The 139967-nt window shown below is 48.4% G+C and overlaps 6 protein-coding genes, 1 long non-coding RNA gene and 2 pseudogenes across 16 annotated transcripts in view; 3 read left to right on the top strand and 6 right to left on the bottom strand.

The window, feature by feature from the left end:
* Positions 1-5364: 5364 nt before the first annotated feature.
* SLC6A16 (solute carrier family 6 member 16) lies at positions 5365-12724 on the bottom strand. 6 transcript variants are annotated; one of them, XM_072607355.1, is made up of 12 exons: positions 12521-12724; positions 11617-11871; positions 11163-11311; positions 10938-11064; positions 10673-10848; positions 10473-10583; positions 10007-10245; positions 9374-9560; positions 8971-9172; positions 7284-7443; positions 6733-6895; positions 5365-6419 (listed from the first exon to the last, which is right to left on the bottom strand). In XM_072607355.1, the coding sequence occupies exons 2-12, from the start codon at positions 11789-11791 to the stop codon at positions 6009-6011; spliced, it is 2100 nt and encodes a 699-aa protein (XP_072463456.1). In that variant the 5' UTR covers positions 11792-11871; positions 12521-12724; the 3' UTR covers positions 5365-6008. The 6 variants fall into 6 exon arrangements, with proteins under 6 accessions (XP_072463456.1, XP_072463458.1, XP_072463457.1 ...); XM_072607357.1 differs by having other exon boundaries at positions 9374-9437; XM_072607356.1 differs by lacking the exon at positions 10473-10583.
* A 9925-nt stretch (positions 12725-22649) lies between these two features.
* On the bottom strand, positions 22650-43261 carry LOC140503409 (transient receptor potential cation channel subfamily M member 4-like). The gene is given in 28 exon segments (XM_072607354.1): positions 22650-23134; positions 23380-23473; positions 23577-23649; positions 23850-23982; positions 24085-24275; positions 26166-26343; positions 26458-26632; positions 26773-26966; positions 26969-26985; positions 27864-28241; positions 28243-28293; positions 28373-28450; positions 28701-28813; positions 31206-31351; positions 31792-31921; positions 32023-32142; positions 32314-32694; positions 34316-34352; positions 34354-34426; positions 34962-35061; positions 35401-35604; positions 35802-35863; positions 36031-36214; positions 36327-36490; positions 36857-37037; positions 37298-37472; positions 37660-37727; positions 43093-43261. Coding segments are annotated over 28 exon segments (3840 nt in total). The 5' UTR covers positions 43228-43261; the 3' UTR covers positions 22650-23129.
* A 7197-nt stretch (positions 43262-50458) lies between these two features.
* Positions 50459-77384, top strand: LOC140507331 (transient receptor potential cation channel subfamily M member 4-like; annotated as a pseudogene).
* Positions 77385-77457: 73 nt separating this feature from the next.
* Positions 77458-78028, top strand: LOC140503408 (uncharacterized). The gene is made up of 3 exons (XR_011966787.1): positions 77458-77580; positions 77752-77871; positions 77973-78028. It is a non-coding gene; the product is annotated as an uncharacterized lncRNA (long non-coding RNA).
* A 9250-nt stretch (positions 78029-87278) lies between these two features.
* LOC140507330 (D-aminoacyl-tRNA deacylase 1 pseudogene) lies at positions 87279-89569 on the bottom strand (annotated as a pseudogene).
* Positions 89570-98332: 8763 nt separating this feature from the next.
* On the bottom strand, positions 98333-117793 carry LOC140503405 (transient receptor potential cation channel subfamily M member 4-like). Of its 4 annotated transcripts, none has more exons than XM_072607351.1 (25): positions 117668-117793; positions 114403-114470; positions 114041-114215; positions 113600-113780; positions 113070-113233; positions 112773-112956; positions 112544-112605; positions 112143-112346; positions 111704-111803; positions 111056-111168; positions 109641-110021; positions 109349-109468; positions 109118-109247; positions 108535-108680; positions 104368-104480; positions 104040-104117; positions 103514-103960; positions 102424-102556; positions 102109-102283; positions 101817-101994; positions 99740-99930; positions 99506-99638; positions 99233-99305; positions 99040-99133; positions 98333-98817 (listed from the first exon to the last, which is right to left on the bottom strand). In XM_072607351.1, exons 5-25 carry the CDS (start codon positions 113124-113126, stop codon positions 98813-98815), a joined length of 3117 nt encoding a protein of 1038 aa, XP_072463452.1. In that variant the 5' UTR covers positions 113127-113233; positions 113600-113780; positions 114041-114215; positions 114403-114470; positions 117668-117793; the 3' UTR covers positions 98333-98812. The 4 variants fall into 4 exon arrangements, 3 of the variants coding, with proteins under 3 accessions (XP_072463452.1, XP_072463451.1, XP_072463450.1); XM_072607350.1 differs by having other exon boundaries at positions 117655-117744; XM_072607349.1 differs by lacking the exon at positions 117668-117793 and adding an exon at positions 114836-114941.
* On the top strand, positions 116014-118549 carry HRC (histidine rich calcium binding protein). Its single transcript, XM_072607353.1, has 6 exons — positions 116014-117352; positions 117433-117500; positions 117790-117858; positions 117948-118002; positions 118312-118348; positions 118437-118549. Exons 1-6 carry the CDS (start codon positions 116245-116247, stop codon positions 118471-118473), a joined length of 1374 nt encoding a protein of 457 aa, XP_072463454.1. The 5' UTR covers positions 116014-116244; the 3' UTR covers positions 118474-118549.
* A 141-nt stretch (positions 118550-118690) lies between these two features.
* PPFIA3 (PTPRF interacting protein alpha 3) lies at positions 118691-137041 on the bottom strand. The gene is made up of 29 exons (XM_072607352.1): positions 136918-137041; positions 134506-134789; positions 133302-133403; positions 132969-133133; positions 132612-132686; positions 132407-132484; positions 131829-132044; positions 131022-131168; positions 130632-130766; positions 130443-130526; positions 130114-130245; positions 128727-128789; positions 128391-128470; positions 127844-127991; positions 127406-127632; positions 127026-127272; positions 125832-125974; positions 124880-125010; positions 124640-124736; positions 124397-124478; positions 123682-123882; positions 122766-122828; positions 122599-122625; positions 121684-121859; positions 121255-121352; positions 120799-120974; positions 120631-120699; positions 120335-120506; positions 118691-119724 (listed from the first exon to the last, which is right to left on the bottom strand). The coding sequence occupies exons 2-29, from the start codon at positions 134755-134757 to the stop codon at positions 119663-119665; spliced, it is 3648 nt and encodes a 1215-aa protein (XP_072463453.1). The 5' UTR covers positions 134758-134789; positions 136918-137041; the 3' UTR covers positions 118691-119662.
* A 950-nt stretch (positions 137042-137991) lies between these two features.
* The window catches only part of LIN7B (lin-7 homolog B, crumbs cell polarity complex component), a 4684-nt gene continuing 2708 nt past the window's right edge, over positions 137992-139967 (bottom strand). For both annotated transcript variants that reach the window (XM_072607346.1, XM_072607347.1), the window contains exons 5-6: positions 139643-139806; positions 137992-138150 (exon numbers count right to left, since the gene is read on the bottom strand). In XM_072607346.1, the coding sequence (XP_072463447.1) occupies positions 138129-138150; positions 139643-139806 (186 nt within the window). In that variant the 3' untranslated portion in view covers positions 137992-138128. The remainder of the gene's footprint in view (positions 138151-139642; positions 139807-139967) is intronic.

Here is a 139967-nt window from a genome sequence, read left to right as displayed (position 1 = left end):
GGTGAGAGTTTTGTGAAAGGTGGAGGAGTGGCCCTTACCTCAGAGGTGCTACATCTACTCCTATGTATGAACTCATGTAAGCAAATAGTCCAATTTTTCCAAGATAATGGCAAAAGAGATCAGACAATGCATATACAGGCAAATATAAACATATGCATATGTATATGTGCATGTACATATGTGTTTATATATGCATGCGTGTGTATATACATACCAGCTAATACAGAAGGAAGAATGAATGCTCTAGCTGGGTGTAAGACGATCTCAGTCCAAATAAGAGAGAGAGAGGGAGTCTCAGATGTCACCAAAGAGAAATGCCCCCAAAGTGTCTGGTATGGTGGTGACGGATATAGGGTGCCAGCAACTTTACACGGCTTCTTCCCAAGTTCTTTTCTTCCTTTCTCTAGGGGCATGATGAGAGTCTGGAACTGCATGTCTCCTTGTTCAAAGCCTAGGGTCTCCCTTCTCTCTATCTCCCACTAACTCTGACCCTCATGAAAGCAGATTCAGAGCATTGAGGGATCAATCTCAGCTATTGATGATAATCTCAAGTGAATTAAGATTCGATTCAATTCAATGAACATTTACTAAGCTCCTACTATGTTCCAGGCACTGTATTAAGCACTGGGGATACAAAGAGAGGTCAAAGATAGTCCTTGTCCTCCAGGAGCTTGTTGGGGGATGATTCCTAGGCTGTGTGCCTGAGGGATGGGAGATCGGTATGGCCCTCTACAGTCACAGAGAAGGTGGGGGGAGGGGTTCGGGGGAAAGACAATGAGTTTAGCTTTGGACATAGTAAGTTTATGATTTCTATAGGACATACTGGTCTAGATGTCCAAAAGGCAGTTGGAGAAGGAAAGTGAGAGGTCAGCACCAAGAAAGGCAAGACAGGTGGATTTGAGCTTTCCTGTCTGAGTGGCTTCCATTGACCTTGTATGGACCTAGCTATTTTCTTATTTATGTCCCCCATTAGAAGGGCAGAGACAGTTTTTGCCTTTGTTTACCTAGTGCTTAGCACATAGTAGATGCTCAATAAATTCTTATTCCCTTTCCTGAGACAAAACAATCAATGCAAAATATGTGGAAAGACAAAAAAGATGACAGTCTTCACAACTGTGCTGATTGGAAAGGTGAATTTCAAATGGTTTCTTTAAAAAAAGAAAAAAATTTTCTCCAAAAAAATTTTCTCTTACTACTCTCAGAAAGGCAGAGAACATTCAAATTCAAACTATGAGCCCAGCAAAATTATTTTTAAAGTGAACGCAAAACTCAAATCCAGAAAAGAAAACAAGCTACCTAAACAATGGGGCCCTCAGAATGGAAAACTTTGAGCTATACAGCCACACAAGCTCCAATTGGGACTGAATACTTAGGGCAATCGGGCCACTTAAAGGTGAAAGCCTTCTCTCTTGTTAGATGGGGAGCTAAGAAGGGTAGAAACTATCTTCTTTTTCTATCCCTAGCACTTAGCACTGTACCTGGCACAAAGTAAAAGTTTAATAAAGTGGTTATTAATTTACTGCCTGGTCAGCTAAGTGGTGTAGTGGATAGAATTCTGGGCCTGAATTCAGAAAGATTCATCTTCCTGAGTTCAAATCCAGTCTTAGACATGTACTCTCTGTGTGACCCTGGGCAAGTCACTTAGCCCTGTTTGCCTCAATTTCCTCATCTGTAAAATGAACTGGAGAGGGAAATGGCAAATCCCTCCAATATCTCTGCAACAAAAAACCAAATGGGGTCAACTGAACAGCAGTTTACTGACTGACTGAAGGCTTGAAACCGGAAATATCAAGATTGAAATCTCTGCTGAAGGGCCAACCTTAAGAACATTACATTGGGTTATTACATTTAAGACAAAATAGACATTACTATAGAATAATGGCTAGAACAAAAATTTCAGTGCTTTTTAAATGTCAAAAAACAAATTCATGAAAGAGAAACGACTAGGAATTTAATACAATATTCCTACAGATTGGCCCTCCTGCATGTATAAAATGTTTAAATTAGGGCAGAGAACTAAACTTCTGGCTAAATGTTGGCAACTTGCTAGACTGGGGGCTCAGAGCTATTTTGATACTACACCTAACTTTTCACTTAATATAAACTCCCTTAAGGAGCAGAGGAAACTATGGGGACCTCAGAGTCCATCACATTGCTTTAGTTAAAATGAGCTAATTATTGTAACTTTGGGACTGATTATATATCCAGATAGTAAAGGGAAAAGTTAGGAAAGGGGGATGGGGACAATCATTGATCTCCACTGGATATCCTCTTTGGCTGAAACACCAGCACCCACTGATGATAAAAATGCACTCACGTGCCTCTCTTTTCATATCCAAGGGGTAGGGAACCTGCAGCCTCGAGGCCACATGTGGTCTTCTCGGTCCTCGGGTGCTGCCTTTTGACTGAGTTCAAATTTTACAAACAAAATCTTTTATTAAGGGGAATTTGTTCTATGAAGTTTGGATTCAGTCAAAGGGCCACACTTGAAGACCTAGAGGGCCTTGAGACCACAGGTTCCTCTCCCCTGCCATATTCCTTCCCCCAACATTGACTAGTGCTATCTTATATTATCAAATTTGTCAATTTATTGGGTATGCAACTATACTTTCAGGTTGTTTTGATGTGTATTTATCTCATTTTTAGTGATTTAGATCATTCTTTCATATACGTGTATACATATATATGTGTATATATAAATTCTTCTTTTGGAAACTTAATATCCTTTGATCATATATCTATATGGGAATGCTTTTTGGTCATCACTGTTCTATTTTGAATATAAAACCCTTACCAAACATATTTGATATGAAGATTTTTTTCCTCCAAATGACTGCCTTTTTATTCTGGATGCATTAATTTTCTGTCAAAGCCCTTCACTTTCATGTAGGGATATGGCTAATATGGAACAGAATACATGGACAGACCTATCTAAAATGGGATATAGGCAGCCCAGAATGAATGTGAGACAGTTCCTTCTCTTTACCCTGCAGACTTCGACTGTAGGAGCTGCCATGGATAGCCTTGGGCCAGCAGCTCCAGTATTTGTGAGTTTTAATGGCCTATTAACTTTTCTTTTCAGTAAATGTCATCTGATCTATAATGTGTGGGCAATACTTTCCGGTCAGGCCAAATTAGGAAGGAGATAAAAGTCTCAAATGGGTTGAGGGTAAATTGAACCAAATGAGTTATGCTTTCTATCTCCATGCTCTGGACTTATACTTCAGCAGAAGAAAAAAGGCTGGGGCCTTTTGCCATGGCCAAAGAAAGGGACTTGGAAGCTGGTGAAGTTTGAGCTTGGAGGTCTACCCCTGATCTCTTCTTTTTTTATTAATCAGGTTTTTTGGAGGGGGGAAGGCAAAGGCAGTTGGGGTTGGGTGACACATAGCTGGGTGTCTAGGGCTGGATTTGAACTGGGGTTCCCAGGGCTGGTACTCTAATCATCACACCACCTAGCTGCCCCCTCTTGGTGGACTCTTAAGTCTTCCTACCTTTTAGTCTTCGCGGCGATGTGAAGCAGGTGCTCCTGGCAGGAACAGTCCTGCAACAGCACCTCCTCCAAATAAATCTGTGGTGAACGACTAAAACTTCAGTATGAGTCACCTGTGCAAGAAGGCAGCCAAACATGCTGGTGGGCTCTTTGGCTGCATTACAAATAACAGGATTGAAATGCAGAGCGAGGCAAACTATTTTTTTTTGTCTTTTTCTTATGGCTTCTCCAATTCGTTCTAATTCTTTGATACATGACTAATGTGAAAATGTGTTTAACAGGAACGTATGTGTAGAGCCCATACCAGAATGCATGTCTTCTTGGGGAGGGAGGGGAGAGGGAGGGGGAGAAAATTTAAAACTTATGGAAATGAATGTTGAAAACTAAAAATAAATTAATAAAAAAAGAATGACAATTCTAGACTTAGAAAGGATTCCAATGACCATCCAATTCCTCATTATCTATTCTAGAGTGCCCTCTCCAATGCATCCAGCAAATGGTCACACAGACTTTGTATAAAAACTACCAATGAGTATTTATTAAGCACTTTCTGTGTACCATGTACCAAGTGCTTCGTACCTATGAATCTTATGAGATAAACCACTACAAACCACTTAGCACAGTGGCTACTACATAGTAGCTACTTTTTAAAAAAATACTGGTTCTCTCCCCCTGAGTTAACTCATGTAGAGAGTCCTTTTCATAGCTTCCAGGACTTGGAGGTGACAGACAGAACTCTGTGCCAGAGACATGATTATAGACTGGCTAATGTCAGCTGCCCATAATTCTCTGAAGTGAAGGACTTTTGGAGAGTTGTAGGAAAATGCCTGATCGTATGCATTTTGTGACTTCATTCTGGGTGTGTTCTCCATGACCATCCAAGTACTGGTGGGGAGGAAAATGCCCTTCCTTCCATAAATCATTTGGAAAACTATAAATCCTTGTGTGTGTTCTGGCTCGTGTCCCATGTATTTGGTCTAGATGAGTAAGACACATGCTGCAGGTGATTTTATCTGTTTTAAATCATGCTTCTGCATGGACCATAAGTCTGGCGTACTCGTTTCTAATGTGGGTGATATGTTGCAGGTCCCTGCAGGTCTACTGTGTAGTTGCAACGATTATCTCAGATTACACTATACACTGTATCAGTGAATGTATATTTTTTACAACTGCATCCATGTACCTGGGGTGATTTGCAAGGACTGCAGATTCTTTGCTGGGGAGAAATTTAAGGGAGAAGTATGTCCCTGTCCAAAGGACAGCCAAGGTCTTTGGTGGGCTTTTTCCCTAGGACTTGCATGACAATGCCTACTCAGCTTATCGGTCTTACGAATTCAGGCTAGTAAGTAACAGGTGGGGTACTGTATCTAGGTAGAGGATGGATGTGATCAAGTCATGGTCCTGATTTGGACATACGATGTGGATATGTGTGGAACATACAAGAAGCTGAATACAAGGATCATTTTGTGATTTCTGGGGTTTCTCCAGCTCTGCGGTCTTTCATGAGACCCTATAAGGGGAGGGGACTATACTCATCACCATTCCATGAAGGAGTGTGTGACATCCCTGGTCATTAGGCAGATTAACTCTTATGTATGAGTTGAGGCCACATTTGGTCCTTGTGGAAGGTGGTGATATTCTAGATCCCTCAGATTATTTGCCATTATGGGTCATGGGGCAGATCCAGTCCTTGGAAGAATGGGTGATTACTAGATTATTAGACAACATTAGTTCTTCAGGAAAGGAGTAACTGCTCGATTGACTGACTTGGGGGAATGAGTGGTGTTATTATAAGTTATACAGTTACATCCCTTGAGAGAAAAAATGACATTAATTCCTATTTCTGAATACTTTGATTTAGGATGATCAAGTCATGCCTTGTTCTCAGTAACATTTAATAAGGAAAAGCCTTACCCTGAGTAAATGGATTTCATGAGTGCAAGATAGAGGAAGTGAACAGATTGGCATTCATCTGGCAAAGATCTGGGAATTTTAGTGGACCACAAATTCCTCATGCATCGACTGTGTAATATATCAACCAAGGGAGGTAATGTTATCTGAGGTTGTGTATGATACCCAGCACAAGAGAGATGATGGTCCCACCATGCCTCTGGCAGACCTCCTCTGGGGTATTTTGTTCAATTCTGGACACCTTTAAAAAACATTAATAAGCTGGGGAGTGAGCTGTCCAGAGAGAGATAACCAAATCTACTGAAAACTGGGCAGAATCAGCTTGAAAAATCTTGGGCAGGAGGCAGAGGCCAGGGCACCATCTTCTAGTGCTATCAGGGCATGTAGAGGAGATGTCTTTTTCTGTTTGTCCCATGAGGGAAGCCTTCAGAAGCCAAGGCAACATGTCTCAGAGGCCAGGAAGGGCTTCACTCAAGGGAAAATTTCCTTCCAAGGAGGATGGGCTACCACAAGAAGTAGATGGGTGTGGCCATTCACTGGAGGGCTTTTGGCAGAGGACTCCTAGTTAGGAAAATGTTCTTCTGTAGGTAGGGGCTGCTGTAGACCATCATAAGGACTCTCTAGCCACAGGAGGAAGGGGAGGGACACTTGGGACATTTTGAGCAGAGCCTCCAGTGTAAGAGTCCCCTCTCTTGACATGCCCAACAGCTGTTCCCATGGATTTTGAGAGGGATAAGAGGCTGGGCTGTTTGTGGGACCCACTGGCCTCCTCAGTCTGGGCCTCAGAAAACCTTGAGGTCTTCCTGGAGGAGGGTGCTTGCTGATCCTGGGAGGTCAGGGACAAGCCATAGGAGGAAGTCAATGAAAGCTGGAGAGAGGAATCCTTAGGCAATGGCAATATGATGGGCTTCTTTGAACCCTTTAACAAGCCCACCAAGATAGGCAAGATAGACAGTAAGATGAGGCTACTCCCCAGGAACACAGCCCATGTTGGATAGGGAAGCACTGATGTTGTGAACTGTGAAAGCAAAGGGGGAGAAGATCACTCAGGATGCCAGTGGGTCAAGATTGGACCCTGAAGACATTGTATCTGAATGGGGGCTCAGAAAGGATTTTTTCTGGGAAGATGGAGGGGGAGGAATATCTGGTGAGGGATGCGGAGAGAGCATGCCTGGACCCTTGGGAGGTGGTGATGGTTAGAGGGTTACCTGATTCCCTGAGGTGAGGGATGGGGAAAAAGCATGGCTGGGTCCCTGGAAGGGGTGAAGAATGAGGGAGCTCCTGCCTGGATGCTTGAGGATCAGGGGGGTGGATAGCCCTTGGCAACTCACAGATCTTTTATCCCAGGCTCTGTAGGAGGGGGATTTCAGCAACATCTCCGACAGGTTGTATATGAGAAGGATCAATAGAATCACTGGGGTGACGTAGCGCAGCAGGCACTCATGCATGAGTGAGAAGTTTAACCCCAGCAAGTCCCACATTTCATTCATGAATCTGGAGGTGGCCATGCACAAAGCACTGAGATGGGCTCCCCAGACCCTGGGCTCCCCAGGCTTTCTTGTCTCCCCAGATCCCTTCCTCCCACACTTTCTCTAGCCTTCATAACATCTCGGGGCCCCCACTTCCCACAGGGTGGATTTAGCTCTCCTTGGCTTTGTTCTGGGTTCCCCACTGTCCTTGACTCTTCCCAGATTTCTCTGCGTTCCATGGGCCTCCATTGGTTTTCCTGGATCTCCCTTGTCCCCTTGGTTTGCCAGGATCTTCCTTGATCTTCGTGGGACTCCCTCGGTCTCTTGGGCTTTCTCTGGGTCTGCCTACATCTTTAGGGGTTCCCTGGTTCTCCATGAGTAAAGTTCCCTGAGTCATTGTGGTTCACAGTCACCTCTTAGCCCCGTAGATCCAGGCCACACTGATGTTCTCAAAGAGGACCACGATTAACAGAGGTAGACTAAGGGCAAATTCATCGAACAAGGTCAGGAAGTAGAGGCCAGAGCGCTGAGTGAAGAGGAGGCCGCACAGGAAGCTCAGGCAGCCAATGATCACTGATGGGCAGGTCAGAGATCAGAGGTCAAAGATGCACAGGTATCATCTCCAGTTAGGAAAAGATCAATGGGATGGGATTTGGGAGTGGGGCTCTCATGGTTCCTCACCAATTTGGAAATGCTTTCCTGACTCTCTTCTAGGCTCTTCTGCCCCAGCTGAGGCTGTTCTCCTAAACTTCTCCCAAGCATCCCACTGAACCTCATTCCCCACCCAGAACTGCAACTAATAACCTTACTGACAAAACAGAGACCTGTCTCTGAACTGTCTCTTCTCTCTATCACAGATCAAAGCTGTTGGACATCATCCCCACCCTCTCCTCCAATTCAGCCTCTGATGATTTAGTGACCCTCCTCGTCCCCAAGGATTCTAGCTCTCAAATCCATCTTCCCCAAAGTTCCAAACAAGCCCCTTTTCTCAGTGCTCCTCTGTCTTGACCCCATGGCCCCTTCTCCTGGAAACTCTCTCCACCCCCAATTTGGAGGCCACTGCTCTCTTCTGACTCCATCTTTGGGAGAGTGACTTGTCTCTGATTTTTTGAATAATATTTGCAGCATGGTGATTCATCTGTGAAGTGTTTTGGCAGGGGACAGAAATCAGTTTGGGCCAAAGGATTTTCCCCCTTTGGCGATTCATTTATGACTTGCTCAATTTCTTTCTCCAAGACTTGGTTAAGATATCTATTTTTTGCTTTGGGGAGGTTAAGCATTTTATATCTAAAGATATGCTCTATGGGGAACGGGCAACTAGGGGGCTTGAAATAGGAAAGACTCATCTTCATGAGTTCAAATCCAGCCTCATGTGCTTATTAGCTGTGTCACCCTGGACAAGTCACCTAACCGTATTAGCCTCAGTTTCCTCATCTGGAGAAGGAATTGTCAAACCACTCCAGAATCTTTGCCAAGAAAACTGCCAAACGTAGTCACAAAGAGTCAGAGATGACTGAACAACAAAAGCAGCCCCTTTTAGACTTCATCAAAGCTGAAGGACATCCAGACCAGGAGAGAGACAAGACAATATAAAACTCCATCCCTTTCAGATAGGACTGAGTCTTTCTGCCATTTATAAGGTATCTGAAGTTTAAGGAACTCATATACATAGAAAAGCTAGCATTTTATGCAGCTGTTATGCAAATATTATCTCACTGGATTCTCTCAACAATCCTGAGAGGAACAATATTATTTATCCCTATTTTATAGATGTGGACCCTGAGGCTGAAAGCAGCTAAGAGACTTGCCCAGGGTCACACAGCTAGAAAGTGTCTGAGGCAGGATTTGAATCTGACCTTTCTAACTCCAGGCCCAAAGCCCTATCTACAGAGCCTTCCCATGCCTGGTGTGCTCCCACTGCAGCCTTTCCTAAACTCTCTTTCCCACATAAGCTCCTTGAGGGCAGGGACTGCTCACGTGTCATCCTTGTTTCCTCAGTGCCTAGCATAGAGACCACCTGAAACAGGGTAGGGGCTTCATCGATGCTTGGTGGATTGAACAGAACCATGGCTGAAGGTCAGGGGTTAGGATGGCACCTACCCGAGAAGGCCAAAGAGTAATTTTGAAGGCTGGGAAAGTTGTATAGCAGCGGAATCAGGATACCCTGCATCAGTCCCACGGAAGTACTCAGCCCCAGGTTGATGAACATCAGGAAGAAGATGACAGACCAGAAAGGAGAACCTGAGAACTTGGTTATTGCCTCAGCGAAGGCTATGAAGACCAGGTCAGGGCCCTTTATGTACTGTGGGCAGGGGGAGGTGGTGGGATGCCCAGGAGGTCTCACCGAGGACTCCCCCCATCCTGTCCCCCAGATCTGGGTCCGAATCAATTCAGTGGGGGAGAAGTCCCAACCTCTCCAGCCACCATCCCTCCAGGGCACTCCCCCCAACCCCCAGGCACCTCCCTTCCAGGACACCCTACCCCCACCCCCAGCCACACTGACCCGCAAGAGCTGGTTCTCCAAGTTACAATCAGACACATATTCCAGAACCTTCTTTTTCAGATCCCTGTTAAGATGATGTAACCACATGGTGTACGCTTTCACAGGCTTCTTCAGCAGCTCTGTGGGGGGACTTGCCTCTATGGGCAGTTTCCCCATTTTGATCAGCTGCAGCAGCTTCCAAGAGCTCCTGGTTCAGAGGGTGGGATGTGGTCACTGTTTGGCTCCTCCTTCTTCAAGGAGGGGAGAGGGAAGCCTGTGGTGGGCATCTAAGCAGCCTTGGCTCTGACTAGAAGGAATGGGGATGGGAGCAGGGGAGGAGAGGGATGAGGCAGAGAACTGGGGGCCAGAAACAAGACGGGGCTACCTGGAGCTGCTCCGGCCTCCGTGGCTCCCCTCCCCTTGAGATGGGGCTGGATTCTCCCCAGGACAGATGACCCAGTGTCCTACTAAGATTATACCTCATCATACTGTGCTCTGCTCCACCCTCTGCCAGAAGGCGCTTATGTCCTGGACCCAGAGCAATTCTGCTTGCCAGGCCCCCCCACACAACAGAGAAAGTCCAAGCCAGAAGAGGCCACCTTGCCCTCCTTTATCCCCAGGAGCATTAGCCTGGGGAGCTACCCTACCACTTACTGGTTGCTACATTCCCGAGTAGACATGGTGGCCCGGAAACCCAGCACACTGAACACCACTTGAGTGGCCAAGAGGCTAGAGACCAGGTTGATGAACGCTACGATGAAGGCGTCCTGGGCACAATTCTTGCTCTTGCTGATGGAGGACAAGACAATAATGCTGCCAAAGCCTAGCCCCATGTTGTAGAACACCTGTGTTCCTGCACGCTTCCACAGTATGGGAGAGGTGATGGCTGATGCCTGCAGAGAAAGGGAGGAGCAGGGAGCACCCCTCAACAAGGCCTGGAGTGATGGGGAGGCTTGGCCCCAGGACCCACCGGGAGGAAGCTAGAGCAGGCAGAGGGGCCCAGAGAGGAAGACTCTCACACATACACCCCTGATCTGATCCCCAGAGGGGAGTATGGGCATCATTAGCCCTCCTTTTATACAGAGGGAAAACTGAGGCTCTGAGAGCTGGGGCTCCTCACCTTGATAGTCATCAAGTGACGCAGCCCGTAGATAGAGCCTTCCAGCATGAAGCTTCGGATGAGGAAGCAGAACAGGATGGCATAGGGGATTACCATGGAGTAGTACAGTATCTGGAGGCAGGGTCAGAGGTCAGGCCATACCAGGAGTCATTGGGGTTAGATGACAGAGTTTGTCAGATCCTTGGTCACCAGACCCTTACCTTCCCTTGGACCTTCAAGCTCTGTGTTGAGATGAGTATGATTAAAAGCCAAACCACTAAGAGGCAGATGAAGAGGCTTGGGACAATGCCCCCACTCTCCTCAATGTTGCCTGTGACTTCCAGGGTCTTCCAGTACCAGAAATAAATGGACGAGGTGACTTGGGCACAGTCAGGATCTGGGGAATCAGGATAGGAATGAGACAGTTCAGGGAGGAAGTGAGAGGCAGGACAGGGTCCCCAAGTCTCGGCCCCACTGGCTGCTCACCAGGGATGCTAGTATTCATCACTAATGGGCACTGATTCCAGGGCAGTGTGTACTGGAAGGAGTTGCTGAGGTAGAACATGCTCCAAGCAGTGAAAATGTTATAATAGACACTCACCAAGAAGCAGACCTACAAAGGCAGGGGTGGGGCAGAGGCTCAGCCAGGCTGGGCTTCTGGTCCACAACCCCTGAGAGACCTGGCAGCACTGAGGGGCCCCCAAGGCTCACCATGCTGCAGGCCAGACCCATGCCCCACAGCCGGGGGTGGATCTTCGTCCAGACACCAAAGCACACCAAATGCCCCAGAGCCATCTCCATGAACACCAAAGGGATGCCCATCATGAAAAGCAGCAGTACGTAGACTACAAAGAAGGTACCTGGGGGGTGTGGAGAGACTGAGGAGAAGCAGGCATACAGCTCTTCCCCTAGCTTCATTTCTCCCCCAGTCTTGCTCTTCAGAGACTCGGCATCTCATCTATCAGCATTCCATGGGGGACCCAGAAGCCCTAGGGTCCCAGACAGTCTTGGAATCCCAGATGGTTCACCCCTTCTCTTCAGGGACTTGGGTGTTCCTGCCCCAGCTCTGCCTCCTCAGTGGTCCAGGCACTTCTTCCTGAGCCTCACCTCCCCCCCCCCCACACACACACACTTTAAGACCTAGGCATTCAGATCCTCAGCTCACCGCCTCCATTCTGCTGGCACAAAGAAGGAAATCTCCAGATGGTGCCTGATCCCACACAGAAGCCCACTTGCACCATGATATACTCAGTCCTGTTGCTCCAGGTCGATCTGTTGGCCTCGCTGACCACCACCTCTAAGCTACGGGTTGCCTTTGGAGTACCATTCTCAGCCTCCATCCTGTGACCAAGGGCTGAGGGGGACACAGCTAGAGGCCCTAAGCACAGTTCTTCCCTTAGAGGAGCAGGGGCCAGATGCCCTGAAAACAGGGGAGCAGGGGAGGAGTTGTGGAGGACTCACAATGGGGGCCCCATCTCCCCACCAGCCCTAGGTAAACATGGTGCAGAGCCCATTGAGTCTAGCCCCTCTGTGTCATAGAGGGTAAGCAGCAGAACCAACCCATTGGCTTCCAAATCAGGTCCCCAAAGGCTCTCAAAGGATGCTTAGAACTGAGACCACTCCCATCTACCTAGCCTCTGTCAGAATCTAGAACTTAGACCCAGAAACCATGAGTTGCCCCCAGAATCTGGGGGGAACTACCTCAACCACAAACACTTAGAAACTGGACCTGCAGACTTTCTCTAGAGCTCAGAAACACTGACTTAGAATCCAACCACCCCACATAGCTCAGAATACAGCCCTAAAATTCAAGAACCCTGAAGCCTCATCCTGAAAGCTAAGGCCTAGCTCTAGAATCTAGGATCCAATAACCTCCACCCCCAGGATAGTATAGACCTAGAACCTAAGAGCAGCTACTCCCTCCCATATACACCCCAGTCCTAGAACTAAGGACCTCCCCTCTGAGGAATCCCAGAGCCTTGACCTAGAACCCAAGAACTGCCCCCTAATTCCCAAGACCACCTCCCAAATCTAGACCTGAGGCCCTTCCCTGGTAGGATTGTTCTGACCTGCACTTCAGCCCTGTGGCACCTGGTGGAGTGACGGTAGATGTGGTTCTGGGTCTCAGAGGTAGGGACAGCTGACACCCTCCGCTCAATACCCAAGACACGGGCTCCCCGACGCCAGGGAGGCCGAAGGCCGGGAAGCCTGAGTCCCTGTACTGGTCATCCAGCACGAGGTAATGGTGTCGGTAGGAGGTGTCTGGCACTGCCAGGTTCCTCGCGAAAGTCCTGTAGAAGGTGGCCAGGGTGGGGGTGGGGAGGTTGGGAATGAGAGGGCGTGGCTTCTAGGACCCCGCTCAATGGAAGCAAAAAGTCTTCGAAAAGCCAGCTGGAAGCCACGGGGAGCAATTTCCCGCATGCAAACCTTCCTGCTCCCATCCCCACCTCCTCATCCGCTCCGCAAACGGGGATCTCTAAGCACTTAAAACCTTTTATTCCTTCTCAACTCCACAGCCCCATCATCTCGTGGTACGCAGGGCTTGGGAAGGGTCTCTCAGAGATAAACCCCTTTTTAACTCCTGTAGTTCCGCTGCAGAGGCCGACCGATGCTATGTTCGGTCCAAGCGTCGAGTCCGGGGAGACTTCATTGACCTCTGTTCGCGAATTTGACACCGGTGGACAACTGGACAAATTTAGTGGAGGGGATGAGTGCTATTTTTCTGAGCCTTGGGACAGACATCCTAAGTGTCTGGTTGACAGGCGCGTTCGATCCCTTTAGGGAACCGACCCGAATGACGAGGTTTGCAAAGCTCTTTGACAGATTCCCTTGGTATTATCATTTCTCCTATAATACAGAAGAAGCTGAGATCATTCTGGTGAGGTCATCGAGCTAGAAAATATTGGACAAGATTCCAACCCTGATCTGCCCCTGACTCCGAGTCCAATACCTGACGTTGGACGAACCTCCAGTTGGTTGTTGGACGAGAGGGACGACAGAGGAGGAAAGGAAAGGGAGAAGGAAGGGAAAGGAAGCTATACTTTGGATTGGTTGGTCAATTGATTCAATCAAGGTATCTGGACCTTTTGAGGTCATATGAATTATATATCCATTTTTACACACATAATTTAATTACCCATACAACCACACACATATATGAAATTATGTTGACTCTTACATATATATATTTACACAGTCTACCCTGACATATACAATCATTTCTATCCTTCCACATATATAATCTTGTCAAACCTTATAATCATTCCTCTACCCTTAAATATGTAATTCTACATTTACTTTGACATATATATAATATACATATATAATTATAGGTCTACCTTTACCTATATAATTCTTTATCTACCTTCATCTGCATCTTTATCTGCATTTATGGTTTCATTCTGTTTTATCCTCTGAAAGAGTTTTTAGTGATAACTTTTGTTTTTCCATTGCCTAGATTTCCCAAACCCCAACTCCCCACCCCCACCCCCAGCCCTCTCCCTGTCACTCCCTCCCGTGCTACAATAGCGTCTCTGAGCTGGCTTCCTAGAAAATAGCAATTCTGTTGGCATCTGGGGTTTCTTAAGGTTAGGAGCTAGGTCAGTAATAAGTACCCAGATGACTCTTGGGGATCTGTAAAATCTATTAGATTATGTTCATTCTTGAGAGCTGTCCCTAATCGAGGTAGCTGGTGTCACAGAGGACAGAACACTAGGTGTGGAGGCAGGTAGACCTGGGTGTAAGTGTGACCCTCAGACACAGTCTAGCTGTGTGACCCTGGACAAGGCATTTATCCTCTGTTTTCTCCACAGTAAAATGGGGCTCAACTACTGTTGTGAGGATGAAATGAGATAATATTTGTAAAGAGTTTTGCACATTGCCTGACACTTATGAGTCTGGAATAAATGATTTGTTTCTTTCTGCTTTGTGTTTCTGCACAGGTGATTTTGATGCAGTGTCATCCCCAACTTGCCCTCATACTGGCTGGCTGGGTCTCCAGGTGACCCTGAGCAAGTTATCTTGGATCACTGTATTTCTAAGAAGAGCTAAATTATTCACAGTATATCATCACAAAATATTGCTGTTACTGCTGTTACAGAATCTCCCGGTTCTGCTCACTTCACTCTGCATCAGTTCATGTAAGTTTTTCTGAGATCATGCTGCTTGTCATTTCTTATGGCACTATGATATTGCATTACAATCCTCTATCACAGTGTGTTCAGCCATTCCCCAATTGATGGACAGCTTCTTAATTTCCAATTCTTGGCCACCACAAAAAAGGTATTTTTATACAAATAAATCCTTTTCCCTTTGCATAATCTTATTTTAAAATAATCTACTTTATATAAAAATGCTTGTTTTATTTCATGTTTCTTCAATTCACAATAAAAATATAAAATAAAATTTAACTGTACCTACATCTCTATTAGGGTTTTCACTTAGGTTTATGTCAAACTGATCTTTTGATGTTAAATGTGCCAGCTCTTTGGTTAGGTTGGAAGAGAAGGTCTTAGTGCAAATAATAATGTGTCCTTTTACTAAAACGTTGGACTCAGTAGACTGAAGAATAATCTCACTGAAAAAGATTAATAGAATGATTTCCCTTTCCCTCTTTCCTACCTATCCTAACTTTGTGTGGATTGGCGTTTGATAGAAATAGTTCCAGGGTATCTCCACCCCAGTAAGAATCAAATTATTTCTTCACTATAGGGAGGAAATACATCCCTTTAGTCTATGAGCCACTGACCACATCTGGGACTTGGTCAGTATCAGCTACCCCAAGCTGCCAGTGAACTTGACTAATAATTGGACCTGCCTTGGTAGCAAAACCTCTTGATCCAACAGATAAGGTTCTTGTCCTTCCTTCCTCATTATTATAAGAGACGGAGAGAGACATGGTCTGAGACGAAATGTCTCTGAGGTCAACATGGAATACAACTTTTCTCATCTAATCAAACTGTGCCCCAAATGATCTCTTCCTAACACCAATCCCATCTCAGTTCGCCCTGCTAATCAGCACTGCATCTCTGGGCATCTGATTGCCCAGGTCAGCTGTCCAGCCTCTCAAGACCCAAGAACCCACATCAGCCTGGGAAGAGGTAGTGCTCTCCAGTCCAGTAATTTCTGGGATTGCATCTCCAGAAAGGCTTGTCTTCTCAGAATGGGCTGCTTCTGTGCGTGGTTCTGGATGGTTCTCCCTGCCTTTCCTTAGTCTTTCCTCCTTATTAGACTGCAAGTTCCTTGAGGTTAGGGATTGTCTTTTTGGATCAGTACTTAGCGAATAGTAGGGGTTTAATAAATGTTAATTGGTGGACTGATTGAAGGTGAAGAGTCACCTGGGTCTTGTTTCTTCCCTCCAAAGGATCCATACATGCAACCTGGAGAAAGAATTTGATTCCCTGCTATTGATAGGGTCACTCTTCTGTAAAATGATTCATAAAATTCCTTCTCAGAAAGTGTTTGGGGGATCAGAGATGATGTTTGGAGGCACCTCCCTATTCTAATAGCATGGGAACTTGCTATAAGACCAAGGTGAATGTGTGTCTACTTGCAGTACAGGCATTTCCCTGGCCCACTGTATGGTCATCCTGACTCACCAGATGAACAGAAAGAAAGTCCTCATTTTGCCTCCCTGTCAAAGCCTCAAAGGGGACACAGATTGGGCTCCCTCCCACAAAGAGAATATTGACTGGAGGAAAAGTCTTGGGATCAACCTAGATCCTAGCATGGTATGCATGCAGAAGGTTCATGACCTCATACTACAGGTGCCCCGATATGTGATGAGGGACCCACAACTGTACTGAGATTGGCACTGTCTACCCTGGGGCCCTGATGCTTTAGTTAAAAGGCACAAACTTGTGGCTGCTAGACATTGGAAAGACCAACAGCTGCTGCCATGGAGGAGCAGGGATCTGTTTTTCAGTTCTAACAGAGAAGTTCACAGATCAAAACTATGGTGGATTCTCAAGGATGCCAAAGGTTAGTGAGGGTTCTTGAGCTCTATAGGAGAGTGAGCCCCTTAACACTGGCAGATTAGGAGCAGTTCTGTTCCCAAAACATCCTTTCCTTAAACCTTATCCCACCTCCTTCTCCTACAGTTTGGGCTCAGAGAGCAAGGGGAAGTCATGGGACTGGAAACAGGAACATCAGGGGCCACAGATGCCACCCCAGACATTTGTTAGATGAACTGCCATCCACCCACACCTCCACTATCTTGTATTTGTGAAGTTGATCTCTTGAAACTCCCAAGGATAAGGTTTGACATTTACTTCTATTTGATTCCATCTTATTCAATGTGCCTCAGTGTGTTAGTCTTTTTGTGGATCCTGGCCTGGTCGCCAGTGTGTTGACTTTCCAACTCAACTGCGTGTCATCTGAAAATTGGATAACCATATTGTCTATCCTTAATCCACGTCATTGATAAGAGCGCTCAATGACAGTGGGTCAACCAGGGATCCTTGGGACACCCCACTGGACACCTCCCTCCAAGACGATGCCAAACCACTGCTGATAATTTTTTGGGTTTGGTCATTCCATGAATACTAAATTCACCCAACTGTACTCTTTTCCAGCACACAACTGTCCATGGGAATCACATGAAAGGCTGGCAGATACTTTGCTTAAATCTTGGGATTTCATCTACAGCATTTCCTGATCTGCCTTGCCCAGTTATCCTATCTAAAAGAGAAAAGAAAAAGGGAATTGCTCCCAGCTTCTTATAAATTGGTCTTTATTTACAGCCTTTGAAGATTTTAGACATTGCTGGGGGCAGAATCCCTGTCCCTAACCCAGGTCCTCGTTCTCTGAGGTGATCCAGAATTGCCTGAATGCCTGTTTATCATCCTTAGATTTGATCCTTGGACTTGGATCTCACTGCCAAGTCTTTTTACATTGGACCACTAGGGATGGAGGGAGGCATTTGGTGATGGTTTTTTTGGTGATGGGGTTATTGTCAATGTGACCATCTTCTTGAGGACTGAACTGGGCCCTGTGTGGAGGGTCCAAAGCAGTGGAAGACCACTCTCTCTGAGAGGCCCCCTAGGAATGGGAAGGATCCTTTTAGACAGGAAGTCTGAAGATGGAGATTGCTCCTGAAAGGTTGGACTTGGGAGACAGAGAGATGTTCCTGAGTATCCCCCATGTCATACAATCAATAGGAGACCTTCACAGTGTCCTTGTATCACTTCTGCTGACCCCCATGGGAGCCTTGCCTTGTGTGAATTCTTTGTAAAATGGTCCTTTAGGCAAGGGTATGATCGGCATTCAAACAACATGACCAGCTCGTTGGAGTTTCACTCTCTGCAACAGAGTTTGAATGCTTGGCAATTCAGCTTGAGAAGTGACCTTGGTGTCTGATATCTTGTATCTTGCTAGGTGGCACGTAAAATCTTTTTAAGACAATTCAGATGGAGGTTTCACAGGCATACAATAATGAGGTCAGTATAATGGCTCTGTAAGCCTTCAGTTTGATAGTTAGTTTAAGATTTCTTCTCTCCCACACTCCTTCAGAGCTTCCCAAACACTGAGATAGTTTTGGCAATATGTATATCAATCTTATTATCAGTATGTATATCCCTGGAAAGTCCACTACCAAGGTAAGTGAACTTATCCATAGCATTCAAAGTTCTCCATCTGCTGTAACTGATGGTTCCATGTATAGATGGTGTGGTGGTGGCTGATGGAGCACCTCTGTTTTCTTGATGTCCAAATTTAGCTCAAGCAGTAGAGAATTGATCCATACTTTGTTCCATCTCAGCCTCAGAGGCTGCATTGAGTGCATAGTCATCTGTGAACAAAAAGTCATGCACCAACCCTCCCTCCACTTTAGTCTTGGCTTGGAGTCTTCTCAAATTAAATGATTTGCCATCAGTGTGGTAGCTGACCTTAATGACAACAAGCAAAGAAGCTACAAAAAAGAACAATAGGAAATAACTAGAAGAGAGAAGAAACGAGAATTAGGAGGCACATCTGTGGGGTCAGTGGCCAGTAATTTAATAAGAGGAGATCTCCTAAGGAATGGCCAGATGTCAGTGAGTCTGCCCAGGGTGCTGAGCTCCAGGCTGCAGGCAGGCATGGGACAGAGCCTTGAAACACAGGATAGAGAAGCTCGTCATTCCTAAGTGGTGGCCATAGAGCTGACCAAATGGTTTAGGGACTAGAGAGCCCTATACTGGACAGTTCAAAGTTCTTGTTAGGGATAGGGCAAGAAAAATGGAGAAATTGCACTGATTTTTCCCCAGTGCCTAGAGTTGTTTGGGGGGCATGTCTGCACCATCAGGGGCTGAACCAAAGTTACTTAACAACCAGCTTGGGGCTGTTTCAAAAATGACAGAAGTTGGGTTCATTGCCAATCTGTCAGTCAGTCAACAGACATTTATTAAGCACCTGCTGTGTGCTGGGTACTGGGAATGGGGGGCAGGGGACAGTGATGCCATGTTGTGCTGGGTGTGGAAGCACACTGTCCCATTTCTGAGGATGCGGTAGCTGTTCCTGCCTAACTGGATTCCTTGCACCAATCAGAGCCCCCACTAATCAAATTGTGCCATAAATCATCTCTATCTAATAAAATGACCCACCAATCCCACCTCAGTTTGCCCTGCTAATCAGCAGCTGCATCTTTGTGCATCTGATTGCCCAGGTCAGCTGTCCAGCCTCCAAGCTCCAAGCAGTGAAGCCACATCAGGCTGGGAAGAGGTAGGGCTCTCCATCCAGTAATTACTGGGATTGCATCTCCAGAAAGGCTTGCCTGCTCAGAAGGGACTGCTTCTGTGCATGGTTCTGGCTGATTCTCTCTGGCCTTTCCTTATTCCTTCCTCCTTATTAGACTGCAAGTTCCTTGAGGTTAGGGATTGTCTTGTGCCTCTTTTTGGATCAGTGCTGAGCACAAAGTAGGTGCTTAATAAACATTTATTGGCTGATTGGCTAACTGATGGTGAGGAATGTAAGCACAACCAAGAGGGGATTTTGTTGTTATTCCATTTTGGAGTCCAGTTTCCCAAGCTCATGCTAAATTGTAAACATCTGAAGGATCAATCACCTTTGAACCCCAGTAATTTACAGCTGTAACACATCAGGTGCTGAGTCAAGTAGGCTTTGGTGCCTTCTGGCTCTGAGCCTATTAGTCTAAAGTGTATACATCTTCTGAAGTGAGATATTGCCTTGGGGCTCACTGATGGGAAGAGTGTTTTACCTGAGGACTTTTTGATTTCCTAGACCAGACTCTGGGTAGTCATTGTTAAGGGTGCCCTTCTCCCCCACTCTACTTTGTGAAGCCAGATGTTGGTGCTCTCTCAGTCTGATGATTTATATAAATATTTCTATTACTCTGTTTAGAGAATTGGAACACTGTCTATTGGATATGCTGGTCTTTCTTGGGTCACTTCATTACCTTTACTTTCTATTATTTTGCTGTGTCCACAGGTCAGACTAGAATGGCTCCTCCCCATTTAAGGCTGGGGGAAGACGAGATGCCCCTGAGTTGGAGTGCTTCAGGCCAGAGACAGATGCTGGGGGCAGGAGCCCCTGGTGTCTGCTGTACCTAGACCCAGGCAGGAGCAGGGAGAGTTTGCTATGGAGCAGTCCCTTCCCCTGTGAAGTGAGACATGGAACAGGAACAGAGAATTGCCTGCCTGTGGACCCAGACAGGAGCTGGGAATGGTCAACCCCTGTACCTACAGAGGAGTGAAAACTTAGCAGCAGGGCAGGAGCAATTAGTAGTGAGCTTGCCTTTCTGCCATGTTCCCTTGGGATAAATTGAGACCCAAGGGGTGGAGTTGTCTATGGTGGGATGGAGAAGTGCTGTTGCTCCCAGGAACTCATTATGTTGGCTTTGTCCCCCAGTCATTCCTCAGGACTTGGAAGTGGGGGCTGGAGCAGGGTTAGGACTTGAACTTTAACTCATTAGAGCATGGGTGCACCTGAGAAGGTCAGGCGGGAACCTGCAACAGCAGTGTGGGGAGGACACAACTGCAAGAGCACTTTATTTGGACACTGTTTAGAATGAGGGGACTGTAGCCTACTGTGACCTATGGGTGGAGTGTTTTGTGTTCTCTGCTACCTGAGGAATATGTTGTGTTAAGCAAGACCCCCTGATATGTAAAATCAAATATTCTGCAACAGTACCAGAGTGAGGAGGAGTAGGCTGCTCACCCCCTGAAGATTTTGGCCCCCAATGAAGGTATAATGTGGGGGTTATTCTATGCTAAGCTATATACTTTTGTATATAACTTTGCTTTAAGCCATGTGGTCACCTTGATAATAAAGTGTTGTTATATTGTTATGAATATGATGTTTTAGTTTCTTGGCTCAAGGTTTAGTTTTGAAAAAAAAGAATGTTCATTTTACTATGCAATTCGACCACATATGTGTGGATGTGTATATGCATATGCACACATATGTATATATGTGCATATAAGGGTATGCACATATATGTATATGTATGTATGTACATAGATTGACAGCAGCAGCCCTCAAGTGTACTGTGTTGATTGGCATTACAAGGAATCACCTGGGTCTTGTTTGCTCCCTCCAAATAATCCATACATATAACTTGGAGAAAGAATTCAGATTCCTGTCTATGGATAAGATCATTTTTCTCTAAGCTGATTCATAATAAGTCCTTCTCAGACCACTCTTGGGGGACCAGGGATGATGCTCTTGGAGGCACCTTCCTTTTCTAATAGCTTGGGAACTTGCTATAAGACCATGGTGAACGGGTGTCTACTTGTAGTCCTGGGATGTTCCTGGCCCACTGTGTGATCACCCTGACTCACCAGATGAAGGGAAAGCAAGTCCTCATTTTGCCTCCCTGCCAAAGCCTCAAAGGGAACAAAGATTGGGCTCCCTTCCCTCCCTACCACAAAGACATGGGGCAGCTAAGTGGTGCTGCAGATAGAGCACCAGTGCAGGAGTCAGGAGGACCTGAGTTCAAATCTCACCTCAGACACTCGACACTGGACTTGGGCAAGTCACTTAACCCTAGTTGCCTCATCCTGGGTTATCTCTGGTCACTCTGATGAACATCTGGTCACTGGATTCAGATGGCTCTGAAGGAGAAGTGAGGCTGGTGACCAGCAGTGCCCTCCTTCACTCAAGACAAAGTCAAGTGCAAGTCATGTCATCATTTCTCTGATGGCATGGCCTTCTTTGGCAACAAAGGACAAACACACCACCACAAAGAGAATATTGATTGGAGGAAAAGCCTTGGGATCAACCTAGATCCTAGGATGCTATGCACCTCATATTACAGGTGTCCCAGATATGTGATGAGAGATACACAACTGTGCTGAGCTTGGCATCGTCTGCCCTGGGGCCCTGATGCTTTAGTTAAAAGGCACAAACTTGTGGCTGCTAGACACTGGAAAGACCAACAGCTGCTGCCATGGAGGAGCAGGGATCTGTTTTTCAGTTCTAACAGAGAAGTTCACAGATCAAAACTATGGTGGATTCTCAAGGATGCCAAAGGTTAGTGAGGGTTCTTGAGCTCTATAGGAGAGTGAGCCCCTTAACACTGGCAGATTAGGAGCAGTTCTGTTCCCAAAACATCCTTTCCTTAAACCTTATCCCACCTCCTTCTCCTACAGTTTGGGCTCAGAGAGCAAGGGGAAGTCATGGGACTGGAAACAGGAACATCAGGGACTACAGATGTCACCCCAGACATTTGTTAGATGAACTGCCATCCACCCACACCTCCACTATCTTGTATTTCTGAAGTTGATCTCTTGAAACTCCCAAGGATAAGGTTTGACATTTATTTCTATTTGATTCCATCTTATTCAATGTGCCTCAGTGTGTTAGCCTTTTTGTGGATCCTGGCCTGATCATCGATGTGTTAACTGTCCAACTCAACTGCGTGTCATCTGAAAATTGGATAAACATGTTGACTATCCTTTATCCAAGTCATTGATAAGAATGTTCAATGACAGTGGGTCAACCAGAGATCTTTGGGACACCCCACTGGACACCTCCCTCCAAGATGATGCCAACCCATTGCTGAGAGTTCCTTGGGTTTGGTCATCCAGTGAATACTGAATTCACCCAACTGTACTCTTTTCCAACACACAACTGTCCATGGGAATCACATGAAAGGCTGGCAGACACTTTGCTTAAATCTTGGGATTTCATCTGTGGCATTTCCTGATCTACCTTGCCCAGTTATCCTATCCAAAAAAGAAAAGAAAAGGGAAATTGCTCCAAAAATCTCAAAAAGTAGTCTTTATTTACAGCCTTTGAAGATTTTAGACATGGGGTGGGGAAGAATCCCTGTCCCTGAACCAGGCTCTGGTTCCCTGAGGTGAAGCCCACAGTCCAGAGTTGCCTCAATACCTCTTTATCATCCTTAGACTTGATCCTTGGACTTGGGTTGCACTTCCTGGGGCAGCAGTCTGTTTACATTGGACCACTAGGGATGGGGGAGGCACCTGATGATGGCTTTTTTGGTGATGAGGTTATTGTCAATGTGGCCATCTTCCTGGAGACTGGACTGGGCCCTGTAAGGAGGGTCCAAGGCAGTAAAACATCACACCATGAGATGCCCGTGGGAGTAGGAAGGGTCCTTTTTGACAGGAGATCTGAAGATGAAGATTGTTCCTGAAGGGTTGGACTTGGGGAACAAAGGGATGTCCCTGAGTCCTGAGTTCCAAGGGGGAATTCAGCCCTTTGGTGTCCAACAGCAAGGGCTCATTCTGTGGGAAAGATAAAGGAGTTAGTGATCTGGTGGCAAGGGAGAAGGGAGAAGATTGGGTTAGAAAGATGGAGACCCAGAGTGACTCATTAATGGATTGTAATACAAAGGCAAGGAGACAAAAAATATAAACCAAAAATAATGGAGAGGTGAACATGGAAGGATTAGAGGAAGACATGACCAGGGCAGGGAGAATGCCAGAGCCAGGGATAGGGAGGGGGCAAGAAGAAGGCAGGGGTTGCTGACCTTTCAGGGCTTGAGTGGGGATGGCTGGTGAGATCAGCTCAGAGGGACTCAGTACCTCAAGCACTTTGCTGAGGAGTTGGCTACAGTGACGGACCTGGTAGGAGTATGAAAGCAGAGGAGGAGAGGGTTGCACCCAATCCCTCATCCCAGCCCTCCCACCCACCCACCCACCCACCCACCCACCCACCTTCTCTTACCTCATTCTCCAACCCTACCAGACGCTGCTCATAAACTCGAATTTGACCCAGATGTTTCAGGGCTGTGTCTACTCTGTGTTTGGGAGAAAAGCAGGAGTTACCTTCAGAAAAGTCCCTTCCTCTGCCCTATTTCTGCCCCACCAGGAACACCTCCCAAACCCAGAGAGCCTTCACTGTCAGAGACCTCTCACCCAAAGGGACATCCCTTCACTCCAGAGCTGCCCCCTGGCTCCTCCCACCAGTTGCCCTCCAGGGGTCTCCCTCCCTGCTCACTTCTGGGACGTTCTCCTGAGCCTCTCAGAATCACTCTCCCTCTTGTCCCGTGCTTGGACAAGGAGCAACTTCTCCTTCTGCACAGACTCCCATGTCAGCAACATCCCCTCTGCCTTGTCAGACAGGTACACCTCTGTGGGGTGACAGGAGAGGGTTCAGCCCAGGACCCTCAGGATACCTGGGAGATCATCTCCTGGGGATCCCTGGCTATCAGCCCAACACCAGGAAAGCTTACTGAAGTCATCTGATGAGGGGGATATCAGCCTATGGTGGACGCGCTTGGGATGCCTCAGCAGGAGGAGAATGTGGGAGAAGATGATGAGTGGTGGGGCCAGTGCAGGGCGGTTGTGGAACTCTTGGATCAGCCCATAGCGCTGAAACTTCCAGTATAGGTCACTGTTTTCCTGCACCTTTTCAAAGGTGTAACTGTGGGACCAGAAGAGCAGAGGGTCTGAGGGCAACTCACCAAGAGCCAAGAATCATTTAATCAAAAGACATGGACCACTGGTCAGAAGGGGAGTATAAAATGATTATCAGGTCAAAAAGTCATCAGGGTCAAGGATCAGTTGGTCAGGCAGAAGAGGTCATTATGTCAGTGCCAGTGCAGTAGTTACAAGAAGAGATCAAACACAGGCCATTGAATCATGGGTTACAGAGATCAGAGGTTATTGGTCATTAGGTCACAAGTCTCTGGAGTGAGAGGTCACCCTGGATAAGTTTTAATAGAGTAAAGTCACAGGGTCAGAGGAGAAGAAATCTTTGGAGCAACGAGTCAGTGGTCAATTGGATATGGACAATGTAACTCAACCACATATATTAAGCACCTAGAAGGTTCCAGGCATCGTGCTAGACACTGAGCACACAGTAAATAAAGCAGTGTGTGCCTTCAAGGAACTTCTGAATAAGATGTACACAGGTAAGTGAAACAAGGCAAGGGAAGGGATATCAGGGAGGGCTTCCCCAGGAGAGAGCCCCAGGGCTGAGGCCCAGAGGAGAGAGAGCATTCCAGGCATAGGAGGGGCATCTGGCTAAGGAAGATGTGGGAAGTGGAATGTGATGGGAAATAGGACCAGGAAATGGGAAATGGAAAGGCCTTAGGAGACCTTTGAGAGAAAGTGGGGAGCTGGACTGTGAAACCCCACCAAAGCCAGTCTCTTGTGTAGGCAATGGGGAAACACGGAATATTTTTGGGCAGGGAAGGTCTGATCTGACACCACCAGATTGCGTCTGGGGAAGGCACACATCTTTTGTAGCTGTTGGGCAGCTGCATAGGAGGAGAAGAAACCAGGAAGAAGAAAAATTAGGAAGCTAACACTTAGGAAGGCCAGGTAAGAGAAAGGTGTAGGTCTGGAAGTGGGCAGCAGGACATACCAAGTGGGAGTGTCTATAAGTGTGTAATGCAAACACACAACACATCAGAAATACTGAAAACTTAGAAAGGCTTGGCAGAAGGGGAGGAGCTGAGAATAACTCTGAGGCTGAGAATGGGGGAGACAGGACAGATTGGTGGCCCCTTCAACAGGAAAAGGCAAAAGCTCCAGAGGGTCTTTGGTAAGGCTGAGCCTGGAGGGCTGGCACCACATTCAGCTGGAGACAGCCCTTTGAGGGAGGGACTACAGGTAATTGTTCCCATTTTACTGATGGGGAAAATCAAGGCACTAAATGGTTAAAGAGACATGCCCTTCCATGGCAGCCTTTTGAGGTAGTTGAAAGTGGAGAGAGAGAGATGACAGAGAGCCTGAGGGGACTGCTGGATCAGGGAGAGGAGAGGTGTGGAGCAGTTACTTGATGGGACCAGGTAGTCCTTGGATGGAGGAAGGACAAGAGCATTTCTTTAATTAGACCCTTAATGAAGACCCAGTTGAGGTTAAACAAAAGGAATTTGGAGCCTGGTGTTGTCTGTTCAATACTAGGCCCACAGGAGCAGAGAAGGTGGATGGTGAGTGCAATGGGCCTTATCCCTGTGGGCCAGGACAGGCCAAGGGTCCAAGGAGAATGAGCACAGTGTGTCTCAACGAGTTAGCTATGTGTAGACAAAAGGGAGGTTATGGAGGGGAAGAGAAGAGAGAGATGGTGTGACTGGAAGTCACAGTAAAGACAAAGAAAAGATGAAGAGGCTGGAGAAGAGTGGGATGGAAAGAGGGAGGAATTTCAAAATGAGAGGCTCTTGGCTGATGGTGAAATGGTGTGACCCTCTCTGGGCTGCAGACATTTACCATCATCTCCAGGAGGGTGGAGGACAAAGGGTCCAGGGAAGAAGAGGTGGGGTCTGTGGGCAAGGTCAGGGGCTCAGGGGCCATGGGTGGGGCTGGGCACCTGAACATGGCGATGAGAAGGTTGAGCAGAAGCACGTTGGCCACCAGCAGGAAGATGACCAGAAGCACCAGCACCAGCCAGTTGGCATAAATGGAGACACAGGAGCCTGAGAGGGACCCTGAAGGCTGTGCCCATGTGCCCAGCTCCGTGGAACAGTTCTGCTGCTGCATCAGTGTCACTATGGGCCACGGGGAAGACGGGACAGAGACAGGAACAAAGTCAGTCACCAAGACAGCCAGACATGAAACGTAGAGGCACCTCTAGAGAGAGGAGCCTGCAAGGCTCTGCTCACCATCTATGTCTTCCTGGGGCACCTGGCCAAAGATCTGCAGGTAGGGCCGGTAAAAGACCCTTCTTAGGATGGCCATCGGGTCACGGTCCTGGGGTCGTAGCAGCCCCTCAGTGGCCACTCCATAGGCCACAAGCCACACACCCAGAAAGAAGAGGAAGAAGAAGACATCCTTCATCTGCAGGACAGGGAAGGGGGTCTGAGGAGGCAGCAGGTGCCCCTTTCTCCTTACCCCTCCCATCCTTCCCCCTTTCCCCTCTTGCTCCCTCCCCTCACCCCCTTCTCCCACTTCCTGCCCTTACCCAGCCCCCACCTCACCATCTTGTGCACAATCACAATCTTGGGCCCCAGCTGTTTATTGACTGTGAAGATGTGTAGCAGACGCAGGGTGAAGACCATGAAGTCCAGGCAGAGCACTGCCCGACCCAGTTCATACACCTCTGTCGTTAGCCTGTGCGTGAAGGGAGGGAAAAACAGCCACGGGAGAAACCCATCTGCTGGGTCCTGGGGTGAAAGTCCCTCAGAAAGTCCCTGAGAATGGGGAGGTGAGACAAGCATGTCCTTCTTTGAGAAGGAGGTGCTGGGAGCCTAGGCTGGGGGAGAAGCTAGGGGGGAATGGGGAGTGGGGCAGCAGTTTTAACCAGAAGTCAGGGACAGCAGCCTCAGAAGGAGTCGCAACCAAACTGAGATGACAAGAAACATGCCTAACAAAGTCCTAGGGGTGACAGATGGAACCTCATCCTCTTAGGGGTCCAGAACCTAATCCAGTTCCCAGCTCCTCTCCTTACTACCTGAGTGACCTTTCCCCTCTCCCTCCAAGGCCCTTTCCTTCACAGTAAAATGGGTCCATGATCCTCAAATGACTGGCCTATTTATCAGGAGCTGGGAGAGCAGGGTGCTGCTTTATGAGCCAGCTTCCTCAGGCGTCATCTCCTAAATCAGATCCTAAGATCCCTGGGATTCCCACAGGTTCCAACATCTCTCAGCATATAAGGCCATGTCTGGGTTGAAGAGAAAGGGGTCCAAGGGTAGAGGACTCACACAGCCAATAGCACCCCCTCAGAGGCCATGGGACATTTTTGTGTCCCTCTGAGAGATCAGCAGGACATTTCAGGGAAGGCCTTTGAGCTAAGGAGCAAGAGCATGCAGGAAAACCAGAGATGCCAAGGTAGCAGCAGCTGGAAACAGGTTTACCAAGGCCCAGAGGGGAAGCAAGAGGTTAAACATGGTCCTTACAGCAGAAGAAAGGAAGGTTGCATTCAGTTAAGCAGGCTGAGAAGTGTGTGCCTAGAAAGACTCTGGGGAAAGGAATTGGGCCAATCTGGAGTTCCTAGGGGAGATGAGACGTCAAAGAGAGTAGAGGGTGTAGCCCCTCCCCACCTAAAATCACAGGGCTGGGGGTCACTTACCTGCAGCTGATGCCCACAATGAAGAGGCCAAGGGACAGGAGGTCACACTGGTTCCAGGTGTTAGCCAGGTAAAGGTGAAGCCTCCGGCTCAGAGGCAGCCTCCCAAGGCTTGGGGATGTGCCAACCCCAAGGTTTCCCCAACCTCCCGACAGACCCTGTCGAAGCTCCTCACACAACAAGGTGAAGACCCAGAGGTAGAGAATATACTCGATGGCAGTGGGCGATTCAGCCTGCATGTCCACCAGTAGAACCCGTGCAAAGAGCAGGAGGAACAGGAGGTAACTGACCACATTGCCCAGGAAGATTGTCACTGGAGCCCCCCAGAACTGGCTCCAGCGACGGAGGCATCGCGCCCACTCTGGCTGGTCTGGGCACCCTGGATGGAGTCCTGGTGCCTGGCTTCTCTGGCATCTCAGGAATATCTGTTGGCCTGCAAGGTATGGATGAGGAAGGTGGTGGTTACAGCTAAACCTGGCCAAGCTAGGCCCCTCCCCTGACCTGGTCCTTACCCAGAGGGGCCTTCACCGTTGCTGCTATCCACATTTGGCCCCCACTGCTCCCTCTTCAGTAGCTTCTCATATGTGGGTCTACAGGCAGTGGAAAGGGGAAAACACAGAGGAGTTGAGGCCATTGGATCAAAGAGAAAATTGAGTCTCAGAGAAGTCTTAAGGCTTGCCTAAAGTCTCTGTAGGTATCTGGTTGTGATCGTGAAACCAATGAATGGTTTGGCTGGGGTCAGGAGGGTGTCCTGATTGTGCTCAGTCCCAGCATGTGTGGGGCCTCTTAGGGATAGGGATAGGGCCCAGAACTAGGTTGGGGAGGGTTGGGAAGGCTCACCTAAACGTGATCAGGTTGGTGTAGATGAATGGAGGGCAGAAGAAGGTGAGGACCAGGGCCCAAACAGGGGTGCTGCTGTCCATCTCTCCCCACCACTTGTCAGTCAGCAGGGACTGGGGGCATGAAATGAGGGTTAGGGCCCGGAGGATTCCCAAGGCTTCCAGACACAAGATAACCCTGGAAGTAATTGTCAGTCTTCCTCCCAAGGGCTCAGTAAACACACAGGAGAAGTGGGAATTCCTGGGGTAGTTGGAAGGACTGGAACAGGGTGAGGAAAACAAGCCCTCACAACTTCAAGGTAGTACTTGTAAAGCTCCCTTCCTCAGTCTCCATCCCACCTCCCAGAGTACTTTAAAAGAGAAAGTAAAGGCTAGTTACTGTGATCCCCCTCCTCTCCCTATCCCTTGGTCTCCAAGGCCCTAGAATGCCTTGGAATCCCCTTGGAGTTGCCATTCCCTCCCACCCTCACACCTTCCCTCACTTGCCATCTCTCCTGCCTCCAGTATAACACCCACTCAGTTGTGAAAGGGATCTTCCTCAATTCCAGGTCTAGCCAGGTCAGCCTCTCCTCAAGAATGTCCAGCCCATCCCCATTGCCTCCAGGATCCACTATACAATTCTCTGCTTGGCTTGTAAAGTCCTTCATAGCCTGTCCCCTCCCTCCTTTCCAGTCTTCCTCTGCCTTACAAACTGCCTCCACACACTCCATCAGCCAGAGACACTGGCCTTTGGACTGTTTCACAATCAAGACACTCCATGTCCTGCACTCAAAACTCAGACATGTACTAGCTATGTTATTGTAGGCACATCATTTAATCTCTGTAGAAGAGAGTGGGGGGACAGCCCTGGTGTCAGAACATGAGTTCAAATTCAGCTTCACAAGGACAAATCAGTTCAGCCTGCCTGCCTCTGTTTCCTCATGTGTAAAAGGAGCTGGAGAAGGGAATGGTGAACCACTCCAGTGTCTTTGCCAAGGAAACCCCCAACGGGGTCACGAAGAGTCGATCTCAACTGAAACCAGTGACCAGCAACAAGACATTCCCTTCCAAATCTACAAATGTATGATTTCACTCCCATGGTTCCTGGTTCTTCCCTCCAGGGCCAGCAAGCCCTTCAGATATTTGAAAAATATCCATCCTGACTATCTCCCAAGCCTTCATTTCTCCAGCCTAAACACACCCACTTCCTTCTTCACATCCTCACTTGGCATCATATGGAGGCTATTTGTCCTCATGGTTGACTTTCTTTGGATGGTCTCCTATGGATGATCAGTGACTAAACTTCTAAACAGTACTGCCCACAACTGGTACCACTCCTCTCTTCCAATGTGATCTGACCAAGGCTGAATGCTGTGGGGTTTACTCCCTCTCTGGTCCTAGGTACTTGGTAAAAACTCCCTCTATGATAAGTGAACTGAATGGGCTACATGGTCCTTTCTGGCTATAAAACAAAAAGAGGGGGGCATCCTCTTCTCTGGTACCCTCTTCTTCAACTTAAGCGAGAAAACCCATCTGGTGTCCTCAAGGTGGGAAAGCCATGATAAAAGCAAACCTGTAGCCACAGAGTGAAAAGCTTGAGCTTCTTAGAATCAGAAGGATTGTGGCTAGGATTCCCAGGCTCCTGATCTATGCAAAAAGAAATTCATGTGCAAAGGAAACTTAGTCCTGTGTGAGGAAAGGGGAGAATTCTACTCCATGTTCTGAATTACCAGGGTGAAATGACTTGCCTGGCATCACACAGCTGGTAAGTGTCTGAGGTGGGATTTGAACTCATGAAGATGAGTCTTCCTGATTCCATACCCAGTGCTGTAGCCACTGCAGCACCACCTAGCAGCCCCCATCCTTCATGACTGCTCTCAAATTTCCTGACCCCAAATTTCAGTCTCTATCCCATACCACTTGAAACCCAAATGTGAACATGAAGTCACCTGAGGGAGATACCTGTTTCCTCCTGGTTGAAATGCCATTTCTTTATGACAATCTACAGTCTGACTTCAGCTTGCATTTCTAATCATATTTCATCTTCCAACATTCACAATTTACATGGCAGTCAAACCTCCAAAGTGGGAGCTCTCTGCTGAAGCCACCATGTCTTTGCTATGCTAGAGTGTTCTCCCTTCTCATCTCTGACTCTGGAATCACTGCCTCCCTTCAAAACTCAGCCCCAGAATCACCTTCTGGACAGGCCCTTCTTGAGGTTCTCCACTGAAAGTCCCATCTTTCCTTAAGTCCTTTTTCCTGTCTGCATTCTATGCCCCCATTGTGGAGGCACTGTTTCTTTTCCTCTTTGTACTCTCGGTCCCTGGCATCAAGTAGGTCTTAATAAATAAATATTTGGTGAAGTTAATTGTGTTTTGGGGAGCAGGACTATGCACACTGAAGGGGTGGGACCTTCTGTGTAGAGAGATGGGTCACCCTCAGTGTCTATGAGGTGGGACTTCCTATGTTTGTGTGTAGAGGGTGCGTTTTTCTCCATGGAGTTGAACTGAGATCCAAAGGCATTTACCTGCACCCCATCCTGTGTAAAAAAGGCCCTGGCATCACCTCGTGTTGCCAGTTGGAGGCAGGTAGCACCACCCCAGAGTGGGGACCGGTGTAGGAGCAGTTGGGTGGCTTGGGACTCACTGTTTCTGTGGCATTCTGCGAACAAATCTAGAGAAAGAGAAACTGAGGCTAGGACCAAGAGTAGTATGCTTCTCCCCACCTCCAGAAAAACATTCACCTTAGAGATGCCCCTACAAATGTGTCCCCCATACATACCCCAGGAATCATTAGGGATGTGAGATTTAGAGTCAGAAAGGATCTTAGAAGTCTTTGATGCTGAACCAGTCACTTTACAGTTAGGTAAACTGAGGGGCAGAGGGGGTGAAGGTCTTGTGCCTAGCCCTACATATGACACAGCAGTGATACTCTAGAACACTAACCCAGATAAGGGAGAATCTTAGACCCTACCACAAAGGCTCCCAATGTTCTCACCAGTCCTCCTAACCACAATCCTGGCTCTGTCACTCAGAGTGTTAACTGTTTTTCCCCAGTCCAGTCCCAGGAACCCAGCCCCACCCCACCCCTAGCCCTCAGAGATCCATACATACTCATGGCAAGTCCCTCAAATTTGGATGCCAGCTCCTTTCTCCTGGCAGCCTCCTCAGCCTCAGGCTCTAGATGGGCCAAGACTCGAAGCAGGAGGCAGGAACCCAGGGCACAGGCCACTGAGTTACCACCCTAGAAGGGGGGAGTTACAGGTCAGGGGAAATGTTGATCAAACAGATCTCCCTCCACCCTCTTCCCCACCCAAAACCCAGAGTCCAAGAGCCAGGACTCACCATCTCCCAGAAGTAGAGAACCATCTGAGCCCTATTCAAAAGCAGTGCCCAGAGCAGCAGGTCAGTCCAGGGGGCTTGCCCGAATGTGGTGTCCCATGTAGGATCCATCAGGAGGCTCATCTGAATGGACAAAGGTGAGTTCAGAGGATGGTGAGAGCTGAGCCCTGAGGCCTCCATGGGCCATCATTCAATAACCTTCCCAAGGTCCCATGGGGATGATGGTGGAGCTGACACCAGGGTCCCCATTCCCTTGCTAGCACTGTGCTGCCCCAGCCCATCTGGTGTCCTTACACTTTCTCGACGACCCCCAGCAGAATCTGGCTCCTCTTTGTCCATTGCTTTGTCCTCACAGTATTGAGGGGCACAGGTCGACCCAAGCAGGTCTCGGAGGAGCCGCCCCACATCCCGCAGGTGCACTTCACGGACAGGGGAGGCTGGGAGGACACCAGGGGCAGAGCTCTCCCCGTGGCTCCCATTAGCCCCAGGACCAGGGGCTACACGGTCCAGCAGGTGTCTGGCCAGGGAGCCTGAGGGGGCAGTTGTATAGAGGTGGGCAAGCCGGGATGGGGACAGGAAGTGACTGAGACTGAGACCTTGGGAGACAAGGAGACGCACAAACTCTGGCTTGTCATTCACGAGAGCATCCTGGAGGGATACCTCAAGGTGGGAAGACTGCAAAGTCAGGGACAGTCAGTTAGATGGACATGGAACAGACAGACCTGAGAGAACAGATATACAAGCAGATGGCTGGCAGAAAGACAGACAACAGACAGGGAGGAAAGACATGAGAGCATGGGCAGGGAATGGAAGAACCAGACAGATGTGAGGAAGGATGGAGAGACAGAATGGGAGGCACAAAGAGAGAAATGAATTGATAAGGAACAGACATAGAGATGAATGAAGGGACACAGCTGGGGGATGAGAGGATTGGGGACATGGGGATAGGTGGGTGGATTGGACAGATTACAAGATAGAAGAAAGTGGGACTGATAGATAGATGGATGGATGGATGGACAGAAAAGACAAGGTATAGATAGAGAGACCAGAAGATGACAAGGATAGATGGTCCAAGCAAACCAAGAATGAGATAAAGCAAGCAGGAGATGGACAGACATAGATAGGAGACAGATACATCAGAGATAAGGAAATGGATAGATAGAGTCAACACAGAGGGATGGAGAGATATATGTGTGTTGTGTATACACACATGTACATGTGTATCTATAAGGCACCACTGTTGGGGGTGTAAGCTCAGTTCCATGTGGACAGTCTCGGGCGGGTAAAGGTGAGAACTTCTAAACCTTAGAGTTCTCATGAGGCCCCCCAGGGAACAGCAGGGAATTGAGGTGTGAGACCGGGATATCTCGTGCATTTCCGCCTCTTCCAGTGGGAAATGCTTGGAGAGAGCATCCCCGCCCTCGAGATTGGCCCAGATCTGGGCACACCTATTGTTATCTAACAGGCACGGTATTCAGGTGCAAACTATGGACAGAAGGCCCCTCTTCCCTCTTTCCTCTCTTCGCTCTTCCCTCTCCCCTCTCTCCCCACTTCCACTTCTGCTTTCATTCTCTTACTGTAAGATCTTTGCCTCCTTGGGAGATTTCCCTCTCTCCTAAGGAAGAGTTCCCCCTGCACATGTAACCAAGACCCTGAATAAAGCCTAACCCTCGTTCGACTCTGGAAAGTCTCTTCTCTCATACGTTTATCTGGTTTGGCCAGCCAAAGACCTGCGATAGGTAAGGTAAGACTCAGGTAGCCCTCAGGCCTCTAGGCCTGGCACACCACACATGTACATACATACACATGCATGTTCGTGTACACAGAGGTGATGATACATATGTATTTGCATACATCCATGAGGCTTAGAGCAGGATTAGTGAGAAAGATGAAGAGAGGGAAAGGCTCAGATCTGGGTGGACACAGCAGGAGTAAGGGGAGAGAGAGAGAGAGGCAAAGGTGATGAACCACATCAACACCCCAAGGGAATGAGAAACCCAGTATAGCTGATGATGAGGGAGGAGGAAGGGTAACATTTATGTAGCATTTCCTGTGTGTCAGGTACCATGCCAGTCATTTAAAAATATTATCTCATTTGATCCCCATTTTACAGATGAGGAGACTGAGGCAAACTGAGGTTAAGTGACTTGCCCAGGATCACACACTGCTAGGTTGATCTCCAGAGTTGGACTCCTACATCTTCCTGACAGCAGATCAAGGGTTCTTTCCACTTGATCCTCCTGTCCCACAATTCCATCTCCCTTCATTTTTTCCTGCCTTCCCCTGACCCCCTTACCCACCAGTGGATGTCCCCTTGGAACATCTCGCTCTGCAATGTCCACACGGTACCATGCTATGGCCAGACGTAATTCATCCATGTACGCAGATGCATCTGAGGTACTGCAGGCTGGCCAGGGGTCAGGAGGGGAGGGAAGGGAAGGCATCAGTCCTGCTGTTGCATACCCAGCCTCTACTGCGCAGGGAGGAAGGTATCATTACCCTAGAATGGGTCTAAAGAGGTAGACTCCAGAAAACATGGTGGCAGGCATGGAACCTCCTCATGCCTCCAGTGGAGAAGGTCACTCAGATTCCAGAAATGGACTAAAGAGCTGTGGCACACCACCAGTGTTTGTAAGAATTAATTCTAACAGTTCTGAGTTCAGGAAGAGAAAACAAGGGACCAAAGTAGAAGGTAAATGACATTTTGGGGTGAGATGCTATGAAAGGAAGCTCAGAACTGAGGAAAGGCAGGGCAGGGAGAAAGAGAGTAAGGATCTGAAGCAGGAATGGGACTGTCCCATGACCCCTCTGTAAAAAGAGGCTCAGGGAAAGGGAAGGAGGCAGGTCTGAGAAGCCGACCGGACAATAGCAACCTGCCGTCCCTCCAAGAAGAAATGGGAAAGCTGGAGGAGAAGGAAGAAGAGGACGGGGAGGTGCCTCACCCTTCACCAGAGCCCTGAGCATCACTGTCTCGAACTCCTCAGGACCATCATCAGAAGAGTATACAGTTAGCATCTCCCGCTGACTCATGATCCTCTCTACCTGTGCAGGATGCAAGGGAAGGTGGGGTGAGCAAGACCTTTATCCCCCCTTTCTCCTTCCCCTGGGAACCCCAACATATAAATAGATGAGTTTTCTGAAGGTGGAGATGGTTTCATTTTTGACTATGAACTTTTTGAGAAACAGTCTGGGTTTTCTTCCTAATATTTACTGGATCTATTAGGTTCCAGATGAAGACAGGAAATTCAGAGGGCTGGAAATTGAATTGACTGGGGCTTTTAGGACAGAGACAGTTGCTTAAGGTCTTTGAATGTATGTAGAGTTGAGATCAGTAACACAGGCTCCCAGCCCCTCATAAGTACATCCTCCAGTCCCTCATACCTGAGCCCCAAGGGCCTCAAGGTCACCCTTGGGAAAGAAGCGCCGGATCCGTTCACTGACAGCTGCACTTGGGGTCCCAAAGGAGGTAGAGGACTCCCTCACAGCCAGGGCTTCCTCCAATGTTTCAGCAAGACAGTCAGCAGCGCCCCCAGAACCTGCCACTAGCAGGCAGGGCAGCTGTGCTTTGGTGGCATCTTCCACACGCTGAAGAAAGTGGATTTGGGGACTACAGGTTCTTAGATGTTCAGGCCAACGCCCACCCTCCTTGGAGAGTCAAACACTCTGTCCCCAGCTTCGCCTTCTCAGTCCTCTTAGCTCAGCTTCTGCCCCTTAGCAATGCAGGTGCCCCTAGCCCAGTCTTCACCTCCCTCAGGGCCCCAGCTACCCCACCTCCCTATTACCTGTAACATCTTTTCATTTCCATCAACCAGGAGGAGGAGGACAGGGATGTCAATTCCGGTCCCTGAGGAGAGACAAGGGCAGGTGGAGCTCTGACATCCTGGGTCCCCAGACAGCATCCCAGCCAACCTCTGAAGAAGGATGGCATGTGGCCACACCCCCACCTGAGAGCCCCTGAGCACCTGCTGCCTTTCCAGCTCCTCTGGCCAGAGAAGGGAGGACAGAGCTCACCTCCAAGCCCAGTCTTTTGCCGGGAGATGAAGGACTCTAACTTGGCCCGAAAACGGATCTCGCCCCCGAAGTGTCCGTAAGTCCCATCATCCACCAGGAAGAAAGCAGAGTAGTTATAGTCCAGGGAGTATTGGGTTCCATCCTCAAAGTCTCTTCGCCAATGGTACTCAGCAGGGAACAGGCCCTGGGGCAGGGGACATCACTCTAAGAGCCCTGGTGTCCCCTACCTATCCAGGCAGCCCAGCCCCTCCCCAGGCCTGAAGGGAAGGACCCAGGTGTTGGGGGCAGGACCTCACCTTGGGACTGATGAGGGCCTCCCTCCTCCTTACTACACCCCAGGGGGCCACGCCCATGGCCACGACCTTGGTGGAACCTGTGCCTGCTGTGTTGTGGTCCTGCACGGCCACCCCTACGTGCCGACCGATGCCAGTGTGGAGCCCCTCAGTCACGATCCAGGCCCCTGGGTGGGAGGAAGTCCCCACAGCCCTGGGAGTCAGGATCAGCCCCACTGCCCACTCCCCTCTGCCTCTCCTCCTTCCCTCCCCCATCACACACACCCCATAGATGGACTGAGTCATGCAAAGACAGGGACGGGACTGAGACTAAAAGGGACCTGGGGAGCCCTCTCCTCCAACTCCCACACTGCACAGAAAGGGAAACAGAGGAACAGGGAACTGAAGGAATTTGCCAAAGTGACCCAAAGTCAGAGGCAGATTTTGAACTCGGCTCCTCTGACTCTGGTATCCCTGTGCCAGGGAATAGATGGGGGTGGGGTGGGCCCTAGTGTACACCAGGCAGGACAGTAGCAGAGGAGGAGAGGACTCACCAGTGCTGTGGGCAGCTCTCACCAACCCTCCACGCAGCAGGTCCCTGAGCCAGGGCTGCAGCCTGGAGCCTCCAGAGCCCCCCAGCACAGATACCACGAGGTTGGGGGGTGGGAAGCCCCATGTGCGGGTGACCAGGGCATAGGCTGCCGCTGGGTCTGTGCGGTCAGACAACCGAATGAACTGCCCAGGGACACAGAGACACAGCATTGACAGAGCTCACCACCTGCCCCAAGTTACCTCTCCTCTCTGTTACCCCCACCCCAAAGGCTACCTAGACCTTAGGGACTGCTTTGTCCAGTGGGGCGCTCCCCTCTCCCCCCGGGACCTGGGGCCTGATCAAAGTGGAGGAGAAGGATGTTTCATGGGCAGTAGGGGATTCCAGGGGATCCCTGGGAAGACCGTGAAGAAGCCTGGTGGGGCTGAGGTCAGGGGAGCTGCACCTTGCTGAAACCTCGACCAGCCCCTTGGAAGTCCAGGTCTCCATAGGCATCAGTGGGTCTTTCTGTGGTGTATTGATCCCCATCCCATACTGTGACCACAGCAGCTCCGAAGGCATCTTCCGTGGCCACAGCAGGGTGAAAGTCCTTGCGGGGACCACACTGGCAATGGTTGCCCCTGCATGGGTCAGAAAAAGGGACTCAGGGCTCCAGAGCTTCGAGAGTCAACGACACAGAGACCTGAGAATCCAGAGGCAGTCACAAAGGTCATAGCAGGTACTGACCACCTTCTAATACCAGGTTCCAGCCGTTCTCTGATGGGGGAACAACAGGTGGGGGTTCAGGACTCCTGAGTGCAGCCTTACCCAGGGTCATTGAGATCCGTCACAAAGGTTGTACAAGTTTTCTTCTTGAAGATTCGTGGGATCCAGCTCTGAGGAAGGGGGCAGAGACACGGGCTGAGAAGAAGATCCGTCAGACCTGCTGTCCTCCAGACGGTCCTGGAAGCTTCCTCAGGGAGCCCCTCCCCCAACCTCCAGCAATCAATAAAGGATCCAGATGTCCAAGCCCTCAGATCCATCCCCTCCCCTCTGGGGATCCGGGTGTCTAAGTGCCAACCTTTCCCTGGTTCCCCCCCAGATCCAGGCATCTGTGCCCTCACATACTCCCCTTCCTCTAGAGGACAGGGGCGTTTGGGGCATCTTGCCTCTGCAGGGACCCAAGACTAGCTGGTCACTCAGAGCCCTTTCTGCTCAACCCTCAGTTCAGGATTCCTGTAAAAGACCTGAGCAGTACCTGCTCCTTCTCAGCTCTCCCCATGTCTCCTGCTGTCTCTGCAGTAGCCTCAGTCTCACCCTTTGCAGCCCTGCCCAGCCCAGAACTGCCTCTGTCACATTCCACCCCATCCTGTCTGCTCAGGTTCCAGTCTTCCTCCTCCAGTCCTCCCTCCCAGGAGGTGGAACCTGGGGCGGGGGAAGGATGCCCATGTACACCTCGTTCCCTGGGAGGGAAGAGATGGGATGAAGGTATGGAGAGACAGGAGAGAGACTGAGGGAGGTGATCCACCCAGCCTGAAAGAGCACAGACAGAATCATTGCGGGTGGAGGGAAGGACTGAGACACAGAAATGTGGAGAGAGAAACAGATCCAGAGATGCTGAGACACTGGATTCAGAGATGAGGCTTCTGGGCCTCAGTTTCCCTCCTGGTCCAGTGATAGGGTTGGGCTCCAAGATCATTAAGGCCCTGAATGACTGGGTGAAAAGTTCAGCCAGAATCAGAGACTAGAGAAAGAGAGAAAACAGGGGAAGGGAATAGGCATTCAGAAAGTGCCCTTGTGTGCCAGGAACTGTGCCAAGTGCTTTACACATATCTTTGATACAGCCCTGGAGGGTAGGTGCTGTCACCATCCCCATTTTATAGCTGAGGAAACTGAGGCAGGTTGTGGTTAAATGACTTGCCCAGGGACACACAGCTGGTTAAGTGTCTCAGGTCTTCCTGACTGCAGGCCCAGTGTTCTCTGTCCTGCACCAGGGGCTGCCTCAGAAAATACAGAATAAGGCAGCGACAGTGAGGCTGAGTGTCCAGATAATTGCAGGCAGGGTCAAATTATATCACCTCTTACATATATGTTCATGCAGTCTACCCTGACTTATATAACCATGTCTGTCCTTCCACATACATAGTCATGTCTAACCGTATAATGATTCCTCTACCCTTAAACACCTAATTCTATATTTACCTTAACATATATATATATATATATAAAATTATATGTCTATCTTGACATATATAATTCTTTACCTTTACATTTATATCTGCACCTTCACTTTTACCCTGCTTTATTCTCTAAAATATCTTTCAGTGGTATGTTTTCTTTTTTCCATTACCTAGATTCCCCTAACCCTAACCCCCCACCCCCACCCCCAGCCCTCCCTCTGTCACTCCCTCCCATGCTACAATAGGGTCTCTGAGCTGGCTTCGTAGAGACTAACAATTCTGTTGGCATCTGGGGTTTCTTAAGGTTAGGAGCTAGGTCAGTAATAAGTACCCAGATGACTCTTGGAGATCTGTAAAAGCCATTAGATTATATTCGTTCTTGAGAGCTCTCCCTGATGGAGGTTGCTGGTGTCACAGAGGACAGAACACTGAGTGTGGAGTCAGAGAGACCTGGGTGTAAGTGTGACCCTCAGACACAGTCTAGCTGTGTGACCCTGGACAAGGCATTTACCCTCTGTTTTCTCCACAGTAAAGTGGGGCTCAACTACTGTCGTGAGGATAGAAGTTTTTCTGAGATCATGCTGCTTGTCATTTCTTATGGCACTATGATATTCCATTACAATCCTATATCACAGCTTATTCAGCCATTCCCCAATTGATGGACAGCCTCTTAATTTCCAATTCTTGGCCACCACAAAAAAGGTATTTTTTATACAAATAGATCTTTTTCCTTTTGCATAATCCTATTTTGAAAAAAATCTACTTTATATATGGAAATGCTTATTTTATTTGGTGTTTGTTTAATTCAGAATAAAATGTAAACTGTACCCCCCACCTTTATTAGGATTTTAGTGACAAAACTTTGTATACCTGTCAAGTTCTCACTTAGGTTCATATCAAACTAATCTTTTGATGTCAAATGTACCAGCTCTTCGGTTAGATTAGAAGAGAAGGTCTTAGAACTAATCCAATGTGTCCTCTTACCAGAACGTTGGACTAAGTAGATTGAAGAATAATCTCATTGAAAAAGATTAGTAGTTTTTGGCCACCACAAAGACAGCTTCAATAAATATTTTTGTACATGTGGGACCCTTTCCCATTTTTATGATCTCTTGAGGATACAGTCCTAGAAGCAATATTGTTGAGTCAAAGCTATGAACATTTTTGTAGCCCTTTGGGCATAGTTCCAAATTGCTCTCCAGAATGGAGATCAGCTCACAGCTCCACCCACAATAAATTAGTGTTCCAATTCTGCCATCGCTTCTGGGCTATATCCCAGAGATCATAAAAATGGGAAAAAAAATATTTATTTCAGGTCTTTATGTGGTGGCCAAGAACTGGAAATCAAGGGGATACCCATCAATTGGGAGATGGCTAAACAATTTATGGTATATAAATGTAATGGAATACTATTGTGCTGTAAGAAATGATGAACAGGAAGACTTCAGAGAGGTCTGGAAAGACTTATATGAACTGATGCTGAGTGAAAGGAGCAGAACCAGGTGAACTTTGTACACAGCAACAACCACAATGTGTGAGGAATTTTTCTGGTAGACTTAGCCCTTCATAACAATGCAAAGACCTAAAAAATTTCCCAATGGACTTTTGAGACAAAGCACCTTCTGCATCCAGAGAAAGAATTATGGAATTGGATCACAGAATGAAGCAGATCATTTTCTTTTGTATTATGTTTTGTTTCATTTTTTGGTTTCTCCCATTTATTTTTATTCTTCTATTCAACATGACTAAGGTGAAAATGTATTTAATAGGAATGTATGTGTATAACCTATAGAAGACTGAGCACTGTCTCGGGGAGGGAGAGGGGAGGGAGGGGACAAGTAGGGAGAGGCAGGGGAAAAAATCTAAGATATGTGGAAGTGATTGTAGAACACTGAAAACAAATCATGGAAAAGAAAAAAAGATTAATAGAATGATTACCCTTTCCCTCTTTTCTACCTATCCTAACTCTGTGTGGACTGGCTTTTGATACAAATAGTTTCAAGGTATCTCTAGCCCAGTACGAATCAAGTTATTTCTTCAGTAGAGGGAGGCTAACCTGAAATATGTCCCTTTCGTCTATGAGCCACTGACCACATCTGGGACTTGGTCAGTGTCAGCTACCCCAAGCTGCCAGTGAACTTGACGAATAATTGGACCTGCCCTGGTAGCAAGGAGGCCTGACAAAACCTCCTGATCCAACAGAAAGGTTCTTTTCCTTCCTTCCTCATTATTATAAAAGAAAGAGACGTGGTCTGAAACTAAATATCTCCAGGGTCAAGATGGAGCAGAACTTTACTCCTCTGGTTTTAGAAAAACCTGGGAAGATTTATATAAACTGAAACAAAATGAAGTGAGCAGAACCAGAATATGTACACTGTGACAACATTGTAACAATAATTAACTGTGAAAGACTTTGCTACTCTGATCCAGGCAAGACAATTCCAAAAGATACAAAATGTCATCCACCTCCAGAGAGAGAGCTGATGGACTCTGAGTGCAGATCCAAACAGACTTTTCCACATCCTTTATTTTTCTGGCTTATTTTTTACAAATGGAAATGTGTTTTGCATAATTTCACATGTATAGTTGATATCATACTGCTTGCCTTCTCAGTGGGTTGAGGAGGGGAGGAATGGAAGGAAAAAATTAAGAACTCAAAAAAATGCTAATAATCAACTTCTCCTCTGGACAGGGCATAGATCCTGTAACAGGTTGTCTCTGAGACAATAGAAGACAACTCCAGACAATATAAGCATTTTCCTTAGTCCTCTTTTGTCCCCCAATGTGGAGTATAAGCTTATGTGAAATGAATCACAAAAACTGGGATGGGGGAGATGTTTTGTCAGAGGAAAGAGGGACATCTTGGTATATGTTCAGGTGTGCCAATACCAGGGAATGCCAACTATGGGATAAATAGATCTTTTTCATGTGTGATATCCCCCCCACACAATGGTCAACAGGGAGAAGCTTAGACTGGAACAAAATCAAGCATTTGGGAAGCTGTAACAGTCCCAAGGACCAATGATCCAGAACATGGACAACCAAGGACAATCAATTTTAGTTCGTGTGAGGAAATATGGAGAAGATTACTGGAACTCTCAAGCACAATTGCTCAAGGACTCCTGAAAGAACTTGGGAGGAAACAGCTGTTACAGGTCTTAAAACAAAAACACTGACAATCTTACCCATCGGAAACAATCTCATTGCTTCCTCACTTGTCAAAATAGCAAGCATGAAACAGCTGAAGACATGATGAGATTTTTTTTATTAGTACACTCCCCTCCCAATCTCAGCCCCCTAAACAACCCACTCCTGGTTACTCAGACAGGGGTAAGGGGCCTGGGGAGGTGGGTGATTGCCCTCCCTTCTTGAAAGAGCCTGGGGAATACTGCTTCTATTGAGGCATGATGACTTGGAATGGAAGGAAGTATCTATTAAGTGCCTACTATGTGCCAAGAACCTTACAAATATGATTTCATTGGATCCTCACAACAACCCTGTTGTTATTATCCCAGTTTTAGAGTTCAAGAAACAGAAGCAGACAGCAGTCAAGTCAAGTGACTTGCCCAGGGTCATATAGCTAGAAGTGTCTGAAGCTGGATTTGAAACCAGGTCTTCCTGACTCCAGGTCCAGGGCTACACCTAACTGTCCCCCATCACTCTATCATCCCATGAATCTGTGAGGTTAGCCAAGTGGTGTTAATATTCATACAAGACAGTCCACCAAATATCTATTAGGAATGATGTAATTAAATGCAGTGAGAGATTCCCATCATGCGTCATGATTCTTTAGCATCCAAGGCAATACAGGTCAATATATACATTGTGCCTCCAGATGATGGGGAATATGTTTGTATCTTCTTGCTAAATCATTTCAGGAATTATCCCTTTGTTAAAGCTCATTGGTGTTAAATTGTTCAATGAAACTGAGGCCCTCACCACCATGGATGGTTAACATGGGGACAACAGAATATCTCTAGATGTGTGACCTGTGAATCTGATCTGCTAGTGCACAGGTGGAGTGGAGACTTAAATATCACCCAACAGATACCTTAGTTCCCCTAGCAACTGTATCTTTTACCTTCTGGGAGGCAGAGAGAGTCTGGGAGAAGAACAACTGCGAGGCCAGCAGGAGGTCCCAAGTGTTTTCATCCCGCTTAGGACCATCTCTGGATGGGGCAGACAGTCTGTTTAAACCACTTTCTCTCTGCGACATCAGAACCGGACTGGAATGCCCCAGGACCCTGATGACCTTTTCTCTGCAAGGAGGAAAAACAGTGTGATGTTAGGGAAAAAGTTCCCGAAGAAAAAGAGTTAACTATTCAGGTGTCTGCAGGAATGAGAGGAGGCTGCCAAAGGCTTGGCTTCCATCCCTTAGGCTTGTTTGTTGATAGAAGGTGAAACTCGTTCAGGGAGAAGAGGCAAGTTGCCCCTGATAAGACTGGAGTCAGCTTAAGCGGGGAAATGGACGGTTGGTTTTTTGTTTGGTTTTTCAGTCATGAAACTTCCCCAAGTTTCCTTAATGGAACTAGAATTCAGATCAAGTAATAACTTACTCTCCTCTTTTCATCCTTCCCTTATCCAATCATTAGAAAATAGTAGCTGATAATAATAGAAGCTTATTTTTATGTATTTCTTATTATGGGCCAGGCACTGTGCTAAGAACTATAATAATATTGATGATGATGGTGATAGCAGCTAATATTTACGTAGCACCTACTATGTGCCAGGTACCTGCTAAGAACTATGATAATAAAAATTGCTAACACTTATAGAGCGCCAGTTATGTGCCCAGCACTGTGCTAATTTCTTTACAATTATTAACTCGTTTGATCATCACAACTCTGGAGAGGTAGGTGCTATTATTGTCCTCATTTCACAGATGTGAAAACTGAGGCAAACAAAGAGTTGAGTGACTTGCCCAAAGTTATAGAGCTAGTAGGTGTCCACGACTGAATTTGAACTCAGGTTTTCTTGACTCCAGGCTCAGCACCCTATCCACTGTGCCACCCAGTTGCCCACAGAAGATATGGTGGGAAATAAAGAAGTAAAAATATTTTAACCCTTGAGATTTGTGATAAGAACTTAATTTATGATGCCACAGAAGGAAATATAGGAATAAAACATTTTAATGTTATGAATATGAATTTATAAAATATGAGACAAAATTGGGTTTGTATATCGACTTTCTTTTAAAATTTTGTCTTTTTATTATGAACTTAGTCATCAAGAAACAAAAAATATTAAAATGTAAAAGTATAAGAAAGAGGATTGCATAAGAACTGGGAACTCATATATAGCTTTTTAAAGTGTATATGTATGTGTGTATATATCTGTATCTATACATATGTATGTTTCTGTTACATTTCCCAATGTAGTAACAAGATTGCTTTTTTCATTTGTAGGCTCGCCTGTACTGTTTGGTGATTTTCTTCTGTGAATTAAAAACATTCATTGATATTTCACTGCTCCTTTCTCTCATTATCTAGCGCCTCACCACCCAGTACTCCAAGTTGAAACAGTCCCCAGCATATTGAATTTTTTAGGGAAGTGTCTCTGGATTCACTGCACTAGTGTTGTTAAATTAAGAATGAAGGCATTTGAAGATCTGCAAACAGTTTTGAGTCCTCTTTTTTAACTGACTGACTCTCTCTCTTCCCTGAAATCAGGAGTTCATGTGATCACCCAAGGGGCTGCTGTGGCTTGCTGAAGTCCCTCCAGGATCTTTTAATAGACAATCAATAGAATTGATTTGCTTTTTCTTCAGTCAATGCCTTCTCCTATCTTATTATGCTTCCCCAGAATGGGGAGAGATATTTTTAATGTTCTGTGTCGTCCCAGAACTCTGGAGTATGTGATTTATTATTACAAGCTATTTAAATTAAGCCTTTCTAATTTGTTTATGACTTTTTATATCTAGCCCATGGTCCCATTTGGTATGAGTCATTATTCTAAACCTAATTCCTACCAGATGGTTTTTCTTAGCAATTGTTTACTAGTGATTTTTGTGGACTAGTGAGTCATGACCCCAGTTATGACCCCAGTAGATTGATGATGAATCCCATTTCCTCACCTCTCAGCAGAGAAGTTGTGGGGTTGAGGTGGTTGCTGTAGTTGTTCAGTAGTGTCCAACTCTCCATGACCCCACTTGAGGTTTTCTAGAGTGGTTTGTCATTTCCTTCTCCAGCTCATTTTACAGAGAAGGAAACAGAGGCAAAGAGGGTGACATGACTTGCCCAGGGTCACACAGCTAGTAAGTATCTAAGGCCATATTCGAATTCAGGTCTTCCTGACTCCAGGCCCAGCACTCTATCCCCTGCGCCAGCTAGTTGTCTCAGGGTTAGAAGTACAGCAAGAGATATACATTTTCAGACATAGTCAATTTATGGATTTGTTTTGTGTGACTGTATTTGTTTGTAACCAGGGAGAGTTTTTATGGTTTTGGGGAAGGGCCACTTGAAGGATAGCGATGAGAGTTAATAGAAACTAGAGAAAAAGAAAGAGAAGACAGGAAAGGCATTCAACAGGCACGTATTAAGTACTTACTGTATGCCAAACAGTAATGAATCATTAAAAAAGATGAAATTTAAGAGAACAGTAGGAAATTCAGGAGAGGAGACAGACATTCAGGCAAGAGCAGGAACTACCATGTTAAATTTCAGTTGTCTGTTTGAAAAACTGAGCTGCCGGTTGTATAGATTCCTGCCATCTTCCTTTCTTAATGTTCATGCTCTCGCTGCTTCTCAAGTTGCTAATAAAAAGGAAAATTGTAAAGAAGACTAAATGAAACAAATACTTCGCCAATTTCTTACTTGCCGAGTGATGATTTATAACACTTACCCTTGAGCTAAGTGATTTAATTTTGATGGCTTAGGAGGGTAAATAGTAATTGTTTTCTGTTCTGGCCAGAAACTCCGTGGGTCTTTCCCTCTCACATTGATACTTTTGTGATTCTAAATTGGACCATCTATTGTCTCAATTCTTGCCTAGCCCTCAGTCATTGGATGGGTGTTGCCTCAGACAAACTGAGCCTTCATTTAGAAAGGCCAAAGTCAATCACTGAATTCCAGGGGTCGCCAGTCATCCTGACTTCTGACCTACCACTGAACTCCAATGGCCCTGGAGGAGAACGTGAGGCTGATAACTTCTCCAAACTCTGCCTCACTTAAATCCAATTCACAGGAAAGTCAAGATGTCACCCTGAGATGTCATTGGGTCTCTTTGAGAATGAAAGAAGATCAACCAAGTTTCCCCAATATTCCAAAGTGCATTTCATTTCTACAGATCTGTACTCCTATTTCAAAGACATACCTATAATTGCTGCCACTGCTGCTGCTATTTTTTCTTCATTCTGGAAGAGGACCGTGACATCAGGAAGGCGATGCCATGACATGAAAATGAATTGGATTTAAGTGAGGGAGAGCTGTGCAAAGTCACCAACCTCACTTTCACCTCTGGAACCATCTGAGTCCAATGGCCAGATACAGATCAGGATAGCTAGAGATGGCCCAGGACACAGTGGGGATCCTTGGTCTTTTCAAGCTAAGGTCCTTAACAGGTCTCAGTTTGATTGAGGCTAAGCCTATTCAGTGATTAAGGTTTAATAATAACATATAACATAAAATTAACAGCAACCTGTAATACCATAAATGTAAAAATGAATGGAACGAATTCTCCTCATATTTGAAAATATGACTATCAGTGGACAAGGAGAATTTAGAATCTTAATAGAGCAACGGGCTCTTCCTGAATTTAGAAAAATTTAGAGACATATTAGAAATGCTGATGCCAGTGCTTGTTGCTTTGGAAAGATAAGGGTTGGAGGTCTAGCGCCATTTGAGATTAACATGGAATCCAGTGAAAGGGAAGTCAGGGAAAGGAATTTTGGACTTGGATTCCGGAGAGAAGTGATGGCTTCAGGCTTTCCTTCTGATACTCATTAACCTATTGCTGAATATTTGCTTTCTTGGATATCCTTTTCCTCATCCGCAGTTCACAAGGATGTGGTGAAGACTGAATCTAAGAGTATGTGTGTAAAGTGAACTGATGACTCCCAACATGCTCTATCATTGTTATAGGTTGGTTTTCTATTACGTAAAGAACTATTTCCCTAAATGCCATCGTAGCAGGATCTATCTTTAAACCTCCCACAGAAGAATACTTACAGAGAAAATGGGAAACAGTGCTTAGCCAATGCCTGACACATCTTAGGTGGTTCATCAATGGCCATTGACTTCTAGTGACTAGATCTTACTGATACTGTAGTCACTACAATGGAAACAGTTATCTGGGGACGTGGACTCTCTCCCTTCGGCAAATTAGTATCCATGTATCTACATGTCTGGACACCAAGTTAATCTGGTTTTGAGAAAAAGTAAAACATCTTGGAGCCTCTAGGTGGAGCCATAGTTCACAAAGTGCTGGGCCTGGAGTCCAGATGACTCATCTTCCTGAATTTACATCTGGTCTCACATACTTATTAGCTGAGCAGTCCTGGGCAAGTCACTTCCCCCTGTTTGCCTCAGTTTCCTCATCTGTAAAATGAGCTGGAGAAGGAAATGGCCAATCACTCCAGTATCTTTGCCAAGAAAACCCCAAATGGGGTCACAAAGACACAACTAAAAAATGATGACAAAACAGACCTTGGAATGCCAGAAAATTCTATCAGTTTTCTGATTTTGCAAAGTAGTTTCTATAACAACTAAAACACCTTAAATGAATCTTCAAAATATTTGTAAAAATTTTTGAAATAAAATATGCACTTACATGATAACTGGTATGTGACTAGAGAATTGATCTGGGGATTTTTAAGAGTTCCCCAATTTATCGTAATTAAAGGACACATGGGATTTTTATAAATGTATGCAACAGAATATGAATTGAACTATTTGAAAAATTACCATCTATGCAGAGGACGTAAAGATACATGAACCCCATTTTTCCCCCACCAGAATAATAGGATGGCAATTCTATAGTACTTTACTGAGTCTCATTGATCCTAAATTCAGGTATCCTAACAATTAAAAAAAACTTTCATAGGGATAAATTAAACAATGCCAACTTAGCAGAGAATGGATTGGAATGATTGCAAATAAAAAAAAATCCACAAGAATTGAAATATTTGACTCCAAACATTGCAATAAAAAGACTGAATAGGTTGCCTGGGCAGTGCTTGAATAGTGAATTTTGTGACTTATCTACAATGTCACTGGTTTGTGTGTGTGTGATTGTTCATTTGTATAATTGACATTTGGTTTGGAATCAAAGGGATGTGGTATGTCTTTATGACTGAGTGGCCAGAGCTCCCAACTTAGAATGATAAAGGAGAGAAGCTGGGACTTTGTGGAAAGACTTTGTGTGAGTGTGAAGGGCGGGAAAGATTGATTGGCCATGAGGGTCCTCCTGGCTCCATCTTAGCTTAATTTCTACTCTTCCTCCCTTTGCCTCACCCTCCCCTTCATCCCTGAATCACACAGAAAAGTAAAGGATCTCTGGGACATCTAGTCTAATCCACAGAGCTCTCCTCCAGAGGTTGCAATCCATCTCAAATCCTGGAGCCCTTGCAGGACAGCAGCAGTGGCTGCAGCAGTAGTAACAGTAGTAGTTATGGTAGTGGTAGTAGTGATAGTACCAGCAGTAGTAGCAGCAGCAGCAGTAGTAACAGTAGTGGCAGCAGCAGCAGTAATATTGTCAGCAGGATAGTTCATCCACCTCTATGAAGGTGGTATTTAACTCTATCAAAAGTAAAGTGCAAGCAAAGCTTAGAGAAAGGCAGGATTCTTGGGTCAGTAAGAAGGCAGATGAAATTCAGTTTTATGCTGATAGTAACATTCCAAAGCACTTTTTTGATGCCTTAAAGGTTATTTATGGGCTGAAGACCTATGGTGCATCTCAACTATTCAGAGCTGATGGAGCCACATTGCTTAGTAACAAGGACATGATTCTAGAGAGATGGGCTGACTACTTCCATAGTGTTGTCAATCATCAATCAATGCTGAGGCCACTGACTGTTCAGCTCAGGTTGAAGTCAATCCCTCCCTAGCTGTAGAGGTTCTGAGGGCCATTAGGCTCCTTTCATGTGGCAGAGCACCTGGTACTAATTCTATTCCAGTTGAGATTTACAGGGCAGGGGGTCCATTACTCATACAAAACCTGACTAAAATTTTCTGGGTTATATGGCAGAAAGGTTAAGGGTTACACCTTCAAGGGTTCAAGGACACCTGCATTGTCCATCTCTATAAAGGCAAAGCAAATAGATTGTCCTGTGACAATCACAGAGGGGCCTGTCTCTTGGTTATTACTGGAAAAATTCTTGCCAGAGTCCTCCTTAACAGGACCTCCCACAGGGGGCCAGGTCTGGAAGATGGTCATCTACCTGACAGCCAGTGTGGCTTCAGAAAGGGCCAGGAACAGTCGATATGATGTTTGCTGCCCGACACCTGCAGGAGAAATGCCAGAAGCAGAACAGAGGTCTGTACACAACATTTGTAGATCTGACCAAGGTCTTTGATATTGTCAGGCGTGAGGGCTTATGGAAAATTATGTTAAAATTTGGTTTCCCAGAGAAGTTCATCAGTATTGTTCATCAATTTCATGATGACATGTTTGCTGGGTTCTGGATAGTGAACAATACTCTCGTGCTTTCCCAGTCAGCAATGGAGTGAAACAGGGCTATGTGCTTGCTCCCATGCTTTTTAGCACGATGTTTTCAGCCATGTTGTCAAATGCTTTCAATGAGGAAGAAGAAGGTGTCAAGGTCAACTACCGTACTGATGGTAAATTCTTCAGTCTGAAAAGGCTACAAGCCAAGACCAAAGTGGAGGGAGTGTTGGTTCACAGTTTTCTGTTTGCAGATGATTGTGCGCTCAGTGCAGCCTCTGAAGCTGAGATGCAACAAATTATGGATCAATTCTCTGCTACCTATGCTAATTTTGGTCTAATAATTAACACCAAGAAAACACAGGTGCTCCACTAGCCACCACCACACCATCCCTCTGTGGAACCATTGGTTACAACAAATGGAGAAGTTTTGAATGCTGTGGTAAGTTCACTTACCTTGGTAGTATACTTTCCAGGGGTGTACACATTGACAATGAGGTTGACATACACATTGTCAGAGTTAGCTCAGTGTTTGGGAGGATCTGAAGGAAAGTGTGGGAGAGAAAAGGTATCAGACTGTCTACCAAACTAAAGGTCTACAGAGCCGCTGTGCTGACATTGTTGTATGCCTGTGAAACCTACACAGTATTCCGGCACTATTCCAAGAAACAGAATCACTTCCATTTGAATTCTTAGGAAGATTCTGAATATCATCTGACATGGTCATATAGACTATTTGTGTCCAACCTGTGGTAGAACTTTCCAAGCTTGTATTGATCTGATCAGCCACAGCTGTATGCACTGTACATTGACCCCTATGTGGTGATGTCATTGGGTCCTCTTCAAGCATGAAGGACAACACCAACCAGCTGGTCTTGCTGCACATGTACAGAGCTTCTCTGAGGTTTGCAGAGCATGGACAGTTAGCAGGTCTGAAGAGAGCCCTTAGAGTAAGGCCTAGCTGGCTTCCTCTTATTTAGCACCTAGTCCTAGCATATGGCCTTGGTGAATTTATGAGACAGTTCAGCTATGAGCTCTCCCGCCCAGCGTGCACTCGCCCTCCCCTGCCTCCAGGTGCGGCACCACCTCCTCTCTCTCTTAAGGGTTTAAACTTGCCACTTCCAAGTTTGCCATGGATGATAACATTGCTGCTCTCATTGTTGACAATGGCTCTGGCATGTGCAAAGCTGGCTTTGCCGGAGATGATGCCCCTCAGGCCATCTTCCCCTCCATTGTTGGGTGCCCCAGACATCAGGGTGTGATGGTGGGTATGGGCCAGAATTTATGAGACAGTTTCCAGTGGCTCCTGTGCTCCCATAAATTCTCCCATAAAAATTGCTATTCAGTTGATTCAGTCATGTCATAAATCCCATTTGAGGTTTTATTGGCAAAGATGCTGGAGTGGTTTGCCACATCTTCTCCAGCTCATTTTACAGATGAGGTAAACCAGGCTAAGTGACTTGTCCAGGGTCACACAGGTAGTAACTGTCTGAGGCTGGATATGAACTCCCGTCTTCCTGATTCCAGGCTCGGGATTCTATCTATGGCACTACCTATCTGCCCTAAGTAACCATTATGCTCCTTTAATTTATAGGCCAGTCTGTAAATGACATCTAAGCTTTTAAGAAAATTAATATTGGGGGTGGAGCCAAGATGGCAGAATAGAAGGATGCATATACTCTAGCACTTCTCCCACAGCCCACAAAATATATGTAAAAAATGACTCTCAACGAATTCTAGAGCAACAGAAGCCACAGAACAATGGAGTGAAAGAGGTTTCCAGTCAAAGGTAACCTGGAAGGCTGACAGGAAAGGTATATCTCATGGAATGCTGAGCAGAGCAGAGCCCAGCCCTGGCCATGTGGCACTGGGAGGATCAGGATCTGAACAGACTTCCTGGGCAGAATTCCCAGGAGGGAGGATCCCAGATCCCTCAACGCACAAGCCACAAAGAAAGCTCCAAAGGTCAGTGTGGGAGGGCTTTCCCAAATGGTCCAGAGAGGAATGGGGTTCCCCCAGCACTAGCCCCAGGCAGTGGCAGCAGCTAGGAAACTGGCAGCTATGGTGGCCAAGGAAGCAGCCTGGGTCCATTGTCCAGGCAGCTCAGCTTAAAGCCTCTGGAGGAATTGAGCAGCTGATCTGAACCTTGTCCCTAAGGAGTGGCTCTGTCCCCACTCAAAGCCCCAGGAAATTCAGCAGCTGATCTGAATCTCAGCCCTCAGTGGCAGACCTGCCCCCACCCAAAGGCCCTGGGAGAATTGAGCAGATGATTTGAATCTCAGCCTTGTACTGGGAAGACGAGAAGCACTAGGACTCTCCTCCTGACAAAGGATTCAGAAGTCAAATAACTGACTGGGAAAACATCCAAAAAGGGGGAAAAAAATAAGACCATAGAGGATTACTTTCTTGGTGAACAGGTATCTCCTTCCATCCTTATGGATGAGGAAGAACAAGGCATACTGTCAGAGGAAGTCAAGACTTCTGCCTCCAGTACCTCCATAATGAATATGAAATGGGCTCAGGCCATAGAAGAGCTTGAAAAGCACATCAACAGCCTGCTAAAGGAGAACCAAAAAAAAACACCTTTAAAAAGAGGCTAACTCAACTGGAAAAAGAGGTCCAAAAAGCCAATGAGGAGAAGGAGGCTTTAAAAAGCAGAATTAGCCAAATGGAAAACAAGGTTCAAAAGCAAAGAGAAAATTGAGTTCAGGGAAGCTAATGACTATGAGATAAACCAAGCAGTTAGAAAACAAAACCAAAAGTTTGAAAAAATAGAAGATAATGTGAAACATCTCATAGGAAAAACAACTGATCTGGAAAATAGATCCAGGAGAGACAATTTAAAAATTATGGGACTTCCTGAAAGCCATGACCAAAAAGAGCCTAGACATTATCTACCTTGAAATTATCAAGGAAAACTGCCCTGATATTCTAGAACTAGAGGGTAAAGTAAATATTGAAAGAATTCACCAATCACCTCCTGAAAGAGACCCGAAAAGAGAAACTCCTAGAAATGTTCTGGTCAAATTTCAGAGTTCCCAGATCAAGGAGAAAATACTGCAAGCAGCTAGAAAGAAACAATTTGAATATTGTGGAAATACAATCAGGATAGCACAGGATCTGGCAGCTTCTACATTAAGGGATTGAAGGGCTTGAAACAGGATATTCCAGAAGTCAAAGGAACTGGGATTCAAATCAAGAATCACCTACCCAACAAAACTGAGTATAATACTTCAAGGGAATAAATGGTCATTCAATGATATAGAGGACTTTCAAGCATTCATGATGAAAAGACCAGAACTGAATAGAAAATTTGACTTTCAAACACAAGAATCAAGAGAAGCATGAAAAGGTAAACAGGAAAGAAAAATCATAAAGGACTTTCTAAAGCTGAACTGTTTACATTGCTACATGAAAAGATAATATTTGTAACTCTTAAGACTTTTTTCAGTATTTGGGTAGATAGAGGGATTATACACACACACACACACACACACACACACACACACATAGACAGAGAGTACAGGTTGAGTTGAATCAGAAAAGATGATATCCATAATAACAAATAAAAAAATTAATAAAATAAAAATTAAGGGGTGAGGGAGTAAAATACTGGGAGGAGAAAAGAAGAAATGGAATAAGGCAGGCTGTAACTCATAAAAGAGATAAGAAAATTCCTGTTCAGTGGAGGAGAAAAGGGAGGAGGTGAGAGGGGAAAAGTGAAACTTACTCTCTTCACATATGGCTTAAGAAGGAAATAACATGGTCACTCAATTTGGTATGAAAATCTATCTTACACTACAGGAAAGTAGGGGAGGAGGGGACAAGTGGGGTAAAGGGGATGATAGAAGGGAGGGCCAATGGGAGAAGGGAGTAACTAGAAGTAAACACTTTTGGGAAGGGACAAGGTCAAATGAGAGAAAAAAAAGGGTGAGGTACAGGGTAGGACAGAGGACAATATAGCTAGTATTGCACAACATGATTATTATGGAAGTATTTTGCAAAACAATACATATATAGCTGATATTGAATTGCCTGCCTTCTCAGTGGGGATGGGGAGGGAGGGAGGAAGAGAAGTTGGAATTCAAAGTATTAGAAATGAATGTTGAGAAATATTATTGCATATAACAAGGAAATAAAAAACACAGGTAATGGGGTATAGAAATTTATCTTGCCCCACAAGAAAAGAGATAAGATGGGGACAAGGGAAGGGAGGGGTGTGATAGAAGGGAAAGTACATTGAGGGAAGGGATAATCAGAATGCAAGGCATTATGAGAGGGGGTAGGGGAGAGATGGGGAGAAAAATTGGAACTCAAAATTTTGTGGAAATGAATGTCGGAATCTAAAAATAAATAAATAAGTTCATATGAAAAAAAGAAAATTAATATTGCATTATATTATTTAAGAAAAGGCAGCTAGGTGGCACAGTAGAGAGAGTGCTAGGGCCTGGTATCAGAGGCTCAAATTCCTAAGTTCAAATCTGGTCTCAGATACTTACTAGCTGCGTGATCCTGGGAGAGTCACTTAACCCTTTTTGCTTCCATATCTGAGGCAAACAGGATGAAGTGACTTGCCCAGGTCACACAGCTAGTAACAGAGTATCAGAGTATCAGTATCAGAGGCTAAATTTGAACTCAGGTCTTACCAGCTTCAGGCACTCTCTCCACTGGACCAGCTAGCTGAGCATTTACACCTCAAAAAATGGCATCCACTACAAATTAGAACCTGATTTATTGTTTTGTTGATTTCTAGACTTAAGAAAGTTATGTTAATAATTCACATTAAATTTAAAAGTATGTCAAATGCATAATTCATACCACCCACATCAGCTAGTCATTAAACACTTACCAGCACATCCTTGATGCACTAGGTCCAGGGATTCCCAATCTGTATTTTCTGACTAGTTTTGGTATCTCTGGTTGTTCATGGCTTGGGGGGAGCCTATGAATCTGTTCTGTATTCACAGGAACAATGGGCTAAGGATTGACTGATGTTTAACTATGAGGAGTGTGTGAACCCAGGGTGACAAGAATACCTCCCACCTAGAGAAATGCTTCTCCATTTGGTCAAGATGTCCTTTATGTCTTCATCAGCAAGTACTTCACTTTTACTCAAAAGACTCTCCCGGTTATTACAGAGGGAGTGCCTGACAAGAAAGTCCCTTTAGAGTCTGCCAGAAAGGCTACAAGTTTCTTAAAAAGGGAGGGTGGAATGCAGGGTCAAAAGAGAGAGACACTTCTGTGCCTGGCAGGAAAAAAAAAGACCCAGAACCTTCAGCCCTATTCCTCAATGGCAGATTATGCTAGGAGTCACAGGAATCTACTGTTTGGAAATGAATTAATTACATGGGATAATACAGGGAGCATGGCCTCTCTTTAGGGTGCTGGTCACAGTTTGCACCCTTGAGCCACAGGTAACCTTCAATTCTTGGTTAAAGAATCTCCTAATTTTAGAAAAGTGCAGTTAGGTGATAAAGTGGATAGAGTGTGGGGCCCCAAGTCACAGAGACTCATCTTCCTGAGTTCAAATCTGGCCTCAAATATTTACAAGCTGTGTGACCCAGGGCAAGTTACTTAATTGTATATGCCTGTTTCCTCATCTGTAAAATGAGCTGGAGGAGGAAATGGCAAACCAATGCAGTATCTTTACTAAGAAAACCCCAAGTGGGGTTGCTAAGAGTTGAACACTACTGAACAAGAAAATAATGTGCCTTAGGGATACAATGAAACAATGCAAATGGTGTCTACTTTAAATTCTGTGTATTTAACATATTTCTTCTCCAATTAATACCCTTAAGGCAAATTTTCTGAAGACAATCTGGCATTGGAGGGGATATGGGAAAACTGGGTCACTAATGCACTGTTGGTGGAGTTGTGAACTCATCCAACCATTCTAGAGAGCAATTTGGAATTATGCCCGAAGGGCTATAAAACTGTCCTTTGATCCAGCGATAAGAGAGAAGAAACCTATTTATACAAAAATATTTATGGCAGCTCTTTTTATGGTGGTGAAGAACTGGAAATCAAGGGGATGCCCATCCATTAGGAAATGGCTGAACAAGGTGTGGTATATGATCGTAATGGAATGTCATTGTGCTGTAAGAAATGGCAAGCAGGATGATTTCCAAAAAACCTGGAAAGGAAACCCTTACATGAACTGATGCAAAGTGAAGTCAGCAGAACCAGGAGAAGACAGAATACAGTAACAGCATATTGTATGATGATCAACTGTCAGCAATACAATGGTCCAAGATAATTCCAAAGGACTTGTGATGAAAAGTGCTTAACACCTCCAAAGAAGAAACTAATGGAGTCTGAATGCAGATGGAAACATGCTATATTTTTACTTTCTTTGTTTTTTCTCTTTGTTCCTTTGGGTCTGGGTCTTCTTTCACAGTATGACTGCTATGGTAATATATTTTTTCATGATGAAACATGTACAATCAATTTCAAATTGCTTACTGTCTGAGGAAGAGGGAGGGAGGGAAAAATTTGTAACTCAGAATTTTTAAACATGTATGTTAAAAAATGACTTTATATGCAATTGGGGAAAAAATAAAGTATGACTTAAAAATTAAAGACAATCCGGCACCAATGACCCATCCCAGTCAAGAGTCCCAAGGAAGCAGTTACAGCTTCTTTTGTCCTGTGGCTCTCCCCAAAACTTAAGATCAGCTGCTGGATGCCTGTATTGTATGACAGACCAAATGCCTGTAGGAATTTGTGACTGGGGCAGGTCATTATCTTTCTTTCCAAGTAAGAAAAAGGATGCCACTCAGTAGGAATGGATGACTTTCTAAATCCAGAGCCCTAATCCACCGGATCCAGAAGGAATGCCAAGTGAAGCCAAGAAGAATGGCCCACGAGCATGGACATCGAACCTATCCCTCGGGAGGAGAGCTTCCCATTGTACTTCCCAGGGGTGTTTCCCAGAGTGCCCACATTGTACCAGATGGCAGACCTTCCCTGAGACCTCTCCACTAAGGGCACCCTGAGGCATGATCACTTCCTCATTGCTCTCACGGAAGTCATTAACCTGACTAGCTCCAAATATGAGTCCAAAGTTTTCCGTCTGATGGACACAAGAGGTAGTCATTCCTTTCTCCATAGCCAGGGCTTCCCTGACCTCCCTTCCTCCTGTGCAGCAGTCACTGCTGACCACATCAATCCCCACCTGGTTCTGAAGCCCCTTCCGAGCCTGTGAAAGGTGAGATATGAGACCACGAGTGAACTCAGACTTGGAATAGTCATAGACCATTTGGGAAATGTCAGTGAGTCAATAAGCACATATTGGGACTTTCCTGTGTGCTAGGCACCGTGCCAATCACTGGGCATAAAAAGGAAGGTAAACAGTCCATGCTCTGAAGGACCTCAAAGTCCAGCAGAGGGAACATGGGAAAACAACTAGGTACAAACGATATATAAACAGGATAAATTGGAAATAATCACTAGAGGGAAGAGGCTAGCATTAAGGAGAATTAGGAAAGGTTTTCTCATGCAAGGAGAGATGTTAGTTGGGAAAAGAAGGAAGCCAGGAAAGTCAGAGGCAGAGTGGAGGAGGCAGGGAGTTCCAGACTTGGGCTAGGGGGACAGCCAATGAAAATGCCCTGTGTCAGGAGATGGAAGAGTGAGGCTGCATGCTATGTCATTGATGGGAGATTATTTGGTGGGGTCAAAGGTGGAGGAATATTGTACAGGTGCAAGCCTATTGCAAGGTTTTAAATGCCAAACAGGATTTTATATTTGATGCTGGGGGTGATAGGGAGTTTATTGAGGGAGGGGGTGACATGGGCAAACCTGTCCTCTAAGAGTTGGAGGTGGAGGGTTAAGTGTTGGAGACATTTAGGGTTGTGGTTAGAGTAAAAGGCTCCATTTTCATCACTTTCACAGCTGCCAGAGTCAATTCCGACCTAAGCCCCGGAATGTCTGTGGTCGGTCTCAGCAAGCTGTCAAGGTGGGTTTCATTTCAAAGGCAGAATCAGTTAGGTTTGAGCCACATTCCACAAAACCCTGGTCTCCAGTCCCTCAGTACTCTCTAGATCCAACTGGGGATTCATTAAGTCAGGTTTATTTTTCTGCCCTTTAAAAACAAAGTATGATGTTTGCCACAGCAAACAAGGAAGGATTAGTTCAACGACCTACCCTTTTTTTCTCCTCTGCCACCTGGTAAGACATGGCAAGGTTGTTTATGGGGTGTCCAAGACATAAGGAAAGGCTATAGCATCTGTGGTTTCCCTGCCTCTCAGCTAACTCAAATCCAGGAGCTTTAACACCTTGCATTCCCCTAGAAGTGGGTTCTTTTCTGGTCCAGGATTTGATCTCGGCTTTCTTTTCCGCCCCAGAATCGCTGATGGCCAATACCAGTTGCCTTCCCCCTCCGGAGGGTACTTGGGCTAGGCTGACACACAAGTTAAACCTCAGCCCTGCTTTCACACAGTCTCTCGAGTCACCTAGAGGGTACTGGGTTTCCAGGGGATTTGGTTTACAGCAGTCCCTCTGCCCTCCCCTGCTCTGGAGGTATGCAGGGAGGATTCCCCCTCCTCACCCCCAAGGGCCATCAAGCCTCAGAGGAGAAACTCCAGCAGAGTAGCCTGAAGTTGGCTTCCTTGGCATGTCCCATGGAGAACAGCCCTGTCCTCCCTCCCCCAAGAGAGGCCTCTCCTCAAGGTGCAACCTCCAAACACTTCTTAGGCGTGCCTTTGGGAAGGGAGGATAACCAGCCTTTGCTAGCAATGGGGTCAAGGTCATTCCTCCATCATCCGCCGCGTTTCTTTCTATGCCTTTGGAGCGGCACTTAATTATGGCTGCCCAGCATGAAAATGCAAATAATAGTAGCTCACTCTTATATAGTATTTAAGATTTCCAAAGCATTTGACACATGTACAGATCCTCACAACATCCCTGGGAGGTAAGTACTATTATTATCCCCATTTTACAGATGAGAAAACTGAAGTTGAGACCAATTAAGTGTATTCACACAAGATCCCAGAAGGATTAAGCTTTGACATTGGCTCTTGCTTACTCCAAGGTCAGGGCTATTTGTTCTCCAGTACTGTTTTGTTGTTTCCTAATCCTGTTTGTCTTAGTTTCCTCAGAAGGAAATGCAAACCATTCCTGTATCTTTGCCATTTGGGATCAAACAGAGTCAAACATGAACGAAATACCTGAACGGTACCAATGTGTAGAACTTTCCAGTTACATAGTGAATTAGTACCTAGTGGCCCAGGAGCTAGAGCACATGATCCTGGAGTCTGGAACCGAGTTCAAACCTCAGACACTTACATGAGCTTTGTAACCCTGGGCAAGTCCTTTAGCCTTTCTCAGCCTCAGTTTCCTTATCTGTAAAATGGTAGGTAATGCTGGCACTGACTTCACAGGGTTTTCTGTATCCCAGTATTTAGCCCAGTGGCTGGCACAGAGTCAGCTTAATTAGGGTTTGTGGGCTGGCTAGCATATATAAAGCACTTTGAGGTCCTCAGAGCTCTGTATAAATGCTGGCTATCCATGGCTTCTGTTGCCCTAACCACCATCAATAAGCACAAATAGGAGAGAGACAAAATGTTATGTTGCAAAGTGAGCTGGCTAGGCTATGTGCCCACACTGGCCTGAAAGGTCCAGCTACCTTTCTCTTTGCCCTTATGATCAGGACATGCCCTCCATGTAGGAAAACTGGCTTTATCCCACATGGGAAGACCCCTGAGAATGCCAGGTCACCACCACCAGTTCCTCCTCATGTGGATGTCCATGTAGCAGATGGAAATATCTGATTATTGTGGACACTGATGAAAGAGTTACAGCCTTACTACCAGATTAGTGTACTGGTCTCAGAGAGGAAGCCTGAGGGGAGGGGTCAGTGGAGGCCCTGAGAAGTTTTAGCAGGCTAAGTGTCTTTTGTTCTAACTTCCTTGGGCAGTTAGGGGTGAAGCCAGAGATTCCTTCCTTCTCACAATCAGGGCTTCAAATGCAAAAAATCAAGTGCAGAGCACTGAAAGGAAACTAATTGTGTTGAAATGTTAAATAGCTATAAACTATAGAACTATATTAACCATTAAACTATATTAAAGTATTAAACTATAAAAGTATGTTCGTGACTAGTTTAATGATTAAGGAGAGCAATTTGGAACCACACCCAAAGGGCCGTAAAGTTGTACATACCCTTTGATCTAGCAATACCACGACTAGAGCTGTATTCCAAAGAGATTTTAAATAGAGAAAAGGACCCACTTGTACAAAGATGTTTATAGCAGCTCTTTCCGTGGTGGCAAAGAACTGGAAATTGTGGGGTTGCCCATCAATTGAGGAACGACTGAACAAGCTGTGGAATACGAATGTGATGGAATATTACTGTGCTATAAGAAATGATGAGCAGGGGGGCAGGCTGAGCCAAGATGGCAGCATAAAAGCAAAGACTCACTTGAACTCTCCCCCACACCCCTCCAAACACCTGTAAAACTGACTAAACAAATTCTAAAGCAGCAGAACCCACAAAAAGACAGAGTGAAACAAATTTCCAACCCAAGACAACTTGAATGGTCAATAGCAAAGGTCTGTTGTACCAGAATGAGAGAGGGAACAGTTCAGCATGGGTCATACTGGCACAGACCAGCCCCCAGCAAACCCAGAGTCAGCCTTAGTTGACTGAATCACTGGCAGTTGAGGCAGTTTCCAGCCTTCTCAATCCACAAACACCAAAGACAACTTAGAAGGTCAGTGGGAAAGGTCTGTTTGGACTTGGGTGAGAGAGGAACATAGACCAATCCCAGCCCCAGCCCCAGTCCCAGCACCTGGGTGGCAGTGGCTGCAGCTATTTCCAGGGCTTTCAGTCCACAAACTGTAAGGGAATGAGTAACTGATCAGAATATTACAGGGGTCTCTTTGCTGGAACTGAGGCAGTTTTCTGTTGCTTTGCCCATACTTGGCTCTGGATTAAGTCTTGGGTGGCAGTCCTGGGGCAAAGAGGAGCATTAACATAACAGAGCTTGTGGCAGTGGTGGAAAGGCAACCTTCCTCACAGTTTCAGGGAAGAAAAGAGTGTGTCACACAGGGACCAGAGCACAGGCCAAGAGAAGAATGAACACTTCTCCTTAGATCATACCATCTTGGAAAAACTGAAAACTTACAGATCTCTAGAAGTATGTCTGAAACAAACCCTCTGAAACTTGGGACAGTATACCCTTCACATTGGAAGAAGAGTCCAATTTTAACAAAAAATTAAAAAGTCAAGTAACTGGCTGGGGAAATGAGCAAACTGGGGGAAAAAGCAGACTATAGAATCTCACTTTGGTGACAAGGAAGATCAAAATATACACTCAAAAGAACACAACAAAGTAAAAGCTCCTTCATCCAAAGCCTCCAAGAAAAATATGAATTGTCCTTAGGCCATGGAAGAGCTCAAAAAGGATTTTAAAAATCAAGTAAGAGAAATGGAGGAAAAATTGTGAAGAGAAATGAGAATGATACAAGAAAATAATGAAAAATGACTCAACAGCTTGCTAAAGAAGACCCCCCCAAAATACTGAAGAAAATAACACCTTAAAAATAGACTGGACCAAATGGCAAGAGAGAACCAAAAAGCCAATGAGGAGAAGAAGGCCTTTAAAAAGAAGAATCAGCCAAAGGGAAAAGGAGGTCCAAAAGCTCACTGAAGAAAATAATTCCTTAAAAGTCAGAATGGATCAAATGGAATGTAATGACTCTATGAGAAATCAAGAAATTATGAAGCAAAACCAAAAGAATGAAAAAACAGAAGACAATGTGAAATATCTTACTGGAAAAACAACTGACCTGGACAATAGATCCAGAAAAGATAATTTAAAAATTATTGAACTGCCTGAAAGCCATGATCGTAAAAAGAGCCTAGGCATCATTTTTCAAGAAATTATCAACTGCAACTGCCCTGATATTCTAGAACCAGAGGGCAAAATAGAAGTTGAAAGAATCCACCAATCTCCTCCTCAAAGAGATCCCCAAAAGAAAACTCCCAGGAATATTATAGTCAAATTCCAGGGTTTCCAAGTCAAGGAGGAAATATTGCAAGCAGCCAGAAAGAAACAATTCAAGTATTGTGGAACCACAATCAAGATAACACAAGATTTAGTAGCTTCTCTATTAAGGGATGGGAGAGCTTGGAATATGATATTCCAGAGGTCAAAGGAGCTAGGATTAAAACCAAGAATCACCTACCCAGCAAAACTAAGTGTAATCAATGAGGAGGAAAAATGGATATTCAATGACATATAATAATTTAATGCATTCTTGATAAGTCAGAGCTAAATAGAAAAATGAACCTTCAAATACAAGATTCAAGAGAAGAAAAAAAAGGGGGTTATTGCATTCATTCTCCAAGAGGACCAAAATGATATCACTATGCTAGAGTCAAGTTTCAATGTGTCCCACTGTGACTGATTAGACCAATACGAGCTCAGAATGCTCTACTACAGGCCAGGCACAAATAATCTGTGTGAACATTTTAGGGTGGCTACCCTAAATTTGTGTGTCCTGTGTTTCCTTTGAGCTGTTTCAATTCTGCTTTGCTCACAGAGCATAGCACCTTCTCTGATGTGGGCACACTACGCTGAGCAGTTCTGTGCCAGTGTCTCCCATGTCAAACAATCGATCCCAAAGTTCTTAAGAGTGGCCTTGAGAGTGATCCTGTATCACTTCTTCTGACCACCATGTGAATCCTTAACCTGTGTGAGGTCTCCATAAAACAGTCTTTTTGGCAAGTGTATGTTTTGCATTTGAACAATGTGGCCAGGTCATCAGAACTGCACTCTCTGAAGCAGAGTTTAAATGCTTGGCACTTTACTTCATGTAAGGACCTCAGTGTCTGGTTATCTTATCCTGTCAGGTGATCTTCAGAATCTTCCTAAAACAGTTCAAGTGGAAGCGATTCAGTTTCCTGGCATGGCACTTAGACTGTCCATGTTTCACAGGTATACAACAATGAGGTCAACACAATGGCTCTGTAGACCTGCAGTTTGGTGGTCAAACCTCCTCTCTCCCATGCTTTCTTTTGGAATCTCCCAAACACTGAAATAGCTCTGACAACGTGTGTGTCAACCTCGTCATCCATGTACATCCCTGGAAAGTACACTACCAAGGTAAGTGAACTTATCCACAGCATTTAAAACCTCTCCATTTGTTGTAACTGATGGTTCCATGGATGGATGGTGTGATGGTGGCTGACGGAGCACCTGTGTTTCTTGGCGTTCGTTATTAGGCCAAAATTAGCACAGACAGCAGAGAATTGACCCATATTTTGTTACATCTCAGCTTCAGAGGCTGCATGGAGTGCACAATCATCTGCAAACAGAAAATCATGCACCAACACTCCTTCCACTTTGGACTTGAGTTAGCCTTTTCAGACTGAAGAACATCATCAATGTGGTAGTTGATCTTGATGCCATGTTCATCCTCCTTCAAAGCACTTCACAACATGACTGAAAACATCATGCTAAAAAGCATGGGAACAAGCACTCAGCAAGTATGGTGCCAAGCTCAGTACAATTGTGAGTCCTTCTTCACGTATCAGGGGCACCTGTAGTATGAGGTCATGAGCCTTCTACGTGCATACCATCCTAGGATCTAGCTTGATCCCAAGGCTTTTCCTCCAATCAATACTCTCTTTGTGGGAGGAAGTCCAATCTTTGTCCCCTTTGAGGCCTTGGCAGGGAGGCAAAATGAGAACTTGCTTTCCCCTTCATCTGGTGAGTCAGGATGACCATACTATGGGCCAGTAAAAAAACCTGTACTATGAGTAGACATACATTCACCATGGTCTTATAGCCAGTTCCCATGCTATTAGAAAAGGAAGGTGCCTCCAAGAGCACTATCCCTGGTGCCCCAAGTACTTTCTGAGGAGTTTTTATGAATCTGTTAAGAGAAAAGTGACCTTGTCAGTAGAGGGGAATCAAATTCTTTCTCCAGGTTGTACGTATGAATCCCTTGAAAGGAACAAACCAGATGCAGGTGATTCCTTATAACGTCAATCAACACAGCACACTTGAGGGCTACTGCTGTAATTATATGTGGGTATGTACATATCTATGTCTGTATGCATATATGTATGTATGTGTACATGTATGTATGTGTGTGCATATATATAGTATTGATTCACACAGCATAATTAGCACCCTGTTTTTTCAAAAGCAAACCTTGAGCCAAGAAATAAAACATAATTCATAACAATGTAACACCTTATTACAAAGGTGGCCACATGGCCTAAAGCAGACACAAAAGTATATAAGTTAATGTAGCACACCCTCACCTTATACGTTCTTTGGGGGCCACAATTTTCAGGGAATGAGCACCCTGCTCCTCCTCACTCAGGTACTATTCCAAAATGCTTGTTTATATCAATCAGAGTCTTGCCTTAACACAACATATTCCTCGGGTAGCAGAGAACACAAAACACTCCACCCATAGGTCACAGTAGGCTACAATCCCCTCAATCTAAACAGAGTATCCAAATAAAGTACTCTTGGGGTTGTGTCCTCTCCACACTGCTGTTGCAGGTTCCCACCTGACCTTCTCAGGTGCACCCATGCTGTAATGAGCCAAAGAGTTCAAGTCCTAACCCTGCTCCAGCCCCCACTTCCAAGTCCTGAGGAGTGACTGGGGGACAAAGCCAACATGATGAGTTCCTGGGAGCAACAGCACTTCCCCCATCCCACGATAGACAACACCACCTCTTGGGTCCCAATTTATCCCAAGGGAACATGGCAGAAAGGCAAGCTCACTGCTGCTCATTGCTCCTGCCCTGCTGCTAAGTTTTTAGTCCTTTGCAGGTACAGGGGCTGACCACTCCCAGCTCCTTCCTGGGTCCACAGACAGGCAACTATCTGTTCCTGCTCCATGTCTCACCTTACAAAGGAAGGGACTGCTCCATTGCAAACTCTCCCTGCTCCTGCCTGGATCCAGGTACAGCAGACACCAGGGGCTCCTGCCCCCAGCATCTGTCTCTGGCCTGAAGCACTCCAACTCAGGGGCAACTCACCTTCCCCCAGCCTTACATGGGAAGGAGTCATTCTGGTCTGTCCTGGGGGCACAACAAAATAATAGAAGGTCTAAAGATGAAAAAGTGACCCAAGAAAGACCAGCATATCCAATAGACAGAGTTCCAATTGTCTAAACAGAGTAATAGAAGTAGTTATGTAAATCACCAGACTGAGAGAGCACCAACATCTGGCTTCACAAAGCAGAGTGAGAGGAAAGGACATCCTTAACAATGACTACCCAGAGTCTGGTCTAGGAAATCAAAAAGTCCTCAGGACACTCTTCCCCATCAGTAAGCCCCAAGGCAATATCTCATCTCAGAAGATGTATACACTTTAGACTAATAAGCTCAGAGCCAGAAGGCACCAAAGCCTACTTGACTCAGCACCTGATGTGTTACAGCTGTAAATTACTGGGGTTCAAAGGTGATTGATCCTTCAGATGTTTACAATTTAGCATGAGCCTGGGAAACTGGACTCCAAAATGGAATAACAACAAAATCCCCTCTTGGTTGTGCTAACATTCCTCACCGTCAGTTAGCCTATCAGCCAATAAATGTTTATTAAGCACCTACTTTGTGCTCAGCACTGATCCAAAAAGAGACACAAGACAATCCCTAACCTCAAGGAACTTGCAGTCTAATAAGGAGGAAGGAATAAGGAAAGGCCAGAGAGAATCAGCCAGAACCATGCACAGAAGCAGTCCCTTCTGAGCAGGCAAGCCTTTCTGGAGATGCAATCCCAGTAATTACTGGATGGAGAGCCCTACCTCTTCCCAGGCTGATGTGGCTTCACTGCTTGGAGCTTGGAGGCTGGACAGCTGACCTGGGCAATCAGATGCACAAAGATGCAGCTGCTGATTAGCAGGGCAAACTGAGGTGGGATTGGTGGGTCATTTTATTAGATAGAGATGATTTATGGCACAATTTGATTAGTGGGGGCTCTGATTGGTGCAAGGAATCCAGTTAGGCAGGAACAGCTACCGCATCCTCAGAAATGGGACAGTGTGCTTCCACACCCAGCACAACATGGCATCACTGTCCCCTGCCCCCCATTCCCAGTACCCAGCACACAGCAGGTGCTTAATAAATGTCTGTTGACTGACTGACAGATTGGCAATGAACCCAACTTCTGTCATTTTTGAAACAATCTCAAGCTGGTTGTTAAGTAACTTTGGTTCAGCTCCTGATGGGTGCAGACATGCCCCCCAAACAACTCTAGGCAATGAGGAAAAAATCAGTGCAATTTCTCCATTTTTCTTGCCCCACCCCTAACAAGAACTTTGAACTGTCCAGTATAGGGCTCTCTAGTCCCTAGACCATTTGGTCAGCTCTATGGCCACCACGTAGAAATGACGATCTTCTCTGTCCTATGTTTCAAGGCTCTGTCCCATGCCTGCCTGCAGCCTGGAGCTCAGCACCCTGGGCAGACTCACTGACATCTGGCCATTCCTTAGGAGATCTCCTCTTATTAAATTACTGGCCACTGACCCCACAGATGTGCCTCCTAATTCTCGTTTCTTCTCTCTTCTAGTTATTTCCTATTGTTCTTTTTTGTAGCTTCTTTGCTTGTTGTCATTAAGGTCAGCTACCTCACTGATGGGAAATCATCTAATTTGCGAAGGCTCCAAGCCAAGACTAAAGTGGAGGGAGGGTTGGTGCATGATTTTTTGTTCACAGATGACTATGCACTCAATGCAGCCTCTGAGGCTGAGATGGAACAAAGTATGGATCAATTCTCTACTGCTTGTGCTAAATTTGGACATCAAGAAAATAGAGGTGCTCCATCAGCCACTACCACACCATCCATACATGGAACCATCAGTTACAGCAGATGGAAAACTTTGAATGCTATGGATAAGTTCACTTACCTTGGTAGTGGACTTTCCAGGGATATACATACTGATAATAAGATTGATATACATATTGCCAAAACTATCTCAGTGTTTGGGAAGCTCTGAAGGAGTGTGGGAGAGAAGAAATCTTAAACTAACTATCAAACTGAAGGCTTACAGAGCCATTATACTAACCTCAGCATTGTATGCCTGTGAAACCTCCATCTGAATTATCTTAAAAAGATTTTAAATGCCACCCAGCAAGATACAAGATATCAGACACCAAGGTCACTTCTCAAGCTGAATTGCCAAGCATTCAAACTCTGCTGCAGAGAGTGAAACTCCAACGAGCTGGTCATGTTGTTTGAATGCCAATCATACCCTTGCCTAAAGGACCATTTTACAAAGAATTCACACAAAGCAAGGCTCCCATGGGGGTCAGCAGAAGTGATACAAGGACACTGTGAAGGTCTCCTATTGATTGTATGACATGGTTAGACACTGGCACAGGATCATTCAGCATGGCATGTCCTCATGAAAGAAGACACTCTGCTTTTTGAGTGAAATGGAATTGAAGTAGCCTAAAGAAACACGAGATGTGCAAATTTCGAGAATGCAGCCCAAATGTTCCCATGGACCCTTTGTGCCCAACTTGTGGCAGAGTCTTTGGAGTTCTTTCTCATCTGATCAACGACATCAGACACACTGTACCTTGAGCCAGACACAAGGATGTCATTTAGGTCATCTTTGAGCACAAGGGATAACAACCCACGAGCCCACCAATATCTTTGTTTCTGTGTTGTATTCCCCATTAGGTTGTGAGTTCTTTCAGGGCCTGGATTGTCTTTTGCTAATTTTTTGTGTCTCTGGTGCTTAGCACAATGCCTGGCCCATAGTAGGTGTTGAATACATGTTTATTGACTGACAGAAGGGATGGAGCCATGGAAGCTACCAAATGTCATTTTGAGGATCTAGGTTAGGATGAGTTGGGGGCAGGATTCCAGGGTCTCTGCTGGAGGCCTCAGTCTCTTGAATATTCATAACCTGTTTGTGAAGGAGATTCAGAAGAGTTCAAGTGGGCACGTGAGTATAACCTTGAGGTTCCAAGCCTGAGTGAGGGAGAGACTGGTACCTTATTTGACATGTCTGTGGGACGGCATCCACTTGGAGATGTCCAAATGGCAGTTGGCAATATAAGCTCTGAGCTCAGGAGAGAGGCCAGGGATAGATGCTGAGACTGATGGACTGGATCATTTATTTCTCTCTCCTCATTCTCATTATTCTCAACAATGTTGTCCCACAAACTCTTCATGTCTTTTCTTTGTGCTGAACTAAGAACTTTGGATCCTTCCATTATCTTAGGATAGCAGCAAGGATAGAATTGTGACTAATATGTACATTGCAAAGACCACAAAAATTAGTGCAGATTCCATGTATGATAGTAGAACCAGGAGAGCCCAAAATGGAGTCCAATGGCCTAGTCCTTCCAGTTACCAAATTTTGACATAGTTTTCCATAAACCCTCATGACTGACAATATTAAAGGCCTTGATCAGATCTATAAGCAATGTGTACAGACCTCTGTTCTGCTCCTGGCATTTGTCTTGGAGTTGTCAGGCAGCAAACACTATATTGACCATTCCTTGATCTTTTCTGAAGTCATACTGGCTCTAGAATAAATCACCATCTTCCACATGAAGGATTAGCTTGTTAAGGAATACGCTGGCAAGAATTTTGCCAGCAATAACCAAGAGAGAGACCCCCTATGATTGTCACAGGACAATCTATTTCCTTTGCCTTTACAGAGATGTACAATGGAGGTGTCCTTGAACTCTTGGAGGTGTAATCCTAACCCTTTTGCCGTATAACCCAGAAAATTTTAGACAGCGTTTTTATGAGCAACAGACCCCCAGCCTTGTAAATCTCAGCTGGAATAGAATGAACACCAGACTCTTTGCCACATGAGAGGAACCTAATGGCATTTAAAGCCTCCTCTTCAGTTGGAATTTCAGCCAGGGAGGGATTGACTTCAACCCGAGCTAGACAGTCAATGGCCTCAGCATTTTTTGATGGTCTGTTGACAATACTATGGCAGTGTTCAGCCCATCTCTCAGGATCATGTCCTTATTACTAAGTAATCAGCTCTGCGTAGATGAGATACACCAAAGGTCTTTGGCCCATAAATAACCTTTAAGGGCATCAAAAAAGTGCTTTGGATTGTTGCTATCAGCGTAAAACTGAATTTCATCTGCCTTACTGACCCAAGAATTCTGCCTCTCTCTAAGCCTTGCTTTCACTTTACTTTTGATGAAGTTAAACACTTCCTTCTAAAAGATGGATGAACTATCCTGCTACTTCTACTACTACTATCACTACTACCGCCATAACTACTACTGCCATTGCTACTACTACTGTTACTACTGCTGCTACTATCACTACTACCACTACCATAGCTACTACTGTTACTACTGCTGCAGCCACTGCTGCTGTCCTACTAGGGCTCCAGAATTTGATATGGATTGCAACCTCTGGAGGAGAGCTCTGTGGATTAGACTAGATGTCCCAGAGATCCTTTACTCTTCTGTGTGATTCAGGGATGAAGGGGAGGGTGAGGCAAAGGGATGAAGAGTAGAAATTAAGCTAAGATGGAACCAGGAGGACCCTCATGGCCAATCAATCTTTCCCGCCCTTCACACTCACACAAAGTCTTTCCACAAAGTCCCAGCTTCTCTCCTTTATTATTCTAAGTTGGGAGCTCTGGCCACTCAGTCATAAAGACATACCACATCCCTATGATTCCAAACCAAATGTCAATTATACAGATGAACAATCGCACACACACAAACCAGTGACGTTGTAGATAAGTCACAAAATTCGCTATTCAAGCACTGCCTAGGCAACCTATTTAGTCTTTTTATTGCAATGTTTGGAGTCAAATATTCCAATTCTTGAGTATTGTTTTTATTTCCAATCATTGTTCTTTGCATTGCTAAGTTGGCATTGCTTAATTTATCACTATGAAAGTTTTTTTTAATTGTTAGGACACCTGAATTTAGGATCAATGAAACTCAGTATAGTACTGTAGAATTTCCATCCTATTATTCTGGTGGGGAAAGAAATGGGGTTCATGTATCTTGAGGTCCTCTGAATAGATGGAAATTTTTCAAATAGATAAAATCATATTCTGATGCATACATTTATAAAAAATTTCATATACCCTTTAATAACAATAAATTAGTAAACTCTTTAAAATCCCCAAGCCAATTCTCTAGTCACAGTTGAATACCAGTTATAATGTAATTACATATTTCAAAAATTTTTTTAATATTTTGAAAATTCATTTAAAGTGTTTCAGCTCTTATAGAAACTGTTACAAAGTCAGAAACTAATAGGATTTACTGGCTTTCCAAGTCTGTTTTGGCATTGTTAAGTTGTTTTTCAGTTGTGTCTTTGTGACCCCATTTGAGGCTTTCTTGGCAAAGTGATTGGCCATTTCCTTTTCCAGCTCATTTTACAGATAAGGAAACTGAGGGAAACAGAGTGAAGTGACTTTCCCAGGGTCATGCAGCTAGTAAATACCTGAGACCAGTTTCAATAATCTTTTCCATATTTCTTTACACGAATTAAAATTGATTGTCCATGGTCGTCCATCGTTCTGGATTGTTGGTCCTTGGGACTTTTCTGGCTTTCCAAATGCTTAATTTTTGTCCCAGTCTAAGCTTCTCCCTGTTGACTATTGTGTGGGGGAGATATCACACATGAAAAAGATCCATTTATCCCATAGTTGCCATGCCCTGGGATTGGCACACCTGAACATGTCATACCAAGGTGTCCCTCTTTCCTCTGGCAAAACATCTCCCCCTTCCCAGTTTCTATGATTCATTTCAGATAGGCTTATATTCCACACTAGGGGGACGAAAGGAAACTAAGGTAAGTGCTTCTGTTGTCTAACATTGTCTTGTTGTCTCAGAGACAATGTGTTACAGGATTTATGACCTGTTTAGAGGAAGAGGAGTTGATTTTTAACATTTTTTTTGAGTTCTAAATTTTCTTCCTCTATCCCTCCCCTCCCCAACCCACTGAAAAGGCAAGCAGTATGATATCAATTATACATGTGAAATTTTGCAAAATGCATTTCCATATTTCAAAAAAAGCCCCCAAATAAGCCAGAAGCATAAAGAATGTGGAAAAGTATGTTTCAATTTGCACTCAGAGTTCATCAGCTCTCTCTCTGGAAGTGGATGACATTTTTCATCAGGGGTCTTTTGGAATTGTCTTAGGTCATTGCCTTGATCAGAGTGGCCAAGTCTTTCACAGCTGATTATTGTTACAATGTTTCTATCACTGTATACAGGATTCTGGTTCTGCTCGCTTCATTTTGTATCAGTTTATATAAGTCTTCCCAAGTTTTTCTGAAAGCAGAGGAATTATGTTCTGCTTCATCTTCACCTCAGAGACATTTAGTCTCAGATCAAGTCTTTCTCTGTCTCTTATAGGAAGGAAGAAAAAGAACAATTCCATGTGTGTTGGATCAGGAGGTTTTGTCAGGCCTCCTTGCTACCAAGGCAGGTCTAATTATTCGTCAAGTTCACTGGCAGCTTGGGGTAGCTGACACTGACCAAGTCCCAGATGTGGTCAGTGGCTCATAGACTAAAGGGACATATTTCAGGTTAGCCTCCTACTGAAGAAATAACTTGATTCATACTGGGCTAGAGATACCTTGGAACTATTTGTATCAAAAGCCAATCCACATAGAGTTGGGATAGGTAGGAAAGAGGGAAAGGGAAATCATTCTATTAATCTTTTTCAATGAGATTATTCTTCAATCGATTGAGTCCAACCTTTTGGTAAGAGGACACATTGTTACTAGCACTAAGACCTTCTCTTCTAACCTAACCAAAGAGCTGGCACATATGACATCAAAAATCAGTTTGACATAAACCTAAGTGAGAATCTGACAGGTGTTCAAAGTTTCTTCACTAAAACCCTGATAGAGATGGGGGGGGGGTGTACAGTTAAATTTTATTTTGTATTTTTATTTTGAATTGCACCACTGCCAATTAAAACAAGCATTTCCATATATAAAGTAGATTTTTTCAAAATAGGATTAAGCAAAGGGAAAAGGACCTATTTGCATTAAAATATACTTTTTTTGTGGTGGCCAAGAACTGGAAATTAAGGGGCTGTCCATCAATTGGGGAATGGCTGAACACGCTGTGATAGAGGATTGTAATGGAATATCATAGTGCCATAAGAAATGATGAGCAGCATGATCTCAGAAAAACTTACTTGAACTGATGCTGAGTGAAGTGAGCAGAACCGGGAGTTTCTGTAACAGCAGTAACAGCAATATTGTGTGATGATAAACTGTGAATAATTTAGCTCTTCTTAGAAATACAGTGATCCAAGATAACTTGCTCAGGGTCACCTGGAGACCCAACCAGCTACCATGAGGGCAAGTTGGGGATGACACTGCATCAGGATCACCTGTGCAGAAACGCAAAGCAGAAGGAAACTAATCATTTATTCAAGACTCATTAGTATCAGGCAATATGCAAAGATCTTTACAAATATTATCTCATTTCATCCTCACAACAGTAGGTGAGCCCCATTTTACTGTGGAGAAAACAGAGGGTAAATGCCTTGTCCAGGGTCACATAGCTAGACTGTGTCTAAGAGTCACACTGGCACCCAGGTCTCCCTGACTCCACACCCAGTGTTCTATCCTCTGTGACACCAGCTACCTTGATTAGGGAGAGCTCTCAAGAATGAACATAATGTAATAGCTTTACATATCCCTAAGAGTCATCTAGGTGCTTATTACAGACCTAGCTCCTAACCCTAAGAAGCTGCAGATCACAACAGAATTGTTAGTCTCAAGGAAATGAGCTCAGAGACCCTATTGCAGCATGGGAGGGAGTGAGAGAGGGAGAGCTGTGGGTCTCTGTCTTTTTCTGTATTTTCTGAGGCAGCCCCTGGTGCAGGACAGAGAACACTGGGCCTGCAGTCAGGAAGACCTGAGACACTTAACCAGCTGTGTGTCCCTGGGCAAGTCATTTAACCACAACCTGCCTCAGTTTCCTCAGCTGTAAAATGGGGATGGTGATAGCGCCTACCCCCCAGGGCTGTATCAAAGAAGATAATATGTGGAAAGCACTTGGCACAGTCCCTGGCACACATGGGCACTTTCTGAATTGCCTATTCCCTTCCCCTGTTTTCTCTCTTTCTCTAGTCGCTGACTCTGGCTGAACTTTGCACCCAGAGCCATTCAGGGTCTTAGTGATCTTGGAGCCCAACCCCTCATTGGACCAGGAGGGAAACTGAGGCCCAGAAGCCTCATCTCTGTCTCCAGTGTCTCAGCATCTCTGGAACTGTTTCTCTCTCCACATTTCTGGGTCTCAGTCCTTCCCTCCACCCACAATGATCCCATCTGTGCTCTTTCAGGCTAGGGGGACCATCTCCCTCAGTCTCTCTCATCTATCTGTCTGCACATCCATCCCAGCCTGTGCTTGGCATTCCTTGCCCCCTCCAAAACCCCCACCTTCTGGGAGAACTGGAAGAGCTGGTTGGTTCCTGAGCAGATGGGGGTGGGTTGGAGTGTGCTGGAGCCAGTTCTGGGCTGGACAGGGCTGCAGAGGGTGAAGCTGAGGCTACTGCAGAGACAGCAGGAGACATGGCTGGGGCTGAGAAGGAGCAAGTACTGCTCCTGTCTTTTACAGGAATCCTGGACTGGGGGTTGAGTAACTGGGGCCCTGAGTGACCAGACAGTCTTGGGTCCCAGCAGGGGCAAGGTGCCCTGAATGCCCCCATCCTCTAGAGGAAGAGGAGTGTCTGAGGGCACAGATCTGGAAGGCAGCTGGGTAAGGGCTGGCACCTGAACACCTGGGTCCCCAGAAAAGAGGGGGTGGATCTGAGGGCTTGGACATCTGGAGGATTGCTGGAGGTTGGGAGAAGGACTCCCTGAGGAAGTCTCCAGGACTGCTTGGAGGCCAGTAGATCTGAGGGTACCTGTTCTCAGCCTGTGTCTCTGCCCCGTTCCCCAGATGTGGATCTCATGAATCTTCAAGAAGAAAACTTGTGCAACCTTTGTGACAGATCTCAATGATCCCGGGTAAGGCTGAACTCAGGAGTCCTGAGACCCCACCTGTTGTTCTCCCACCAGGGAAGAGCTGGAACCTGGTATTAGAAGGTGGTCAGTACCTGTTATGGCCTTCGTGGCTGCCTCTGGTTTCTGAGGTCTCTGTGTCCTTGACCCTTGAAGCTCTGGGGCCCTGAGTCCCTTTTTCTGACCCATGCAGGGGCAACCATTGCCAGTGTGGTCGCTGCCAGGACTTTCACCCTGCTGTGGCCACAGAAGATGCCTTCGGAGCTGCTGTGGTCACAGTGTGGGACAGGGATCAACACACCACAGAACAGCCCACTGATTTCAGCAAGGTGCTGCTCCCCTGACCCTGCTCCCCACCCAGGCTTCTCCATGGTCTTCCCAGGGACCCCATGGAATCCCCTACTGCCCATGGAGCCCCCTTCTCCCTGAAGTTGATCAGGTCTCAAGACCTGGGGGGAGGGAGGAGAGTACCACTGAGCAAAGCAGTCAGTAACTTTTAGCTAACCTTTGGGATGGGAGGAACAGAGAGGAGTGGTGACATGGGGCAGGTGGTGAGCTCTCTCAATGCTATGTCTCTGTGTCCCTGGGCAGTTCATTCACCTGTCTGACTGACGATGGAGCCCAATACTCCCTGGACTGTAATTACTCTGCTTTCTTCCTGGTGGATTATGGAACTGATGGACACTTTGGAAGATAGGCTGGGTTTCCAGACCAAATTTAGAGTCCTACATCTCCCTGTAAGCGACTAGGCTTGGAGGTGAACCCTTGCCTCTCTTCTCTGGCCAGAGGAGCAGGGAAGGCAGCAGGTGCTCAGGGGCTCCCAGGAGGGGGTGTGGCCATGTACTATCCTTCTTCAGAGGTTGGCTGGGGTGCTGTTTGGGCACCCAGGATGTCAGAGCTCCACCTGCTCTCGTCTCTCCTCAGGCACTAGAATCTACATCCCTGTCCTCCTCCTCCTCATTGATAGAAATGAAATGATGTTACAGATAATTGGGAGGTGGGCTAGTTGGGGTCCTGAGGGGGTGAAGGCTGGGCTAGGAGAACCTGCATCTCTAAGGGGCAGAAGTTGGGAAAAGGGGACTCATAAGCCCTTGACAGGGTGAGGCTGGGGACAGAGTATCTCACTCTCCAAGAAAGATGGGCCCCGGCCTGAATTTCTAAGAACCTATAGTTCCCAAACCCACTTTCCCCAGGGTGTGGAATATGCCACCAAAGCACAGCTGCCCTACCTGCTAGTGGCAGGTTCTGGGGGCGCTGCTGACTGTCTTGCTGAAACATTGGAGGAAGCCCTGGCTGTGAGGGAGTCCTCTACCTCCTTTTGGACCCCAAGTGCAGCTGTCAGTGAACAGATCCGGCGCTTCTTTCCCAAGGGTGACCTTGAGGCCCTTGGGGATCAGGTACGAGGAGCTGGAGGATTCAGGTATGAGGGACTAGGGGTTTCATGTATGAGGCACTGGGAGTCTCAGGTATGAGGTATTGGGGGTCTAGGTATGAAGGACCCTAGTGTAAGGGATTGAGGGGCTCAGGCAAGAAAGACTGAAGGGCCCAGGTGTGAGCGGCTAAGGAGCTCAGGTATGAGGGTCCAGGGAGCTCAGATATGAGGTACACAGGGACTCAGTTATGAGGAGCTGAGGGGCCCAGGGATGAGGTACTAGGGAGCTGGGGGACTCAGGAAGGAGGGGCTGAGGGGTCCAGGTGTGAGGGGGTGAGAGCCTATATTACTGATCTCAACTCAATATACATTAAATGACATTAAGCAACTCTCTCTGTGCTAAAAGCCCCAGCCAATTCAGTTTTCAGCCCCCTGAATTTCCTGTCCTCATCTGGCACCTAATTGATCCAATAAATTTTAGGAAGAAAACCCAGTCAGTTTCCCAAAAGCTTCATAGTCGAAAATGAAACCATCTCCTCCTTCAGAAAACTCACCTTCTTTTCATATGTGGAGGTTCCCAGGGGCTGGGGATAGGGGACAAGGTTCAGAGCTGGCCAGGGCCTTGAGGATAAAGGTCTTGCTCATCCCACCTTCCCCTGCATCCTGCACAGGTAGAGAGGATCATGAGTTGGGGGGATACTGACTGTAAACTCTTCTGATGATGGTCCCCAGGAGTTTGAGACAGTGGTGCTCAGGGCTCTGGTGATGGGTGAGGCACCGCTGCTTCCAACTCCTCACCCCCCTCTCCCCCTCCCCTTCTCCTCCTCCTCCAGCTTTCCCACTTCTGCTGGGGGCAGAGGGGGGAGGCTATGATCTCCCCATCTGCCCTCCTTCCTGCCTCCTTCCCTTGCCCTGAGCCTCTTTTTACAGAGGGGTCATGGGACAGTCCCATTCCTGCTGCAGATCCTGACTCTCTCCCTGGCCTGCCTTTCCTCAGTTCTGAGCTTCCTTCCATAGCATCTCACCCCAAAATGTCCTTTGTGTCCTGCTTTCGTCCCTCATTTTCTCTTGCTGGACTTGGACCTGTTGGAATTGATTTTTTAAAACACTGGTGATGTGTCATAGCTCATTACTTCTTGGAGTCTGAGAAAGTCCAATGCCTGCCACCATGTTTTCTGGAGTCTACCTCTTTAGGCCCATTCTAAGGTAATGATACCTTCCTCCCTGCCCATCAAGGCTGGGTATCTAATAGCAGGACTGATCCCTTCTCACCCCTGGCCAGCCTGCAGCATCTCAGATGCATCTACTTACATGGAAAAATTACGTCTGGCCGTGGCCTGGAACCATGTGGACGTTGTACAGAGCAAGATATCCTGAAGGGACCTACAGTGGCAGGTAAGAGGGCCAGGAGAAGGTAGGAAAAAATGAAGGGAGATGGAATTGTGGGACAGCACACTTCTCCCTTCCCATTTCTCTGTTGCAAGTGGAAAGAGCCCTGGACCTGCTGTTAGGAAGATATAAGAGTTCAGCTCTAGACTCAGGCACTTAACTAGCAGTGTGTGACCTGAGAAAGTCACTTAACCTCTGCTTGCCTCAGTCTCCTCATCTGTAAAATGGGGATCAAATGAGATAATATTTTTAGATGACTTGTGTGGTTCCTGACACACAGTAAATGCTTCATAAATGTATTCACTTACGTATTACCTGTGTGGACATGCACATTCATGTATATATATGTACATGTATGTTGCCTAATAGATGCATATGTATACTTTTGTGTATACACAAACATATAGCTCTCTATCCTGCTGTGTTGGCTCTATCTATCCATTTCCATATCTCTGATGTATTTGTTCCTTCTCTATGTCTGTCCACCTCCTGCTTGCTTTATCTCACTCTTGGTTTGCTTGGACCATCTATCCTTATCATTCTCTGGTCTCTCTATCTGTACCCTGTCCTTCCTGTCCATCCATATCTCTGTCCCACTTTCTTTTATCTTATAATCTGTCCAATCCACCCACCTATCCCCAAGTCCCCAATCCTCTCATCCCCCAGCTGTGTCCCTTCATTCATTTCTCTGTCTGTTCCTTATCAATTCATTTCTCTCTTTGTGCCTCCCATTCTGTCTCTCCATCCTTCCTCACATCTGTCTGGTTCTTCCATTCCCTGCCCATGCTCTCATGTCTTTCCTCCCTGTCTGTTGTCTGTCTTTCTGCCAGCCATCTGCTTGTATATCTGTTCTCTCAGGTCTGTCTGTCCCATGTCCATCTAACTGACTGTCCCTGACTTTGCAGTCTTCCCACCTCGAGGTTTCCCTCCAGGATATTCTCGTGAATGACAAGCCAGAGTTTGTGCATCTCCTCATCTCCCGAGGTCTCAGTCTCAGTCACTTCCTGTCCTCATCCCGGCTTGCCCACCTCTATACAACTGCCCCTGGCCAGATACCTGCTGGACCGTATAGCCCCTGATCCTGGGGCTAATGGGAGCCACAGGGAGAGCTCTGCCCCTGGTGTCCTCCCAGCTTCCCCTGACCAAGAAGTGCACCTGCGGGATGTGGGGCGGCTCCTCCGAGACCTGCTTGGGTCGACCTGTGCCCCTCAATACCGCGAGGACACAGCAGTGGACAAAGAGGAGCCAGAGTCTGCTGGGGGTTGTCGAGAAAGTGTAGGACACCAGATGGGATGGGGGCAGCACAGTGCTAGCAAGGGAATGGGGACCCTGGTGTCAGCTCCACCATCATCCCCATGGGACCTTGGGAAGGTTATTGAATGATGGCTGAAGGAGGCCTCAGGCCTCACCTCTCACCATCCTCTGAGCCCACCTTTGTCCAATCAGATGTGCCTCCTGATGGATCCTACATGGGATACCACCCTCGGCAAGGCCCCCTGGACTGACCTGCTGCTCTGGGCACTTTTTTTGAATAGGGCTCAGATGGCTCTCTACTTCTGGGAGATGGTGAGTCCTGGCTCTTGGACTCTGGATTTTGGGTGGGGAAGGGGCTGGAGGGAGATGTGTTTGATCAGCATTTCCCCTGACCTGTAACTCCCCTCTTCTAGGGTGGTAACTCAGTGGTCTGTGCCCTGGGTTCCTGCCTCCTGCTTCGAGTCTTGGCCCGTCTGGAGCCTGAGGCTGAAGAGGCTGCCAGGAGAAAGGAGCTGGCATCCAAATCTAAGGGACTTGCCATGAGTATATATGGATCTCTGAGGGCTGGGTGGTGGGGTGGGGCTGGGTTCCTGGGACTGGACTGGGGAAAAACAGTTAACACTCTAAGTGACAGAGCCAGGATTGTGGTTAGGAGGACTGGTGAGAACATTGGCAGCCTTTGTGGTAGGGTCTAAGATTCTCTCTTATCTGGGTTAGTGTTCTGGAGTGTCACTGCTGTATCACATGTAGGGCTAGGCACAAGACCTTCACCCCCTCTGCCCCTCAGTTTACCTAACTGTAAAGTGAGTCAGCATCAAAGACTTCTAAGACCCTTTCTGACTCTAAATCTCACATCCCTAATGATTCCTGGGGTATGTATGGGGGACACATTTCTAGCGGCATCTCTAAGGTGAATGTTTCTCTTGAGGTGGGGAGAAGCATACTACTCTTGGTCCCAGCCTCAGTTTCTCTTTCTCTAGATTTGTTTGCAGAATGCCACAGAAACAGTGAGTCCCGAGCAACCCAACTGCTCCTACACCGCTCCCCACTCTGGGGTGGTGCTACCTGCCTCCAACTGGCAACACAAGGTGATGCCAGGGCCTTCTTTGCACAGGATGGGGTGCAGGTAAATGCCTTTGGATCTCAGTTCAACCCCATGTAGAAAAACACACCCTCTATACACAAACATAGGAAGTCCCACCTCATAGACACTGAGGGTGGCCCATCTCTCCACACAGAAGGTCCCACCCCTTCAGTGTGCAGAGTCCTGCTCCCCAATACACAATTAACTTCACCAAATATTTATGTATTAAGACCTACTTGATGCCAGGGACTGAGAGTACAAAGAGGAAAAGAAACAGTGCCTCCACAATGGGAGCATAGAATGCAGACAGGAAAAAGGACTTAAGGAAAGATGGGACTTTCAGTGGGGGACCTCAGGAAGGGCCTGCCCAGAAGGTGATGCTGGGGCTGAGTTTTGAAGGGAGGCAGTGATTCCAGAGTCAGAGATGAAAAGGGAAAACACTCTAGCCTAGCAAAGACATGGTGGCTTCAGCATAGAGCTCCCACTTTGGAGGTTTGACTGGCATGTAGATTGTGAATGTTGGAAGATGAAATATGATTAGAAATGCAAGCTGAAGCCAGATTATAGATTGTTATAAAGAAATGGTATTTCAATCTGGAGAAAACAGGCATCTCCCTCAGGCCATTTCATGTTCACATTTGGGTTTCAAGTGGTATGGGATAGAGACTGAAATTTGGGGTCAGGAAATTTGAGAGCAGTCATGAAGGATGGGGGCTGCTAGGAGGTGCTGCGGTGCCTAGAGCACTGGGTATGGAATCAGGAAGACTCATCTTCATGAGTTCAAATCCCACCTCAGACACTTACCAGCTGTGTGATTCCAGGCAAGTCACTTCACCCTGCTTACCTCAGTTTCTTCATCTGTAAAATGAGCTGGAGAAGGAAATGGAAAACCACTCCAGTATCTTTGCCAAGAAGACCTCAGATGGAGTCATGTAGAGTTGGATGTGGCTGAAAAACAAAATGAAGGACATGAAAAATGGGCTGGAGGAGAAAAAGGGAAAGGAAATTGGTCAGATAAGAGTAAGGCAGTTGAGTTGTCAGTGTGTGAAAGAATAAAGGAGGACAGTGGGGCCTCCAGGGTCTGGGGTCATCATGGGCAGATGCCACAGTCATCCAGTCAGACAACATGCATTTATGAAGTGCCTACTATGTGGCATACATTGTGTTAAGTGGGGACTTAGCAGGTCTCCAGGGGTGATAACCGTTAAGAGTTCCTACAAAAATGGGCGAGGATGGAAGACCTCACTTTCAGCTAGTATGGAGCCAAGAGAGAAGCTCACAGTGTCTAGAGTGTGGGATGTTCATGTTTCCACCATAGCCAAGTGGCTCTTTCCTAGGTTCCAAGGCCAGGCTCCTCTTTGGGTGAAAATGCTTTGGGAGACCTTTCCACATTGCAGGGCACCAGGGGAAGTGAAGCATCCCTGGAACACCTGGAAGAAAGATTTTGGGGTTAAAAGAAAGAGAAGATTCCAAAGAGGATCCTCAGTCAGAGGTTGAGGTCAGAGGTTGTAAGAGGACAGAGAATGAGAAAGAAAGACAGAGACACATACAGAGAGAGAGACAGGCAGATTGACAGACAGAGGAGAGAGAATCCTATGGAACAGTTAGAGCTAAGAAAGAGACCAGAGGATCTTCCCAAAGAAAAGGAGTGGGACATTCCAAGAGAAAGTCTCCTTGGCCCCTCAAGAAACAATCCCACTGACCCCATCAGGCGAATGTCTCCTCCCCACTATGGAGTGAGGAGTGGGTGACCTACCAGGTCCAGTGTCCAAGAGAATCTCCCAAGGTGGAGACCCAACTCCCTCAGTTGAATCTGACTAAAAGGAACCTGGAAGATTTTGCTCAGGATTATGATGTCCTGGGGGAAAATCTGAGGGAAAATGGCTTCGAATGTTCATAGTGATCAAAAGCTAAGAAAGGAAATGTAAATGAAGAATATCTTGCACTTATAGAGTGCTTTGAGATTTGCAGAGTGTTTTACAAATGTCTCATTTTATTGTCACAATCACCCTGGGAAGGAGAGGCTTTTGTTATTCTCATTTTACGATTGGGGAAACTGAGATGGGCAGCAGTTATCTTTGGCCCTTCGGTCCTTTTTGTGACTGCGTTTCTAAACTAGTAGATCAGAGGAATGCTGAAGGTGTAGTTTAGTCTGGTAAGATAAAGTCTTTGTGGACCAATTGAAGAGATGTGGCTAGACCGTGCATGGTCTCATCTGCTTGACTAGGCACACTAGAGTTCAATTTCATGTCAAATCGGGAGAAGGTTTCCAGTGGAATCCTCTGGGGATCTGTGGTATAGATGACAAAAAAGAGAATTTTACTTATCAGATCTGTAGGTAATACAAAACTGTGGGGCAAATAGGAACTACTTTGGATGACACAGTAAGGACTGATGATACAGAGACAAGCAAGCACCTGTGAGGAAAGTAATTCATCAAGTGACATGAATTTCTTTTTACATTTCATTATATAATTTATTTATTTTTCAGTTTTCAACATTGACTTCCATAAGAATTTGAATTCCAAATTTTCTCCCTATCTCTCCCTACCCCCACCTCAGGACAGCATTCCTCCCATTGACTCCTTCCTCCAGTTTGTCCTTTCTGCCATCACCCCCCTTCTACCATCAGACTCTCCTCTGTTTTCCTGTAGGGCCCAACCAAACCCTTCTTTGGTTTCACATTCACAACCAGACACCTACAGTGACTTTAGGCAAGACTTAAGACTTCTCTGAGCCTCAATTTCCTCTGTGTCTCCATTTATCCCAACTGGATGGTGCTGCTGCTTCTAGTCATCTTCCTGCTGGTGGTCAATGTGCTTCTGCTCAACCTTCTCATCGCCATGTTCAGGTGCCCAGCCCCACCCATGACCCCTGAGCCCCTGATCTTGCCCATGACCTCCATCATGAGCTTCCCATTCTGAAATTCCTCCCTCTTTTCATCCCTCTCTTTTCTCCAGCTCCCTCATCTTTTCCTTGTCCTTACTGTGACTGCCAGTCACACCATCTCTCTCTTCTCTCCTAATCCATAACCTCCCTTTTGTCCACACATAGTTAAAAGTTCAGACACATGGTGCTTTTTCACATGGGCCACCTCAACCCCTTGGCCTGACCTGCCCCACAGGGATAAGACCAATTGCACTCACCATCCACCTTCTCTGCTCCTGTGGGCCTGGTATTGAACAGACAACACCAGGCGCCAAATTTCTCTTATTTAACCTCAGCTGGGTCTTCATTAAGGGTCTAATTGTCCTTCCTCCATCCAAGGACCACCTGGTCCCATCAAGTAACCCACACCTCTCCTCTCCCTGATCCTGCAGTCCCCTCAGGCTCTCTGTCATCTCTCTCTCCTCTTTCACCTACCTCAAAAGGCTACCATGGATGGGCACGTCTCTTTAACCATTTTGTGCCTTGATTTCCCCATCAGTAAAATGGGGACAGTTACCTGTAGTCCCTCCCTCAAAGGGCTGTCTCCAGCTGAATGTGGTGCCAGCCCTCCAGGCTCAGCCTTACCAAAGACCCTCTGGAGCTTTTGCCTTTTCATGTTGAAGGGGCCACCAATCTGTCCTGTCTCCCCCATTCTCAGCCTCAGAGTCATTCTCAACTCCTCCACTTCTGCCAAGCCTTTCTAAGTTTTCAGTATTACTGATGTGTTATGTGTTTGCATTACACACTTATAGACACTCCCACTTGGTAAAGACATAAAATAGGTAAGTGCTGCTGCTCACTTCCAGACCTATACCTTTCTCCTACCTGGCCTTCCTAAGTATTAGCTTCCTAATTTTTCTTCTTCCTGGTTTCTTCTCCTTCTATCCAGCTGCCCAACAGCTACAAAAGATGTGTGCCTTCCCCAGACACAATCTGGTGGTGTCAGATCAGACCTTCCCTGCTCAAAAATATTCCCTGGCTCCCCATCACCTCCACAAGAACCCATACTCAGTTGGGTATGGAAATCTATCTTATCCTACAGAAAAGTAGGGTGGAATGGGATAAGAAAGGGGAAGGGAGTAATAGAAGGGAGGGAATATTGGAGGAGGGGGTAATCAGAAGCAAACACTTTTGAGGAAGGGCAGGGTGAAAGGAGAGAATAGGATAAGTGAGGAGGCAAGATAAGATTGAGGGAAACATAGCTATTCTTTCACAACATGACCACTATGGAAATAATTTGCATGACCACACATGTACAACCTATACTGAATTGCTCATTATCTCAATGAGGGTGGGTGGGGAAGGAGGAAAGAAGAGAATTTGGAACTCAAAACTGTGAAAAACGAATGTTAAAAATAATTTTTACATGTAATTGGCAAATAAGATAGACAGGCAATGGGGTTGTATAAGCAAGCACCCTGATATACACAGGAGGTCTTGCTTTCACAGGTTCCTAGATCTGCACTTCTACAAGGATAGCAACTTTCAAGGGGTCAACAATCACTTTAATCAAGCGCATGTGTCATTCACTTAGTTCAGGGGAAATAGTCAGCAGTCTGAAATTCAGAGGAAACACAGAGGAATCAAAATCAACAGACAGGCTTCCAACTGTCTGACATACATCACAGATCGTCAGATAGCTGTCTGAACATACATACATAGTTACCACAGAGAGAAACGCCAACATCTGGGTTTTCAAAGCTGAGGGACATCTTGGCAGCTACCCAGAGTCTTATCTGGTCAAACAAACATTTTCAATCACTAAACCCCAAAGTAAAACCTGATCTGAGAGTATTTATACATCCTTTATAGCCAAAGGGCATCACCACCCTTGAGAACCAGTGCCTCATTAGAAAATTAACAAAAGGTATGGATCTTGCTACAAAACTTCCCTAATCAGGGCAGGCCCATTAGTGGATGGGAAAGATCTTCCCATTAAGAAGCAAAACTATATTAATGATAAGCAAAACTGCATTATCAATGCAGGGGTATGGAAATTTAGCTTACCCTATGGGAAAATGAAGGGGAAAGGGATAAAAGAATGGGGGAGTGATAGAAGGGAGGGCAGATTGGGGGAAGGGATAATCAGAATGCACATTCTCATGGGGTATGGGGAGGGGAGACATGGGGACAAAATTTGGAACTCAGAATCTTGTGAAAATGAATGTTGAAAATTAAGATAAATTGAAATGTGAAAATAAAGGAAAAGCAAGATAGTTTCAAAAAATCTGGGAAGACTTATATGAACTGATACAAAGTGAAATGAGCAGGACTAGGAGAACATTGTACCAAGTATCAGCAGTAATGTAAGGACAATCAATTGTGAAAACTGAACTACTCTGATCAGATCCATGTACCAAGTCATTTCCAAAGGACCCTTGATGAAAAGTGCTATCCACCTCCAGTGAGAGAGTTTTGATGAACACTGAGTGCAGATTGAAGAATTTAAAAAAAAACAACTTTATTTTATTGTCTATTTGTTTTTTTTTTCTATTGCAACATTGTTGAGGGATCAGAGTTGGGAGAGGTAGCTCATATTTGAAAGAATTCACTTAGACCTCTTTATCCAATGGGAGCTTTATTGACCCAAAAACAGCACGGGTCTCCTAGTAAGAAAGCTAAGTGATATCTTGATATTTGGGGGAGTTATGCTTATATAGAGATTCCAAAACAGTGATGATAGCTCTGGAGATTTTTATGGAGGTTAAAGATCAGGAACAGGATGAGGAAGGTGGATGACAGGATAGGAGACCCAAGATAAGGGAGATGGGAAATTTTATGACCCAGAATGAGGAGAGACAAAGACAGGGTAAGGGGTAGGTTTTATGGTTTAAAGATTTAAGGACAGGACAGGAGGACCCAGGTTAAAGATTAAAGGACCTGGGGAACACAGCATAAGGGACACTAAAGCAATTCTTTTCATAGAGGTCCAAGACAAAAGGGAAAAGGACTTTAGGGCACCTTCTGGTTACAGAATAAACTAGGGGCTTCACAAAGTCAACCCTTAATACTATTTTTAACTCTTAAGGCTCTGTTTTTATCCACATCATATGGAAATATGTTTTGCATGACTTCACATGTATAACTGGTAACAAATTGCTTGTCTTCTCAAGAAAGGGGGAGAGGTAGAAGAGACAGGGAGAATTTGGAACTCAAATGTTTTTTAATTATTGCAAAAAAATTTGCATTTAATTTTGAAATATTTAACAAAATAAGCAAAAATTATTTTTTAAAACATACCTGTGGATCCCCATCATAGGAATGGAGTAGGGCCCCTGAACTTTCCCACACATTTCAGCAGCCCAAATCTCTGGTATTTGACGCAGGCACCTGGCCCATCCCCCTTAGTAAATCCTTTGGACTTCCCTTTCACTGTGGCTCTCTGGTCATTTAACTCCTTTCACTGTCTGCCCCTGGACCACCCAGCTACTTGACACTCCTTAATCCAGTCCAGATCTTCCCACAGTCTTTCTATATAAAAATATCAGTTTTACCCTTGTTAAATTGTGAAGATTCTTAGAATCTGGCCAACTGGTATTGGCATCACAATTACTCCAGACTCATTAGGAATCTTGTCCACCCACCTGATATCATAATAAACTTGCCACTTGGACTGAAAGAAGCCTTGAGTGGTTGAATTCTTTTGAGGCAGACCTACTCTGTACCTTTGCATTCTGGGGTTCCTAGCACCCCTAGACCACTCAAGCCTTCTTTCAGTCAGAGAAGAGAGGTTTTATTATAACACTGGTTAGGTGGGTGAGAGTCTAAGAATCTGCACAGTTTAATGGTGGGGCAAATTGGTACTTTTATGCAGAAAAAGACTGTTAGAAAATTTGGATAGGGTTAAGGAGTGGTAAATAGCCTGGGGTGGTCTAGAGGTAACCTAGAAAGGGACCTAGATGGGACTAAAGAGTGTCAAGTAAGCTAATTAAGTCATCTAGGAGGGCTGGGGTGAGCCTGATTCCTCAGGAAAATGCCAGGGTCTGGGTTCCTAAAATTTATGAATTGGAAAGTGAGAAAGGGTGACTCAGATTCCCTACCTTGCTTCAGTATTCTCTTCTCAGTCTGATCTGGGATGAGAGGAGTTAATAGGAAAACACAGGGCTGTTTGCAATACCCTCTTGACTCAAGGAAGTGATTGGGATTGTAATGAGGTGTTTCAAACACCCTTAATGATCAATCTCAAAACCTGCTAAAATATTTTTAGCTGTTCTAATTTTTCAATGTAGCCTTAGCCTGGTGAGAGTCAGAACTCCAAGCCCAACTGTGTCTTCACACTCTCCCTATCCACTAGTTGCCTACAAACATGACTGTGTCTCCCCATCCTCAAAAAATCTCCACTTGAGTCATCCATCCCCACTCTTGTCCCAATTCTTTCTTCCTGTTTATGGCTAAAGTCCTTGAGAAGGCTGTCTGCAATGGGTGCATTTATTGCCCTTTCTGTTCCTGTCTTCTTCATTCTCCAAGATGAGGCTTCCCACCTCATCATTCAACTGAAAGTACTCTCTGTAAAGTTACTGATGGTCTCTTAATTGTCAGATCCAATGACCTTTTCCTGATCCTCATTCTCCTAAATCTCTTTGCAGCCTTTGACACCTCTCCTTGATGCTTTCTCCTCTCTAGGTTTTGGGATACTCCTCTCTCCTGGCTCTCCTTTTACCCATCTGACCTCTCCTCAGCCTCCTTGAGTGGATCTTCATCCATGTCATGGCTGCTATTCATTCTGAATGCACACAAATGCACATTCACATATCATATTCTCTCCTCAGGCCCTTCTCCCTAACCGCTCTAGACTACTAGCTCTTCTAGACTATCTCATCAGCTCCCATGGATAGAATGACCAACCCTATGATGACAATTCTCAGATCTATCCATCCTGCCCCAAGTCTCTCTGCTGGCTTCCAATCTCACATCTCCAGTTGACCTTCAGACATCGTAAAGTGGATGTCCAGCAGAGATTTTAAATTCAGCATGTCCAAAGCAGAACTCATTGTCTTTCTCTCTAAACCCTCCCCACTCCCCACCTACTCCATTACTGTAGGGGGCATCACCCTCCTACCAGGCCCTCAGGTTCCCACCCAGGAATCATCTTGGGCTCCTCACGATTTCACCCCAGCCCCATCCAATATGGTGCCAAGGCATGTGATTTCACCTCTGCAACATCTCTCAACATGTCAACAAAAGTCTCTCAAAAACATCTCCCTTCCCTCCTCTGACAAAGAGTGAGCTCCTTGACAGCAGAGACTGTCTTTTCCTTTTTAACATGTAATATTTTATTTTTTGCCAATTACGTGCTAAATCAATTTTAAACCTTTTTTTGTTGAATAACCAAGTGGTTTGTTGTTATTTTTATTACTTTTTTAGAAAAAAGAGAAAGTTTAAAAGATACACAAGGTTCACCCAGTAAATTATCAGTGATTAGAGTTTTTTCCACCTTAACACTGACATAAAATTTACACATTACCCCAGTGTCACGTGGAGCATGAGCAGAATGTACAGGAACTACACTAGCGCAAACACAACAGAAGATGCAATGAGTATCCAATTTTAAATAATAGAGCACTGCCTCTTCCAAAATGCAAGCCAAAAAATATCTGAAGCCAAGAAATTTTAATTATATGCTCTGTTGTTACATGTGTTTTTATAATGCTTGTCTCTTATTCAGGAGCCAGGATAAACCAAATGCAGAAAACAATGAAAATGCTGTGACTCACTTTCATTATTAGGCCGCAGCAACAGCAGGAAATAGTAACATTCCTTTGATTGTTTTTTAACACAATGACAAAATTTGTCATTTGTCTTGCTTTTTTCCCTTTTATTTCCTTTCAAAATCTTTTAATCCACATTTCTGAGGCATAGGTACTTTATGTCTTCTGGGCATCTTTCAGATTCTTCTTTGGCCCAAAGATGATGCACTGAAATCAGTATTTTCTTGATCACAGTTCTCTTTCAGAGGATACATCACCCTCTGTCCCACTGCTAGCACTGGGGTCATCCTTGAGAGAGACATTTCTTTCTTTACTTGACTTTGCTCTGGTCTTTTCTCTGTTCCTGTTTTTCAAGCTTTGAAAGCTGCTTGGGATCTGCAGCGGCAGCCACTGGGGACTCCAGTTCTGTAGTCACAGGCCCATCATTCTGGATATGTACTTGCATGTAGGCTCCAAACTTGCCATCTTTAATGAGCTTTGGCTTATAAGCCTTTCTAAGTTGCACAAGGAAATTGTTCTAGAAAGTCTCTGCTTGCTCTGCAGGCATTGCCGTATGATAGTCTGGTTTGTTCCCTTTCAGAATACACTGAAAAGTAAGCTGGCTGACACACAACACTTCATGCTGCTTGTCCATCACACTTTTTGACCAGTGTTTCCCACTTTCATTTTCAATACCCTTGGTTTAACATCTTTTAAACCATGTGTTCCAACTTTCTTTGTGTATCTTCCATAGAAATACCCGGCAGCACACAAATGCCCCATCCAATAGAACTTATCTGCTCCTCTCCAGCTGTGACACTGGCCCTGGTGATGCACTAGATGATGGCCTTTCTGGCAGCTCTGTTCCACTGAGGGCAGCCTGAGCAGTGGCAGCAGAGGCAGCACCGGAGCCTGGCTTCCCGCTCTGAGCTCCTCACTATTCCTTCTCCTCATCTACCTCCTTTTTAAAGCTTTTTTTAAAAAAAAAGCTTTGAATTCCCAATTCTATCCCTCCCTCCTTCTTTTGCCTCTTTCTGTATCCCCAGTGCTTGGCACATAGCAGGTGCTTAGTAAGTGTTCATTGACTCACTGATAGGCTGCCAGTGACAGGGTATGGGCACAAGCTGAGACCTTTGTCCATTACCCTAAAAGAGTGTAGGTTCCATCTGTCTAAAGAGTCCTGGAAAACTCCACCTTGAAACCTCCTTGGATTTCCCCACTTGATCTGAGCCATAAGCTTTTCAATTTCACTTTGCCCAAATCTCTGTTACCTCCAGATTTCCTTCATCCACTTTCCCGCCTTGATCCTATCCAGCCCGGTTCAGGCCCTTATCACCTTGTGCCTGGACTATTGCACTAGCCTTGTGTGAGCGCTGGGGGAGGGGGAAGGTCGTTCCAGACTCTAACCTCTCCCTGTTCCAGTCCATCCTCCATTCAGCTATTCCATAAACTTCAGTGGTTTCCAATAACCTCCAGGATCAACTCTAAAATCCTCTATTTGATGTTCTAAGCTCTAAGTTCTAAGCTCCCCTGAACATGATACCTCCTCCACTTTCTAGTCTCCTTGTTGGGGTGTAAGCTCGGTTCTCAAGTGAATGGTCTCAGGCAGGTAAAGGTAAGGGCTTCTTGATTGTGAGCTCTCACGAGGCCCCCCAGGGAACAGCTGGGAATTGAGGAGCGAGACATGAGCTATCTTGTTTTTCTACCTCTTCTCAGTGGAAAATTGCTGGGGAGAGCATCCCACCCTTGAGATTGGTCCGTGGTCTGAGCACACCTGTTGTTAATTGGCTAAGGGGCTGAGAGCATGCACAGTGTCCACGAGTGAACTGGCAGTGGGAGAGCTTAAATGGGGACAGGAAAGCCTGAGGGTTCTTCTCTTTTTCCTTGTTCCTCGGGAGGGAGAAGGGGACTCCTGCGGGGAGCACTAGCCCTGCATGCTGACTTGTAGCTTGTATCCGGAATAAAGCCTATACCTCTGTTTAACTCTGGAGGTCTCTTCTCTCGTTCGTTTATCCGGCTAGCCACTGAAGACCTGGTGATAGGTAAGATGACCCAGGCAGCCCACGGAAGTTAGGCCCGACATCTCCTCACACCTTACATTCCCCCTGGCTCCCTGCCCTCCCCCCCACACACACATACATCCTCAGCAAACCACTGACAATGGATTCCTTGCTTTCCCACACACAAGACACTCCCGGCATTGGAGTACAGGCATTTTCTCTGGCTGTCCCCCAAGCCTGGAACACTCCCTCTCCCTATCTGTCTGCTCCTGCTAAAATCCTACCTTGAACAGAAAGTTTCCCTTACCCATCTTTATTGCAGTGTTAATCATTTCCTGTTGATCTTACATTCAGCTTGTATGTTCATAGCTGTTGCATGCAGTCGTCCCCATTAGACTGTTTCTTGAGGGCAAGGACTGTCTTTTGTCTTTCTTCACATTCCGATTGCTTAACACAGGGCATGGTACACCATAGTACTTCATAAATGCTGATTGATTGGTTTTGTGAAAATTCAGACTGATTTTATTGAAATGCAAAAACGTTGCCTTTTCTAATTGCATCAATGACGTTGCATTCACGTTTTCTGGAGTGAGGCCAGCTGCACCATACCTACAATCTGGTGTGTCTCCCCCTTTGTCAGTGGCTAGTAATTAACATCCCAATTCAATTGAATATCAATCAGCTTTCATAAAGCAATATTGACAAGCAGGCTCAGAACTGAGTCGGTTTCTATAGTAACATTGTTTGGTGCTACCAAGTTCACAGTCAAATGCAGCATAGCCACTGAATGAATCTGGGTCCTGGAGGTCATTCCTTGGGGCTTCAACTCTGGACTGTCTGGCTGTAAAACCCAGACTTCCTGGTAACATGTCCTCCTGACTTTCCAAAGTCCAAGATCATCTTCAGTCATTTTTCAGTCTCACTCAGTCACAAAGTCTCACTCTTTGTGACCTCATTGGGGGTTATTTTTGGCGAAGATACTGGAATGGCTTGCCATTCTATTTCCTAGCTCTTTTTTCAGATGAGGAAATTGAGGAAAGCAGGATTAAGTGATTTGCCCAGGGTCACACAGCTAGTAAGTGTCTGAGGCCAGATTTGAAGTCAGGATCAAAATGGTCTCTAGTGACATTCACTGAAAACCAGGAAGAGTAACTCCAGAAGCCTCAGTTAGGTGCAGGGCATACAGAACCACATGAAGACCTAAGGTGTCCCTTCCCATGGAGGGAACAGTCTTTGCCTCCCAGCTTGGAGGGCTGGGCAAGAATGAGTCAGGCCTGGGGACAAGCCCTAGCTGACTAATTCCTTTTTCATGCAGCCCAGACTTCCCCTTGAGCACCACTAATTTAGCACTGGAACCAGTTATAGTCTGTGCATGTTCCAACCCACAGGCATTTCAGTATTAGCAGAAAACACTGTCCATGTTCCCAAGGACTGAACTCATTGGCAAGTTCTCGTTGCATAACATTTATCAGTTGTCCCTATGTACTCAGGAAGGGTGGGGACCCATCCAAAAGCAAACACTGTCCATTAATGAGAGGCCCTGGAAAGAATTCATTCCTAGAGAGGCCCAGCAGTAACCAGCACCAGCCACCCAGGACCAGCCAGGAAAGGAATCTTCAGGGCCCTGGATCTATAAAACCAGTAGAATAAACCATAATTCTTAAAAATAAAAGAGCTGAAATGTGTGTTGATATTGGATTTAAAAGACCAAATGTACTCCGCATAGTCCTTGTAAGATCTATTATTTGAGTACAAGGGGAAACTGCGTCATAGTACTTGCCTCAGTAACTTCTTCTGCTAAATGAGGCTAATAATGGCGCCAATCTCCCAAGGTTGTTGTAAGGATCAAATGAGACAATCTTTCTAAAGGTCTCTATATATGCCCTTAGCTATTATTATTAGCAACAAAAGATCTGGACTTTTTCCTTTTGAAACTTTAATGGACAGGCCCAGAAGACTTCTCATCTTACCTCCTATGTTGACCTAATTGACTGATATGCTACTGGTTCAGAGATTGCTTTGTATTCATTCGAGGCACAAGAGAAATGTGTTGATGCTTTCCATTTATGGGCTCCAGGATGCTTGTCCAGAGAACCAGTAGGTCCTGTTAGCTCATAAAGGCCAGGCAAAGGTCAGGACCAAGTTCCTCTCATCCCTCACAGGCCTATATCAAATGCCATCTATGTTTTCTCAGCTATCTATGCTTTTCATCAACCAAGGTGATGCTACCAGATGCCTCCCTCAGACCTAAACCATCTCTGCTAACTAGCGGGACTGGCCAGAAAGTTGGGGGTGGGCAAGGCAGCCTCTGGTACAACAAACTCCACACACACCCCAGGGCTAAGAGGAGTCCCATATTCCTTCCTGATCTAGAGACCAGACATGGATGGCCACTTTTGGCTGCTCCCCAGTACTTAGCAGAGTGCCCACCACATAGCAGGTGCTTAATATGTTTTACTGACTGACCATTTCCTCACACATATCACATGGATGATGTAGCTCTGCCCAAACATAACACTGACTGATCCAAGGGGTCACAATGAGACTAACCCACTCCCTGGCTCTGTTTTTTGAGTGACTAGAGGATCTTGGTCCTTTGGCCCTCATAGCAACATCAGAAATTCGGATGCCACCAAATGTAAGACGTGGTGCTATATTCCTCATAATTCACAAACTCTTTTCCCAGACACCTTCACCCTTTACGTGGGAGACACTTGGGCTGAGTCACCACCAAGGAACACTATGGGCCCAGGTCCTGGACATGCCACCTCTTTGGCGATTAGTAGTGAACTTGCTGGAAAAGTAGCAACTCCAACAAGCCTCTGTGTATCATTTGCCATCCCTGTGGCCTTCTGGAAGAGGTCAATAATGGTTGGCAAAGCATTAATTTAAGAAAAAGAAAAAGTTAAGCCACATCCCTATAAATCACACAGGCCTTTTGTGAATGAATCACCTTCAGACTTAAGGAGGATCAGCAGGAGGATTTGGCCCTTTGGCTCCATTTTGGGCTCTCCTGGTTCTACTATCATACATGGGATCTGAACTAATTATTTCTGCTCTTTGGAATCCACGTTAGTCACAATTCTATCCATGCTACTTGACTCCTAGTATGATGGAAGGATCCAAAGTTCTTAGTCCAGCACAAAGGAAAGACATGAAGAGTTTGTGGGACAACATTGTTGAGAATAATGAGAATGAGGAGAGAGAAATAAATGATCCAGTCCATCATCTCATCCCTGGCCTCTCTCCTAAGCTCAGGGCTTATATTGCCAACTGCCATTTGGACATCTCCAAGTGGATGCCATCCCACAGACATGTCAAATAAGGTACCAGTCTCTCCCTCACTCAGGCTTGGAACCTCAAGGTTATACTCACGTGCCCACTTGAACTCTTCTGAATCTCCTTCACAAACAGGTTATGAATATTCAAGAGACTGAGGCCTCCAGCAGAGACCCTGGAATCCTGCCCCCAACTCATCCTAACCTAGATCCTCAAAATGACATTTGGTAGCTTCCATGGCTCCATCCCTTCTGTCAGTCAATAAACATGTATTCAACACCTACTATGGGCCAGGCATTGTGCTAAGCACCAGAGATACAAAAAATTAGCAAAAGACAATCCAGGCCCTGAAAGAACTCACAACCTAATGGGGAATACAACACAAAACAAAGATATTGGTGGGCTCGTGGGTTGTCATCCCTTGTGCTCAAAGATGACCTAAATGACATCCTTGTGTCTGGCTCAAGGTACAGTGTGTCTGATGTCGTTGATCAGATGAGAAAGAACTCCAAAGACTCTGCCACAAGTTGGGCACAAAGGGTCCATGGGAACATTTGGGCTGCATTCTCGAAATTTGCACATCTCGTGTTTCTTTAGGCTACTTCAATTCCATTTCACTCAAAGAGCAGAGTGTCTTCTTTCATGAGGACATGCCATGCTGAGTGATCCTGTGCCAGTGTCTAACCATGTCATACAATCAATAGGAAACCTTCACAGTGTCCTTGTATCACTTCTGCTGACCCCCATGGGAGCCTTGCTTTGTGTGAATTCTTTGTAAAATGGTTCTTTAGGCAAGGGTATGATTGGCATTCAAACAACATGACCAGCTCGTTGGAGTTTCACTCTCTGCAGCAGAGTTTGAATGCTTGGCAATTCAGCTTGAGAAGTGACCTTGGTGTCTGATACCTTGTATCTTGCTGGGCGGTCTTTAAAATCTTTTCAAGACAATTCAGACGTAGGTGATTCAGTTTCTTGGCATGGAGCTGGTAGATTGTCTAGGTTTCACAGACATACAACAATGAGGTCAGTATAACTGCTCTGTAGATCTTCAGTTTGGTAGTTAGTTTAAGATTTCTTCTCTCCCAAACTTTCCTTCAGAGCTTCCCAAACACTGAGATAGCTTTGGCAATATGTCCACTACTAACGTAAGTGAACTTATGCACAGTATTCAAACTTCTCCATCTGCTGTAACTGATGGTTCCATGTATGGATGGTGTGGTAGTGGCTGATGGAGCACCTCTGTTTTCTTGATGTCCAAATTTAGCACAAGCAGTAGAGAATTGATCCATACTTTGTTCCATCTCAGCCTCAGAGGCTGCATTGAGTGCATAGTCAACTGTGAACAAAAAATCATACACCAACCCTCCCTCCACTTTAGTCTTGGCTTGGAGCCTTCTCAAGTTAAATAATTTGCCATCAGTGAAGTAGCTGACCTTAATGACAACAAGCAAAGAAGCTACAAAAAAGAACAATAGGAAAAAGCTAGAAGAGAGAAGAAACTAGAATTAGGAGGCACATCTGTGGCATCAGTAGCCAGTAATTTGATGAGAGGAGATCCCCTAGGGAATGGTCAGATGTCAGTGAGTCTGCCCAGGGTGCTGAGCTCCAGGCTACAGGCAGGCATGGGACAGAGCCTTGAAACATAGGACAGAGAAGTTCGTCATTTCTAGGTAGTGGCCATAGAGGTGACCAAGTGGTCTAGGGACTAGAGAGCCCTATACTGGACAGTTCAAAGTTCTTCTTAGGGGTGGGGCAAGAAAAATGGAGAAATTGCACTGATTTTTTCCTCATTGCCTAGAGTTGTTTGGGGGGCATGTCTGCACCCATCAGGAGCTGAACCAAAGTTACTTAACAACCAGCTTGAGATTGTTTCAAAAATGACAGAAGTTGGGTTCATTGCCAATCTGTCAGTCAGTCAACAGACATTTATTAAGCACCTGCTGTGTGCTGGGTACTGGGAATGGGGGGCAGAGGACAGTGATGCCATGTTGTGCTGGGTGTGGAAGCACACTGTCCCATTTCTGAGAATGCGGTAGCTGTTCTTGCCTAACTGGATTCCTTGCACCAATCAGAGCCCCCACTAATCAAATTGTGCCATAAATCATCTCTATCTAATAAAATGACCCACCAATCCCACCTCAGTTTGCCCTGCTAATCAGCAGCTGCATCTTTGTGCATCTGATTGTCCAGGTCAGCTGTCCAGCCTCTCAAGACCCACATCTGCAGTGAAGCCACATCAGCCTGGGAAGAGGTAGGGCTGTCCATCCAGTAATTACTGGGATTGCATCTCCAGAAAGGCTTGCCTGCTCAGAAGGGACTGCTTCTGTGCATGGTTCTGGCTGATTCTCTCTGGCCTTTCCTTATTCCTTCCTCCTTATTAGACTGCAAGTTCCTTGAGGTTAGGGATTGTCTTGTGTCTCTTTTTGGATCAGTGCTGAGCACAAAGTAGGTGCTTAATAAACATTTATTGGGTGATAGGCTAACTGACGGTGAGGAATGTTAGCACAACCAAGAGGGGATTTTGTTGTTATTCCATTTTGGAGTCCAGTTTCCCAGGCTCATACTGAATTGTAAACATCTGAAGGATCAATCACCTTTTCTGAAGGATCAATCACCTTTGAACCCCAGTAATTTACAGCTGTAACACATCAGGTGCTGAGTCAAGTAGGCTTTGGTGCCTTCTGGCTCTGAGCCTATTAGTCTAAAGTGTATACATCTTCTGAGATGAGATATTGCCTTGGGGCTTACTGATGGGGAAGAGTGTCCTGAGGACTTTTTGATTTCCTAGACCAGACTCTGGGTAGTCATTGTTAAGGATGTCCTTTCCTCTCACTCTGCTTTGTGAAGCCAGATGTTGGTGCTCTCTCAGTCTGGTGATTTACATAACTACTTCTATTACTCTGTTTAGACAATTGGAACCCTGTCTATTGGATATGCTGGTCTTTCTTGGGTCACTTTTTCATCTTTAGACCTTCTATTATTTTGTTGTGCCCCCAGGACAGACCAGAATGACTCCTTCCCATGTAAGGCTGGGGGAAGGTGAGTTGCCCCTGAGTTGGAGTGTTTCAGGCCAGAGACAGATGCTGGGGGCAGGAGCCCCTGGTGTCTGCTGTACCTAGACCCAGGCAGGAGCAGGGACAGTTTGCAATGGAGCAGTCCCTTCCCCTGTGAGGTGAGGCATGGAGCAGGAACAGAGAATTGCCTGCCTGTGGACCCAGACAGGAGTTGGGAATGGTCAACCCCTGTACCTACAGAGGAGTGAAAACTTAGCAGCAGGACAGGAGCAATGAGCAGCAGTGAGCTTGCCTTTCTGCCATGTTCCCTTGGGATAAATTGGGACCCAAGAGGTGGAGTTGTCTATGGTGGGATGGGGGAAGTGTTGTTGCTCCGAGGAAATCATCATGTTGGCTTTGTCCCCCAGTCACTCCTCAGGACTTGGAAGTGGGGGCTGGAGCAGAGTTAGGACTTGAACTCTTTGGATCATTACAGCATGGGTGCACCTGAGAAGGTCAGGTGGGAACTGCAACAGCAGTGTGGGGAGGACACAACCCCAGGAGTACTTTATTTGGATACTCTGTTTAGATTGAGGGGATTGTAGCCTACTGTGACCTATGGGTGGAGTGTTTTGTGTTCTCTGCTACCTGAGGAATATGTTGTGTTAAGCAAGACCCCCTGATATGTAAAATCAAATATTCTGCAACAGTACCAGAGTGAGGAGAAGTAGGTTGCTCACCCCCTGAAGATTTTGGCCCCCAAAGAAGGTATAAGGTGGGGGTTATTCTATGCTAAGGTATATACTTTTGTTTGTAACTTTGCTGTAGGCCATGTGGTCACCTTGATAATAAAGTGTTGTTATATTGTTATGAATATGATGTTTTAGTTTCTTGGCTCAAGGTTTAGTTTTGAAAAAAAAGAATGCTCATTTTACTATGCAATTCGACCACATATGTGTGGATGTGTATATGCATATGCACACATATGTATATATGTGCATATAAGGGTATGCATATGTATGTATATGTATGTATGTACATAGATGGACAGAAGCAGCCCTCAAGTGTACTGTGTTGATTGGCATTACAAGGAATCACCTAGGTCTTGTTTGCTCCCTCCAAATAATCCATACATATAACCTGGAGAACGAATTCAGATTCTTGTCTATTGATAAGGTCATTTTTCTCTAACCTGATTCATAATAAGTCCTTCTCAGACCACTCTTGGGGGACCAGGGATGATGCTCTTGGAGGCACCTTCCTTTTCTAATAGCTTGGGAACTTGCTATAAAATCATGGTGAATGGGTGTCTACTTGAAGTCCTGGGATGTTCCTGGCCCACTGTATGATCATCCTGACTCACCAGATGAAGGGAAAGCAAGTCCTCATTTTGCCTCCCTGCCAAAGCCTCAAAGGGAACAAAGATTGGGCTCCCTTCCCTCCCTACCACAAAGACATGGGGCAGCTAAGTGGTGCTGCAGATAGAGCACCAGTGCAGGAGTCAGGAGGACCTGAGTTCAAATCTCACCTCAGACACTCGACACTGGACTTGGGCAAGTCACTTAACCCTAGTTGCCTCATCCTGGGTTATCTCTGGTCACTCTGATGAACATCTGGTCACTGGATTCAGATGGCTCTGAAGGAGAAGTGAGGCTGGTGACCAGCAGTGCCCTCCTTCACTCAAGACAAAGTCAAGTGCAAGTCATGTCATCATTTCTCTGATGGCATGGCCTTCTTTGGCAACAAAGGACAAACACACCACCACAAAGAGAATATTGATTGGAGGAAAAGCCTTGGGATCAACCTAGATCCTAGGATGCTATGCACCTCATATTACAGGTGTCCCAGATATGTGATGAGAGATACACAACTGTGCTGAGCTTGGCATCGTCTGCCCTGGGGCCCTGATGCTTTAGTTAAAAGGCACAAACCTGTGGCAGCTAGACATTGGAAAGACCAACAGCTGCTGCCATGGGGGAGCGGGGATCTGTTTTTCAGTTCTAACAGAGAAGTTCACAGATCAAAACTATGGTGGATTCTCAAGGATGCCAAAGGTTAGTGAGGGTTCTTGAGCTCTATGGGACAGAAGGCTTCTGTAGTGAGCCCCTTAACACTGGCATATTAAGAGCAGTTCTGTTCCTGAAAAATCCTTTCCTTAAACCTTATCCCACCTCCTTCTCCTACAGTTTGGGCTCAGAGAGCAAGGGGAAGTCATGGGACTGGAAACAGGAACATCAGGGGCCACAGATGCCACCCCAGACATTTGTTAGATGAACTGCCATCCACCCACACCTCCACTATCTTGTATTTGTGAGGTTGATCTCTTGAAACTCCCAAGGATAAGGTTTCACATTTATTTCTATTTAATTCCATCTTATTCAATGTGCCTCAGTGTGTTAGCCTTTTTGTGGATCCTGGCCTGATCATCGATGTGTTAACTGTCCAACTCAACTGTGTGTCATCTGAAAATTGGATAAACATGTTGACTATCCTTTATCCAAGTCATTGATAAGAATGTTCAATGACAGTGGGTCAACCAGAGATCTTTGGGACACGCCACTGGACACCTCCCTCCAAGATGATGCCAACCCATTGCTGAGAGTTCCTTGGGTTTGGTCATCCAGTGAATACTGAATTCACCCAACTGCACTCTTTTCCAACACACAACTGTCCATGGGAATCACATGAAAGGCTGGCAGACACTTTGCTTAAATCTTGGGATTTCATCTGTGGCATTTCCTGATCTACCTTGCCTAGTTATTCTATCCAAAAAAGAAAAGAAAAAGGAAATTGCTCCAAAAATCTCAAAAAGTAGTCTTTATTTACAGCCTTTGAAGATTTTAGACATGGGGTGGGGAAGAATCCCTGTCCCTGAACCAGGCTCTGGTTCCCTGAGGTGATGCCCACAGTCCAGAGTTGCCTCAATACCTCTTTATCATCCTTAGACTTGATCCTTGGACTTGGGTTGCACTTCCTGGGGCAGCAGTCTGTTTACATTGGACCACTAGGGATGGGGGAGGCACCTGATGATGGCTTTTTTGGTGATGAGGTTATTGTCAATGTGGCCATCTTCCTGGGGACTGGACTGGGCCCTGTAAGGAGGGTCCAAGGCAGTAAAACATAACACCCTGAGATGTCCCTGGGAGTAGGAAGGGTCCTTTTTGACAGGAGATCTGAAGATGAAGATTGTTCCTGAAGGGTTGGACTTGGGGAACAAAGGGATGTCCCTGAGTCCTGAGTTCCAAGGGGGAATTCAGCCCTTTGGTGTCCAACAGCAAGGGCTCATTCTGTGGGAAAGATAAAGGAGTTAGTGATCTGGTGGCAAGGGAGAAGGGAGACCCAGAGTGACTCATTAATGGATTGTAATACAAAGGCAAGGAGACAAAAAATATAAACCAAAAATAATGGAGAGGTGAACATGGAAGGATTAGAGGAAGACATGACCAGGGCAGGGAGAATGCCAGAGCCAGGGATAGGGAGGGGGCAAGAAGAAGGCAGGGGTTGCTGACCTTTCAGGGCTTGAGTGGGGATGGCTGGTGAGATCAGCTCAGAGGGACTCAGTACCTCAAGCACTTTGCTGAGGAGTTGGCTACAGTGACGGACCTGGTAGGAGTATGAAAGCAGAGGAGGAGAGGGTTGCACCCAATCCCTCATCCCAGCCCTCCCACCCAACCACCCACCCACCCACCCACCTTCTCTTACCTCATTCTCCAACCCTACCAGACGCTGCTCATAAACCCGAATTTGACCCAGATGTTTCAGGGCTGTGTCTACTCTGTGTTTGGGAGAAAAGCAGGAGTTACCTTCAGAAAAGTCCCTTCCTCTGCCCTATTTCTGCCCCACCAGGAACACCTCCCAAACCCAGAGAGCCTTCACTGTCAGAGACCTCTCACCCAAAGGGACATCCCTTCACTCCAGAGCTGCCCCCTGGCTCCTCCCACCAGTTGCCCTCCAGGGGTCTCCCTCCCTGCTCACTTCTGGGACGTTCTCCTGAGCCTCTCAGAGTCACTCTCCCTCTTGTCCCGTGCTTGGACAAGGAGCAACTTCTCCTTCTGCACAGACTCCCATGTCAGCAACATTCCCTCTGCCTTGTCAGACAGGTACAGCTCTGTGGGGTGACAGGAGAGGGCTCAGCCCAGGACCATCAGGACACCGGGAGATCATCTCCTGGGGATCTCTGGCTATCAGCCCAACACCAGGAAAGCTTACTGAAGTCATCTGATGAGGGGGGGATCAGCCTATGGTGGATGCGCTTGGGACGCCTCAGGAGAAGGAGGATGTGGGAGAAGATGATGAGTGGTGGGGCCAGTGCAGGGCGGTTATGGAACTCTTGAATCAGCCCATAGCGCTGAAACTTCCAGTACAGGTCACTATTTCCCTGCACCTTTCCAAAGGTGTAACTGTGGGACCAGAAGAGCAGAGGGTCAGAGGGCAACTCATCAATAGCCAAGAATCACTTAATCAAAAGACATGGACCACTGGTCAGAAGGGGAGTATAAAATGATTATCAGGTCAAAAAGTCATCAGGGTCAAGGATCAGTTGGTCAGACAGAAGGGGTCATTATGTCAGTGCCAGTGCAGTAGTTACAAGAAGAGATCAAACATAGGCCATTGAATCATGGGTTACAGAAATCAGAGGTTATTGGTCATTAGGTCACAAGTCTCTGGAGTGAGAGGTCACCCTGGAGACATTTTAATAGAGTAAAGTCACAGGGTCAGAGGAGAAAAAATCTTTGGAGCAACGAGTCAGTGGTCAATTGGATGTGGACAATGTAACTCAACCACATATATTAAGCACCTAGAAGGTTTTGGGCATTGTGCTGGACACTGAACACACAGAAAATAAAGCAGTGTGCCTTCAAGGAGCTTCTGAATAAGATGTACATAGGCAAATGAAAGCAGGCAAGGGAAGGGATATCAGGGAGGGCTTCCCCAGGAGAGAGCCCCAGGACTGAGACTCAGAGGAGAGAGGGCATTTCCAGGCATAGGAGGGGCATCTGGCAAAGGCAGATGTGGGAAGTGGAATGTGAACGGGAAATAGGACCAGGAAATGGAAAGGCCTTAGGAGACCTTTGAGAGGAAGTAGGGAGCCAGACTTTGAAACCCCACCAAAGCCAGTCTCTTGTGGAGGTTATGGGGAGCCAGGGAATATTTTTGAGCAGGGAACGTCTGATCTGACACCACCAGATTGTGTCTGGGGAAGGCACACATCTTTTGTAGCTGTTGGGCAGCTACAAAGGAGGAGAAGGAACCAGGAAGAAGAAAAATTAGGAAGCTAATACTTAGTAAGGCCAGGTAGGAGAAAGGTATAGGTCTGGAAGTGGGCAGCAGGACTGTCTTTACCAAGTGGGAGTGTCTGTAAGTATGGAATGCAAACACACAACACATCAGTAATACTGAAAACTTAGAAAGGCTTGGCAGAAGGGGAGGAGTTGAGAATGACTCTGAGGCTGAGAATGGGGGAGACAGGACAGATTGGTGGCCCCTTCAACAGGAAAAGGCAAAAGCTCCAGAGGGTCTTTGGTAAGGCTGAGCCTGGAGGGCTGGTACCACATTCAGCTGGAGACAGCCCTTTGAGGGAGGGACTATGGATAATTGTTCCCATTTTATTGATGGGGAAAATCGAGGCACTAAATGGTTAAAGAGACATGCCCATCCATGGCAGCCTTTTGAGGTAGGTGAAAGAGGAGAGAGAGATGACAGAGAGCCTGAGGGGACTGCTGGATCAGGGAGAGGAGAGGTGTGGAGCAGTTACTTGATGGGACCAGGTGGTCTTTGGATGGAGGAAGGACAAGAGCGTTTGTTCAATTAGACCCTTAATGAAGACCCAGTTGAGGTGAGACAAAAGGAATTTGGAGCCTGGTGTTGTCTGTTCAATACTAGGCCCACAGGAGCAGAGAAGGTGGATGGTGAGTGCAATGGGCCTTATTCCTGTGGGCCAGGACAGGCCAAGGGTCCAAGGAGAATGAGCACAGTGTGTCTCAACGAGTTAGCTATGTGTAGACAAAAGGGAGGTTATGGAGGGGAAGAGAAGAGAGAGATGGTGTGACTGGCAGTCACAGTGAGGACAAAGAAAAGATGAGGAAGCTGGAGAAGAGTGGGATGGAAAGAGGGAGGAATTTCACAATGGGAATTGGCTGACGGTGAAATGAAGGGTGTGACCCTCTCTGAGCTGCAGACATTGACCATCATTTCCAGGAGGATGGAGGACAAAGGGTCCAGGGAAGAAGAGATGGGGTCTGTGGGCAAGATCAGGGGCTCAGGGGCCATGGGTGGGGCTGGGCACCTGAACATGGCGATGAGAAGGTTGAGCAGAAGCACGTTGGCCACCAGCAGGAAGATGACCAGAAGCACCAGCACCAGCCAGTTGGCATAAATGGAGACACAGGAGCCTGAGAGGGACCCTGAAGGCTGTGCCCATGTGCCCAGCTCCATGGAACAGTTCTGCTGCTGCATCAGTGTCACTATGGGCCACGGGGAAGATGGGACAGAGACAGGAACAAAGTCAGTCACCAAGACAGCTAGACATGAAACGTAGAGGCACCTCTAGAGAGAGGAGCCTGCAAGGCTCTGCTCACCATCTATGTCTTCCTGGGGGACCTGGCCAAAGATCTGCAGGTAGGGCCGGTAAAAGACCCTTCTTAGGATGGCCATCGGGTCACGGTCCTGGGGTCGTAGCAGCCCCTCAGTGGCCACTCCATAGGCCACAAGCCACACACCCAGAAAGAAGAGGAAGAAGAAGACATCCTTCATCTGCAGGACAGGGAAGGGGGTCTGAGGAGGCAGCAGGTATCCCTTTCTCCTTACCACTCCCATCCTTCCCCCTTTCCCCTCTTGCTCCCTCCCCTCACCCCCTTCTCCCACTTCCTGCCCTTGCCCAGCCCCCACCTCACCATCTTGTGCACAATCACAATCTTGGGTCCCAGCTGCTTATTGACTGTGAAGATGTGTAGCAGACGCAGGGTGAAGACCATGAAGTCCAGGCAGAGCACTGCCCGACCCAGTTCGTACACCTCTGTCGTTAGCCTGTGCGTGAAGGGAGGGAAAAACAGCCACAGGAGAAACCCATCTGCTGGGTCCTGGGGTGAAAGTCCCTCAGAAAGTCCCTGAGAATGGGGAGGTGAGACAAGCATGTCCTTCTTTGAGAAGGAGGTGCTGGGAGCCTAGGCTGGGGGAGAGGCTAGGGGGAAGTGGGGAGTGGGGCAGCAGTTTTAACCAGAGGTCAGGGACAGCAGCCTCAGAAGGGGTCACAACCAGGCAGAGATGACAGGAAATATGCCTAACAAAGTCCTAGGGGTGAGATATGGAACCACATCCTCTTAGGGGTCCAGAACCTAATCCAGGTCCCAGCTCCTCTCCTTACTACCTGAGTGACCTTTCCCCTCTCCCTCCAAGGCCTTTTCCTTCACGGTAAAATGGGTCCATGATCCTCAGATGATTGGCCTATTTATCAGGAGCTGGGAGAGCAGGGTGCTGCTTTATGAGCCAGCTTCCTCAGGCGTCATCTGCTAAATCAGAACCTAAGATTCCTGGGATTCCCACAGGTTCCAACATCTCTCAGCATATAAGGCCATGTCTGGGTTGAAGAGAAAGGGGTCCAAGGGTAGAGGACTCACACAGCCAATAGCACCCCCTCAGAGGCCGTGGGACATTTTTGTGTCCCTCTGAGAGATCAGCAGGACATTTCAGGGAAGGCCTTTGAGCTAAGGAGCAAGAGCATGCAGGAAAACCAGAGGTGCCAAGGTAGCAGCAGCTGGAAACAGGTTTACCAAGGCCCAGAGGGGAAGCAAGAGGTTAAATATGGTCTTTACAGCAGAAGGGAAGGTTGGATTCAGTTAAGCAGGCAGAGAAGAGTTTGTGCCTAGAAAGACTCTGGGGAAAGGATGGGGGCCAGCCTGGAGCTCTTAGGGAAGATGGGATGTCAAAGAGAGTAGAGGGTGTAGCCCCTCCCCACCTAAAGTCACAGGGCCAGGGGTCACTTACCTGCAGCTGATGCCCACAATGAAGAGGCCAAGGGACAGGAGGTCACACTGGTTCCAGGTGTCAGCCAGGTAAAGGCGAAGCCTCCGGCTCAGAGGCAGCCTCCCAAGGCTTGGGGATGTGCCAACCCCAAGGTTTCCCCAGCCCCCCGACAGACCCTGTCGAAGCTCCTCACACAACAAGGTGAAGACCCAGAGGTAGAGAATGTACTCGATGGCAGTGGGCGATTCAGCCTGCATGTCCACCAGTAGAACCCGTGCAAAGAGCAGGAGGAACAGGAGGTAACTGACCACATTGCCCAGGAAGATTGTCACTGGAGCCCCCCAGAATTGGCTCCAGCGACGGAGGCATCGGGCCCACTCTGGCTGGTCTGGGCACCAGCAGCCCTTTTGCCCCCTGGATGGAGTCCTGGTGCCTGGCTTCTCTGGCATCTCAGGAATATCTGTTGGCCTGCAAGGCATGGATGAGGATGGTGGTGGTTACAGCTAAACCTGGCCAAGCTAGGCCCCTCCCCTGACCTGGTCCTTACCCAGAGGGGCCTTCACCGTTGCTGCTATACACATTTGGCCCCCACTGCTCCCTCTTCAGTAGCTTCTCATATGTGGGTCTACAGGCAGTGGAAAGGGGAAAAGACAGAGAAGTTCAGGCCATTGGATCAAAGAGAAAATTGAGTCTCAGAGAAGTCTTAAGGTTTGCCTAAAGTCAATGTAGGTGTCTGGTTGTGAATGTGAAACCAATGAAGGGTGTGGTTGGGGTCAGGAGGGTGTCCTGATTGTGCTCAGTCCCAGCATGTGTGGGGCCTCTTAGGGATAGGGATAGGGCCCAGAACTAGGTTGGGGAAGGTTGGGAAGGCTCACCTAAATGTGATCAGGTTGGTGTAGATGAATGGGGGGCAGAAGAAGGTGAGGATCAGGGCCCAAACAGGGGTGCTGCTCTCCATCTCTCCCCACCACTTCTCGGTCAGCAGGCACTAGGGCCATGGAATGAGGGTTAGGGCCTTGAGGATCCAAAAGGCCCCCGTGCCAAAAAAACCCTTGAAGAAGCAGTCAGTCTCCCTCTCAAGGACTCAGCAAAGACACAGGCGAAGTAGGGATTCCTGGGGTAGTTGGGGGGACTGGAACAGGGTGAGGAAAACAAGCCCTCACAACTTCAAGGTAGTACTTGTAAAGCTCCCTTCCTCAGTCTCCATCCCACCTCCCAGAGTACTTTAAAAGAGAAAGTAAAGGCTAGTTACTGTGATCCCCCTCCTCTCCCTATCCCTTGGTCTCCAAGGCCCTAGAATGCCTTGGAATCCCCTTGGAGTTGCCCTTCCCTCCCACCCTCACACCTTCCCTCACTTGCCATTTCTCCTGCCTCCAGTACAACACCCACTCAGTTGTGAAAGGGATCTTCCTCAATTCCAGGTCTGACCAGGTCAACCTCTCATCAAGAGTCTCTAGCCCTTCCCTACTGCCTCCAGGATCCACTATACAATTCTCTGCTTGGCTTGTAAAGTCCTTCATAGCCTGTCCCCTCCCTCCTTTCCAGTCTTCCTCTGCCTTACAAACTGCCTCCACACACTCCATCAGCCAGAGACACTGGCCTTTGGACTGTTTCACAATCAAGACACTCCATGTCCTGGACTCAAAACTCAGACATGTACTAGCTATGTTATTGTAGGCACATCATTTAATCTCTGTAGAAGAGAGTGGGGGGACAGCCCTGGTGTCAGAACATGAGTTCAAATTCAGCTTCACAAGGACAAATCAGTTCAGCCTGCCTGCCTCTGTTTCCTCATGTGTAAAAGGAGCTGGAGAAGGGAATGGTGAACCACTCCAGTGTCTTTGCCAAGGAAACCCCCAACGGGGTCATGAAGAGTCGATCTCAACTGAAACCAGTGACCAGCAACAAGACATTCCCTTCCAAATCTACAAATGTATGATTTCACTCCCATGGTTCCTGGTTCTTCCCTCCAGGGCCAGCAAGCCCTTCAGATATTTGAAAAATATCCATCCTGACTATCTCCCAAGCCTTCATTTCTCCAGCCTAAACACACCCACTTCCTTCTTCACATCCTCACTTGGCATCATATGGAGGCTATTTGTCCTCATGGTTGACTTTCTTTGGATGATCTCCTATGGATGATCAGTGACTAAACTTCTAAACAGTACTGCCCACAACTGGTGCCACCCCTCTCTTCCTATGTGATCTGACCAAGGCTGAATGCTGTGGGGTTTACTCCCTCTCTGGTCCTAGGTACTTGGTAAAAACTCCCTCTATGATAAGTGAACTGAATGGGCTACATGGTCCTTTCTGGCTATAAAACAAAAAGAGGGGGGCATCCTCTTCTCTGGTACCCTCTTCTTCAACTTAAGCGAGAAAACCCATCTGGTGTCCTCAAGGTGGGAAAGCCATGATAAAAGCAAACCTGTAGCCATAGAGTGAAAAGCTTGAGCTTCTTAGAATCAGAAGGATTGTGGCTAGGATTCCCAGGCTCCTGATCTACGCAAAAAGAAATTCATGTGCAAAGGAAACTTAGTCCTGTGTGAGGAAAGGGGAGAATTCTACTCCATGTTCTGAATTACCAAATAATAGAGTTCTATATCATTTTTTTATTAAACATATAACTTCAAAAATCCTCTGTTCACTGATGTCACCTCTAATTTGGTGTGACCTTATTGTCTAGGACACTGCAAAGTTGAGTGATTTGCCTAGACTCCCACATGCCTATCAAATTTCATGTCACCTGATGTGCTCCCTCCATGTGCTTGCCTGTCCATGTATCACCAATCCTCACTCTGCCATCCAATGTAGACCATATTTCCCCCAGAGCTTTCTATTATCTACAAATCTGATAAGCAAAATTCTCTTGTTATCTATACTTCAGATCTCCAGGGGATTCGATTGGAGACCTTCTCCCAACTGGACATCAAATCAAACTCTAGTCTGCCTAGTCAACCAGCATGGTCTAATCACATGTCTTCAACTGGTCCACAAAGACTTTATCTTACCAGACTAAACTACACCTTCAGCATTCTTCTAATCCACTAGTTTAGAAACTCAGTCAAAAAAAAAGGACCAAAGGGCCAAAGGTAACCACTGCCTCTCTCAGTTTCCCCAGTCATAAAATGGGAATAACAAAAGCCTCTCCTTCCCAGGGTGATTGAGAGTACAAAATGAGACATTTGTGAAGCACTCTGCAAATCTCAAAGCACTCTGTCAATGCTGGGCATTTCTCATGTACATTTCCTTTGTTAGATGTGGTTCACTATAAACATTAGAACCCATTTTTCCTCAGATTCTCCCCCAAGACATCAAAAACTTGAGCATGTTAATGTCTTCTAGGTTCCTTTGGGTCAGCCTCAATTGAGGGTCACCTTGGGAGGTTCTCTTGGATACTGGTCCTGGTAGGTCACCACTCCTCAGTCCTTACTGGGGAGGAGATGTTCACCTGATGGGGTCAGTGGGACTGTTCCTTGAGGGGCCAAGGAGGCTTTCTCTTGGAGTGCCCCACTCCTTTTCTTTGGGAAGAACCTCGGGTCCCTTTCTTAGCTCTAACTGTTCCATGTTATTCTCTGTATGTCAATCTGTCTATCTGTCTCTCTCTGTATCTCTCTCTGTCTCTGCCTCTCTCTTTCTCATTCTCCTTCATTCCTCTCTTACAAGCTCTGACTTCAGGCTCTGCTTTGGACTCTTCTCTGTTTTCACCCAAAACCTTTCTTCCAGGTGTTCCAGGGATGCTTCACTCCCCTGATGCCCTGCAATGTGGAGAGGCCTCCCAAAGTGTTTTCACCCAAAGAAGAGCCTGGCCTTGGGACCTAGGCAGAAGCCACTTGGCTGTGGTGGAAACATGAACATCCCACACTCCAACCACTGTGAGCTTCTCTCTTGACTCCACACTAGCTGAAAGAGAAGTCCTCCATCCTCGCCCATTCCTGTAGGAGCTCATCATCTATGGAGAGCTGCTGAGCCCCTTTGCATGACTTGGATGACTGTGGCAACTGCCCATGAGACCCTGGAGGCCCCACTGTCCCCCTTCATTCTTTCACATGCTGACAGCTCTACTGCCTTACCCTTGTCTGACTAACTTTCGTCCCCTTTTTCTCCTTCAGCCCAAGTATTTTTCATGTCCTTCATACTGTTTTTCAGCCACATCCAACTCTTCATGACTCCATCTGAGGTCTCGGCAAAGACACTGGAGTGGTTTTCCTTCTCCAGCTCATTTTACAGAGGAGGAAAATGAGCAAACAGGATGAAGTGACTTCCCCAGCATCACACAGCTGGTAAGTGTCTGAGGTGGGATTTGAACTCATGAAGATGAGTCTTCCTGATTCCATACCCAGTGCTCTAGCCACTGCAGCACCACCTAGCAGCCCCCATCCTTCATGACTGCTCTCAAAATTCCTGATCCCAAATTTCAGTCTCTATCCCATACCACTTGAAACCCAAATGTGAACATGAAATGGCCTGAGGGGCATGCCTGCTTTCTTCAGGTTGAAATGCCATTTCTTTATGGCAATGTACAGTCTGGCTTCAGCTTGCATTTCTAATCATATTTCATCTTCCAACATTCACAATCTATATGCCAGTCAAACCTACAAAGTGGGAGCTCTGTGCTGAAGCCACCATGGCTTTGCTAGCCTAGAGTGTTCTCCCTTTTCATCTCTGACTCTGGAATCACTGCCTCCCTTCAAAACTCAGCCCCAGCATCACCTTCTGGGCAGGCCCTTCCTGAGGTCCCCCACTGAAAGTCCCATCTTTCCTTAAGTCCTTTTTCCTGTCTGCACTCTATGCTCCCATTGTGGAGGCACTGTTTCTTTTCCTCTTTGTACTCTCAGTCCCTGGCATCAAGTAGGTCTTAATACATAAATATTTGGTGAAGGTAATTGTGTATTGGGGAGCAGGACTCTGCACACTGAAGGGGTGGGACCTTCTGTGTGGAGAGATGGGCCACCCTCAGTGTCTATGAGGTGGGACTTCCTATGTTTGTGTGTAGAGGGTGCATTTTTCTACATGGGGTTGAACTGAGATCCAAAGGCATTTACCTGCACCCCATCCTGTGCAAAGAAGGCCCTGGCATCACCTCGTGTTGCCAGTTGGAGGCAGGTAGCACCACCCCAGAGTGGGGAGCGATGTAGGAGCAGTTGGGTTGCTCGGGACTCACTGTTTCTGTGGCATTCTGCAAACAAATCTAGAGAAAGAGAAACTGAGGCTGGGACCAAGAGTAGTATGCTTCTCCCCACCTCAAGAGAAACATTCACCTTAGAGATGCCCCTAGAAATGTGTCCCCCATACATACCCCAGGAATCATTAGGGATGTGAGATTTAGAGTCAGAAAGGGTCTTAGAAGTCTTTGATGCTGACTCACTTTACAGTTAGGTAAACTGAGGGGCAGAGGGGGTGAAGGTCTTGTGCCTAGTCCTACATGTGATACAGCAGTGACACTCCAGAACACTAACCCAGATAAGGGAGAATCTTAGACCCTACCACAAAGGCTGCCAATGTTCTCACCAGTCCTCCTAACCACAATCCTGGCTCTGTCACTCAGAGAGTTAACTGTTTTTCCCCAGTCCAGTCCCAGGAACCCAGCCCCACCCCACCACCCAGCCCTCAGAGATCCATACATACTCATGGCAAGTCCCTCAAATTTGGATGCCAGCTCCTTTCTCCTGGCAGCCTCCTCAGCCTCAGGCTCCAAACGGGCCAAGACTCGAAGCAGGAGGCAGGAACCCAGGGCACAGGCCACTGAGTTACCACCCTAGAAGAAGGGAGTTACAGGTCAGGGGAAATGCTAATCAAACACATCTCCCTCCAGCCCCTTCCCCACCCAAAATCCAGAGTCCAAGAGCCAGGACTCACCATCTCCCAGAAGTAGAGAGCCATCTGAGCCCTATTCAAAAAAAGTGCCCAGAGCAGCAGGTCAGTCCAGGGGGCCTTGCCGAGGGTGGTATCCCATGTAGGATCCATCAGGAGGCACATCTGATTGGACAAAGGTGGGCTCAGAGGATGGTGAGAGGTGAGGCCTGAGGCCTCCTTCAGCCATCATTCAATAACCTTCCCAAGGTCCCATGGGGATGATGGTGGAGCTGACACCAGGGTCCCCATTCCCTTGCTTGCACTGTGCTGCCCCCATCCCATCTGGTGTCCTTACACTTTCTCGACGACCCCCAGCAGAATCTGGCTCCTCTTTGTCCACTGCTGTGTCCTCGCGGTATTGAGGGGCACAGGTCGACCCAAGCAGGTCTCGGAGGAGCCGCCCCACATCCCGCAGGTGCACTTCGCGGACAGGGGAGGCTGGGAGGACACCAGGGGCAGAGCTCTCCCTGCGGCTCCCATTAGCCCCAGAACTAGGGGCTACACGGTCCAGCAGGTGTCTGGCCAGGCAGCCTGAGGGGGCAGTTGTATAGAGGTGGGCAAGCCGGGACGGGGACAGGAAGTGACTGAGACTGAGACCTCGGGAGATGAGGAGACGCACAAACTCTGGCTTGTCATTCACGAGAGCATCCTGGAGGGAAACCTCGAGGTGGGAAGACTGCAAAGTCAGGGACAGACAGTTAGATGGACATGCGATAGTCAGACCTGAGAGGGCAGATATACAGGCAGATGGCTGGCAGAAAGACAGACAACAGACAGGGAGGAAAGACATGAGAGCATGGGCAGGGAATGGAAGAACCAGACAGATGTGAGGAAGGATGGAGAGACAGAATGGGAGGCACAAAGACAGAAATGAATTGATAAGGAGCAGACAGAAAGATGAACGAAGGGACACAGCTGGGGGATGAGAGGATTGGGGACTTGGGGATAGGTGGGTGGATTGGACAGATTATAAGATGAAAGAAAATGAGACAGATAGACCGATGAATGGATGGACAGAAAAGACAAGGTATAGATAGAGAGACCAGAAGATGACAAGGATAGATGGTCCAAGCAAACCAAGAATGAGATAAAGCAAGCAGGAGATGGACAGACATAGATCGGAGACAGATACATCAGAGATAAGGAAATGGATAGATAGAGTCAACACAGAGGGATGGAAAGATATATGTGTGTTGTGTATACACACATGTACATACATACACATGCATGTTCGTGTACACAGAGGTGATAATACATATATATTTGCCTACATCCCTGAGGCTTAGAGCAGGATTAGTGAGGAAAATGAAGAGAGGGAAAGGCTCAGATCTGGGTGGACACAGCAGGAATAAGGGGAGAAAGAGAGAGGCAAAGGAGATGAACCACATCAACACCCTAAGGGAATGAGAAACCCAGTATAGCTGATGATGAGGAGGAGGAAGGGTAACATTTATGTAGCATTTCCTATGTGTCAGGTACCATGCCAGTCATTTAAAAATATTATCTCCTTTGATCCCCGTTTTACAGATGAGGAGACTGAGGCAAACTGAGGTTAAGTGACTTGCCCAGGATCACACACTGCTAGGTTGATCTCCAGAGTTGAACTCCTACATCTTCCTGACAGCAGATCAAGGGTTCTTTCCACTTGATCCTCCTGTCCCACAATTCCATCTCCCTTCATTTTTTCCTGCCTTCCCCTGACCCCCTTACCCGCCAGTGGATGTCCCCTCGGAACATCTCGCTCTGTGCAATGTCCACACGGTTCCATGCTATGGCCAGACGTAATTCATCCATGTACGCAGATGCATCTGAGGTACTGCAGGCTGGCCAGGGGTGAGAAGGGGAGGGAAGGGAAGGGATCAGTCCTGCTGTTGCATACCCAGCCTCTACTGCGCAGGGAGGAAGGTATCATTACCCTAGAATGGGTCTAAAGAGGTAGACTCCAGAAAACATGGTGGCAGGCATGAAAACTCCTCATGCCTCCAGTGGAGAAGGCCACTCAGATTCCAAAAATGGAGGAAAGAGCTGTGGCACACCACCAATGTTTGTAAGAATTAATTCTAACAGTTCTGAGTTCAGGAAGGGAAAACAAGGGACCAAAGTAGAAGGTAAATGACATTTTGGGGTGAGATGCTATGAAAGGAAGCTCAGAACTGAGGAAAGGCAGGGCAGGGAGAGAGAGAGTAAGGATCTGAAGCAGGAATGGGACTGTCCCATGACCCCTCTGTAAAAAGAGGCTCAGGGAAAGGGAAGGAGGCAGGTCTGAGGAGCCGACCGGACAATAGCAACCTGCCGTCCCTCCAAGAAGAAATGGGAAAGCTGGAGGAGAAGGAAGAGGAGGACGGGGAGGTGCCTCACCCTTCACCAGAGCCCTGAGCACCACTGTCTCGAACTCCTCAGGACCATCATCAGAAGAGTATACAGTTAGCATCTCCCGCCGACTCATGATCCTCTCTACCTGTGCAGGATGCAGGAGAAGGTGGGGTGAGCAAGACCTTTATCCCCCCTTTCTCCTTCCCCTGGGAACCCCAACATATAAATAGATGAGTTTTCTGAAGGTGGAGATGGTTTCATTTTTGACTATGAACTTTTTGAGAAACAGGCTGGGTTTTCTTCCTAATATTTACTGGATCTATTAGGTTCCAGATGAAGACAGGAAATTCAGAGGGCTGGAAATTGAATTGACTGGGGCTTTTAGGACAGAGACAGTTGCTTAAGGTCTTTGAATGTATGTAGAGTTGAGATCAGTAACACAGGCTCCCAGCCCCTCATAAGTACATCCTCCAGTCCCTCATACCTGAGCCCCAAGGGCCTCAAGGTCACCCTTGGGAAAGAAGCGCCGGATCCGTTCACTGACAGCTGCACTTGGGGTCCCAAAGGAGGTAGAGGACTCCCTCACAGCCAGGGCTTCCTCCAATGTTTCAGCAAGACAGTCAGCAGCGCCCCCAGAACCTGCCACTAGCAGGCAGGGCAGCTGTGCTTTGGTGGCATCTTCCACACGCTAAAGAAAGTGGATTTGGGGACTACAGGTTCTTAGATGTTCAGGCCAACACCCACCCTCCTTGGAGAGTCAGACACTCTGTCCCCAGCCTCGTCTTATCAGTCCTCTTAGCTCAGCTTCTGCCCCTTAGCAATGCAGGTGCCCCTTGCCCAGTCTTCACCTCCCTCAGGGCCCCAGCTACCCCACCTCCCTATTACCTGTAACATCTTTTCATTTCCATCAACCAGGAGGAGGAGGACAGGGATGTCAATTCCGGTCCCTGAGGAGAGACAAGGGCAGGTGGAGCTCTGACATCCTGGGTCCCCAGACAGCATCCCAGCCAACCTCTAAAGAAGGATGGCATGTGGCCACACCCCCACCTGAGAGCCCCTGAGCACCTGCTGCCTTTCCAGCTCCTCTGGCCAGAGAAGGGAGGACAGAGCTCACCTCCAAGCCCAGTCTTTTGCCGGGAGATGAAGGACTCTAACTTGGCCCGAAAACGGATCTCGCCCCCGAAGTGTCCGTAAGTCCCATCATCCACCAGGAAGAAAGCAGAGTAGTTATAGTCCAGGGAGTATTGGGTTCCATCATCAAAGTCTCTTCGCCAATTGTACTCAGCAGGGAACAGGCCCTGGGGCAGGGGACATCACTCTAAGAGCCCTGGTGTCCCCTCCCCCTCCAGGCAGCCCCAGCCCCTCCCCAGGCCTGAAGGGAAGGACCCAGGTGTTGGGGGCAGGGCCTCACCTTGGGACTGATGAGGGCCTCCCTCCTCCTTACTACACCCCAGGGGGCCACGCCCATGGCCACGACCTTGGTGGAACCTGTGCCTGCTGTATTGTGGTCCTGCACGGCCACCCCTACGTGCCGACCGATGCCAGTGTGGAGCCCCTCAGTCACGATCCAGGCCCCTGGGTGGGAGGAAGTCCCCACAGCCCTGGGAGTCAGGATCAGCCTCACTGCCCACTCCCCTCTGCCTCTCCTCCCTCCCTCCCCCATCACACACACCCCATAGATGGACTGAGTCATGCAAAGACAGGGACGGGACTGAGACTAAAAGGGACCTGGGGAGCCCTCTCCTCCAACTCCCACACTGCACAGAAAGGGAAACAGAGGAACAGGGAACTGAAGGAATTTGCCAAAGTGACCCAAAGTCAGAGGCAGATTTTGAACTCGGCTCCTCTGACTCTGGTATCCCTGTGCCAGGGAATAGATGGGGGTGGGGTGGGCCCTAGTGTACACCAGGCAGGATAGTAGCAGAGGAGGAGAGGACTCACCAGTGCTGTGGGCAGCTCTCACCAACCCTCCACGCAGCAGGTCCCTGAGCCAGGGCTGCAGCCTGGAGCCTCCAGAGCCCCCCAGCACAGATACCACAAGGTTGGGGGGTGGGAAGCCCCATGTGCGGGTGACCAGGGCATAGGCTGCCGCTGGGTCTGTGCGGTCAGACAACCGAATGAACTGCCCAGGGACACAGAGACACAGCATTGACAGAGCTCACCACCTGCCCCAAGTTACCTCTCCTCTCTGTTACCCCCACCCCAAAGGCTACCTAGACCTTAGGGACTGCTTTGTCCAGTGGGGTGCTCCCCTCTCCCCCTAGGACCTGGGGCCTGATCAAAGTGGAGGAGAAGGATGTTTCATGGGCAGTAGGGGATTCCAGGGGATCCCTGGGAAGACCGTGAAGAAGCCTGGTGGGGCTGAGGTCAGGGGAGCTGCACCTTGCTGAAACCTCGACCAGCCCCTTGGAAGTCCAGGTCTCCATAGGCATCAGTGGGTCTTTCTGTGGTGTGTTGATCCCCATCCCATACTGTGACCACAGCAGCTCCGAAGGCATCTTCCGTGGCCACAGCAGGGTGAAAGTCCTTGCGGCGACCACACTGGCAATGGTTGCCCCTGCATGGGTCAGAAAAAGGGACTCAGGGCTCCAGAGCTTCGAGAGTCAACGACACAGAGACCTGAGAATCCAGAGGCAGTCACAAAGGTCATAGCAGGTACTGACCACCTTCTAATACCAGGTTCCATCCATTCTCTGATGGGGGAACAACAGGTGGGGGTTCAGGACTCCTGAGTGCAGCCTTACCCAGGGTCATTGAGATCCGTCACAAAGGTTGTACAAGTTTTCTTCTTGAAGATTCGTGGGATCCAGCTCTGAGGAAGGGGGCAGAGACACGGGCTGAGAAGAAGATCCGTCAGACCTGCTGTCCTCCAGGCGGTTCTGGAGGCTTCCTCAGGGAGCCCCTCCCCCAACCTCCAGCAATCAATAAAGGATCCAGATGTCCAACCCCTCAGATCCATCCCCTCCCCTCTGGGGATCCAGGTGTCTAAGTGCCAACCTTTCCCTGGTTCCCCCCCCAGATCCAGGCATCTGTGCCCTCACATACTCCCCTTCCTCTAGAGGACAAGGGCGTTTGGGGCATCTTGCCTCTCTGCAGGGACCCAAGACTAGCTGGTCACTCAGAGCCCTTTCTGCTCAACCCTCAGTTCAGGATTCCTGTAAAAGACCTGAGCAGTACCTGCTCCTTCTCAGCTCCCCCCATGTCTCCTGCTGTCTCTGCAGTAGCCTCAGCTTCACCCTTTGCAGCCCTGCCCAACCCAGAACTGCCTCCGTCACATCCCACCCCACCCCTTCTGCTCAGGTTCCAGCCTGCCTCCTCCAGTCCTCCCTCCCAGGAGGCGGGACCTGAGGCGGGGGCGGAGGAAGGACATCTCATTCCCTGGGAGGAAAGAGATGGGATGAAGGTATGGAGAGACAGGAAAGAGACTGAGGGAGGTGATTCACCGAGCCTGAAAGAGCACAGACAGAATCATTGCGGGTGGAGGGAAGGACTGAGACACAGAAATATGGAGAGAGAAACAGTTCCAGAGATGCTGAGACACTGGATTCAGAGATGAGGCTTCTGGGCCTCAGTTTCCCTCCTGGTCCAGTGATAGGGTTGGGCTCCAAGATCACTAAGGCCCTGAATGACTGGGTGAAAAGTTCAAGCAGAGTCAGGGACTAGAGAAAGAGAGAAAACAGGGGAAGGAAATAGGCATTCAGAAAGTGCCCATGTGTGCCAGGGACTGTGCCAAGTGCTTTACACATATCTTTGATACAGCCCTGGAGGGTAGGTGCTGTCACCATCCCCATTTTACAGGTGAAAAAACTGAGGCAGGTTGTGGTTAAATGACTTGCCCAGGGTCACACAGCTGGTTAAGTGTCTCAGGTCTTCCTGACTACAGGCCCACTGTTCTCTGTCCTGCACCAGGGGCTGCCTCAGAAAATACAGAAAAAGACAGTCAGTGAGGCTGAGTGCCCAGGCCCAGGCCCAGGAAGGGAACAGCTGAGTCCCTGTAACCAAACCCTGCTCACCTGCCCATGCCCTTATGCTGAGGGTATTTTTAACTCATGCCCACTGAGGGATCTCAGCTGGAGAGGACAAGAAGGCTAGAGGATGTCAGAGTTGAACTCACTCCTGACCTCACCCCCAGGCTCCTAGCCTGAATCTGACTGTGCCACCAGCCTTGGCAGGATGTCCTCTTTAACCCGAGAGACACCCCCTCCTCCCCAAAACCCCTGAATGGTAGCCCAACTTGAGGCCCTGGGAGGGAATATGCAGTAGAGGAGGGGAGGGCAGGGCCTAGGGCCAGTCCCAGAATAGATACTGCCTTGGAGGTAAAATTAGCTCGATGAGAGGGTGGGGGCTGAAACTAACCCATTGAGGCTGAGCTCAGAGGGCATCAGAACCTGGGGGAGACAGAGACCCAGAGAAAGGCAGAGTCAGAAAGCAACAGCCAGTGATTGCTGGAGGGGCAGACAGAGGAACTGCCACAGCCCCAGAGGATAAAGGAAATCAGCCTGCCTGAGAGAAGGGGGCTGAGAAAGCCCAGAGGGAATAGTGACAGAGCGGAGCCCCAGGCTGGGCACCTGGTCCCAGCTGACCTCATGGGGCCCCTTTGGCCAGGTCTCCGCTGCTGTGCCCTCTTCCTCCTCCTGCTATCAACCTCCAAAACCTCCGGGGGCCTCTCCAGAGCAGAGGCCCAGGTCTTCCCAGACACTGTCCAGAGCCCTCCGGCAACCCCTGAAGATGGGAGCCAGCCTGCTTTCATAGCTGCTCCAGGCCACAGTCCAAGGGACCACAGGGAGGAAGAAGACATATCGGCTGAGGCTGGGCTCTGGGGGACCCATCATGAGGAGGCTGAGTACAGCCACCCTGAGGACGTGTCTGTGGAACACGGGCACTGGGGGGGAGAAGAGGAGGAGGATGAGGGGGGTGAGGAGGAAGAAGATGCCTCGAGTGAGCAGAGGACCCAAGGCCATGAGGATGAAGACGAGGACGATGACCATGACGACACTGAGCAAGATTCCTGGGGTGAGACCCAGGCGTCAGAGGAGGAGGGAGAAGAGGACGGTGTTTCCACAGAGCACAACAGGGATTTTGGGGACCTTGGAGAAGAGGAAGAAGAAGAGGAGGAAGAAGACGAGTCAGCAGAGCTTGGGCACTGGGTGAACCACAGGGACGACTCCACAGAAGAGCACCTTGGCACAGTGTCTGCCAAGCCTCCAAGCCAGGAGGAAGAGGAAGATGAAGCCTTCCCCATTGACGCTGAGCCTGAGCGCTGGAGGGGGGCTCCTAGTCACAGGGACTCAGAAGAGGAGGATTCTGCTGAGCCAGAGCATGGGGACAGTCAGGAGGATAACCAGGAAGGAGAGGCCAGCATGTCCTGGGAGCCTGACCAGGAGCCTCCAGGCCCCTCAGAGGAGGAGGAGGAAGGCACAAGCACCTCTGTGGAGGAGGGAGGGCACTGGGGAGGTCTGAGACCTGGAGCCCAGGGGGAGGAGGAGGAGGAGGAAGAGGAGGAAGAAGGCCACAAGAGAAGCCAGCAGGAGTCTGAGCAGGGGGCTGAGGACAGTGGTGAGGACCATGGGGAAGAGGACGCTGAGGCCCCTGTCCTGGAGGATAGAGCCAGCTCTGAGAGAGTGACCACCAGGGCCCCTGCAGAGGAGAGCCTGGAAGACGACAGTGAGGAGCAGGAGGAGGCCAGAGGCCAGGGTGAGCCATCAAGTGACCAGTGTGGGGGGAGAGCAGGGGGTGGGGTGGACCACAGGCATCTCTGTGCCATCTTTCCACAGGCCAACAGGAGGGGGAGGTAGAGGAGTACCAGCCCGGCTCGCTGTGCCATTACTGCGGCTTCTGTAAGGTGTGTGTGTGTGTGTGTGTGTGTGTGTGTGTGTGTGTGTGTGTGTGTGTGTGTGTGTGTGTGTGTTTGGGGGGGTCCCCGTCCTTGCTGGGCTCTGTGCTTTCCCGAGACATCCGCCTGGGACCCCAGCCGGGCTCCGATCTGTGGCGGTTACCATGTCTCTTTACCACTATCTCTCCGAGACTCCGACTTCTGGATGTCGCTCTTTCGAGGTGTCTTCCTGTGTCTCTGTACCTCTTGGTATGTCTCTGCCTCTGACTCTCCTTGTCCCACCACCCCCTCTCCTCAGAGATGCACTGAGTGCGAGTCCTGCCGCTGCGATGAGGAAAACATGGGAGAGCATTGTGATCACTGCAAGGTCAGAGACCACCCCTCCCTGCCCCACCCCCAGCCCCGCCCGGCGGACCTGGCTCCTCTCACAGCCCAGTCTGTCTCTGTTCCCACCAGCACTGCCAGTTCTGCTATCTCTGCCCTCTACTCTGCGAGACGGTCTGTGCCCCTGGTGAGCAAGGGCATTGGGGGCGGGGCTGCCCTGGAGGCGGGGCTACACTGGAAGTGGGAGCTGGAGGCTCTTGGGGGCGGGACTGCTCTGGAGGCGGGGCCGGGAGGAGCCTCCTGAGTGGGGGGCCTGCCCTGGAAGAGGAGGCGCGGCCAGAAGCTCTTTGGATGTTCATTTGGAGGAACCTCCTTGGGGGCAAGGGCTTCTCAGGGGGCGGGGCCCGATACTACCGGAGGTTCGAGGGAGGAGAGCCCTCTGGGGTTGGGGCCAGAGGTGTCCAGATGCTGACCTCAACCCGCCTGTTGCCCTTAGGAGGCTATGTGGACCACTTCTCATCCAACCTGTTTCAGTAAGTGCGAGTATGGCTGGGACTGTGTATGTGGGGGCTGGTGGAGGAGGGCAGGGACCAGCCCTTACCCCGCCATCCTCCCCAACAGAGCCTTGGCCGAGATGGTGGAAACCCCAGAGCCGTGACGACCTTCTGGACAAACAGCAACCCCCACTCCCGGCTCCACCAACATATTTATTTAGAATAAACCCTATCCTTGCAGGAGCGTGCCAAGGATTTCTGGGATTCTGGGCGAGGCCTATCTGGGGTTCCCCCTCCCCCAAAGAGGGAAGGGCTGCCCGGATCTTTGAGGGAAGGAGCGAACCCAGGGGTCCCTAGGAAATAAACGAGCGGAGGCGGGTCTTTTGAAACAGTTTTCTTTCACCAAGATCACTGACATCTGAGGAGGGGGCAGGAGGAGGGAGGGAGCCCACAGCCCACCCGCTCCCCAGCCCCGCCCCGGCGGATTCTCCCATGCAAAAACATAACAAAACAAAACAAAACCAAAAACAACAGAAAAACAAAACAAAACCAAAAAACCGGAGCCCGCGGGGAAGACTGGGAACAGGGCAGGGAGGGGGGCACCTGGGTTCCTTCTCTCCCTCCATCCCACTCTCCGAAATAATGGGAAGGGAGGACGAGATCCAGGGAACGCGAGACACAGGGACCGGGAAAGGGGCCCTCAAGCCCCACCCCAAAGATGCCTGCCTGGATCATCGGGACCCTGAGACGTCCCGGATAATCGGAGAAAACGAGGCTTCCACACTCCCCCGCTACCCCCAAGGAAGGAGAGAGGGGAAGAGAGGCGGGGATGGGGCCTGTAGCAGCGAGTCCCCCGCGGGGGTACACGCGAGAGGACCGGGGCCCCAGGGCTGGAGGTGGGAAGCGAGGACAGTGTAAAGGAAGGAGCGGGGTCGGGCCACGCCCCGCCCCCTGCATGCGGCCCCTGAGGAGGCGGGGTTGCGTCACCTCCCCCCTCACTCGGAAACAAATAAATTACAAAGTAGCAAAAGGGAGGAGGAAGATTCCAAACGGCCCCCCTCCCTTCCCGAAATCCAGTTCACATAGATTGGCCAGAGGCTGAGACATGCCTCTTCCTTCCGGTCTGTACAAAATGGTTCAGTCCAGAGAGCCCCTCTAGTCTCTCCAAACCCGGTCCCTTTCCGAGGGCGAGTCCATTCTCCTGGAAGGGGGAGCAGGGCGGACCTTTAGCTCCCCCTACAGAGGCTCCTCTTGGGCGCGCCCACCTGTACCGGAGGAGGGGGGAGAGCAGGTCAGGAAGCTCGGAGAGCCGTGGCTCTGGGACTCCCGAAGGCACCCTCACCTGGCTGAGCACTAACAAGAGTATGTCCGAACAGAGACTCCGCCATCCGCCCGCGGGCTCCCAGAAGGAGGGCCTACGATTGAGGCAAAGGACAACGTCAGAAGGACTCTCCCTCCAAATTGCGAGCCAGTTGATTTGACCCATTCCTACTCCGCCCTCCAGCTCTCAATCAGCCACTTTATTAATCATTTGCGGTGTGCAAGAGCCTCCCAGACACCCAGGCAGTACTGAGTTTGCAGGAGAGGGATGCGTGCCTTTCCTTGAGAAGTTAGTGACAAATATCAGAAGTTCCCCCGGTGTCCCAGGGATCGATTTACCCAGAATACCATCTACACACTCCTGGCCCTACAGCACAGGTGTAACGGATTAACCAGGCTACTCCCTCGTCCTGCAGCATCCCAACCCACTTACCCAGCGGGGATTAGGGGTTCCCGCGTAGTCCCTTACTCCTCTCTTTGCTGCCTCATCTTCCCCTTTTCTCAAAAGCAATGACTATTCTCGGAGCTTAGACCTCAGGAATGTGCCAGGCCCCCCCCCCCTCCCCGGTTTCTGTCAAGAAGGGTGGGTATCCCCAGCCCCGTCCAAGGTCCATTTCCCTTCACTAATAACGGGCTTTTCCGAAGCTCGGGAGAGTCCACCTCCGCCCTAATGGGGGAAGCCCCTACGGGTCATAGAGGACGCACCGTCGGGCTGCAGCTTGCGCAGAGGGAGGCCCGGCGAGCCCAGGGCTCCCGCGGCCGCCGAGCGGAAGTTAGGCGGCAGCATCTCGGCCGAGTCCGGGCTCACCCCGCGCAAGTCCTTCTCCCGGAACATCTTCCGCCACGACGGGGACCGGCTAAAAGACTTGGCACTGTCCTGCGGAGGATAAGGGCCACAGGGCCACCGAGCCGGCTGGAGCAGGGGCAGCAAGGCAGGGCCCGCTCCCTGCCCCGCCGCCCCCTGCCCCGCCGCCCCCCAGGGCCAAGCCTGGGGTCCCTACCTCGTCCAGCCTCCGGTCAGTGCCCATGGAAATGAGGTTGCCAAACTCCTTCTCCAGCAGCTGCCGGGCCTGCGGAAAGGGCGTCGAGGCGTGAGCAGGAGCGGTCCTCGTGCTGACCACACGCGAGTTTTCACACACCCCCTCCCCCCAGGTTGGCAGCCGCCCGACCTGCGCGTTCTGTGTCGGGATCTGCAGTAGCAGCGCCAAGTCGGAGCAGTCGAAGGTCTCGTCCAGGGCCAGCAGCGCCCCGTGCACGCCGCTCTCGGACAGGTTTCCGGCAAACTCCTTCAGCCCCAGGCCTGACACCCAGCCCATCACCCGCTCATTCGACCACACCATCACGTCTGAGGGAGAGGGAGGGGGCCTTGAATGCCAAGCCCAACCCAGCCCCTTCAGCCAATAGAAGGCGGAGCGTTAGACCCTGGGGTCAGGGGACACAGAGCCTTGAACGTCACCACTAAGGCCCCGCGCAGCTCGCTGAACCACACTATCTGATTGATGTGGGGGAGCCACTGACCCCCAGATTCTCCTCCAGTCCTCGCTGGGCTTCACCCTTACCCAGCCCACATCTCTGAGGAAGGGGGCCTGAGCCTTGAAATCCAACGCCAGCCCCCTCAGCCGCACCTCTCACGTGGCTCTGACTCTCCTCTCGCCTCCGCTCCAGGTCCTTACGATCATAGTTGAGCCGCTTCAGACACATGATCCCATAGTGGAGACTCACTCTGGGGGGGTGGTTAGGGCCAGCAGAGTCGTTAGGTTCATGCCAGGGGGAGGAGCCACGCAGAAATCGCTACTACTCGGGTTCCCATTGGTCACTGTTCCCCCCCATGGGCGGGACTTACAGGAGACTTTTCCCATTGGACCACACACACACACACACACACACACACACACACACACACACACACACACACACACACACACACACACACGGAGAATACTGCTCAGGTGCTGATTCCCATTGGTCCCTGAACCCCCCCAATGGGCGGGACTTCCTAAGAGCTAGTTTCCATTGGTCACTGGCTCCCCAGCCATGCCTAGGCCGGCCCCCACCTGTGGAAGCTGTCCACCATCTTGAGCTGGCCGCGAAGCTCTTTCTTGTTGAGATGGTCGAGCATGCGTGCATCTACTAAGGATTCCATGAAGTAGCTGCGGTATTGTGGCAGCCCCAGGCTGGGCAGCCAGTCGTTCCCCACCCACTCGTGGTTCATGTCGCCGTAAGCCAGGATCTGGGGCCAGTGGGGAGTGGGGAGTGGAAAAGCTCAGGAACGAGGATCGGATGAGATGTCCAGCATCTCCCCCTCTTCTGCAATGGGACTTTCCAAGGTCTCCCCCCTCTCAGGGCAATGGAAACGTCCTTGAGCTAAGTCCCCTCTCCTCTGATAGAAAAGTCCACTGACTCCCCCATCATTACAATGGGATAGTCCAGGTGTTCTAAAATTCCCCTCACTTCTTTTCTTACCACTTCCAAAACCTCTACCCCAAGGGGAAAAAATAGGTTGAGTCTCAATATCGATAGAACGAAGGTTCGCTATCCAGAAAATGAACTAATCCACTCCAATTGTCCTCCCTCCCCACGGAGTAAACAATCGACTTCTCATCTCTTCCTATACTGGAAGGATCCTGACTATGGTATCTACTAACACTTCTTCCCCCTCCAACCGCGATGATAATGGAACATTCCAGAGCTCAGGCACCATGCAACCCGCGGTGATATGATGGTTCAACCCAGAGTGAGCCTTCCCCCTCCCTCGAAGGAAATGGAACGTTCCGCGGCGCAGTAATACAGGCAGAGCAGGGGCACAGAGATTCTGAGGACAATGGTTCAGTCCAGAGCGTCTCCCTCCCATGCTCTCCTCCTCCCCCCCACCCCAGCGCACGGTGATAATGGAACGGCTCAGGCAGGGGAAGGAGCAGGGAAGAGGTGGAGGAGCCATGCAGTCCGCGCGCAAGCGCAGACGGGATCACCTGCTCCCAGCTGATCTCCTTGGGCTCCTGGCGCAGCCGCCGCGGGGAGCGCGAGGGGAGGGGCGAGAGAAGGGGAAGGGGCGGGTTACGGCGCAGGAGGGGCTCTCCTCCTCCCTTTCCTCCTCCCCCTCCCCTTGTCTCCGCCCTCCTCTCCCAGGTAGACTCACGGGCTTAGTGGCTGCTGTGAGAGACTCCATCTCTTCGTGGGTCATCCAAACATTGCCGGTGCACTGCAGTAGGGGGGTGGCATTGAGGGCATGGCCCGGGCACTGCCTGGCCCCTCCCCGGCCCGTGGCCTGAGACCTACTCAGGGAGGGGCCCAGTGGGACCCGTGGGAGATCCCTGAGCTCACCCTTTTCTGCCGCTCTGTATACGACCTTGTGACCCTCTCTGACCCTCTGGCTCTATTGTCTCGGTCTCTGCTTCTGGCCCTGGCTAGCCCTCGATGGGAACGTGGAAGGGAGTCTGAATCACCCAGACCAAAGACTTCCTGGGGTACAGGGAGGTTAAGAGACTTGACCAAACTCACAGAGATAAAAAGTGGCAGGGCCAAGATTTGTCTCTGCTTTCCCTTGAGGCAGCTAGTGGTGCAGTGGAATTAGGAAGTCCTAAGCCTTAGACACCTCACCAGCTGTGTCACCCTGGGAAAGTTATTTAAATTCCGTCTGCTTCTGTTTCCTCCACTGTACGGTGTTGCTAATAACACCTACCTCCCAGGGTTGTGGGATCGATTGAAATCATATTTATTAAAAGTGTTTTATTAGGAAGATAAAGCATTACACCATTCCTGGACTCACCTGGAGGGAACAGGGTGACAGTCTCAAGGATCTCTGAATTGTCTTTCTGTCTGTCTCTGTCTCTCTCCCTCTCTGTCTCTTTGTCAATCTCCCTTCTGTCTCCCCACCACCCTTCTTATCCAAGTCTGTATGTCTAGTCCTGAGAATGGATCAAGGCTGAGGCTTGATCATGAGGAGAAAATCTCTTGGAAAAACCCTCTTATGTTGTAAGAAGCTGAGCTGGAGGTCAGAGTAAGAGTAGGACCAGGGTCCCAGAGTGTTGCCTTGGGCATGAAGGCTGGCTTACCGTCCTGGAGGAGGCTGGCGCAGAGGGTGAGGTGAGGGACACCATCTCCTGGATGGCAAGTCGAAGCTTGAGCCGGTGCAGGGGGTTGCTGATGCCAATCTCCCGTTGGATTTCCGTATCAGACAGGTTGGCCATGATGGCCCCACTCTTCACATTGGCCCGGCAGGCTGCCACATACCAGGCTGGCATCCCCACCCACAGCTACCCCCAACAGAGAGACAGAGATAGATCCAAGAGAGACAGGGACCAGAAACAGAGAAAAAGAAAGACACAAAATCAGGGGCAAGAGACAGGGGCCCAGAAACATGCAAGATGAATAAAGAAGGGCAGGGTGCAGACAGAAACAGAAACATACACACGCACACACACACCATGGCAGGGAGAAGGAAAGGAGATACAGAGATGGAGAGAACAAAAAGAGATGAAGGAGAAACCGGGACAGGAGGGAGACACAGAGAAGTCAAGAGCAAGGGAGGAGAGATGTAAACAAGGAGGGAGACAAAGGTTGGGGGAAAGAGATAAAGAAGTTCAGTCACTAGTTTCTGAGCCCTTTCCTCCTCCCTCTCCTTCAGGGGATGCTGCTAGAATAGAGGGTTCTTTGTCTCTGCTTTGTCTTGCTATGCACACACACATTCGGGCATCTAGTAAAATTGACTGGATCACATTCACGGCAATATTTCCTGGGCTTCCTGATCTGGGGGTGGGGTGCCAATACCTCCAACCAAGAGACAACTGTTGGTCCATCCCAGGCAGCAAAAGGGAGGCCCTGTCGACAGGCTTCCTCCAAGAGTTCATGCCTAGGGGTTCAAAGACAATGTGGAGAGAAACTCCCCTTCCATCCCTGCAGCTGCACAAGAGAGCTGTCCTTGGTCCTTCTCCCATGAAAAAGACAGCTCCACCCCAAACCCCATCACATCAAAGTGGGGTCTCCTGCCCCCCCAGGCCGAGCCCCACTCACTTCCTCTTGTTTCTCCGATCCTTATCTCCAGGAGGCCCTGTGAGCTTTGATAACCCCAGAGGGTCAGCAGGGGACATCTCATCTGAGGGGGTTCCAGCTGTAGAGCAGAGAAAGGAGGGCCAGGAAGGATGGGGAGGGTGAACCTGAAGTACGGTCCCCCTTCTCTAGGAAACTCCCCCTCTCCCCACTATACCATAACTAGGAAGAGGGAAACAGCTCAGAGAAGATTCCTGGACCTACCCAGGGAGGGCCCATCTCGGCCCGGAGGGCCTCCCAGGCGGCCTTTCTCCTTCTTGCCAAAGAGGCGGCCAATTGAAGACTTAATGCTCTTCTTCTTGGGGGCCTTCTGAAGGGGATCTGGGGTACCCTCACTGTGGGGAGGGGAGAGAAAAGAGGGGTGATCAGGGCAGTCCACAGCTCAGCCTGCTCTCCCCCAAAATAGGAAGCAGCTCCAGAGGGTAAGGCAAGTTCCTGCCTGTCTCTGGACCTGTTTGCCTTTCTGTAAAATGGGTCTTTGGACAAGATTTCAAAGGCTCTCACAAGTCTTACATTCTGGGATGGGCTTAGGAGGTTCAAGTCCCAGCTCTGTCATGACCATACTGAGTAGCCCTTCCTGAACCAGTTTTCTTTCTTGCAGAATGAGTCTTGTAAGGTGAGGCGTCCTCTGAATGACCTCTGAATCTTTGGCTTCTAAACCTCTGAACCTCTGATCTTTAGACTGAAACATTATCTGGGTTTTTATCTAAATGTCTTTTTCACCCCAAGTGCACATGCACACGTGCACACACGCCCACACACAAACATGCCTCTGTTCACAGGAGATACATAATAAGGGTTGTTGAATGAATCAGTGAATGTATAACTTCAGTAAGATTCCAGCATTATTCTGGAGGGAAGCAGGAACTCTGCCTGCTACTGTTGTTCTGCCTAACCTTGGCTCATTGTGTGACCGAATGTGTTCTTATCCTTCTCTGGGCCTCATTTTCCCCCTCCATAAAATGATAAGTCTGTCCTGGTATCAGTAGGGATGCACTCTGTTCTGAGCTTCTGAATCCTGGCGTGAGAGCCAGGACACCTGGATTTGCATTCTGGGTCTCCACTTCACTATTATGTGACTGGGGGGAAGGGGCAGAAGGCAGGACATAGCTACATAACCTGAATCACCCCCCTCCCTGATCCCAGAGCAGCTGACCTGGGCCGTGCAGGGCTCCCATCCTCCAGAGAGCCCCCAGCCTGCAGAGCTAGAGCCTGGGTCATCCTTTCAAGGCGGGCAGATCTTGGTGTGGGGGGTGGTGTGTCCCCAGGGACCACACCATCCTCTCTGGACACATGATTCTGCAGACAAAAAGGAATCCCCTGTTCTCAGGGGGAGGAGCCCCTAACCACCAGGGTGCCTAATCTGACCTTACTGGGTGGCCCCTAGCTTTGGTGAGACAGAACAGGAGCTTGCTTAGGAGGGCATTTCTCTGGTCTGGCCATGGCTCCCTGGGACTCTCACTTGGAGGGTTTTAGTTCTCATATTTCCTGGTGCTGGAGCTGCAGAAACCAAGTCCTCCCAGTCTGGCCCAATAATGCTTACAGGGATCCCATTTGAGGGAGGTGGGACCTCATGGCTCTGAAAAAGATCCCTGCTTACCCAGAAAAGTCACTCCTGTCCAGGACCTATGGTGTCTGGGGCTTGCAGAATCCCCACTGGGGAGGTAGATATCCAACCCCCTGGGAGTCCCCAGTTTGTGGCAGAACCTGGACCTAACAACATGGTCACAGATAAATGACCACCTTCTCTGATCACTGAGGCTAGGAAGTCTCTTTCTTCTGAGGCTCCTTAAGAACTCCAGGCTCTGAAGAGTGGGAACCCAGGCAAATGGCATTCCCTTTCTCCTAACTGTAGGCCAGCCATGCATCGCTTACCCAGGCCCTACTTATTGTGAGACTTGTGTTTTCCCATTCTTCGAAGCTTAGAGATGGATGTCAGACTTTGCTGTGAGACCCTGGGGTAGGTGACTTCCCCCGTCTGGATCTTGAGATACTTCTGACTCACTAGGGGCCACCTCTTTCTGAGAAGGAGCTTGGCCTCTCCAGTTTGGGGATACCTGCATCTTTCTGGACTTCATGACTTGGGGCCTCCCCCACAGGACCCTGCTGGGGAGTGTCTGAAACTCTAGAAGATCATCCCATTTGGGGGAATGGCCATCCTTGCTGTGTGATTTGAGTAGGGGGAACATTTCTCTGATCCCAATGGATATCTGTGGTTCCAGGTGCCTAACTATGGGTTTGAGAGCTCTGAGGTCATCCAGTTTTGAGAGAGAGGCCACAGTCTGTGTGTGACCCTGATAGTTAGGCAGCTCTTGCCGCTCTCAGGGGGCCACAGGGGTCAGGGACTCACAGGCTTATCTGCAGCGTTGCTAGTGCTGTTGGCTGGGGCTTCTCGGGCAGGGCTGGGTGGGGCAGGGCGGGGTGTGGAGTGACCAGAGCTGGGGGGTGAAGGGCTGGCCAGGGTGGATGTAGTCAGGGAAGGTGGAAGGGAGCAGCTGGCCCGGTAGCGTCCCAAGGAGTCCAGGCCAGAGCCAGACACCCGGCTCTCCAGCTCCTCTGCCCGCTGTTCCGTCGTCTCCTTCTCCTCCTGGATGAGCCTGGAAGAGAGGAGCACAGAGGTCCAGGATCAGGGTTCAATCCCTCCGGCTTCTTGGTGGCAGCATCCTGAAGGGGGGGGGCTGTTTGAGAGGCAGCACCCAGACTCCCCCTCCCTGCATCCCAGACTCGCACTTGATTTCCTTATTGATCGCCTCTAGCTGCTCCTGCAACATAATAGCGAGGGTCTGCACGTCGGCCTGCCCACTGGGAGACAGTAGCTCGGGTCCGAACAGGCCCTCAGGCTCGTCCTCGTCTGAGCCCTCCAAGTCTGCCTCGAAAGCTCCCGCGCCAGGACCTGGCCCAGTCCCGGAGCCAGAAGAAGATTCCCGACCAGTCACTCGCTCCGCCCATTCCTGAGCCTGAGGGGAAAGGAGCTGTCCGTCATCTCGGGCTCCGCCACCTCTTTTGCTTGGTGATGGGCATTGTCCATCACCCTAAGACCTGCCCCCACCAGCCTAGGCTCCCTATCTGGTCCAAGAAAAGAACCTGGGGTTTGGAGGCTGTAAGGTTGTAGTCCCTCCCCTTGACCACAAAGGTCTCCTCCTCCAAGGAGTCCCCAGGGAATCGAACCTTGGCCGGTTCATCCTTGGTTCCGGGCCAGCGCCCCCCTCTCTTGCCGACCCGGCCTCCAGGGCCGCCGTAGGGGTCCAGGTGGGCCCCTGAAGGCAGTGTCGGGGCCTGGGAGTAGCGCAGCTCCAGAGCACTGCCGGGAAGGGACCTATGGTGGATAAGGGAGAGAGGTGGGCAAACAAGGAAGTTCCTCCAAACCAGCAGATGAAACAGGGAGAGGGCAAGGGTATCGGCCATGTCGGGCGATCCAGTTACAGTTAGGACCTCCCGTCAGTGCGAATCCCCAGAGGCCTCGAGGTTCCCAGGACGAGGATCCCTAGCAGCCTCTAGGTTACTGAGACCCAACTCCTGGTTGCCCTCGGGATGAATGCTGAGGGAAGTGAAGCCAGAAAAGGGAGTGAGGGAGAAGAAACGGGTAAGTCCTTCGGAAGATGCGCCTTTACAGCTTCCCCTCCCTAAGGCCAGATCCCCCTCCACCAGTTCTACTCCTCGGGGACCGAAGCATTTCAGCCCCAATCACTGGCCCCGAGGGGTTCCTGGAACTCACCTGGAGTAGGAGGAAGGCGGCCTCCCCCGCAACTGGTCGATTTCCATCTGCATCCGCTCCATCTCTGCCAGGAGCTGCTCCTGGGAGCACGAAGGTGGCCTCAGCACAAAAACCTTCTGCCTAGCCAGGCTCCACCTCCTCTTCAGCAACCTCCCCTCTCCGCCCATAATTCTAACTCTTCTGGCCTCATCCCACTCCTTTTCTGCCTCTCTCTTCTTCGACCAGTCCTAGGCTCAACCTCCTGGGCACTCTCCTGAGGCACCGCTCCTTTCCCACCCTCGTTCGCTCTTGACTCCGCCCCTCATTCATTTTTCCAGGCCCCGCCCTTGGTCTCACCTTGTTCAGCAGTAGCTCATCCTGAAGTTTCTTCATACTGGCAATCTCCTCACTTAGCGTGTTCTGAAGGGAGAAAGGTTCATTAAGAGCTGGGTCTCTGAGCAGAGCTCTGAACGTGGCCCTGGGGCCTCTGACGTTCTCTTGTATCAGTTGGTGATGCATATGGACAGCTGTGGGCTACTTCTTTGGCCTACCTTTCTGGAAGGGACGCCCTAGTCTGGAATCTGGAGTGTCAGCTGGGGACCCCGGAGAAAAGATTGGGAAAGTCAGGCAGATCCCACTTTCTAGTTCCGTGGGGTAGGGGGCTCCAAGGGCCTGGAGTATTCTCAGCCCCGGGGAGGAGTGGGGCTGTTCCAGAGAGGACAAGATGATCCGTTCCCATACCTTCCCATGGGGTCAGGGCTAGAAAGAGGGGAGCCCTGGAATAGGAAGGACAAATGGACCCCCTATTTCTCTTTGAATCCTCCCAATCTCTCCTGAGGAAGACTAGAAATGAATAGGAAGGAAGCCAGCTTCCCACAAGATGTCCATGATCGTCTGGAAGGAGTACCCTTCCAGTCACCCCTAGTTGCAACCTCAATATCTTCTTGGACTTTCTAGTCTTGACTGTCTCCTCAGTATCTCACAAGTGCCACCCTAGTTCAGACCCTGATCACCTCTCACCTTGACTATTGCTATCACTTTCTATCACTTGTTGTCTGTCTCTCTATTTCTCTGTGTGTGTCTCCATCTCTGTCTGTCTGTCTGTCTGTCTGTATCTCTCTCTCTCTCTCTGCCACTCTCTCCCTTCTAATTAATCCTTCACAGAGCTTGGAATCTGTAACTTTTCTCAGTTTGATATCTGACCATTCAGTAAACTCTGGGGCTCCTAATGCTTCTAGGCACAAGAAAAAAAAATCTGCATTTAAACCTCATCAAAACATATGGGACTTATTGTACCTTACATGACAGTCCAGTCAAACTAGCCTTCTTATCTTTCTTTATGCATAACATCCCATAGCCCACCTCCATGCCTTTGCATTGGCTGTCCCCCATACTTGGCATGCTCTCCCTCTTCACACGCACCTTTTAGAACCTCCTCTTTTCATTCAAAATGCTCACATGAAACCTTCAACTTGAGACTTTTTATGATTCCTCCTCAGCCTCTACGCACCTTACCAGGATGTCTTTGTATTTGTTTTTGTATATACTGATGTATGTGTATGCTGTCTCCCCTGACTAGATTGGAAATTCCTCCAGGGCAGGGTCTGTTTCCCCAAGTCTTCTTATCCCCATTGACTGGCACCTGAGGCACTTAATAAATGCTTGCTTTTTGATGGATCCAAGCAACTCGGGTATTCTCGTTGAGAAATTCATTGGACAAGAATGAGGCAAGCAGAGGACGCACCTTTTCCTCGAGTGCCCCCATGCGCTCTTTGAGGTGCAGCTGCAGGCGCTCATTGGACTCGCTCAGCAGCTTGTCCACAGTGTCAGAGAGGCGTTTGTTGTGCTCGTCGTTCATCTTCTCCCGCTGCCGGGCCTTGAGAAGGGGTGGGGGACGCGGGGCTAAGTGAGCTGAGAGCAAACTGCTTCCACTCTTCCCCTCTACCCCTTCCCCCCCCTGCCCCCTCCCCACTCCACTCCCTCTCCCTCATCCTTCACTTCGGCCAGTCCCCTGCACGAGGCCCCGCTCCCGGGCCTCTCCCTCCAGCCTGGCCTCACGCCTGTGACACTCACCCGCTGCAGCTCCTGGTTTTTCTCTTCCAGTTGTGCCTCCAGCTGCCTCAGGCGCTCCTCGAAGTTCCCATGACGCTCCTCTGCCTACAGGGAGGAGCAGCTGAGTGGCCGGCTCCTGCCTCCCTCAGCCAGGCTCTCCAGGGGCCGATCTCGGACCCTCCGCCCCACTCCCAGGAGCCCCTGTCCAACCTTGCTGAGGGCAGCCACCCTCTGTGCCAGCTGCGCCTCAATCTCAGGTAGCGTTTCCGCCTTCTGCAGCGTCTGCGCTAGCTTCTGCTTTGCATCCTCCAGCCACTCCGCCAGCTGGCGGCCCTTTTCCTCGCTCTGTGGAGCAGGTGATGGAGAGTTGAAGGGGAACACCACTGGACCCAGACTGGCCTACATACCCAGGCCACACCCCTGGTCTGACCCAGCTGGACAGGAACTCCTGACTGGTCACCATTAGGTGCAAGCCCATTCCCAGGTCCTACCACAGCCAGACCCCTCTTTCCGGCCTAAGCCCTGCCCCAGCATCCACCAGGAGGAAGAGGGACCCTAAAATGGTTGCCCCCCTCCATAGGCCCTGCCTCCAGATCCCACCTGGCGATAAAGAGACTCCTTGCTGGCTAGCTCGTTCTCCAACTTGTCATTGGCATCATGGAGTGAAGTGGCTTCCCGCTGTGCACTCAAGTAACGTTTCTCCAATGTCGTGATCCTCTCTTCCATATCCTCTCTCTGTGCCAATGCCTGTGGGGGATAGAGGTGGCTTGGGAAATGGAACTTCGACCATCCCCATCAGTCTTTTTGGGAGATGCTGGGGACCATAACTCCCAGCAGCTCTTTGAACAAACAAGACCCAGAATCCGGGCTCTTGAAATGGGGAATGTAATCCCAGGTCAGGAAGCAAAAAGAAGGAAGGAAACATGCATTTTTAAGCATCTTCTATGTGCCAAGCTAAGCAACTTATACATATTATCTCATTTCATCCTTTTGAAAACCCTGGGAGGTAGATGCTATTTTGCAGTTAAAGAAACTGAGGTAAACAGGATTAAGTGACTCGGTCACATAGCTAGTAAGTGTCTGAGACTGGATCTGAATTCAGGTCTCCCTGACCCCGCACGGCCTAACTGCTTTGATCAGGAATTTTACAGGCCCAGTCTGAGCTATCAAAGGAAATGGTGCCCCCAAACACTGGAATCTTATGGAAAATGCAACCTCCCCATTCTGCCTCTAGAGGGAGACAAGACTGACTAAAACCAAGAGTTAAGAAGCTTCCGCCCACATGTAGTTTCTTCCAGGATCAGGGAATATCTAAACTGAATGCTTAGGTTGAGCTCAGGGCTGGCTGCTGGCCTGGGAAGGAGGGAGAGAGGGTAGAGCCCCCAGGGTCATCCCAGCCTCACTCACCTCCTTGAGGTCTCGCTGAAGCTTGAGGCCAGCCTCCTCGGCTTTGCCCAGCTCCCGGTGGGCTGCCCCTAGCTCTTCCTCCAACTGTCCCATCTGGCGGCAGAGGGCAGCCAAGCGTTCCCGAAGCTGCCCAGTTTCGGCCCGTTGTCGCTCCAGGGCCTCTTCTAGCTCTACTACCCGGCGGTTAGGCTCTCCCACGAGCCCGTTCACCAGAGACTGTGCCCAAGGAGGACCAAGACCCAGGAGAGGACGAGAGAGACAAGAGAGGGTCATAGGGAAAGAGAGAGAAGGGGAGAGAGACACAGAGACACAGACAGACAGAGAGACAGGGAGAGATCAGCATGACAGAAACTCCAAGAGAGACACCAGAGAGGCCGGCGACAGAAATATGGAGAGGCAGAGGGGAAGAGATACCGAACCTGGAGGTGCAGTTCAGTAGAGCCTGGGAAGAGCACTGCACGGGGTCACAAAGGAGGTGTGGGGTCATTAAAATGTACAGACTTATGTGGGATGATGGGCCCGGTAGGACTGAGGGGGAGGGCACCTCTTACATGACCTGGATACCAACGACGCCTCACCTGGCCATCGGATTCCTTTCCTGCTTCGTCCAGTCCGGAACGCCGACCCCTAGACAGTTGCTCCCTTAGATTTAGGGACTGGAGGAGAGGGGCAGGGGGCAGGGACCCCCGGTCAGTCCATGGCCCCCTCCTCTTTCCTGCGTCCTCCCCCCTTCCCCACCCCTGAGTCATCCCATTTACTCCTGGAACCCAGCCCCGCTCCCACCTCCTGGCCACTCAGCTCCAATTCTTCTTCCAGCACAGACACTCGCTCCAGGGCTAGTCGGAGCCGCTCCCGCACCTGATTGGAGAAACAGACAGAAGCTCTCCACCCCTGCGCAGACCTGGAGCACTGCTCTCAGGCCCGCAACTTCTTAGCCCCGCCCTTGGTCAGAGATTCCCCAGCCCTGAGGCAGGGCTCCATCTGTCCTTAGGCACGCCCTCCATTAGGCCCCGCCTCATCCTCGTCCTCCGAATTGCGCTCCCTTAGCCCTTACCTCCTGTTAGGCCCCGCCCCATCCCACCCTCAGGACAGACAGACATCCCTTAGCACCGCCCCAAGCCCTTCCTGGGTCCCACTCACCTTTTCATCCAGTGCCTTGTGATGTTCGAACAGAGACTTGAGGGCCTTGAGCACCTCGACCTCAGAGGAGACCCCAGCTGGGGACTGGGCCTGTCTCTTCACGACCGTCATGCGTAAGGAACGTTCGTGTCGAGACACCAGGCATTCCAGGTGCTCCAGCAGCAACTGAGGAGGCGGTGGGGCCAGGCGTCAGGGCAAGGACACCCCCTCTGGGGAGCCGGGATGCCCTCCAGCGCCTCAGCCCCGTTGGGCAGTCCCACCCCGGGGTGCCCCGAGCCTGCTCCCGTAGCCCTCTCCGGGTGTTGTAGCCCTCCCCGGGTGGTGTAGTCCTACCCGGGTGTTGTTCCGCTCAGCCTTCAGCTCAGCAATCTCCTCCTCCCTCTCCAGCAGCTGTTCCCGGCACAGGTTCAGCTCCTTGGTGAGGGCAGCGAACTCCTGCCCAGAGCCAAAGCCATTCAGTTCTTGTAGTCTGGTGAGGCCCCATCAGACACCACCACCACCACTCTCATGACCCCCTTAGCCGCCAGCCTAAGCTTGCCACCTCCCCTGTACCCCATCCAAGAGCAGACTCAACCTACGGACCCAGCTGGGTACAAGATGGGGCATCTTCAGATCATTTATAACTCCATTTGAGTTCTGGTCCCTTCCTTGGATTGGAATATCTGCTCCTTCCTGCTTTAGTGGGGTCACATTAACACCCATCCTCCACCCTTTCCTGGCCGAGGAGAGACCCCTAATCCTAGGTAAAGTTTGATACATTTCCTGTTCATCCTTAACTGTTGCTAGTCATAGGAATCAGGCCTGGAACTGTGATTTCTTTGGTACACAGAACTCCTGATAAGAAAAAGCCCTCTAGCAATGCAGGTCAACCCCTTCTCTGAATCTTGTGGTCTTGGTGAGCTGCCTAAATCAGGGTCACACAGCCAAGTGAATGTCAGAGGCAAGCTTTGAACCCAGGTCCTCCTGGCTGAGACCAGCTCCCTACCCACCAAGTCAAGCTACTTCTCAAATGTCATTTAAAATAATTCTGGTCTTATCCTCTGATTAGAATGGATCATAGGATTGAGAGCACAGGGAGGAGACTTAGAAATAAGCTAGTTAAACCACTTCATTTGAAAGATGAGAAAACTCCTTCCCAGAGAGAGAAAGTCATTTGGTCAAAGTTTCCAAGGGAGGGGGTAGATCCAGGAGTCAGACTGAGGTCCTTCGACCTCAAAGTCAGTGTTTCCCATTATCCTTGAAGGCCTCAGTTAATAATCAAAACCTAATTTGTTTGTATATTCATTACATATATCATTCTGATTATTATAAAAATCAGAATTCCTCCACACCTGTATGTAGCTTGCTTTTCCTCCACACCCCTCACTGCCCCCATTGCTAAATACAATCTGGGGCTATTCTCTAACTCTTGACTAGTTAGTACTTAATGGAATACTTGCTTCTTTCCGAGCTCGAGTGCCCTCTTCCCTCACCCTGTCCACAGCTAGCCAAGAGCACAAGGACCCTCTCCTTCTAACCCCCACCAAGGTCCCCATACCTGAGGCAATGCTATGCTGAGCTGTCTTTGCAATGAATCCTTCTCATGGCCCAGTTCACGAAGGCGCAACTGGGCTGTGGCCAGTCCATCCTGGGCCTCACGAAGGGTCTCCAGGAGGCGCTCACGCTCTGTGAGCATGGTGACCATGAGCCTCTCCAATTCACCACCTGCTGCCCCTCCTGCCTCCTCTGGGCCCAAGGTTGAGCCCCGCCGGGCATCCTCACTGATGGTTGGCATCACCTCACACATCATGGTGGCAGTGCTAGGCCCACCAACCGGGGGCACTAAGGAGGAAGGAGGGAGAAGCTAGAATAAATGCAGAGGGGGAGGGTTGGTGTGAGGCAGGGGAAGCCTGGGTAAGGGGGGGGGCACTACAGGATAGAGGCCAAGACAGAGGATTAATTATGATCAATTATAATTTAATATAATCAAATCACAAGATCATCAGATGATAGATGGAGAGTTGGAAGGGCCCTTAGAGGCCACCTACTTGGATCTCCTCATTTACAAATGAACAAAGTAAGGCATGGAGAGTTGAAGGGACTGTCCCAAGGGCACACAGGGAGAAAGTGTTCCTGAATTCAAATCCCAGGGGTAGAATTTGAACCCAGATCCTCTTAATCTTGGCCTGATCCTTTCAGGTTCACTCTCCCAGGTTTCCAGCTCCCTCAGGGACCCGGTAGGAATGAAGCAAGGGGTGGAACTTCTAGGGAGGAGTAGGTGTGGCCTTGGGAATGAGGGGAACCTGTCTATCCACCCTGTGGTGGCATCAGGTCAGACAGGTCTGGTTAGAGGGCAGGAGGGTGGAGGAAGCCAAGACTTTCACCCTGTTCTTTTCTCCAGAAGTTCAACCGGTTTGGGGAGTCCCAGAGGCCAGTTCTGCCCCACCTGTATTTTGGATCCCCAGGCACTTGACTCCCTGAGGATGCTGGAGTTCTGGGCACTGAGGTTCCAGAAAGGAATTCCTGTGTTCCCAAGAGGTTGGCATCTGGGTCCTAGACAGCTAAATTCTGCCTTCCTCCTCCTCATCATCCTTCTCCATCCAAACACCACCAAAGAACAGAGCCTGTATACACTCCCTTTCAGGGCAGTAAGCAGAATACAGGCCTGAGAAAACTGGACAGTCCCAAGGCCAGAGACATGTGATATTCAGGGGCTCCAGCCTGAGAGAGCATTCTTGAGTCTAGAGCCCATAGAGCCTGGAAATTTGGAATAGTTTGGGATCTGGCACGGGACCCAGCACACAGAATGCATGTACCTGGGGCACATCTAGAACACAGGACATAGCCAGGATGCCTGGAACATGACACAAGACTAGGACCTGTCTAAAACATGACAGGTGACTGAAACAAATCCAAAATATGGCACACAGCTGGATCATATTTAAAACAGCATATGGCTAGGATGAGTCTAGAACACTGAAAGTGGGTGGAACACATTCAGAACATGGACATATATGGCTCAGCCCTGAGGCTCTGCCCCCCCCCCCCCAAACACACACAAACATCCCTTTAAGGCCTTAAGTGAAAGAGAGAAGATGGCTTGAGTGAGGCCATAGCCCAGAGTGGTGATCACTCAGACCCTGGACACCTGGGGCTGGGTCTCTGTAACATGTCAGAACCGAGAACACCCTGAGAGGCCAAAGGAGCTGGGGGAAGGGACGCCTGTGTCCCTAAGGAGACAAGGGATGGAGGATTTGACGCCTGCCTCCCGGGTGGGGGCCAGGTGGCTGCGGTCCAGACCTTTAGGTACTGGATGGCCCAGAGCAAGCCTAGACACTTGGAGCTTGGAGGAAAAGGGGGACGGCAAGGTCTAGGCAAGCCGGTTTCACCATGGACAGCTCCGAGACTGGGCCTGAGGCCAGAGCCTGTGACCAGCCAGATGATCCCGCCTAAGGGCCTGAGTAGGGGTTCTAGAATGGGACCGCTGGCCAAAAATGGGCGGAGATGAATGAGGCGGGTGCGGCCGAGGATGGGGGGAAGCCAGGACACATGGGTCCGGGAGAAGGGAAAGATGGAAGTGGGGAAGCAATACAGTGGGGGCTGGGAGAAGAGACCACAGGCTCGCGGAAGGGATGGAGGCTGGGGCCTGGATGGCTGGGTCCCTGACGGATTCTAGGGAGTCCAGAATGTCTAGGTCCCTGCGAGGTCCCAGGGAAACCTGGACGCCCTGCTCCCTGAGGGCCACTGGGGCAGTCAGGGAAGCCTGCCCGGGTGCCTGTGGGATGTTGGTGAGGCCAGGATGCCCGGATCCCTGAAGGATGTCAGAGCAAGAAGAGACGCCTGCCCGGGTCCCTGCGGGATGCCGGGACGCCAGAGTCCCTGCGGGACGTCAGGGGGGGCCGAGACGCCGGGGTCCCTGCGGGACGTCGCGGGGCCAGGACGCCGGGGTCCCCGGGGCTCGGTCTCTTACCTGATCGGGCGGCGGCGCTGGGGCTGCGGCGGGGGCGGGGGTGGCGGGAGCCCCGAGGAGGCCGGGAGGGGCCCCCGCCTTCCTGCCTTCCTGCCTTCCCTCCTTCCCGGCTCGAGGTCTGGCTGTCTCCCCTCCCTCCTTCCCTCCCTCCCTTCTGCTCTCGCCTCCCTCCCGTCTCTGTCTCTGTGTCTCGATGTCTCTGTCTCTCTCTGTCTCTGGGCCCAGGTTCGGGCTCCCCCAGTGAGGCCGCAGCCGCCCCCTCCCCCGCCCCCCCCTCTCCCCCCAAAATCCAGCAGCCCCCTCCCTGCACTCCCGGGGCCGCGGCCCCTTTAACAGCCGCCTGACGGACGGTGAGCTTGAGCCAATGGGGGGGCAGCACTGGGCCCGGCGAGCCCGAGGGACCCTCCCCTCGGCGGGGCGGGCGGGGGGCGGGGGTGGCGCCGACCAATGAAGGTGTTCGAGGGGCGTGTCCCCACTCGGAGCCGAAGCGATGATGTCACCGCGGAGGAGCGCGAGCCCGAGGCTCCCCCAGCCCCTCCCTCGCAGAACTCGGGACCGCGCTGCGGGGGCGGGGGCGAGGAAGGAGGGGAAGGTACGAGGATTCTCCCATAATGCACCGCATGCTCCCCCACCAAGCATCTTCTGTCTGGGCGGGGAGCCGAAGGCGCGGGCTTTGATTGGATGCTGGGGGAGACCCAAGGCCGGGGCAGGAGGGGGGGTTCTCCCACGGTCCTGGGGGTTTCCCCCGCTCAGACCAGAGGCTTCCTTCTCTAACTAGGGGCTCCCCCTCCCACACAACGCCCAGCCCCCAAGCCTCTTCCCTTGCTCCAGGGTTCCCCCACCTTTAGCAATTCCCTTCCGCACCTCTTCCACAGTCCTCGGGACTCTTCCCACGCACTCAGGGCCGCCTCCCTCCGAGTATGGCCTTACCCACGCGCCCCTGACCCCTCTCCCTCGAATATCCCCTGTCTTCCAACATGGACCTTCCTCCCTCCGAGTATGGTCTCGTGATGAAGACCCGGGGACCAGTCCCCTCTGACCCTGTGGCGGGAAGGACAGACAGGCAGACACAGAGCGGGGAAAGAAGAACTTTAAATAGGGTCTGAAGAAGGACCGGGCAAATAAATACTGTACAGAGGGGCCAGAGTGGGGCAAGAGGGAAAGACTGTTCATAGTCAAGCTTTGAGGAGCAGGAGCCAAGCCAGGAGAGCTCAGCCTCGGGACTCCAGGGACCTGTGGGGAAGAGAGAAACAGTGAGCAGCTTTGTGAACCCCAACTGGCTTTGTGGGTCCAAGGACTAGCAAAGCAGGAATCAGCCCACATTTCTGGAGCACATTCCTGTTTGTGCAGTGTTTTGTATGACTCAGTCCATTCCAGTCTCCCCCTGAGGCAATCACTACAGGCCTCATTGGTCTTGATTTTGCCAAGGAGGTAACCTAGACTCAGAGACATTAAGTTCTTGGCCCATTGTCACTTAGCTACTATCTCTGACAGGATTCAAGGCCAGATCTTCCTGGTTCCACAGCCCCTGACCTCTGCAGGGCTTATGGAACTCTTAGAGCTTCTGCAAGCTCTCAGAAGGGTTAATAGAGACAGTATAGCCTGGTCCAGGGGTTTTTAATCTAGGGGTCAACACATAGACATCCCCATTGGGTCTGTGGATAGATGTTGGTGATCCTTGAATTTAGATGAGAGAAAATCAATTCCATCCTTCTTTTCACTAATCTCTCCCTGTAACTTAGTACTTTCTTCCATTGTAAATGCTGGCCAAAAACATGATTCTGAGAAGGGGTCAACGAGCCTTAGCAGACTGAGCCAAAAGTGTCAATGTCACTTAATACAAAAGGCAAAGAGCTAGACTTAAAGTCATGAAGACCTGGATTCTCTTCCATCCTCCAATATTTACTAGCTGTGGAAGTAGCTGTTGATTGCTCTGAACCTTAGTTTTCCCTTGTAAAATAGGGATACAAAGACCTGCAGTATTTGTACTGTTAAATCATGATCTTCTCAAGGGCAGGGGCCTGCTTCAGAAATGATAGTTGTCTGACTGAATGTAGCCCACCTCTCAGGGCTACTGTGAGAATCAAATGAATCAGGAATGGAAAGTGGTAGGTATGAGTCACTGCTCTTATTGAGGGCCTGGGAGGTTCTGAAGGGTCTGGCAAATTCTAAGGGTCTTGGAGGTGTTAGAGGCAAAGCCCAAAGGGCTTAGAAGGGCCTAAAGGATTTGTTAAGCTCTAAGGGTCTTGATAAGGGCTAAGGGAAACCTGGTAAGAGTGCATGATAAGGGCTAAGGGGGGGGCTTGGAAGGGACTAAGGGTAGCTTAGTCAAAGGAATATTTGATAAGGGATAAAGGAGCTTGGTAAGGGTAAAAGGTTATGATAAGGGGTAAAGGGCAACATGTAAGGACTAAGGGGCTTAGTGAGGGCTAAGGGGCATGGAAAGAGGTAAGGGGCATGATGAGAGATAAGGGGCATGGGAAGGGCTAAGGGGCATGGGAAGGGCTAAGGGGCATGGGAAGGACTAAGGGCTATGATGGGGCTAAAGGGCATGGGAAAGGCTAAGGGTCATGGGAAGGGCTAAAGGGCATGATGAGAGATAAGGGGCATGGGAAGGGCTAAGGGGCATGGGAAGGACTAAGAGGCACGGGGAGGACTAAGGGCTTGGTGAGAGCTAAGGGGCATGATGAGGGTAAAAGGGGAACAGTAAGGACTAAGCTCTCACGAGTAACTCTGATGCTGTTGGCGCCGCCGAGCTGAGCGCATCTTCTCGAACCGGGCCTCCATCTCCTCCAGCACTCGAGGAGTATACCGGACAACAAGCTTCACAGTGCCTTGAGCAGCTTTGAGCAGCTCCACTGCCTTCTCATGCTGCTCCCCTTCCACACTCTGCCAGAGGGGAGATCCTGTCCACTTGGCCCAGCCAGGCCAAAGCACCAAAGCCTCCTAACACCTTCCCCAACCTGCCAATCTCTGTCTTCACTTTGCTGTGTGCTGTCGTCCCTGGGCGACAGAGTCCACATCCGTATAGTGGAGTAAGGTGGAACACA

This window comes from Notamacropus eugenii, chromosome 5, assembly GCF_028372415.1.
Source record: "Notamacropus eugenii isolate mMacEug1 chromosome 5, mMacEug1.pri_v2, whole genome shotgun sequence".
Lineage (NCBI taxonomy): Eukaryota > Metazoa > Chordata > Mammalia > Diprotodontia > Macropodidae > Notamacropus > Notamacropus eugenii.
The sequence above is the reverse complement of the archived record's forward strand: the minus strand, read 5'-3'. Positions and strand labels throughout refer to the sequence as shown.

What these genes read in the sequence shown, in the direction of transcription:
- SLC6A16 (XM_072607355.1), bottom strand. Translation starts at nt 11,791, where the DNA reads ATGGAGGCTGAGAATGGTACTCCAAAGGCAACCCGTAGCTTAGAGGTG. An exon ending in TGGGTCTGGCCTGCAGCATG is followed by an intron (nt 11,065 to 11,162) that starts GTGAGCCTTGGG and finishes CTGCCTTTGTAG; the next exon opens with GTCTGCTTCTTGGTGAGTGT. An exon ending in TGGATCTACGGGGCTAAGAG is followed by an intron (nt 6,896 to 7,283) that starts GTGACTGTGAAC and finishes GGCCACCTCCAG; the next exon opens with ATTCATGAATGAAATGTGGG.
- LOC140503405 (XM_072607349.1), bottom strand. Translation starts at nt 114,859, where the DNA reads ATGGGGGGAGCTGAGAAGGAGCAG. An exon ending in AGGCCCTCATCAGTCCCAAG is followed by an intron (nt 112,957 to 113,069) that starts GTGAGGCCCTGC and finishes CCCCTGCCCCAG; the next exon opens with GGCCTGTTCCCTGCTGAGTA. An exon ending in TTGCACAGGATGGGGTGCAG is followed by an intron (nt 104,481 to 108,534) that starts GTAAATGCCTTT and finishes CCATGGCCCTAG; the next exon opens with TGCCTGCTGACCGAGAAGTG.
- HRC (XM_072607353.1), top strand. Translation starts at nt 116,245, where the DNA reads ATGGGGCCCCTTTGGCCAGGTCTCCGCTGCTGTGCCCTCTTCCTCCTC. An exon ending in AGCATTGTGATCACTGCAAG is followed by an intron (nt 117,859 to 117,947) that starts GTCAGAGACCAC and finishes TGTTCCCACCAG; the next exon opens with CACTGCCAGTTCTGCTATCT. An exon ending in CGAGACGGTCTGTGCCCCTG is followed by an intron (nt 118,003 to 118,311) that starts GTGAGCAAGGGC and finishes TGTTGCCCTTAG; the next exon opens with GAGGCTATGTGGACCACTTC.
- PPFIA3 (XM_072607352.1), bottom strand. Translation starts at nt 134,757, where the DNA reads ATGATGTGTGAGGTGATGCCAACCATCAGTGAGGATGCCCGGCGGGGC. An exon ending in CTGAGCGGAACAACACCCGG is followed by an intron (nt 133,134 to 133,301) that starts GTAGGACTACAC and finishes CCGCCTCCTCAG; the next exon opens with TTGCTGCTGGAGCACCTGGA. An exon ending in ACAAGGCACTGGATGAAAAG is followed by an intron (nt 132,687 to 132,968) that starts GTGAGTGGGACC and finishes TTCTCCAATCAG; the next exon opens with GTGCGGGAGCGGCTCCGACT.